Genomic DNA, 144,179 nt, shown 5'->3' with positions numbered 1-144,179 from the left:
GTTTGCTTCCACCAAAAACCTACCTCGGAAATGTGTACGGCCGCGCATTCCGTGTGTAACTGGTGTAACTGTTCGGTAGATAGTTTACTGTAACCCGTACTTTCAGTGTACTGGATAGCCTCCCCTGCGTTATTGTTTGCCATTGAAATTAATATAATGAGTATTATTGTCGTAATGTTCTAGATTTTGTACTCTAAAAAGATGAATATTATCCTCGTTGTTTGCTATTGTATTATTTTATAAAACTGCTATTGTTATGTTTTAGATTCCATGCTTTATATCAGATGTTTTATGTCTTGAATAAAAGTATCAAGAGTATTTGTTAGTACTATACTGACTTCAGTAAAGGTGAAATGATAGATCGTTTTAGGTGTCCCGCTTTTTGGTCAAATGTCCCGACAATTTTTTATGTAATGTCCCGCTTTGGACCTAAAAAATTATGGCATGTATGCTGCCTTTACCTTTTTTTGAATATGAGTTTGGATAATATAGAGGCCATTTTACAAAATATTGACATAAATATGAACATAATTATTTTGGAAAAAACCCCACCTATGACCAATTTGGCGTTAGAATTCCCACAATGTTTTAGTATATATATGTACCCGAGATACATTTAAGAAGTACCTAAGCCAACAATGGCAAATGGAGCTCTACTTAAAGTTAAAGGCACCATTGCAAATATTATTTGTTATAATATCTTTTCTATCAATCTATTAAGTCATCATTTTCTTACAAAAACACTAACTTTTGTAATAATTTTATATATGTCATTAAATAAATCTTGTTATATACTAATAAACAACATAATATTGTTCAAAAGTCAACATTAAAAAATTATTGGTGTCACAACATTGTGTGATATTGTAACTATTATAGCTTTATGCATAACATATTTTTTTCCAAATACAATGTTAATATCACATGTTTTATCCAAAAAGAATACATATGTCATTTTCTTAATACACATAAATAACTCAAGTTTTTTTCAGAAAAAATGACCTAAATTTCAAAATATTGGACTGATTCTCTAGCTAATCCTGGAATCTCTGGAACAAACTATCACAGAAAAAAATAAGTCCACTCACCAAACATCCGCAGATGCATGTTCGTCGGTGGATTAAAAGATCCACACGCTAAAAGCACCACTTTTTGAGTTGTTGTCATAGCGAACGGATTATTTCATACAGTAATATTTTAAAATTAAGGAAACGAAAGTCAACTTGTTCCAATGTTTTAATGCAATCACTTAACGCGATTATTACAATGTGTATAAATACCAATTTCACCAAACATGGCAGCGCCCATAAAAATTGGTCGGTCATAGAATATCTCGAGACATAGAAAGGCACATAAACACAAACATGTCAGCGCAACAGAAGAAAGGTTTAGAAAATAAAATAAACGAGCCAGGATTAAATCATGTCAAAACTACGAATGCTTTCAGGATAATAAACTTCGAATTGTTTGCAAAACCGGTGCGTTGAATAGGCCACAGCGCCACTAGTCGTTACGACCCGATACGTTTTCCCCACTAGACCTTTCGCACCATTGAACTTCCATTTTTAATTCACACTAACATCACCACTACCGTTTTAAAATATTGTTTGAATTTGTTTTAATCTTGTCAAATCTAGGAAATTTGTATCAAAACATAAGTGTGAAACCATAATTTCGAAAAACTAAATAAATGTCTGTTTTTGGTGACATGTCTGAAATATATTGTATGGTGACTTAATTGGGTAGATAATTATTTTTCCAGTGATTGTTTTTTTATATTAAGAACAAGACTCTTGTGTATTTTGTTTCACAAACCTTATTACGATTGAAAATAAATTGAAGAATAACACAACATGAGGAAAACATGTTTTTGCTGCCAGGCTTTTTACGCCCTATGCCACGGGTCCGACATTCGGCCCCATTCCCAATGCAAATCTGGTTGTTTTTTTCCCCAATTGAAAAAAAAATTCCCAATTTCTAAAAAAACAACTTTTTTTTAACCTTTAAATTTATAAGTAAACCTGATCCAGTGTAGAAAATAGAAAAATATTTCATAATTTAATTATCCGTTGCCTAAAATTTGTTTGAAAAAACAGTAAAATATGTTAAATTGATTATTTAAGACTTTCCTCATTTTACCCAAAATCGAGCGTTTCGCGCGATTTTTTTCTCCTCAAAAAAGGCCAGGCCCTTTCCCCAAAATAAGAAAAAAAAAACCTGCACTTATCACACATGTTCATAATATTTTGTAAATTTTTTATAATATGTTATCAAAATAGTTGTTATTTACCAGTTAACGGCTTCTTTGAAATATAAGAAACACTATTTACATGCGTTTATTTTTCCCAATAAAGCCAGTTGTGCGATTTTTTTTCCCAAAATAGGTTTTTTTACGATGTGAAATTCCCAAAATTCCAGTGTGGCGTTTTCCCAAAATGGAGCGGAAACGGCCTGGCTGCATTTCAAAATCTTACTTCAACTAAATTTATCCATAGTCCATACAATTTAACATTCTATTGGTCCCCTTCAAGAAATTTCAACATAAATTGCATTGTTAAGCAGACAACTGCACTAGTGTAAACACAACACGTTAATTGCCTATTTTAATGGAACACTCTTTTGTTGGGTTGCCTCAAAATACGGACATGCAAATTTACAACTTTTTATATTACTAATAAAAGAAGTTGTAAATTTGCATGTCCATGTTTTTGAGTAAAACAAAAGGACTCAACCAACTGAGTTGCAGCAAGAACATAACAAACAGAGATGTGAAAGACAGAAAGCAAAAGAAGTACTGTAATTTTTCGGACTGTAATTTTTCGGACACTTAAATATTATTTTTTCCTATCCAAAAATTTTGATACAAAAAAAGCAAACTAGAGACAAACAATACAGGTGTTTGAAAGTAAAGAGACACATACTCTATCAATATTGTACTGTCATTCGCATGCAGGTTTGCAATGTTTATAGCGTAAGCTTTTCAACGAATAACAGCATGTGCTTTTAAATACCACACTGTTAAGTATAAATTACTTTTTGATCTGTTTCTATTTAAGCTGTTGGGTGAAACCTTTGTCTATTATTGCTATACATCGTTAATTACCCAATAATGCACATGTAATGGTCCATTGCCTTAAGGCATTTGTCTCCCAGGTTTTACGACCTTAATCCCTTTGTAAAAACGCATGATTAGAGTCACCTGCAGATAAGCGCAACAGGGCAGAATTCTGTTAAAATAGCATCGTAAAATAAACTTTCAGAAAATTTTGAGTCGTTCATTTTGCACAAAAAACAGTATGTCTTAAAATTTAGTGTAACAAAAAATAATTATTTTGGCTAAAAACCAGGGCCCTCGTTTATCGTTTTGGGGGCCGAAATTTGGCCCCATTCCCCCTTAAAATAGTATACTTTTTCCCCTTATTTCAGCTAAAAATTCCCCGCTCCAAAAAAACAAACTTTTTTACTTTTTTGCATATGTTGCCAGCTGGTATTGTGCTATTAACCTTTGATTAAATCTATATTTATGTAAATTACATTAAAATAATATAGCAATTTTAAGTGTTGAATGGTTGGTGAAAGGATCTTCTAAAATTCTCCTTTTCACCCAAAACGACGCGAAATTCCCACCTCTAAGGGCCCTGACCCCAATCCCACAAAGTGTAGCAAGGGCCCTGGAAACAGAGCTGTCCACTAATTTAATTGTTGTAAATATTGACATTTTTGGTTCCCCAAACCAACTCAATTACATTAAGTAGTAAATTGTCAATAATTATTATTTTGAATTTGTTAAACTTCTTAGCAACATGTTTTACCTGGACAATGAATGAGGATTCCAGTTAATTTAAGCGGATTCAGGTGAATTCCAGCATGTTGGTAGATTTTAGTAAGTCTTGTTGCCCCTAGAAAACCTGTGAACCCTTTCCCACCCAGAAGCAAAAGGAAAATGACTATGTGAAAACAGCATAAAACCAGAACAGCCTGCGAGTAACTCGCAGTCTGTTCAGGTTTTATGCTGTTTGCTGCTCATCAGTTGAATTTAGTAAGAAAGGTCTTTACTTAAATGTTACTTTCTAAGGGACTACAAATGTGTCAAAATATGTATCGTAGCGGTAAAGGGTTAACAGAAGTTTCTTTAACTGCCCTTTTTCATGGCTACCTGTGCCAATTGTTCATGTCCTACTGGTAAAATCACACCTGTTTTCAATTATGATCAATTCATCTAGCTCAGTTGTGCTTGACTACAAATTCAATAGTGTCTTATTCTGTGAAAGCTGGTCATAATGCATGTGCGTAAAGTGTCGTCCCAGTCCCCACAGGCTAATCAGGGACGACACTTTCCGCCTAAACTTGATTTTCGGTAAGGAGGGACTTCCTTGAAACTAAAAATACCATTAAAGCGGAAAGTGTCGTCCCTGATTAGCCAGTGTGGACTGCACAGGCTAATCTGGGACGACACTTTAAGCACATGAATTAAGCCTAGTTTTCTCAGAACAAGACACAATTAAAGTTGGTTTGATTCAAGGCTTTACGACTCAACTTGTTTGTTGGTAACGTAATTATTCCAATTGCTATTCTTCCATAACCTCTAATTCAAAGGGCACATGTAGGTTACCGCCATAAGTATATGCACTTAGTACTGGTAAACCTGTTTTCCCAGGAAAAGTTGGACAAGTTAACTGACCTTTGTGATACAATTTGAAAACTGTTAAAATGAGCAAATTAAATTTTCCATTTCAGAACAAACGTGTGATGGGACTAGGCACGGCAGTGTTTCTGTTTGCTTGCGGTTACATTGTGTACTCAAGAATGACGGATGAATATCGGGACGTACCAACTTACACAACCATCAACGATGATGGATCATTGACCAGGAGGGTGAAAACATCGAAGTGGGATTGAATCAATCTCTGATAGCGTTTTGTTAAACAACGTTTGAAGGTCATTTCATTTGTGTTCATTTTCATGTCAGCATTTTCACTGATTGTTGATGGTTAAAGGCAAATACCGGTAGAAATAATATTTTGTTACATTTATCAGAGAGCTGTGATACATTAGTTGGAATACATTAGTATATTAACTAATTTGTGTCAAGGAAATGTTCAATTGTTGTGCTAGTTGCAAACTGTGCCACATTTACTGCCAACCCTGGTTTTAATTTGTAAACAAATTAGTTATTAATTGAAATTACTTATTATCCTATACTAAATTGTTGGATTGTAATATGTTTACAATATGTCGCCCCATTCGTGCAAAATGGTACCATGTGCCTTCTAATTTCCATGTCACATGGTACCTTTTTGCACTAATGGGACGATGTTTGCATATGCATGAATAAACATAAAATACACATAAAACATGTGTTTTATTACAATTTTATTGTTCAATAAAATTAATCTCAGTAACTCTTTTAAATTACTGTATAATTCACTTCAAAACATTACAGAAACATATATAGCAATATGACGTAACCCCGTATTGTACATTACATGCTACAATATTAGTAACAATACAATTAAAAACATGATAACTAAGGTCAGATCCTCATTTAACTACATCTATGTAAATGTTTAATGAGACAAAACATACCTTCTGAAAAACTAACAGAGACCTGGGGTCACATTATTCATTGTAATAACACTTTTAAGGTATTACCGGTATACAGTAAGCAGTTCAATTTCTTGACACTTGAATACAAAATTAACAAAAAAAAAGCAAAACTGACAAACATGCAAGTTTAATAACAGCGTAAAAAATATATGTTACAGTTTAAGTAAGCACAATTCAACAACAAAGAAGGTTACAAATGCTGAAACTTCAACATCCATCTTGTGCTATGACCTTTATACCTGTATGAAAGCAAATACAGTAGTCGCGTTCTGGGAAAACCCGCCTTGTACGTAAAGTTTCTTACCATACTTGGCTCTGCAGTCTGCATAGACTTATCTGGAATGACACTTACCAATAAGACTAAATTTTCGTTTTGAAGAGAATTGCTTTTAACAAAATTTTATAAAAGCGGAAAGTATCATCCCTGATTGGCCTCTGCAAACTGCACAGGCTAATCTGGAATGATGCTTTACCAACATGTATTAAGTCACATTTTCCTACACACCAACTCAATTTTGTCATTATACAATAAGTGTCATTATTTGTACAGCACCCTCCATAACTGTGTGGACATTCAGGCACAGTGGCTCTTATTTTTTACAGCTGACCCTATTTCTGTGAAAATTTGTAAGTCTTTCATGTTCTTCAATTATAAACCAAATAGGACTCAGTGCTCAAATTTAACATGCATTCTCAATAGTCAAGTGTTTTTATTTACATGAATCACTGTCCTGGATGGACATTAAAACAAGCATGAATCTGAGGGTTAAATGCATTATTTTGTCCACAAAAGTTTACGCAAACCTTATATTTCTATACATGTATAAACAGTACTTAGGCAAATTTAAAATATTATGAGTAATTCTCGATGTACAATGCCGATTTGCATGGCTATATCATAAATCATATATATATTTGTTATTTCTTGACTTACCAAATTGTACCTATTATGTTCTAATTTATATATCTATCCATAACATAAAAAGGTCAATCACTTTAAGCAAGACAAGGTCTAAGACAGAGCTTTTTATAGTCATGGGACAAAATCAAAAAAGTGTAAAATGATTTAAAATCCTAAACGTTGTTGTTTTTGACTTCAATTTTCATGAATGCTGTGCCTCATGTTCCAGGCATTTGAAGATGGTGTTCAGCTGTATATTGGAAGTGCCCTCATAAATGGCCCCTGAAAAATACACACAATGCTTGTATATGAGCCTTGCTCTGGGAAAACAGGGCTTAATGCATGAGCATAAAGTGTGTCCCCAGATTAGCCCCTGCAGTCCACACAGGCTTATCAGGTGCAATGCATTCAACAGTATCCATTTACATGGAGAATAATCATGCACTGACACAATTTTCTGAAACTTCATTGACAGAAAAGATATACAGTATTTACAAAAAGACAATACAAGCCTCATCATGGGAAAATGGGTCTTTCGCCATATGTACACTCTGGTCAGGTGCCTCTCTGTCTGCTAAAGAGACTACGAAATCTTGGCTGATATGTAACAGTAGATAAGTTAGCTTCTGACCAGACTGTGTTGATGTGCAAGCTTGTATGGATTTTTGCCACCCATATATGGTATAAGACCCATTTTCGCATGAAATGGCTCAGTATTCAAATTTAAGGGATACAATCAGTTTAAAGTCAAACTATCTGAGAATATTATATGTTCCTTAACTCATTTGTATATTAACTTCAGATGATTGAGAAATGGAAATGGGACTAGTGTTGATATTATTACTAGTGTTGATATTATTATGAGTGCAGACAAGATAAACAATTTATTGCAAGATTACGTGCGGACAATCAGTATCATGCCTAACTGTGTACTTGACCTCCAGTGTTACCTTGACCTTTAGCCTATGGAGACAGGTCATACAAGCGACAGGTCATCTCCAAATGATGAACATTTGCAAAAAAAAATGATTTCAAAGTTGAATGATGAAGTGTATAGAAAAGCCAGTGAAGACTAAGGCATGCATACAAATAAACTCAACAATTTGTACAGATACACAGTGGTTTAGTTGGTATGGTGTTCACCTAGTGACAGGGAAGTCACAGGTTTAATCCACACTGAGGGATTGTTCTTAAGATCTCTCCCAAAGATACCAAGTACAGGTTCTACCCCAGAAACAGACTCCAGAGCGTTTCGATAAGCCTGAGGCAAGCAAGCTTGGCAAACAGTTATGATCTCACAGTTATTGGGTTTCACCTAATTGAGACAGCTATATCAATTGAGACAGCTATATCGAGCCGGACAAAATAAAAGGGCTGGCTCTGTGAAAAGGGGTTAAATGCATGTGCGTAAAGTGTTGTCCCTGATTAGCCTGTGCAGATGACACTTTCCGCTTTTATTATATTTTCTATTTAATGAAAGTCTATTCTTAGCAAAAATCCATTTAAGGCGGAAAGTGTCGTCCCTGATTAGCCTGTGCAGACTACACAGGCTGATCTGGGACAACACTTTACGCACATGTATTAAACCCCCTTTTCACGGAGCACGGCTCAAATATAAGATCATAAGGCAGACAATACCAACCTATCTTGCAATCTCTGTAGAACTTCTCCACTGGATAGTCCTTAGTGAAGCCCACCCCGCCCATCCACTCAATACACTTGGACGTGGTCAGGGCAGCAACCTGTAACCAGGGCAAATGTACGTTTACCCTTTCCCACTCAGAAGCAAATAAAATGACTTTATGCAACAAGCGTAAAACCAGAATAGCCTGCGAGCAACTTGAATTCGGTTCAGGTTTTATTCTGTTTGCTGCAACAAGGTTGGAAATGATGCCTTTAAAACTTGAAACTAGTAAGGTCTTCAATTTAATTTGATTATTAATGAACTGCAAAAAGGTTAAATGAGCGGAAACTTTTAAGATTAACACATGTCCATCTTAAAATCTCTGACTATGCTTCTATAATTTTTTGTTAAGGTTTTGTAAAGATTTGGGTAAATGTTGGTATGCTGTTCAACTGGTATTGCAGCATATATGAGTAACTGAAATATTTCTTCCACTATTACAAATTTGTTACCCAATATTTGATCAATGGGGTTATAACAAAAGTCACTGAAATAAAATACACACTAACCATGAAGAAATCTTTGTTTGATTCAAACAGCAAACGTGATCTTTTAAGAACACCACTATCAATTATTGCTAGCAGTTGCATGGTTATACATTCTGTTGATTTCATTACGATTTGACTTCTTCAACATTTACTGGGAAAATGACCTGAAGTCTACTTTTTTGGTAAAAAACAACAACAATACTTTGCCAATTTTGTGCAACCTATGTGCCTAGCAATGATGAAGTAAGGATTTATACAAATAAAATCTAATTTTTGGAAACTATTATTCAGTTAAAGTTCTCCATACCCTCTTTAAGTATAGTCAGTATTCAAACTTGTGAAATTTAAAAATCTGCAATGAAAATTGTGAAAAATGTCACCTCAGAAGCGTATAATTTTGCCATGGATCCTTCCTTGATAACTGAGAGCCCTGCCTCCCTCCTGCGAGCGGCGTTGTACACAAGCAGCCTCGCAGCCTCAATCTGGGTAGCAACGTGCGCTATCTGATGCTGCATCCCCTGTAAAACAAGGGCTGTTTGTAAAACATGCATGCCCGTATTTGGGCTGTCAGTTGTAGTGGCAGCCATCGTGTGAATACGTTTTTTGTCACTGTGAACTTGACCTTTGACCTAGTGACTTGAAAATCAATAGGGGTCATCTGCCAATCATGATCAATGTGAAGTTTCATGATCATAGGCCTCAGTATTCTTGCGTTATCATCAGGAAACCATTTTACTGTTTTGAGTCACTGTGACCTTGACCTAGTGACCTGAAAATCAATAGGGGTCATCTGCGAGTCATGATCAATGTACCTATGAAGTTTCATGATCCTAGACGTAAGCGTTCTTGAGTTATCATCCAAAAACTATTTTTCTGTTTCGAGTCACTGTGACCTTGACCTTTATCCTAGTGACCTGAACATGAATAAGGGTCATTTGCCAGTCATGATCAATGTACCTATGAAGTTTCATGATCCTAGGCGTAAGCGTTCTTGAGTTATCATCGGGAAACCTTTTTTCTGTTTCGAGTCACTTTGACCTAGTGACCTGAAAATCAATAGGGGTCATCTGCGAGTCATGATCAATGTACCTATGAAGTTTCATGATCCTAGGCGTAAGCATTCTTGAGTTATCATCCGAAAACTATTTTTCTGTTTCGAGTCACTGTGACCTTTGACCTAGTGACTGAAAATCAATAGGGGTCATCTGCAAGTCATGATCAATGTACCTATGAAGTTTCATGATCCTAGGCGTAAGCATTTTTTAGTTATCATCCGAAAACCATTTTTCTGTTTCGAATCACTGTGACCTTGACCTTTGACTTAGTGACCTGAAAATCAATAGGGGTCATCTGCGAGTCATGATCAATGCACCTATGAAGTTTCATGATCCTAGGCGTAAGCGTTCTTGAGTTATCCTCCGGAAACTGTTTTACTATTTCGAGTCACTGTGACTTTGACCTAGTGACCTCAAAATCAATAGGGGTCATCTGCCATTAATGAGCAAACTACCTATGAAGTTTCATGGTCCTAGGCCTAAGCGTTCTTGAGTTATCATCTGGAAACCATGTGGTGGACGGACCAACCGACCTACCGACATGTGCAAAACAATATACCCCCTCTTCTTCAAAGGGGGGCATAATAAGCAGTAAACACTTTCCCGCTCATAGGCAAAGTCATAATGGCCATGTGCAACCAGCATAAAACCAGAACGGCCTGCAAGTAACTAACAGTCTGTTCAGGTTTTATGCTGTTTGCTGCTCATCAGTATCTTAAGACTGGAATGAAGCCTTTGAAACTTCATTCTATTAAAGGGGCCTTTTCAAGTTTGGATAATTTGACAAAATTGAAAAAAGTAGTTTCAGATTCGCAAATTTTTGTTTTAGTTCTGATATTTCTGAGGAAACAGTAATACTGAACATTTACCATGCTCCAAAATAGCCATTATATGCATCTTTTGACTATTTAAAAACCTGAAAATTATAAAGCGTTGCAACGCGAAACGAATTAATAATTTGGAAAGTTCTGTTGTTGTCGTTATATTTTGTTTATATAGTATAAAATACATCAGGCATTGTATACGGAAGGATGGCCGTTTAATACTGAACATTTACCATGCTCCAAAATAGCCATTATATGCATCTTTTGACTTTTTAAAAACCTGAAAATTATAAAGCGTTGCAACGCGAAACGAATTTAATAATTTGGAAAGTTCTGTTGTTGTCGTTATATTTTGTGCTTATATAAAGTATAAAATACATCAGGCATTGTATACGGAAGGATAGCCGTGTGGTCTAAGTGGTAGACTTTGTACTCAAGGGGTCAGTGGTTCGAGCCCTGCTGAGGGTTACCTTTGTTTTTCTTTTTTTAATTTTATTCTTTATTTTTTACTGAAGCACTTTATATCCAATGTTTGCATTTATCAATATAAAGCAATTAATGACAAACTTCAATACATGCCAAAATCTGTGAAAAGGCCCCTTTAAGAAAAGAATATAATTTAAATTGATTTTTAAGATACTAAAACAGGTCAAATGTATATCTAATTGGTAAAGGGTTAAGATAGCATACTTAAACCAGTTCAGGAGTCTCTAGTCGCCCAATTGAGAAACAAACTCCAGATACAAGTATAAAGAATAAAATAAAAGTAACTGGAATATACAAGAACTGTCTTTTTTGATAGGCAGTTGAGGTAATCAACGTAATTTGTTGTTATGTTTGCCAGAAGGATTTTTTACTTTTTCTGCTTGAAAAACTTAGCACAAACTTGTATATCCCTTTTCCCCACAAAAAGCAAAGTGAAAATGGCTATGTGCAAACAGCGTAAAACCAGAACAGGTTGTATGTTGTTTGTTGTTTGCTGCTCATCAGTATCTAAGGTTTGGCAATAAAGCCTTTAAAACTTGAATACAGTAAGAAAGGTCTTAAATTAAATATAACTTTCTAAGAGACTACAAATGCTTGAAAATCCATATCTAAGTGGTAAAGGTTTACATACGTATCTAATTGGTAAAGAGTTAAATATGTATCTAAGTGGTAAAGAGTTAAATATGTATCTAAGTGGTAAAGGGTTAAATACGTATCTAATTGGTAAAGGTTCATGAAAGTGTCTTTCCAGCAAAATACCACTTATCACAATCTATTTTTATTTATGCATAAAGCTGTTAAATAAAACATTGGTATGGCAGTTTCTGACATATGGTAACTATGCACATTAGAAGCAATTCCATTTTAGACTATATTTAAGCATCAAAAGAAAGTACAATGAAATACCTGAAAATCACAGATTCGCTTTCCAAATTGCTTCCTTTCTCTTGTGTAAGGTACAGTGGCATTGAAACAGCCTTCAGCCAAGCCCAGCATCTGCAAAAAGTTTCTGAAGTCAAAGCTACAGTGTTTATTTGAAGCCATCAAAATGTTTGGTGCATTTCTGATTTGTATTGCAAAGATAGTAACAAGAAGCCATTTACATTACTTTTTGTTGCTTATAATGCAAATAAAGCACTGATCTCATTATTTCTCAAATATTAGAAACAACGATTTTTTTGGTTTTCTGAGAAAACCCGAGTCATTGTCATATCCAGCTCGTCTGCGTCATGCTAAAACCTTAACATTGGCTCTAAAATCAAAGTGCCTCCAACTACAACTTTGAAACTTCATATGTAGCTGCACCTTGATGAGCATAAAATACACAAAATGCAGAGTTAAAAATATCCCTAAATTGATTTGAACCCCACTTTAATGGACATGATGCCTGAACATTAACATATGACATACATGTACCAGTTCTAAAGACCCCTAAGATTAACCATTGCAGTAAGAATCACTACCCACCTGAGCCCCAATTCCAATACGGCCCTCATTCAGCACCTCAATGCAATACTTGTACCCAAGACCGAACTTTCCAAGGATGTTGCTCGCGGGGACCATCACGTTGTCAAGGTGAAGTGCGCAGGTGCTTGATGCCCGGATACCCAGCTTGTCTTCCTTCTTGCCTACACTGAGACCTTCTGTGTCTCTATCCACAAGGAAACAGGTGATACCTTTGTAGCCCTGTGAATGTAATTTATTTACAATCTTATATATTTGAAATGTCATTAATGTATAGCCATATGCATGAAAGGTTGGGAATATGCAATACATTCATAAATCCAATGTGAAAAATTTTGATTGTTTTGATGTCATTACATGTGATACCTTTTTAACCCGGAGAATGGGATATAATGTAATAATTTAACAGTCTAACATATTTTAAATGTCGTGCATAGCCCTATGAATGAAATATGTATTGACATGTTCAAAATCCTAAGTAATAAAAATGCAATAGCTTTGATGGCATAACATGTGATACCTTTGTAGCCCTGATAATGGGAAACATAGACAATTGGTGATACCTTTGTAGCCCTGATAATGGGAACCATAGACAATGGGTGATACCTTTGTAGCCCTGATAATGGGAACCATAGAAAATGGGTGATACCTTTGTAGCCCTGATAATGGGAACCATAGACAATGGGTAATACCTTTGTAGCCCTGATAATGGGAACCATAGACAATGGGTGATACCTTTGTAGCTCTGATATGGGAACCATAGGCAATGGGTGATACCTTTGTAGCCCTGATAATGGGAACCATAGACAATTGGTGATACCTTTGTAGCCATGATAATGGGAACCATTGACAATGGGTGATATCTTTGTAGCCCTGATAATGGGAACCATAGACAATTGGTGATACCTTTGTAGCCGTGATAATGGGAACCATAGAAACTGGGTGATACCTTTGTAGCCCTGATAATGAGAACCATAGACAATGCGTCATACCTATGTAGCCCTGATAATGGGAACCATAGACAATGGGTGATACCTTTGTAGCCTTGGTAATGGGAACCACAGAGAATTGGTGATACCTTTGTAACCCTGATAATGGGAACCATAGGCAATGGGTGATATCTTTGTAGCCCTGATATTGGGAACCATAGACAATTGGTGATACCTTTGAAGCCATGATAATGGGAACCATAGACAATGGGTGATACCTTTGTAACCCTGATAATGGGAACCATAGGCAATGGGTGATACCTTTGTAGCCCTGATATTGGGAACCATAGACAATTGGTGATACCTTTGTAGCCATGATAATGGGAACCATTGACAATGGGTGATACTTTTGTAGCCCTGATAATGGGAACCATCGACAATGGGTGATACCTTTGTAACCCTGATAATGGGAACCATAGGCAATGGGTGATACCTTTGTAGCCCTGACATTGGGAACCATAGACAATTGGTGATACCTTTGTAGCCATGATAATGGGAACCATAGAAACTGGGTGATACCTTTGTAGCCCTGATAATGGGAACCATAGACAATGCGCCATACCTATGTAGCCCTGATAATGGGAACCATAGACAATGGGTGATACCTTTGTAGCCTTGGTAATGGGAACCACAGACAATTGGTGATACCTTTGTAGCCCTGATAATGGGAACCATAGACAATGTGTGATACCTTTGTAGCCCTGATAATGGGAACCATAGACAATGTGTGATACCTTTGTAGCTGTGATAATGGGAACCATAGACAATGTGTGATAATTTTGTAGCCCTGATAATGGGAAACCTTGACAATGGGTGATACCTTTGTAGCCCTTTGAATGGGAAATACGTGATACCTGTGTAGCCCTGAGAATGGGAACCATGGAAACAGGCCATGCCTAAGTGGCTCTGAGAATTAGACACATAATTAGTTGTTTCTACCTTTGTAGGCAAAAGATGTGATACCTTTGTAGCCTTTACAATGCTAAAAGATAATATATTTGAAGCATAGTGAATGAAAACAAATGTGATACCTGTGTTGCCCTGATAATGGGAAACATAAGATACCTTTTAGCCCTGTGAAATGAACATACTCATGTGATTCCTTTATAGATCTGTAAATGGAAACATGTGAATCTTAATAGTCCTTAAATTGCGAAACACATAACACTTAACAATCTATGAAAATATGCAGCAGGGATAATGTGACTGCAAGCACTGAAGATAAACAGGTACTCACTGCAGTGGGTTGGGCATTGGCAAACACAAAGAATGCGCCTGCTTGCTCTGCATTAGTGATCCAGAGTTTGGTGCCATTCAGTATGTAGTAGTCTCCCTTCTTCACTGCCGAGGTCTTCATAGCAAAGGCGTCTGTACCTGAGTCTGCTTCAGAGAGACAGAAACTGGTCAGCTGAAATTGAGCGAAATACCATACAAATATTACTGGTCAGCTGCAAACAGGAGAAATATCATCAGAGCTCCAGATAATTTTTTCAGACGAGGGGTATTTCACTCATGAAATTTTTAATTGATGAGTAAAAATCAAAATCCGATAATTTTAAGGAGTATTTATGTTCAAAGGATCAGAGTTAATAATAAAGTGTACATGAAGTGTTAACTGGCTATAACAAGCAGTCTTGTACACAATAAAGCAATCCATTTTGTTTAATTTAACAGTTTTTCTGTTTCATTTGCCCTTGACTTATAAGCAGCCATTAATCTCTTTTTCCGATTTGATTTGGCAAGCCACTGTTTAGCACACACTGTACAGCCACGATCAAAATCTTCTAAGCTTGGACCACAAAATTTGTTCATTATATGTGTATTTTGGCTGCCATTTATAAAGAGCCTCAATGAAAAAGGTTTTTCCATAGTGCCACACAAGAGATGAACTGATAGCAAAAATTATATGCTTGAAGTTGGGCGATTCGGGTTTTATCGAATATGATGTCAAATGTTTTCACCATAAGCGTATATCGATTCTCAACAATGCAGCAGGGAGTCCGTTGTGTCAACATCGGCCTTTATCGTGGGCCAAAATGAAATGACACCGTTCTGACTGAGGAGTAAATTAGGTCGGCAACCACATTCTATACATAGATGGTGATGTCACTATGTTTTTACCGGAATGGACACAATGACAGAAACCAGTCATGTTTACATGAATTTATATACATAAATAAACAGCTAATACGCATTGACATTGCACACGATGCGTAATCTGAATTTAGCCAGGTGTTTTTTCACTCAACAAAATTTTAAGTCATGCATATTTTCTTTTTTTCATGCGTTTTTTATGCAAATACGCATCTTATCTGGCCCTCTGAATACCATACAGATCTTTCCATAAGCAAATGGTGCCCAGGTGAGTTAACAATTAGAAAGGGGAGCATATTTTCCAAGGTTAACTTGAACATAGGAGAATGATTGATATAAAATTTAAAAGTTGAGGAAAGGAGGCTGTACAAGGCCCATGCTAAAGAAGGACAATTCCCTGTTTACCAGGTTGAAATAATGCATAAAGACATATTTAAAATTGTATAACTTCAGCCATGTTTTTCAAAGGACCAAAACCATTTTCGAATTAATCATATTACACACCATGTCTTTCGCCATTCTCGGCAGGTACTTCTGTTTCTGTTCCGGGGTGCCAAGGCGCCTCATCAACGTGACCAGCAGAGTGTTGTGCACGTCCACCATGACACTCACGGACGGGTCCACCTTAGCCAGCTCCTCTATCACCAGATTGGCGACGAAGAACGAGCTGTTTGTGCCGCCATACTCTGCTTCGATCTCGATTCCCATCAACTATGAGTATGCAATGTAGAACATTTTTGCTATATATTTTATGGTCTTTTGGATTGGAAAAAAAGTGCAACGGAATTACAATAAGAAACTCATTAAACTATTCCTTGAGTTTATTAAAAAAAGTTTGGATTCTTATTGAAAAATGTTGGTGAGATTTTTGGGGAAAAAAGTTACTTTTTGTTGAATCAGAGTGTGACCAGCCCTTGAAAATATTTCCTGACCAATCAACACACATTATATGCGGTTGGGTCGGGGAATAAGCCCCTAAATCAATTTTTTATTTGGTCTAGTAATGCACAAGTAGCCTTCAAGTAGCCAGTGACACAATGTCAACAAATAAGCCATGCTCTGGGAAAATTGAGCTTAATGCAAGCGCAAACATAGTCCTCCCTGATTTGCCTGTGGAGTCTACACAGCTACTCTGGAGCACATTTTCAGCCTAGACTGAGTGCACTGTACAGGCTCATCTGGAACACATTGTTTTACAAAGACTGGATTTTTGTTCAGAAGAGACTTTCTTTAAACAAAAAAAATCCATAAAAGCGTAGTGTTGTCCGCACAAGCTAATCTTAGACAAAACATGTAGTTTTCACAGAAGCATTTAGCCAGGTTTTCCTAGAGACTGGCTCATAATTAAACTTTATATTTACCCCATTTTCAAAAAGAGCATCAATGACAGACTGGTCCATCTGACTCTCAGCATCCATCTTGCGAACCAAGGGTTGTATCTTTTCCAACGAAAGACGTGCCACTGTTGTATTAGCATAAACATTAACATTTTTCACAGTCTACATACACCTACAGCATGTACAAATCCCGAGAAATAAATACTATTTCAAGCAGTACAGACCCCTTTTCAATTGAAAAGAGCTATTTATTTAATTCTTAGATACCACTTAGATACGTATTTTGACGCATTTGTAGTCACTCAGTAAGTTAAATTTAATGAAAGACTATTCTTACTAGATTATAAATTTTAAAGGCATTATTTCCAAAAATAAGATAATGATAAGCAGCGAACAGCATAAAAACTGGCAAACAGCATAAAAACTGAACAGAATGCCAGTGACTCGCATGCTGTTCTGGTTTAATGATGTTTTCAAAAGCCATTCTCACTTTGCTTCTTATAAGGAAAAGGTTAATAATGTGTCCTATCTTCATATTGCCAATTATCTGTAAATTAGCGATGTCTCATAAAGAAATAAAAGTTCCATATAGCACAGCAATATTTTTGTATTTAATTTTTAACATTTACTAGACAATCGACCTCTGGTAAAAAAGGTTATACAGTATACCATCATATTGCTATTAACATTACAACTTTCATGATTTTACAACTTTCATGATTTTAAAAGGCGAATTCAGCCAAATGTGTGACCAAGTTGCATGATCATATCGAATGTGTAGTTAATTAGTACTGAAAATATTGTGTTATATTTTTAGTAACAGAGAATGTTCGCAGTCAAAATTCATAATTCTATCCAAACTTTTTGCAGCCTTTCCTTTCTTTACAATCATTTATTCATTACGATTATTCAGCTGTGAACGTTTGAGCAAGATTCACACAGTAGATCAAGAGGACTGAAAAGCACAAACTTTACAGCATGTTAAACAGTCAAAGGTCCATAATTCTGTCAAACCTTGTGGAAGCCTGAATTCCTTCCTTCACGATCGTCAACACATTAAACTTATTTGACTGTTAAAGTTTGTGTGTGGTCCAACCAGTAGAAAAAGAAGAGTTTACAACACAGAAGTTTCAGGACATAAGGAGGTCTGAATGGACAGACGGCAGTGTTTGTTTTCGTTCAAATTCCCAATGGAACAATAGTTATATAAAATGGGTCCTAAAAAATACAAAATTTAAGGTTTCGAAAAAAAAAAATAGATTTCAACATTCAGTTTATCTCCCATTCAGCTCTGTAAAATGTACCTCAGTAAATATATTATTAAAAACTTTTACTCTCAATTTTGAAGCATTTGTTAGCAAAACAATAACAACACTAATTTCAAATTTAGGTCAAAACGCTGTGATTTCTCCCAATCTAAAGGGACCCAGCCCCATTCTCAAAATATTGAAGAAACACAAACAATAATTGATAAAAGGACAAATGCAATTCTTAATTTTTTTTATTTTTTTTTATTAATTTTCAACAAACATCTCTATTACAACATGAATACACATATGAAGCAACACAACATTTTGGTCTCTTACATATACTAAAGTATCATATGCATTGACTATGTCTGCACTTATACGTGTTATATGTATATACTAAGAGAAAAAAACACACACTTTATTTGTTTAGGTATGAACATGGTATTGCTTAACATTGTTACCAGAAAAATATTGTTGAGACGATGCTATGTTATTTTCTAAAGAGTGAAAAGGAGAGGGGAAAAGCTAGATTTGATAATAAGAGAGTTTTAACATTGATTAATAATTTTAATATAAAAAAAAATAATAAAGTGAAAAATAATTAAATATATATCAAACAAGAATCAAAAGGCCCGCAATATTTGACATATTTCACAAAATTTGACACAAATAAAGAGACATTTAGCGGTTTAAAAAGAAAGATTAAACAGAAAAATCCTAAAGTGTCGGGGACGTAGGCAAGATTCTTAATGAGTAATTTCAAAGTTGTGCCATTTTTTATTATGTTGATCAATTTTGCCTTTTTCGAAGGCAATTTGCTTTTCTAATATAATTTTCATTCTTAGAGCATTGTTGAAGGTCTCAATATTTGGCTTTTCGGCTTTTGATTTGGTATTGAATATGTAAGATTTCATAAGGATAATTATTAATGCAATTCTTAATGCCTACTACTCTGTAGGGGCATACACATATCAAATAATGCTATCCATATTTTTAAGACTTAAACCTTTCTTGCTCAGAAGCACAGTGCAACCAGCATGCAACTCGCAGTCTGTTAAAGTTTCGTGCTGTTCACACCTCATCAGAATCTTAGAGTTGCAAATAAAAGGGGCATGTTCACGTTTTGGTAAATTGACAAAATAAAAAAAAATTGTTTCAGATTGGCAAATTTTCGTTGCAGTTATGTTATTTGTGAGGACACAGTAATACTGCACATTTACCATGCTCTTAAATATCTTTTATATGCATTTTTTGACAATTTGAAAACCTGAAAATTACAAAGCCTTGCAACAGAAAACAAAAGAATAATTTGGAGAGTTCTGTTGTTGTTATTATATTTTGTGACACAAAGGGGATTGGTTATATAAAGTATAAAATTCATCACTAATTGTATGAGCACGGATGTGCGAGTGGTGTAAGTGATATACTTTTACTCCAGGGGTCATTGGTTCGAGCCCAGTTGAGGGTTTCTTTTTTTTTTCTTTCTTTAACTTCTAGTTTTTTACTGGAGCTGTTTAGATCCTTTCTTTGCATTTATCAAAATAAAGCCATTAAATGACAAACTTCAATATCTGCCAAAATCTGTGAAAAGGACCCTTTAAGGGCCATAAAACTTGAACGAAGTAAGAAATGTCTTAATTAATATTCTAAGAGACGGCAAACACCTCAAATTGAGTATCTATGTGGTAAAGGTTTAATACATACCAACATCTTTCATCATCTGCTCGTCCTCTGATAGCAGGTCACACGGCGGTGACACCAGTGAGGGGTGACCCACATGTAGCTGTGTAGCAGGGTTGGACAGCTGGCGACCGGCCACATGACATCTCCACTGTCTGACTGACTGCTGTAACAACCCTCTCTGGTGCCACAGAGACTGAAGGAAGATAAATAAATAAGTAAAATACATTTTTTATTGGGAGTTTATGCTTTTTGAACAATATTTCAATCATATCATGATTGTTAGTGAACCTTTTCACACATATCTTGGGTTTGATGGTCAACCAATACTAAGTGCACATTCTTATGCCAGTAGCTGCCCTTCTGAAATCTGAGGTAGGGAAATGACAGCCTAAGAAATGATTTCACTATCAATCCCCATGCAAGTTATGTTGCCAGGCCAGGAAATGCACCTGCAATCATCAGATTTGTATTCCTGCACCCTGCCAATTGAGATACCTGGCTGGCTGGCCTGACTGAAGGTTGTAATCAGCAAAAAAACACTATTTGTTTTTTTTTGACATTACAATGCCCGTATTTGTCAGACTCAATTTTTTCTGCCCACGTCATATATTTTGACAATGCAAATGATGGGCCACTAAGCTACATAGACACTCCCGATAAGTGCTCTATCACCCGTATATGCATACATCAAAATACGCCAGGAAAGTCATTGTTTTGAAGCGCATTGTTCTCTATCTTCTTGCATTATAGGTTTTTCACCGCCAAAATACGACTTTTTGCTCTCATTTGATTTGCTTCCTGTTTTCTGTTTACTTGCCTTAAGGGAATAAGCCATAGTCAAATTTAGTCCCAGACTGGTTTACAACAAATCATGATAACTTTTTCCAAACACAATTTTGGTAAATATAACCCTCTTAAATGTATAGCATGAATACAGATTTATACTGAATTTATTTGCTTCAATATATTCGAGATCTTATTTTTATTATTATCCTCATATTTCATTCAAATATAGGTCCGACAGAAGGACCCATTCCCAATGGAAAACAGTATATATTTTTTCGCAAATGGGACCATACAATTCCCAATTGAAGGTTTGCAATATGAAAATATATATGTATGTATTTTTAAAATACTAGCAGGGAGCACAAATTCCACTCATCTGCTCCTATTGGCAGGTAAAATCTTAAAAGAAAGAGTGGATTCCAAAATGCTGTCGTCCCACAGGGCAAGTGAAAAACACCTTATGTTAAAGCAAGAATTTTCTGACCAGTCTTTTGTTAAATTTAATTCTCTTCTTAAATAATATCTATTCAGAAATAGAACTTAAATTATTTGTATAATCCAAAATGCATAAATAAATCAAGTTAAGTCCAGATGTTTTTGCAGTCATGGCACATTTCATTCATGCTTGTGTAGTGCGACAAACAAACAACAAGAGCACCGCATAACGGGTGCCAACAGCTGCGGGTGCATTTTTTAATAAATGAAAGCTTGTCATAATTTTTTTTTTCTAGAGGTCACAGTGACCTTGACCTTTGACCTAGTGACCCAAATATGGGTGTGGCGTATAGAACTCATCAAGTTGCAGCTACATATGAAGTTTCAAAGTAGTAGGAGGAAGCACTTTGATTTTATAGCCAATGTTCAAAACCTTGACAAAATGTTAAGGTTCAAGCACACACACAAAAACGCGGACGACACAACACGACGAGCTGGCTATGACAATACCTCGGGTTTTCTCCGAAAACAGCCAAGCTAAAAACCAATAGCCCAACATCAAAGACATTATGCCAGCTGACTATCACTTTTTCTTGGTAATCATAATCAGCCAATCAGTGCTCAGGCTGCCAAATACATGCCGTCCCCAAATGAAGGTGTATACAAAAACGGTACATGTCACAAATCAATACTGACATATCAGCCCCTTGCAATCTTTATTTCACAAATATTTTAAAGATGGGCAGTGTGTAATTTTGAATTTTTTTAGATCCCTGACAACAAAAAAACTAATTACCCAATTGTAATCAGAATGTGGAGATTTTTCCAAATCCATTCCCAAAATGGTTATAAAAAAACAGAGATCAGGGTGTGGGATATTAATTACTGGAAAGTCATGAGCCCTGACTCATAGGATTTTGTGCTATGAATCTAGATACACATGTATTTGAAATTCTTATTCACTCTACACGAAGTATGGAATAAACATGTGTAAGCAACAGTGAGGAAAATGTTTGTTTATAACCCTGACACTTGTATGATTTGATTGTTGTAAGACGAATGATTTAGAACAAGGGCTGTTTGTAAAACATGCATGCCCCCCATATGGGCTCTCCGTTGTAGTGAGAGCCATTGTGTGAATATGTTTTTTGTCACTGTGACCTTGACCTTTGACCTAGTGACCTGAAAATCAATAGGGGTCATCTGCCAGTCATGATCAATTTACCTATGAAGTTTCATGATCCTAGCCATAAGCGTTCTTGAGTTATCATCCGGACACCATTTTACTATTTCGGGTCACCGTGACCTTGACCTTTGACCTAGTGACCTGAAAATCAATAGGGGTCATCTGCGAGTCATGATCAATCTACCTATCAAGTTTCATGATCCTAGGAATAAGCGTTCTTCAGTTATCATCCGGAAACCATTTTACAATTTCGGGTCATTATGACCTTGACCTTTGACCTACACATGTAGTGACCTGAAAATCAATAGGGGTCATCTGCGAGTCATGATCAATCTACCTATCAAGTTTCATGATCCTAGGCCTAAGCGTTCTTGAGTTATCATCCGGAAACCATTTTACTATTTTGGTCACTGTGACCTTGACCTTTGACCTAGTGATCTGAAAATCAATAGGGGTCATCTGCGAGTCATGATCAATCTACCTATCAAGTTTCATGATCCTAGGAATAAGCGTTCTTCAGTTATCATCCGGAAACCATTTTACAATTTCGGGTCATCATGACCTTGACCTTTGACCTAGTGACCTGAAAATCAATAGGGGTCATCTGCGAGTCATGATCAATCTACCTATGAAGTTTCATGATCCCAGGCATAAGCGTTCTTGAACTATCATCCGAAACCATTTTACTATTTTGGTCACTGTGACCTTGACCTTTGACCTAGTGATCTGAAAATCAATAGGGGTCATCTGCGAGTCATGATCAATCTACCTATCAAGTTTCATGATCCTAGGAATAAGCGTTCTTCAGTTATCATCCGGAAACCATTTTACAATTTCGGGTCATCATGACCTTGACCTTTGACCTAGTGACCTGAAAATCAATAGGGGTCATCTGCGAGTCATGATCAATCTACCTATGAAGTTTCATGATCCTAGGCATAAGCATTCTTGAGTTATCATCCGGAAATCATTTTACTATTTTGGTCACTGTGACCTTGACCTTTGACCTAGTGACCTGAAAATTAATAGGGGTCATCTGCGAGTCATGATCAATCTACCTATTAAGTTTCATGATCCTAGGCCTAAGCGTTCTTGAGTTTTCATCCGGAAACCATTTTACTATTTCGGGTCACTGTGACCTTGACCTTTGACCTAGTGACCTGAAAATCAATAGGGGTCATCTGCGAGTTATGATCAATCTACCTATCAAGTTTCATGATCCTAGGCCTTAGCGTGCTTGAGTTATCATCCGGAAACCATTTTACTATTTCGGGTCACCGTGACCTTGACCTTTGACCTAGTGACCTCAAAATCAATAGGGGTCATCTGCGAGTCATGATCAATGTACCTTTGAAGTTTCATGATCCTAGGCCAAAGCGTTCTTGAGTTATCGTCTGACAACCACCTGGTGGACGGACCGACATGAGCAAAGCAATATACCCCCTCTTCTTCGAGGGGGGGCATAAAAATGTAACAGTTAGAGGATGTATACCCGTAAATATTATTGATGCTCACAAACATACAAACATATCACAGGGTGTCAATTGTCAGAAATTTATAATCCAGAAAATAAGGCAGGGGATCAGGGGAAGCTGGTCCCCGAGGGAGATAAAGGGCGGTGCCCCACCCCCACCCCACTCGAGCCCTCACTAATTTCTAGCTGCAATTTCTGGAAAAAACTATGCGTAATATTATATATCAGACCGTCCGTACCACCACATGTATATTTGTCATTCTATATTTGTTTATTAAGGACTACAAACATATATTTAATTGGTGAAAAATGCAGTATCTGAAATAAAATCAGAAAAAAACATGTATGTGTTTTGCACATGAAATAAAATGTGCATATCGTTTGAATGCACAAAAATGAAAACCATTTACCTAGCAAATAAGTCATCAATATTGAATTTGGTTAACATATTGCTTTACAATACGCTACTGAACTGCTTTACTTTGCTTATCGATCACTTAGAATATTTCATGACGGCAGACATGTGCAACATTTTGTTGACTTGTAAGATTTTCAGAAAGAAGCGACGATAATTCTTCAGTTACGGTACATGTTTGTGCCATTTGCTAGCTAATAAGAAATATAAAAAATAAAAACAATCGAGCTAAATCGGTACTGAGCGCAAATTTTCGGAAAGATAATGTAGCTTTAAAAAATATATTAATTTTGTTCTCAATTAATTGCGCTTTTCAAAAGAATTTCCCCACCCTTCCTCCCTGGCAAAAAATATCGAATAGGATTTACATTGATCTCAATGATTTCTGGGTTAATCCGGATAATTGACACCCCTGCTATCATATTCTGAACTAAACAACTAACAAGGGACAAAATTGTCACAAAACCAGGTTTTCATTGTGAAAAAAAAATCTGATAAAGGGAGAAAACTCAAACTGAACTTTTGAAATGACCAAAAAAAATTAACCCCATTTGTAAGTTTTTTTTTTTTTTAATCTATTTTTAGTCGTGGCGACCTTGACATTGGAGATATTGACGTGATTCTTTCGTGGGACACACCGTCCCATGATGGTGAACAAATGTGCCAAATGATTTTAAAGTCTCACAATGAATGACATAGTTATGGCCAGGACAAGCTCATTTATGGCCATTTTTGACCTTTGAACTCAAAGTGTGACCTTGACCTTGGAGATATCGACGTAATTATTTCGCGCGACACACCGTCCAATGATGGTGAACAAATGTGCCAAATGATTTTAAAATCTGACGATGAACGACATAGTTATGGCTCGGACAAGCTCATTTATGGCCATTTTTGACCTTTGAACTCAAAGTGTGACCTTGACCTTGGAGATATCGACGTAATTATTTCGCGCGACACACTGTCCAATGATGGTGAACAAATGTGCCAAATGATTTTAAAATCTGACAATGAACGACATAGTTATGGCCCGGACAAGCTTATTCCGCCAGCCCGCCAGCCAGCCAGCCCGCCCGCATTCGCCAATCTAATAACCAGTTTTTTCCTTCGGAAAACCTGGTTAAAAAACCTGGTTAAAAACTAGTGACTTGAAAATCAATAGGAGTCATCTGCGAGTCATGATCCATGTACCTATGAAGTTTCATGATCCTAGGCGTAAGCTTTTTTTGAGTTATCATCCGGAAACCATTTTACTGTGTCAAGTCACCATGACCTTGACCTTTGACCTAGTGACCTGAGAGTCAATAGGGGTCATCTGCGAGTCATGATCAATGTACCTATGAAGTTTCATGATCCTAGGCGTAAGCGTTCTTGAGTTATCATCCAGAAACCATTTTTCTAAGTTTAGTCACCGTGACCTTGACCTTTGACCTAGTGACCTGAAAATCAATAGGGGTCATCTGCGAGTCATGATCAATCTATCTATGAAGTTTCATGATCCTAGGCGTAAGTGTTCATGAGTTATCATCCAGAAACCATTTTACTATTTCGAGTCACCGTGACCTTGGCCTTTGACCTAGTGACCTGAAAATCAATAGGGGTCATCTGCGAGTCATGATCAATGTACCTATGAAGTTTCATGATCCTAGGCATAAGCGTTTTTGAGTTATCATTCGGAAACCATTTTACTATTTTGGGTCACCATGACCTTGACCTTTGACCTAGTGACCTGAAAATCAATAGGGGTCATCTGCGAGTCATGATCAATGTACCTATGAAGTTTCACAGTGTCCGACAAATCCATTGCCCGGAGCCCGGGGGCTACCGAAATTTTTCATCGGGCTACTGAAAATTTCCAGCTGACGCCTGCCGGGCTACTGTAAATCTATAAGCGGTAGCCCGGTTAATTGACAGACATACGTAGAATAAACACGCTGACTATGTGTTTGTACACTGTGTATTGCTCATAATCCGATAACAAAGTGCAATCAATTATCTATTCAGTCACCGATCACTTGCAGTAATGTCGTAAACAGTAACAATGTATTATAATCATCCAATCAGAATCAACATTTGTCATCTGCTAATAATATCATGAGAGCCGGTTAGATAGTTGGCGCACATGATGCCACATCATTTCGCAGTTTGGAATTCTTTGTTAACCGCAACAATGAGTAATAGCGACAACATTTTGATGTCGTTAAATATCCAAGGCTGCCAAACATTATTAAAATAAATAAAAACAATAGCAGATTCTTCAAAACTGTACGAAACCGAAAATGAATATTAATAACAACGGTGTGAACGTGGTTAACGCCTGCTTATAAGTTTGCATAGTCAATTAATAATTGGATTAATCGACTGTTAATCATTATTCCCATATATGCCCGATTTATATTTTTTAAACCAAACTATGGGTGGGTAATATAGACGATAAGAGTCATAAACACAAACGTTTGAAATTTTCTAAAGTGTCAAATGAATTTCGGCATATGGTTCTATTTGAAGATATGATGAATTAAGCTCCTAATCAGGACCGTTGTATTGCAACATGCGTAAATAACCTGCCACGGTTTGCACGCGTTGTGTACAGCTTTTTTAGGTTACAAAATTCTACATTTAAGAAATGAATTTCTTTGTCCTGATAAAAAGAGCGAAAATTGGCGTGGGTGTATTTATTTGTAAATAAAAATTTCGTAGCGGGTACAACATTGAGATCATTTAATTTCCATTAAAAGTTTCATTGTGAATTTCAACTAAAGTACCGAGGTATCTCGCAAATTATTTGGCATTGACATTTTCTCTTAATAAAATATCATGTAAACACGCTGTATCGTTACCGTTACGCTGTATCAGTTCCTTCATTATTGAAACAATTATTGTATTGTATACTGACTGCACACAAGTGTCGTAACATACGGATGCAATACGTAAATTCGGACAGTACTTAAAGTCGGACACAAGTAAATAAATGATTTAATACTCTTGATTTCTTGAAACTCGGTATTTGTTGTGAAAAAGGGCAATTGCATTGATTAACACCATACGAGTCAATTGTATTGATCATCTAAACGCTTTATTTACCTTTACGACTTAACTTGCTGTCCGAATTTAAGTACACATACATGTGCACATACATGTAATATCTACATGTAGTATATGATTTTCTTTGGTACATTTACATTTAAGTACACGGTGCCTGTACTGTAACATTAATTTACGATATTGACTGTGTACATCAGACTACTTGCTGTTTTATGTATATGTATGTATACATATTATGTTTATGTAAATGAAGAAATAAAATAAAGATGAAAACCTGCCTCTTATCATTTTGTAGGAAAATTTAATGGGCTACCAAATATTTTTATTGGTAGCCCAGTGGGCTACCTGAAAAATAAGAAATTTGTCGGACACTGACATACCTGTACGCTGAAGCCAACCCCGATCGAAAGTTAACCAGAGTCGTAACATATTTATGTCACGCTATAAATCAAAGAATACTCATTTTCTTGGATACATTTCTACATATATTGGTGAATGAATATAAATTACTGCATCGAGGAATATTTTAAGGTTCAAATGTTTCAAATGCACCTTACAAAAGATGAACATAACTCTCATCAGTCTGAAATTCACAATTTTGACGCCATTGTCGCTTTGTCACGTGACGAGTTTTCATTTGGATGCTTTCGGATCGACGTTGACATTTTTTGCTGAAATTGTACAGGCTTTTTCCGCTCCATTTTGGGGAAAACGCCACACTGGAATTTTGGGAATTTCGCATCGTGAAAACCCCCATTTTGGGAAAAAAATAAATCGCAAAATTTGCTCAATTGGGAAAAATTATCGCATGTAAAAAGTGTTTTTTATATTTCAAAGAAGCCGTTAACTGGTAAATACCAACTATTTTGATAACTTATTATTAAAATTTTACAAAATATTATGAACATGTGTAATAAGTGCAGGTTTTTTAATCTGAATTTTGGAAAAGGGCTGACCTTTTTTGAGGTGAAAAAAATTGTGCAAAGCGCCGGATTTTGAGGAAAATAAGGAAAGTCTTAAAAATAATCATTAACATATTTTACAGTTTTTAAAACAAATTCAAGGCAACAAATAATTTAATTATGCAATACTTTCTATTTTCTACACTGGATCAGGTTAACTCATATATTTAAAGGTTAAAAAAAAAAAAAAAAAAAAAAAATGGGGGGGGGGGGGAATTGGGAATTTTTTTTTCAATTGGAAAAAAAAAAAAACAGATTTGCATTGGGAATGGGGCCGAATTTCGGACCCGTGGCATAGGGCGGAAAAAGCCTGTTGTAAACATTACTTTCGTTTTCTGAAATCTATTATTTGTGATAAACAACAAACGTCTGGTGAATTATAAAACTGATTACAGTGTGCAGGGTTTTTTTTTACTAAGAAAGTGACGCCGATATTCGGCGTCTTCCCCTACCAGAATTTTTCCCCTAAAAATACAATTTTCCCTCCAAAAATACAACTTTTCACCAAAATATAATATTTTACCCTCAAAGAAATGTTTTTTTTTCTTTTGGGAAGTTGACACTTATCCAATTTGTACTATGAACAACGATCTCGCTCTCTCTCTCCCGACGAACACTCAAATCTGGGGATACCAGTGAATCTAAATATAGCTCTTAAATTACGTCATGGAAACCGGGCTACTAATCGTATTAATCATGTGACTATTTTACTGGATTCCGTTCTTGCGAGAGAAGGGTGTTTCGTCTATTAATTACCGGAAACCAGTCGAATTTTCATCCGGGTTATGTGAAAGCCAAGATATAAACGTTATATTAAAAACAGAAAAAAGTCTCACAATTGGCGTTCATACACAAACAAAATAAAACGATCGGACTCGGAAAATATTAATTGCGTTGACGCATTTTTTAAGAATGAATCATCAAAAACCGTTGAAACCCAGCAGGATTCGGAGGTACATGTAATCAACATCGAACATTGTGAAAGTGAAAGTACACAATAGGCAGCTGCCGCACCTTTCCCTTCCAATACTGTAGCAGATCTAAATCATCTACCCATTCATCATGAAATTGAAATCACAATATTGACATCGTCCCCCGGCCCCAGTTGAAAACATTTCCCATTATTAGATCTACCCCTGCAACTTTATTTAGGACTTTGACTTTAATATCATACTTGTTCATGTGTTTAAGAACAAAAAGGTCAGAGACATGCCTCTTTTTCAAAAAAAAAAACCTGAAGTCTGTAGGTGAGTTATAGACATTGAAATGAACAGTTTTTATTTTTTCCCCAAAAATGTCTCTTTCGCGCTCTATTTTCCCCTTTTACCCAGTGTCTTTCCCTTTTTCTAAAAAAAAAACCCTGGTGTGAATCAGGTATAGTTTTAAATAATATTTACTTTGAGTTTGTATTTACACTACAATTTGTTAACAAAACAAGCCAGAATAATCTAAAATACCGGGAAAGGTCATTCTGAATTTGAAGACACTTGAGCACATGGTATGTTACTAAAAATAGAAATAACATCATATGACCGTGAAATCTCGGGAGATTCGCATTTCAAGAAAGTCTGTCACATCGCTGTTTTTCTCGATATGTAAGAGCAGAATAGATCAATTTTAAATGTTTAAGATAGTATTTTATGAAAGAATATATCAGTTAAATATGAAAAATTTCAATCTTTCCGATCAAGTGACTGGCGCGACTGGTTGATTTGGACCAATAACTGCATTTAAAAGCTGTTTAAACAGTTTTGGACCGGTCTTTGATAACTGTCAACTTTTCGGGATTTTCTGGTTGACTTTCCTTATTGGGTTGGTCCATAACTATAAAGTCGCGCCAGTCAAAAATCATTAAAAGCGTCATTTAAAGTTATGGTAGCCAGAACTAGGCAAGAGATAAAAGCATTGTTTATTTAATAACAAATACACTTCTGTAAGTAAGTCTAAAATTAATGAGTTACATATCCTTTTCGAAATTGCAAGAACACTATCGAATGACATGAAAATCCTGGTCTGTTCTTAAATTCGTTATTAAACAGAATACCTTCAAAATTTTGGATGACATTTGTTGTCTGTCAGTGTTATGAAATTGATCATTTACGGTTACGCACAAACATTATCACTCATTTAAACACTCAAAAATTGACTGGTTCCGCGCATAGACAAGTTGACGAGTGAGAACACGCGTACGTGCAACGTTTACACTCTGGTACTGGTTGGGAAGAGTTTGGGGTAATAATAAAAGCCAATGTAGACATTCTTGATGAAATCATAGTTTATATTTCCAAATTTCAATTATTACTTAAACTACTCATATGTTACACTAATATTTTAAAACGCATGTGTATGTAAATTCAGACCGTAATTTACCACCTGGGGCATGATTGTGTTCCTATAGACCAATTCATTGTTATTGTTTTGATTCCGAATTTTCGCGCATGCCGTTGTATTTCTTGCAGAAGGACTTCAAAAATTACAAAAAACAATAAAGCATCCCATTATATAATTATAATTATCAATTGTATGAGTATCAATGTGCGGGAACAAAAACTGTCACATGACCACAAATGCGAACGACCACGGCTATTTTTCGGATAAAACGTCAATCGAAGGTATGTTTTCTTACGTTTTCTCCGTTTTAGCAGAACACATGTTACAATGCCTTGGTGCACCGTACTCAGTGCGAATTCTACTTTTCATTGATGTATTGCTCATATTTTTAGGTATAATACTTTTTGAGAACATTCAATGACAAATATCGAACTTGACGATGTAGACGACCACACATTTTTACTAATACCTGTGTTTGTTGTTAAAGCGATTACAAATGAAGGTTTTATTACTGTCATTATGCGTATTTATTTCAAATACGACCAAATATAAGTCTCAATATTAATATTTTATTATTTAGAACGACCGACGACATTTGTTTTGAAATTGGCGAACGACCACACCCGAGTTATAGGCGAACGACCACACACTGTATTCTTGACACATGTATGCATGCAATAAAATGTATATTTCAGATGGATCGCTCAGACCCACATATATGCCGCTATTGTGGCAACGTACTTAAAAGCAAGTCGTCTCTGCGCCAGCATGAGATTAGTCACACAGGGACTGGGAAGGGATATACATGCTGCGATAAAGTGTTCTTCAGCAAGGCGAATCTGAACAGGCACAGGTACAATAATTGTGTTAATCATATATTGAATTATGTTTGTCAGAAAGTGTAATTAATACAAAAATATGCTGTTAATTTCTTCTTTTTAATTTCTATTTAACCCTGATGAAATTTTACAAATAAGAGGTACAAAATCGACACAGCAAAGATGGGTGCTTAACCTATCAAAACTATTGTATTTCATAACTAGTGTATCATGTCACATGCAAAAAGTCTTACTTGCTTATGTTTGTAATGGGATCAACATGGGCTTAATAAACAGCTTGAAGTACTGATAGTTTAAGGCCCAGTCTCACTAACACATTTTGCGATGCCGGTAGAGCCCCGATGCGTGATCCGGGGTCTACCGGTATGAACCGGGGCTCCACCAGGAATGTCCGGGATGAACCGGGTACAACCGGGGCTCCACCGGCAAACTATAAAAATGTTTAATACCTCCGGGATGAACCGGGAGTCACCGGGCCGTACCGGAAACAACCGGCGCGGCACCGGGAACAACCGGGGCAGCACCGTAGCTCCACCGGCACGAACCGGGGTTTATCTGAGATACTTTTGACCCCGGCAGAACTACGGCAACGTCCCGGTCTGACGCCGGTATAGCCCCGATGAATGCCGGCAGAGTCCCGGTGTAGCTACGTTTCACCAATTAATGCCGGTAGAGCTACGGTTCGTGCCGGTGGAGCCCCGGTTGTAGCCGGTTAATCACGGCAGAGTTACGGTTATTGCCTCCAGCATGAACCGGGAGTCACCGGGACGTACCGGGAACAACCGGCGCGGCACCGGGAACAACCGGGGCAGCACCGTATCTCCACCGGCATCTGCATATTTATGCATGAATCTGCATGTGTATATGCATGTGTATGTATGTATCTGCATATTAAGGCATGTATCTGCATGTTTATGTATGTATCTGCGTGTGTATGTATATGCACGTGTATGTAAGTATCTGCATGTGTATGCGTGTATCTGCATGTGTATGTATGTATCTGCATATTTATGCATGAATCTGCATGTGTATGTATGTATCTGTAAGTGTATGTATGTATCTGCATGTGTATGTATGTATCTGCATGTGTATGTATGTATCTGCATATTTATTGCTGTATCTGCATGTGTATGTATGTATCTGCATGTGTATGCATGTATCTGCATGTATATGTATGTATCTGCATGTGTATGTATGTATCTGCATGTGTATGTATGTATCTGCATGTGTATGTATGTATCTGCATGTGTTTGCATGTATCTGCATGTGTATGTATGTATCTGCATGTGTATGTATGTATCTGCATGTGTATGTATGTATCTGCATGTGCATGTATGTATCTACATCTGTATGTATGTTTCTGCATATTTATGCATGAATCTGCATGTGTATATGAATGTGTATGTATGTATCTGCATGTGTATGTATGTATATTTGTGTGTGTGTGTGTGCGTGCGTGCGCGTGTGTGCGCGTGTGTGCGCGCGCGCTTGCGTGCATTCGTACGAGTGTTTAATAATTAAGTGTGGTCGTTCGCATAAATTTATATACAAAGTGTGGTCGTTCGCAAATGGTTTTCAAGTGTGGTCGTTCGCACATTTATTTTCCCTTTATAATTATACTTAAGACAATGTTTATAACCTTTTTAAACCATTTAGATTTCGAAACTGTTCTGTTGGTCTTATTAGTACAGTTAAACATTGACAACTTGGTCTTTTAAAAGAGAAACGGACACAGAAACAAGATGTGTGGTCGTCTACATCGTCAAGTTCGATATTTGTCATTGAATGTTCTCAAAAAGTATTATACCTAAAAATATGAGCAATACATCAATGAAAAGTAGAATTCGCACTGAGTACGGTGCACCAAGGCATTGTAACATGTGTTCTGCTAAAACGGAGAAAACGTAAGAAAACATACCTTCGATTGACGTTTTATCCGAAAAATAGCCGTGGTCGTTCGCATTTGTGGTCATGTGACAGTTTTTGTTCCCGCACATTGGAGTATGAAAGTGTGGTAAAAAAAATGAGTGAAAGAAAAGGGGTGCATTAAAATCTGACATACCGGTACAACAAAGCCCTATTAAAAGCGAAGTGCATGACAGTATTTAAATGTTATGATCATTTTCTTTTAAATTGGATGATTTGTTTTTAAGGTGAATAACACTATAGATGAATCGTAACATACAACTGAAAAACACAACTTCACATGATGCAAATTAACCTGTGAATTCATGTATATTGAAATTCCTTTCCAAGTGTATATGAGTGACAAATATCTTACATTTTTTACAAGTGTATATGAGTGACAAATATCTTACATTTTATAATATATATCTACATTGTTTTTTATTTTTCGTAAATATTATTTACCCCGGTAGTCATACGTAATTTCTTGTTTTCATGATGTCGTTTGTGCATGGCCGTAACATTCAATCAGGGTGGTGCGGTGGTCGAGTGGTAACACTCTGGTCTACCATTCCAGCGGTCCCCGGTTCAAATCCCGGCCGGGGCACTGGAAATTTCAGAAATGCTTCAAGTGTTTCCCACCCAACTAGAGATGTACTGGTATAAAACCCAGGTAATTCTCGCGTGTATCGGTGCTATACACCGAGCACGTAAAAGAACCAAGGTATCTATTCGCAAAGAGCTAGGGTATCGCACCCGGATTCCTTGTATCACAATACTGTCTCTTCTGCTTGCTGTCTCTTCAGCAAAACCAAAGGACCCCATTGGAAATAAGTGCTTGCACTTTCATGGGTTATCCTTGACCGCAAGGTCTAAATAATACATACATACAATCTTCAAACGGAATGACGTAGTTTTCATTAACCGGTACCCGCTAAATACGTTTAATGATTATATGTACATTTACCATTTATTAAATACGTTTTGTAATAAATTACCGGCAAACAGGCTAGTATCTTCAAAGCGTATATTTTCTGTTAATATATACTGGACAAATTATTTTATATTTTTTTTACGATATGTAGCATATCTAATTGAACAGTTGAACTTTGGCGGTATATTACTCAACCCCAAATAACTGCTCAATACTACTAGAAAGAGAAGACATGGTGGTACCATCAAGTGTGTTTAATGACCAGACTTTCATATACCACCTGTGGTCAGGGACCTATTGTTTGTATAGGTCCCTGCTGTAGTTTATGACCCTTTGCTGTTAGTTAAGTAGGGACAATATCTGATCAAAACGAGATAATCGGCTTGTGCCGAACAAAGGGGGCAATTAAACACCGGAATACAAAGGCTAACACGATTTTAAGATTGATGCAAACAATCAAATCAAACCAATTAAATTAAATTAATTTAATGTGTGAAAGTGTTAGTTTTCCTAGACAGACAGACAATACTTTTTTTAGTAATTTCCTTTTTACTCCCATCGTCAACATAATATATTTTGTATATAACAATAAAAATACATATATGTTGCTTTAAGGTAGGTGAAACTATGTCACAAAGTATATTTACATTTTTTTTTTAGGGTAGGTGTACCCATTGAGCATAAAAAGCGCACAACGAATATACAATATATGTAATTTATTTTGTAAAGTCGCGATTAATTCCTTTTGTTAAATTATATTATTTAAAGGACACAAGATAATCTATTTATGGTGTTGTTTTTTTTCCGGTTTGCCTGTTTGCATTTAAAAATAAAATATTTTGCCAATAATACTACCGAGTTTATAATGTGTGCATTGATGTAATCAGCTATGGTCAGATTACAGAATGATATAATTGTAAAATTTAGTTCAATGTTTTGGAAGACTTTTTTTAGTTGACTTGCACAATGTACCTCGTCAACATCACAGTCATGTGGTTGATATTGATACGCGCCAGAAAACATATTTCAACAAACACGAGTATGAATAAATGAAATGTATATTGGGGTACATAAGATGAACAATGGGTAAATTACGTTATACGATTTAACAAATTTGATCTGATACTCAAAGATTCCTTAACACATAAACAAAGTGTTATTAGTTCAAACCCTGTTCTTTAGTTGCAGCAATTGTACATACTTAATAACAGATGGATTATGGATTATCATAGTGGTAGGTTAATATATGCTGTGTGCATGGAATCGATCTATTTATTGTTTGTTTTTATTCTTATTTGTTTGAGTACAGTACAACAACTTTTGGGATGTTTAAATCTAAAATCTAAAAATGATCGTATACATGTCAAAATATATTAAATAATGTATTTAATATAGATGTAGAGCGTGACAATAAATATCGTGCTCGATATCTCCCCTTTGATCGTGTCTTTCTTTTGCCTACCAGAGTAGCACGGATAAAGATACGCAGGTGCGCGTGACATCACGCGTGAATTGGTCTATACTGAAAGCATACAACGAATAACAATTAAATTAGAAAGAAGACTGTTCACTGAATCACTTGAAAAATTCAGAGCAATTTGGAGTGCCCAAATTACATTAAAATGTTTGTTTTGTTATTCTGAGCAAATAGTATGCTGTGCAAATATGCCGAATTGTCGTCTGAAATGGCTACCGGTGACTATGATCGCACGAATGATATTGTAACATATTTAGATGTTATTATTATTATTATTATTATTATTATTATTATTATTATTATTATTATTATTATTATTATTATTATTGTTGTTATTGTTATTATTATTATTATTATTATTATTATTATTATTATTATTATTATTATTATTATTATTATTATTATTATTATTATTATAGCGCCCTTTTCATGCAAGAGTGCACGTTCAAGGGCGCTTTACATAAGAACATTTGACGTATCGCAGATACGAATACATTTTGCAACACTGTTTCAAAAGAAATCGATAAAAACTACTCAATTATACTATAAAACTATTCTATTATACCTATACTATAAGTACTACGTAAAAACATGCTCAATAACCATAGATTAGAAAGGTCAACAAGAACACTATACAACTATCCTATGTGTATAGCTATACGACAATTAATGAAACAATACGATCTAAAAATTAAACTAAAAGTACTACGTTAAGAAAACACACAAAAAACAAACATGCACAGTAATCATAGATTAGAAAGATCAGCAAGACAAAACAGAGACAAGGGTAACGTCAGGATACCATTACCACGAGTCAACAAACCACAAAGGAAAAATTATGCTTCCTTTAAAAGGGTTAATTCAAGTTAATGCTGATTGAGACTAGGGCAACGTCAGGAGACCATTACCACGAGTCACAAACCCCCAAAGGAATAATTATGCTTCCTTTAAAAGGGTTATTTCAGTTGATGCTGATTGATATTTTATATAATGAATTGAATAAACCACAGGTTATATTGCATAATATTGGATGAAGAGGTGAGTTTTCAGTGCCTTTTTGACGGAATTCAGTGTTGAAGAACCTCGAATGTTTGATGGAAGTGAGTTCCAGAGTTTGGGAGCAGCGTACATGAAACTTCGCTCCCCGTATGATACGGATTGGATCTTCGTTGGAATCACTAATGAAGTCGCATCGTTCTTTGATCTTAAGTTTCGCCTTGGTTCGTAGACTAGCTTCAAGTAGGTTTTTCAGATATACAGGCGATTGTCCATTTAAGGCTTTGAACGCATTGGTAAGAATTTTGAAGTGGTTTCTTTTTTCTACTGGGACCCAGTGTAATTCTTTTAGGATCGATGTTATATGACTATAGCGGGATGTTCTTGTGATAACACGCGCCGCAGTGTTTTGAACATTTTGTAGTTTCTTGATAGCTGATGTTTGTGTTCCATACAGCAGTGCATTGCAATAGTCTAGCCGAGATGTGACAAGTGAATTGACCAAGGATTTTGTGGCATTTGGTGTAAGATATTGCATGATGTGACCTATTGCCTAATCTGACCGAAACATGATATACTTCTAGCATTAATATGGTGTTCCATGTTCATTCTTGAATCAAACCAAGCACCGAGATTTCGAACGTATTGCGATGGTTTAATTGTCGAGTCCCCTGTATACTTAAACAGTTAACCCATCTACGTACTTGGCGTTGTTTTGACTTGAAAATACTATGACCTCGGTTTTAAATAATAATAATACAGTTCGCATACGTATAGATCATTCCATTGGAGACAAAGGGAATGGTAAATAAATACTGTTTTGTTACTTTGGTCAATATGATTCAAAATTCTATAACAAGTCTGTAGTCGTTTGATTAACAAAGAATTCAGAAGTTGATGAGATGACTGCTGTGAGAAAGCATGGTAACCGTTTCTTAATCGAAATAGCAATAATAGAATGATAAACCGAAAAACCACGCAGCCTTCATGCAAGCATTTCAGCCCCGTAGATAATGTTCCATATATGCCAGAAACATTAACAATAAACACAATCATGGAATTTTCCCCTCTGAAGAAACCTTTTTGTTTTGTTAAATCTCTAAATGTGTTTTCCGTAAATTGTGATTAGGTAGGCGTGTAAGTAAAATCTGTTTCTAATGTATTTTATTCTTCTGCACCTTTCTTTTTACTTTGACCATCACGATGGATCGATCCAATCCACTATTTAGGGGTAAGGTTCTGTTGCACAAGACGCGTGCACTGAACCAGCATGGAATCCAGAAACATTAGACAAGTAGGACTAAACATTCTGGTATGGTTTAAATTCCATTTTATCGAATGTCGATTATTAAAGTTTGAATTAGGTTAAACTACTGCTTATTTGCTTTGATTGGTAAATGGCCAACCAGTTTGCAACTGGAAACAAGAGCAATAAATAAACTTATTTTTCGCCCCTTATCTGATCACAGTTTAACTGAATTATTTATAAAAGTTTCATTTTCAGCGTCTGACTAAATTAACACACATACTTAGATGATCTAAGCAACGAATCATATCAAAATATTCATGTTGCACTTGACTCGAAAGATTGCATAACAGTCGTTTATCGTATAAGATATTAAATAAATACAAATACAACTCTGCTTTAAGAAATTTTTACACGGCCCAGTAATTATATTATTTAAACATTTTGCACATCACAAACAACTATGTTTAAATTAATCTGATCAAGTTAATGTTTTTGCATTTTGGTTTTGTGTGAAACATGTATGCTTGATCGTCTAAACGAAAAAGAAAGAAAGACGGGGGTGTGTTCACCGAAGATTGTTTTTTTTAAGTGCGATTTTTGTTAAAGGAGATAAATGTACAAGGAACACTTTAACAATTTGTTTCTAAAAGATATAATTTGCAGTTTAAATAATATACAAGAAAACAATATGGTTAAAATGCAAGTACCAAAGCCTGTATGTAATTTATCAGACATAAATTAATATCTTTATAACCCACATGTCCATAACTGAATTTGAAAATTTGAGAAACATATTTATTTTAGTTGACTTATTCCTTATTTTCCGAGATCTGCTATATATTTTATTTAATTTTATTTATTTTGATTTTAGAAACATCTCGTACATTTTATTGATATGCATATAGATGCCGATAAAATGTTAAAATGTATAAAATATATTAAAAAAGGAGCAACATGTGTGATTTTTCTCATGTAACGTCATCTCGACAGGAGCAAATTTTAACACCAAGGGAAATAGCATTACAACATGCCGGACACTCTTATATTATGCGGTGAAAGGTCTCCAAATTTAAAAATATATATCTTAATGATAGTAAATTATGATCAGAATAAAACAGTAGTGTGATTTTGACCGTTTGAACTCCACTACCTTAATACAATTTCCATTGATGTTTTATAGAACAATAACGGACACATAAAATAATGCTAAATTAGACAAAGCTGAAATAATCATTTATTTTTATTAAAAAACGCACGCAGATAATATTTATAACAATTTGATTTGCAATCAAACAATAATTAAGCAAGTATTCTAACACAGCTATTACAAAATAAACGCATCAGCACCTCCCTGGTAATGTATAACTTAAGATATTTGAAACATGGACGTACATACAAGTGAAATTGTAATGAAATAAAAGTACCCGCTATAGCTACTTTCGTCTTGATGCAAATGCTTATCGGACAGAAGCATTACCAAAGAGATTCAATATGTACAAAAACACGCGAATGTGCTTGTTACTCAAACCGATAAGCCTATAGATATCTGCTTTGCAATTTGGTAGCGAATTACATAATCGGGTTCCCTTCAACACCATGTGCATAAACGTCGGCACGAAAATAGTGATGTAAAATTAACTTTATACAATTATATACAAATTTGTATTTTTGCTATTTAGTTTTATCGGGTTAAAGTAAACATGTATATTACAATCATATCAACTTCGAAAGTCACCAAATATAAAAATGCTCGTCAGTATTTAAACCAAAACTCGATTTCAAAACAATCGCAGAAGATATGTATTACTTACAGCAATAAGTAACCCGGTATGTATTAATTTACAGCAATTAAGAGTATGACAACATCAGCATCGAAAAAGATAATTTTAATCAGTTGTATGATTTCGATGGCAAATGGACTGTTCATTTACATCACCGTACAGATAATCTACAATATATATATCAGGCTGTCAAATGACCTTTTTTCAAAAAGTAGAAAAAAACAACTACTTTTGCAAAAAAGTAGGAAAAAAAAAAGAAAAAAAGTAGGAACTTTTACCTCAAAAGTAGGAATACACAATCTTTAGACACAGGTCCATAAAACATAGCTTTAAACAGAGCAGGAGTGCCATCACATGTTCTGTATGGATACCCACTTGAAGCTACCTTAAGGGCCCATAGGATTTCAGCCTTTTGTTCCTGTTCCTTGTGTGATGGATGTACTTGCATACAGATAATTTATCCACACCACCCTGAGAGCTGCTTGGCTTTGGAGCACTTCCAACAAACACTTTTGTGAGTTATCATGCATGTATTTCATGATTGTTTCCTTGTGTTTTTGTCCATCTGCATGACTTATCAGTTGATTAGCACCAGAATTACTACAAGAGATGGACTTCATGCAGACAGTACAATATCCTGCAAACTCATTGCCGGTATCTCTCTTGCACCACGATCCAAGTGTTTTTCCTCTGTTGTCCATCTTCTCCATCCATGAAGGGTAAAACTTTGTTTTCCCACTAGGCATTTACACACTTATAGTGTATCTATGATAATTAAGCTTCAAGCAAAGCTACCCTGTTAAAGAAGTATAATTAGATGCTGCTCATTTTGGTGTACCATCAAATAAGTGGTTAGATGTCTTCTGTGTATGGATATAAAATGGTAATATATTGTGCATGTTATATCCTTAAGTAGAATACCAAATTTATTTAGTAATACACCAACTTGTTGTTCAAGATTAATACTCGTATATAAAGCAGTGTCAATGCTCTGGTACAGCTACATTTTGAAACCTTTAAATTGACAATAGGGTGCAGTTATAATGACTTAAGTTACATTCAAAATGACTGGTCATTGCAGAGCAGATTATGCAGCTGGAGATAGGACCGTATCACCTGACATCTTTTATGACATCAATGATTGGCCAATGAAACAGTTGCACTACATTGTTTATTCCAGTTTCAAATAATGTTTTTACATCATTGATGATGTCGCGGGAGTGTTATAATGGCGTGTAATATTTTGTAATATAATATAAATGTAATAAATTTAGCACGTCACGCTTTTGGCGAAAATCATCAACATAAAATTACCAAAACCAATGTTCTTGTACCTATTGGTATTCAGAATTGTTCTGTTATTATAAACAATGTTATAGCAATTGTAATCCTTTCTGGTCCCGTTACAGTTGACTGTCGTATTTTCCACACGTAAATTATATGGCTCATAAATTATACTGAATGAAATGCTCAATATAAGACATGGATCATTATTGTATGGGTGTGGTATTTCGCAAATGTTACATACATCGACTTAAGAGGGATTACCTTAAGACATTAAGACAATTAAATTTTATACTGTTTAATTATCTTAATATTGTCATTTTAAAGCGATTTTATTATATTTATGTAATCAGTCACATGGATCGACGTTTTATAAACAAAAAACTCACATTTGAACACAAAGCGCGTAGTGTCGTTGAATGTTCTCAGAAAGTATAGTATCAAGGATAACACACAATATGTAGATAGAAAGCGGAAATATCGGTGCCTTCTGTGCACAAGTCCTTTTTTCAAAATTTAAACTTGTTAAACGCAGAAAACATAAACAAATATTATTGACTGGACGTAATTCTTTTACATTAGATGTGATCGTTCGAATTTGTGGGCAAGTTATATTTTGTGTTCACTTTTTTCATAATACATTTTAAACTTGTGTTTCCCAAGTCGGGAATCCTCCGGTATATGTGCTACCACCTCCACCAAACGGAAAATGCTGACTCTGTCTTCTGCCGCCGAATACAAAGTCAAAAACCGGATCGTATCGATCTGCAAAGAAAATAGATTTGAATGATCTAAATATTTCTCTCTACTACCGGAAATTGTAAAGAAACAATCATAAACAACTGTTTCATTCCACTGAAGCGATCTTCTGTTTTATTTTATAAATCTGATAACATATTTGTTTTACAAAACAAAAAACAATCACCCCCTTTTTAATTAGGTTATTTATAAAATGGTTTATTTTAAGCAGTGCATAGTCGTCTGAAAGTTGATTAATCGAATTCTGCGGATAGCGAAAAAGGTATTATGTAGTTATCCGATCATTTGTTTTAAATCAATAACCTAATACCAAAACACAATGTGTTTATTTCTTTTGTTACCACGAGCATTATTTTCCCTGAAGTCCCTTGAGTGTTCAAGGTCATATTGAAGGTTGTACTGCATGCGCTTCGTGGGACAAGAAAGCACTGCAAATGCCTCTCCCACCTCTTTGAACTTAATTTCTTCATTTTTTCTCACATCGACTGTTACATGCGAATGGCGATCTGAAACCATAAGAAAATGCCATACTGTGCATGAGTAAACGTTTTCGGACACACTGTGTTTATGGACACCCTCTGTACAGTGATTTATATTGTGGCAATCGTATGGATCCAATCTCTTCACCTACGAGATGGCCCAAAAAGATTCTAAATGAAATTTAAGTTATTGTACTGTGAATTATTATCGAAAGGGACCTACATTTGACGATTTTGTTTACCTTATAGATTCGTATGATGACGTCACATGGCCCCGAGTATTTTATTTTAGCACAAATACAAATATAGGAAAAACCAACAGGTATACCGGTAATTGCATTCCAAAATCTTACTTCAACTAAAATTATCAAAATTTATCCATTTTCCCCAATTTAATTGGTCCTCTTCATTTAATTTCCACACAAATTGCTAAGTGAAGAAGACAATGCACTTGTGTTAACACAACACTTTCATTTATTTGATTTATTTCCAGAAAACGTTGCATGAAATCATCGTATAATCAATCATCGCTTCAGGCGATATACGCATGTTTAGTGGGAATATCCCCGTCCCGATTGGACGTTTATTTCAAATCTTTTAATAATAACATATTCCGACATTAAGTTGAACAAATGGCGAACGTGTTTAAAAAAATTATTGAAAACTTGTATGTGCCCATGCTACTAAAAAAAGAATGATAAATGGAACAGAAACTGTTTATATTGTAAATAGAAGTTATATTTTGTAATAACTGTTTAAGTTTATATAAAATATATTCAGTGAACAAAATGTTTAAGTTAAATTGTTATAATACCTTTTGCAATCGAGAACTCTCCTTTTCGGTGTCACGTCACGATAAATAGGTCACTCAAGAAAAGTGAATAGTGAATGCTATTGCATTTTGTATGGAACTGTCGGCTTTGCGTGGTGAACATGCCGAAAACTAGTTGACTAGGATTTAACGGGTATTAAATCAATCTTAGAAGGAGAATCGTTTGTTGTTGAATACTTCGCATAAGTTCAGAAATTATGTTACTCATGTTTTTAACATCTTGATAATCGGTTACCAGAGGTAATTTAAATTACATGGCCATCACAATGGGTGCCCGAGTTTCTCTTTAAAGGACTGTTTACGTCCTATGTACTTGTTTGTATAAATCAATCATGCTTTAAACGTAAGATCATAGTATTTGAATAAGAGGGAAGTCTAATAAACCTATATTTACTCAGTCATAACATTATTTTGTCCAATTGATTACTGTAAAAATTAACCTTATGTGGGTGTGCATTATTATGGTCGGCATCTATTTCTTATAAAATATAAGTACATGTATAAGTGGTCAGAAACTGACCAAGTGATTTTATGTTTTCGAAGCGCTTTACATGTACGCAAGTATGATGAAATATACAATGAAATACCTCGGGAGACGTATTATACACACTTATTATTAATTAAGTGGTCCAGTGTTATTGTTTTTTATATTAGGAAGAGCATTACACGTCTGGAACAAACTATGTCAACTGAATCCATCGTCGTCAATGGGAAAATTAATGATATTACAAATATCGAAGTATTAATGAGGACCAAAATATACGCTCATCTTTATTTTATTTCCTTTTTGACAATAAGATCTTCAATTTTCATTCAATGCATTGAAAGCCTTGTTGATAAGACATGGTCTCAAAATGATCCCATTAGGTCTCTAACATCATACAGACATGTTAAGTTTTAATATTACAAACTACAAATAACTTACTTATTGGCTAAGTATACCTGGATGGTGAGATAATGCCTTCTTTTTGTATGCCTTCTTGATTTCATCATCGGTCGCGCATCTGGACACGTTCAAAATCTTGTAATAGTCTTTACTATTGTCTTTACTGCTCTCTTTACCACTGTCTTTATTTCTGCTTTTCTTCAACGCTGATTGTGCTTCTTCGAGCAAGCGTTTGTTTTCTGTGGTTAAACATACGTGAAAAACACACACACGCACACACACTTATTTTGTTAATGCCATGTTTCTGTTCGAATTCGAACCAGATTAACTTGCAATCATGATTGTACTTAAATAACATTTGAACGAAGTTGATGTAGTATACTGGTATACTACACTTGATTAAGCACTTAGTCTAGATTGATAAAGCTTACAATACGTACCTGACGTGCAGTCCATTTGGCAGACCTTTTCATAATCATTAACTGCTTCTTGGTATTTTTTCATCTCCATGTAACTGCAAACACACGAATAATTATTAAAAATGACTTATTGAGAACAGAAATATCACATCAGTTAGTGTAAGCATTTAATAATGTGGTTACCCTTCAAATACTGTTCAAATAGGACTTCTGAATTTCTTTAACAGAAATTCAGACTTTATTCAAACAGTTACACATTTAATGCTCATGCAAAATTTTCAATAATTGTATGACAAGCAATAAACATGTTGATATGGGGTATTTTAAAAATATTTAACAGTTTTTAATTTAAAACAAAACTTGTTTAACAAGTGTACCAATTTGCTCGGCGAAAGTAAGCTTTCAAATACGAATCGTCTAGCTTAATAGCCTTTGTAAAATCGGCTATGGCTTCGTTTTCCTTCCCAATCTGAAAGCAGAAGCCTCTTTTAACAAGACCGTTTAAGTGTCGTGGTAAATAGTTATAGGGTAAAATAGTATTAATTGAATATCTTACAGAAAAGCTTGCATATAGCTTATGTAGTAATTTGCTTTGCGTGTTGAGTATCCATGACGTTGGCAAGGTAAAAACACGATTATTTTCTGAAAAGGTTTATAACATTTTATTTATTATGTCACACGATGTAAGGGTATATTGGTTTGATTTTTTTCAATCGGTATAAAATATTCTTTCAAACATTTCACAAGTAAATCAGACAAATCGTTCATTGAATTAGGTAGTTTTGACGCTTACTGAACTACCATCCGAACCTTTTGATATGTCATCACTGACTTCAAGAAAATGTTCGTGAGCTTGATCTGAGCTAAGTTTGATGACCAGCAAAAAGTATTTCTTTTTGTTTGAAGTTGTTTCTACCTATATTTTAACTGCAACTTAAGAGTGACGGAGAAAGTGTTTGTGTGAGAGAGAGATAGACAGAAAGAAAGTGAGTGTAAGAGAGAGACAGAGAGAGAGTGAGAGAGATAGACCGGCAGACAGACCGACAGACCGACAGACAGACAGACCGACAGACAGGCAGGCAGACAGGCAGGCAGGCAGGCAGGCAGGCAGGCAGGCAAGCAGGCAGGCAGGCAGGCAGGCAGGCAGACATACAGACAGACAGACAGACAGACAGACAGACAGACAGACAGACAGACAGACAGGCAGGCAGGCAGACAGACAGACAGACAGACAGACAGACAGACAGACAGACAGACAGACAGACAGACAGACAGACAGACAGACAGACAGACAGACAGACAGACAGACAGACAGACAGACAGACAGACAGACAGACAGACAGACAGACAGACAGACAGACAGACAGACAGACAGACAGGCAGACAGACAGACAGACAGACAGACAGACAGACTGACAGACGGAAAGAGAGACAGAGTTATAGAATGCATGGAAAAAGCATACATTAAGCCCCCAAAATTATATACCATCTTGCAAGCAGTGCCTCTGTTCATGAACAGCTGCGATTTGATAATCTTGTCGTCTACGTCAATTGTGAGCGCCTCCGTGTAAATGGTGTATGCCTTCTTATAATTTCTAGCTTGGAATGATCGATTTCCTTCTTCTTTCATGGCTAACACGGTGTTGGTTACCTTTAATAATAAAAATATGTATTATGTTCATACCATTAAGATAAATGTTGATAAATAAAAGTACAAGTTAGAATACAAAACCAGTACGTTATATCACAAATATTACACATAATGTACTTTGTTTTTTTATGTCAAGTACTAAACCCAAATAAATCAACATTTATTATGATTCTTGCTAAAAAAGTAAGCATGTGCATGTATTTTTCAATAAAAATGCACAGTTTGCAACACCATATACCACCGAGGATTTTTTGCATGATACAAAAGAGAGTGATAAAATACTAAAGTCTTCATCCTTGTATCAAATGATTCTTGTCACGTTTTGCACAGATACTCGATTTGTTCATTTTACTCAACATCTCTTAAACAGAAGTCTTAAGTACAGAAAACTATTCTTTTAAAAATCAATGAAGAATTAATTTTTACAAGCAGTGATACACAAAATAAAAGCACAGAAATACTAATAGTACATTATCTTGTTAACAAAGCATTTTAAAATATAACTGTAAAACTTCATGGTATAAATGTTTCAATTAAGAATATTTTTAAGACGAAAGTTATTTCATAGAAATACAGAATGTTCGTATACAAATTATGTTATCTCGAAAATAATTTAAAAAGAACAGTAATTTAAATCTTACTTACATTTTGTCGTGTCGCCATCTGAAGCTAAATAATAAAACAATCATTTTAAAGACAAATTTAATATGTAGTCTAAATGCAACCCTCTTAGATTTTTTTTGCAAATAAACTTTATCATTAATTGTATAGTATGCTCACGTATTTGTTCACATTATTACGCAAAACCCGATGTCAAAATGTTAGAGAAAGCAATAAAACAACAGAAAAGCACGTCTCATTTTAACATTAGATCAATTTTAAAATGTTCCCAAATGCTTTTAGAGCTTATAAATACATATCCAACAAAATTATGATTTTAGGCAGTATGCTATGAAACATACTTTTTTTCAATTAAGTATCACATAAAAAGAGAAATTACCCCATCTTCAGCCTCGTCGTTATACGGTTCTAGTTGTAATACTTTCCTGTACGCGATTATGGCTGCAGTGGGGTCTCCTAACTGCATGTGGCACTTGGCTATTCGTAAATATCCCTGTTAAGGATAGAAGTATAAATAAGAATATAATTGGTATAAAACATAACTGGTATCAATATAACTGAATGAAATGAAATGTGCACAAATGAGATTTGTGGCAGCTGACATTTTAGCTTAATAGTTTGTCAACATTAACATGAATCGTTTCCTTCATTTGTTTTCGGTTAAGTTTGATTTAATGTCATAATATAACATTTTTTCAAACGATTTACCTCGATTCCATGAACTAGTATTTTGATCTTAAACATATTCTAATATATTCATGCAAACAGGTCAGTGTCACGCAAATATTGGCTTGGGGAGATATTTAATTACTTAGTAATAAAACATATATAAGTACTGTAAGTGTCGATTTCGATTTAATTACCATACACTTATTTTTAACAACTGTTTCTTTAGTAAATATTATAAGCTTATTTAACAAGTATTCGAATTATTATAATCTTAGAATGAGTAAACATATGCATAATATCGGTAAAAATATAAATATAATAAGAACATGTATATATCCTGTTTAACAGCAATAAATGTACATCTGAGTGTTAACGCTCATATCTTATTGATGTAATCGGAGCCAAAAAGATCATACTCCTACATAAACATATGTTATGTCTAAAGAAATCACTGAAATTTCTAGATTACACAAACTTGAAAATTTGAATGGTTCGTAATATTGCTACACGTTAAAACATGTATAAAATGTATTGTCAATCGTACTGAACGAATGGTGTTGGTCACAATCGAATATAAGCATTTACTATCAAACACAATCTTTCGTGTTATAATCTGAACTATGCATCAACGCAATTCCTGTTAAAACAAATGTTTTACTTTGATAAACTTCGGATCTATTCGGACTGATTCCTTTGCATCTCCCAGCGCCTCGGTGTAGTTGTTCATTTTCATGTAGCAGGCAGACCGATTTCCGTAATATTTGGAACAATTCGGAGACAATTCTGAAGCAATATTTAACACGATATTTAATATGTTTCGGTTTGAGACATCTTAGTTGAAATTCATAACATCTTAAACAGTGAATGAACAATAAGTTCATGAGAGTAAAACCCCAAATGCAATGACGCAATAGAACTTTAGGTAGAAGCTAAGCATTTTCGAAATATGAAAAAGCAAAAACCATATTTAGCATACTTATTGCGGCTGCGTAACATTTAATTGCCTCTCCATAATTTTTTTCTTGATAATATTTATTGCCCCTTTCCTTTAGTTCCTCTGCATTTCTCCTGAAAAACAACAACAACAACCCTGTGTTATTAACGGCAGCGGTTGACAAGATGAAAAAGCTACAACGTAGTCATTTGATCTCTAAATTACTTTCTTGTCAAGATTAACCGTAAAACCGGTACATTAGAAGCGCTTATTGACACCGGTGGTAGGGAGTTGCTAAGAAAGTGCGATCGTGTTAACTGAAAACGATTGTCACACGAACTGTCAGACCGAATTATTGCAGCAGTAGAGTTAATTTGTTGATTTGGTTCTTATGTGTTAATGTTAATACAAAATAGAGTACATTTGCTTAATGTCACACAACCTAAACTTTTATAACATAATAAAGAGTAGACTCTATATCAAAATACCAACTTTATAGAGCTTTCAATGTCCTCCTTTTTGTCACATGTTTGCGTCTGCGGACGATTTCTGCTGACGTGGCTCCGTTCGTAGCAATTATAACATTCTACCTCAGGCGAAGCGGTCTTCCTGTGACACAATATAAAAACATTACATGTATATTCTATTGTGCGGGTCATTTAGTTCTATTCATTAATTATAAATAGTAATTGTTAATCTCAATATATGCACAAAAGGCAAAGAACGGTACTTAAATAGTGTACATTAAGCTCAAAGGTATGCTATCATGAGATAAGTGTCAAAACCATTATTTCTTATATTTAACAGTTGAACTTGCATTGTTATTAACCTTCAACCTAGTAACCTGCTTCGAATGATTGCAGATGTCGAGGTAATTTTCTCATGTGGTTCTTATGCGTTCATACAAAATAAGAGTCCATTTGATAAATGTAACAGAATCTAAACTAAGATAACATAATGGAGAGTTGACTATACCAAAATACCAACTTTCTAGAGCTTTCTCTGTCCTCCTTTTTGTCACAGTTTCGCTTCTGTGGACAATTTCTGCTGATGTGGCCTAGTTCGTAGCAGTTATAACATTCTATCCCAGATGAGTCGGTCTTCCTGGGACATAACATCGTCATATTACATTTATATTGCATTGTGCGGGCCATTTAGTTATATTAGTATATTATAAGTAGTAATTCTTAATCTCAATACGCGCACAAATGACAAAGAACAGTACTAAAATAGTGTGCATTTAGCACAATGGTATGCTATCATAAAGTAATTACCATGAAAATGTTCTCGATTATGCATACAGTTGTTAAAAAGGAATGGTTTATTTGCCTTTGTAGCAAATATAAAACACGGTTCATTGTAACATAGATGTGCACATCTAAACGATATTTTAGACAAAGATGTGACAGTGTCAAAACCATTATTTCTTATATTTAACATTTGAACTTTGTTTCTAATTTTCAACGTAGTTAGTAACCTTCTTCGAATGATTGCAGCAGTCGAGTAAGGTTGTTCATGTTGTTCTTAGGCGTTCATACAAAATAAGAGGTCATTTGCATAATGTTACAAAACCTAAACTAAAATAACGTAATAAAGAGGAGACTTAATATCAAAATACTAACTTTCTAGAGCTTTCTCTGTCCTCCTTTTTGTCACATTTTCGCTTCTGTGGACAATTTCTGCTGATGTGGCCCCGTTCGTAGCAGCTATAACATTCTATCCCAGGTGAGTCGTTCTTCCTGCTACAATTACAGAGCAGAATTTCGAGGTCTCATGTTGGGAACTTTAGAGTTTTGTGGTTTTGAGAAAATACACTTTTGTACCTATCTAATCCTTGTATATAAAACCCAGTTAACTTTCTAAAAAAACAAATTTCAAAATCATGCATTTGCTATCCACTTCATGTTGTACCGAACTTATTGCAAAGTATTTCTATGTCTGCACTATCAATGCAATCTTTAGAAATGTGTCCATGTTCGTGACATTTAAATCAGACATTTGTTTCTTCGTGGTCGTAAAGTCCTTTGCTAGACGACCGACTCAACCAATAATATGCATACATGTTCACAAACAGTTAATATACAATTTAAAGGCGATAATTGAATATGGCCGCCTATAGCAACCGATTACATTAGCTTAAATAGTTAAATGATTTCGTAATGCTACATGTTAATCATTAATAATTGTTTATACTAAAAATGTTAGAAATAAAATCATTCTAATCTAAAATTACTGATTTATTAAATCACTATAATTTACAAGAAAATCACCGGTTTAGAACAAGCTTACTCGTTTATTGGGTGATGGTTCATATTCTAAATCAGTATTTGCTTATACACCTCATTCAAATTAGTTTCAATAAAAAATAGTTCCAGTCCAATAAATGCATTATAATTAATAACGAGTAACACTTTTATTTTGCGTGCAATGTAATTATGTTTGCAAATGAAATTAAAGGACAAGACTTTTCAAGTAAGAGTTTATTTTGTTGCAGCCGTTTAGTTTCACACTAAGGTTGAACAAAAGGACCCTTTGAATCAAAATTAGAATTAAAAATTAAGTTTATTGACATATGAAATATCGCAAAAAGAACACACCAATTCAGCTTTCACTTCTTAGATACAACATGGTATGTATTCGTATTTCGTAGATTCAAATATATTTTTTGTCGTTATTTCAGGAACACTTCCGAAAATTTTAGTATGGATTCAGATAGACCGGATTTCCATATTTAGCTACAAAGCTATGATGTATTATCACCTCTATTTGTTTTCACGAATACCAATTATAATATTACTGTACATCGCCTGGTAGTAAAATACCGCGATTTATCACAATCATTTTCTTAAAATGGTCTTCTTTTATCTGCTTAGTGTTCGTAAAATATCACGATATAATGCCCTCAATTACACAATACATATTTGTTTTGTAGGCCGCATACACGTACCTGTAACAGTCTTGCTTTGTACGACGCTTGTTGGTACAATCCCGCGATATATGACCTTCTTCGCTGCAGTTGTAACACCTCCTTGTGTCTTTGCAGGTTGGACAGTGTCTTGCAATATGTCCCTCTTTACCACATCTGTACATAATAACAAAATACAACAATTGCGTGTGCCATTGAAGTTATATTATATAATTATGGATCTAGCTATGCTTAATTTCGAGGTGCACACATGTTAAAGAACAGTATTCAAAGTAAAATTTAAGTAAAATTGTTTGTTGTCGTAAGATAATTACCATGAAAACCACTGTACGGTGATGGAGTATGAACCGGACGTTATTTCCTCTTTATCGATTATGCACGCAAGTGTTTACAAGTTATGGTTTACTAGTTATATTAAAAAAATAAATAAAGGTATTATGGTTACAAAGATACGCCAATCAATAAGATCCTTTAGGAAAAGATTGGACAATTTAAAACTAGTAATGACATATATTTGACCTTTGCAGCCTAATATTTGACCTTTGCATTATTACTAAATTTCAACTCAGTGCATGACCTGGTTCTAACGTAAGATACTCTTACTCTGAAGTTTGCAACTGCCAATAAATTTTAAAATCCATCCACGCTGAAGAAACGTATTCTACGGACAAAGTGTAGATACTTGACATTAATTTGAAACTGCGAGGCGTGTCAATTTCAAATTGGATATATTCGTCAAATTTTACATAAGCATCTATACAATAAACAAGAACACCCATTGAAGATGGCATATTTCATGCAGATGCAACACGTAAGTTTTAGTAAAAGTATTCTCAAAATTGTGTATATCGCTGATTATACACACAGAAATAAAGCTTCATGTTGATTTATTAAATCAATTTCCTTAATTCAAAGGCACATACCTCTGTAACAAATAGTGTGACAAAAACAAAGGTATTGCACTTCTACATTATATTACCAACACTACTGTCAAGTTTCATTTTGATACACAGACAACTTCCTGACACGCAGTACAATTTTACGTCTTGCAGTGCATTATAGTATAAACAACATCTATTAAGTTTCCTGTTTATGTGCAGCAAACTGATATACCAGTTCGCGACACATAGTAATCATGTGCAGCTTCACAGACCAAGCGACCCGATCGACCAGCCGTAAGAAAAAGTTAGCCCAGTATATGGATTTTTTGTCTGCGTTGATATGACATAATGCTTTTTTATCTTTTATTACTCTGAACAGAAGCAGTACTGCTGTTTTACTTCAACGTTTCTATAAAGATGAGTTTTGTCAAATTGATACATTTAATTTTAATCATACACATTTACATGTATTTAGCCCGTATAATCATGTTTTAACAAGTTTTTAATTACATATTAAGGTTATACATACATTTACGTTTTAAGAATAAAAAAAAAAGATACTGCAAACCTAAAACAGGTCTTAGCAGTTGGTCTTCCACGATCCCGGCTTTCATCATGTTGAAAAAACCAATCATCTGCCATCATGAAGTTCCTGTTCAAATGTAGTGTTGTTGAAAATTGGTGCAAACTTTATGTTCTAACGGTTCTTTTTCACACAGTTCAGTGATGATTTGCTACTTCCGTTAAAGGCTATGTCACAGGTGGTTAGCGTGTGGCTTTGATATTTATTTGTGAAAACATCATTTGTAATGATAAATAATCATATTATAACGACAAATCAACTTTTCTGAAAAAATAATTTCACTCTCATATATATATAACAAGGTATCCAACACAAAATCGCCCGAAAACGGGGTGCATCGCTTTGAACAGCCATAACTTAATTAAAGTAATAAGGGCATAACGCGTTTACATTTAAGATTATGAATGCTTATGCAAACATGTTACATATTGTTATTATTTAGAGAACGAATGTGACGTAAAATCATTTACCTGAGTTCAAGTTGTACGGTGATAGTCAAAGAATACCACTTTTCTGACATTCTTGTACTACTTTCCAATTAAGTAAGCAATATGACATCAACCATAAAGTCCGAAGAAAACAGGGATTTCCCAAATAAGTCACCATTATATATAGGGATATTATGCAGAGCTATGCGCAGCTTTTTGTCGAGGGGAACCCTTGATAAACATTACGAAATTACCCGTTTCGACCATATTACGTGTTCAGCTCGAAAACTTAGACAGCAGAACATATATTTTGTTTCTGTTAAATTTTCAAAGCCGTATATTACCACTGTATTAACCACGTCTACAGTATCTATGGGCCGATCATATATCTCTTTCAATAGATTTAATATTAAAACAGAACAAAGCGAATATCTTATGGTAATGTAGTCACTGTCTTAATATCGATGATACTTATAATTACTACTTATTTATAATGCTAAAAAAGATTATGTTTTTTTTAAACTTCTTTTTGCCTCTTATGAATGCATGTTGTGTAAATATATGTTTGTATATGTTTTGGTCCACGTGTAGTTATGTTATCCTATTGTGCTTTATACGGCGTATTAGATTGACATAAATATATGTCTCATAATCATCATCTTCTGAACACCCATTATTAGGATTCGGACCGTGGCAGAAACTACGTGGTATATGGACACATTGGGCGACCATTAGACCGACAGGTGCATAGCAGTTTACCCACTCTTCTTCAAAAAGGAGAGTAATAAATACAGTACATTTAATAACCATATTAAGAGAAATTGTGTTATTTACATACTTAAGTAAAACATGTGACACCCAGGGCGCTGCCGATTTTGACCCTAGACGCATTATATGCGATCAAAAAAGCTCAATTCGAGCACTTTGTTCGGTGTTTAGCTAAAAGTAAGTTTTATTATAATACACACATGTCACAACTAACGACGCAAATTAAGTTAGGAACTTATCAAATGTTTTTTTGTGTATTTGACAAATTATAATTACACAAAATGATAATAAAATCATCAATAGTATCTAGCGATTACCCACTTACCTTTTTCCAATAATGTTCTTCTAAAACCTCTTATACGATGTATCGTTAATTGTTAATGTAAAACCGAGTAATAATATTATTCTGTTCCCTGCATTAATGTTTCCAATGTAAGCCTCGATCTAAAGGTGAACATCTACTACTGTATCAAATAATCGTCGTGCTATATACATGTCACTGATTGATTTTCGGAAAATCACGATGACAAATTTGACAAAATTGAATGGGAAACCATGTTCTTATCAACATTATGTTTAGGCCAGATGATCTTATTCAGACATTGTAATTTCAAAAAATGCTTAGCGTGGAAAACCGCTTTTAGCAATCAGTAAGTCAATCGAAACTAAGAAAGGGTCTTTCAAAAACATATGCAACCGGTGTTTTAATGTGTTCAGATGATTCATTCATTTGTATTATAATTATGTCATTACCAGAACAAATGTCATGATTTTTTTTCTTATTTTAAGTTAATTCTAATATTAATAGTCCAAACTTAAATAATAACAAAGGTATATTCATTCTTTCTTTTCCACAGAACCTAAATATATACTGAATTACCCTAACAATTGCCATTGTTAATTAAGCTTCGAGAAAATACCATTTTTAAGTGTTTCAGTAAGCAGAATACATTGACGGAATACACAGATCAATAAACGAGCCTGTAAATTGAAAGATTACATAGAGAATAATAGGTTAGTGTTGATTATAGATCAGGTTTATCATGCGAGGCTTACAAAAAAAAAGCACGAGCCTTTGCGAGTGATTTATCGTTTTCGTGCCGAGCATGATAAACCTGATCTAAAATCAACACTTATCTATTATTCTTTTTATTCAGTAAACCTTTTTATTTTAAACAAAATTAGTTTAATTGGATAATTTCGCTGGATTTATGACGTAAAAAATGACGTCATTTCGTGCCGTGGTTTATAGCAGAAACTTAATCAACGGGGCTTTAATAAACCGAATTCGCTGTAAGTCGGATAAAATGTATGGCGGATTACCCTATAGTTGTACTCGATCACTCAAATGTTCCAGCATGAGAACAGGTTCTTACGATGCCTTTACTGTTAGACGTTATTGCACATGTCCGGTTAGATAGTATGACGTCGGACGTATACATACCAACAAAGTTCAAATGGTTACAGTCCTGTTCACGAAAGCATACGAGTTTGGTTGGGGGTGACTGTACCGGACAGGTGGGATATCCTCCGGGTTTTCCCCGAGTCACAAGACCACGCAAAAGTTTCAGTAAAAACTAAAGCGTTGAAAAGTGCAACCATTTAAAATGCGTCTCAATTTTCGTGACTTAAACTAGCTAATTAGTAAGTGAACTAGGTTGAAGTACTGCGGCATGCTCCGGGTCTACACACAGTGCATCCTCAGGCGCAGAAAGACCTCTTAAGCTCCGAAATACACACACTTGGTTCCTGCATTTACATCACACGAAGAACTGTGTTGAAGAATATGTATGAAAGTTATTTAGACACAAATACTATCATTGTTGCACATAATATACATTTATTATTATTAATTGTGTTGCTGAATTATATGAAAGCATTAAAGGTGTATATATATCCTCTGTAAATAGTCTGAAACACGTTGAACACGAATATCGTATTATAAAATCATTTAATCTTCATGACTCTGCTAGATATAATTCGTTTGCTACGGTACATGGCCATAATCCCAAGACCACTTATCACCAGACAACATATTTTGTTAAGTAACAAGTTATATTGCAAACATTTTGGTAATTATAGTTTTCACGTAAGTAAGTTTTTTTATGTGTTATCTCATGTTGTCATGTTTTACACTACTATTATCAATTGATGCATGTTTAACGTGCGTCATCAGTTTTATGTCTCTCATAAATCCTTTCAAGTGGTTTTATACATTTGTGCTACGCAAATCGCTTAATTTATATCCAGTATGTATAATATCGCCAATTATAACGAACAAGTATATTTTGTCCTGAGGCATGATTGGTCTATCACCGTCAATTGAATATTTCTTGAAAATAATAACAAGAAAAAGTTAAGATATTTTTTAATGTATGGTGCTCATAACAAGAATGTTGTCGTATAAGAATCTCCTAACAACAGTCCAAAATGTGCTTGCTGGAATGGAAAGACATTCAGTTACTAGTATATCATTATGAAGTCATTTATATATTTTGCAAAGTCATATATCTTTAACACAATATAATAAGTGTGCCAATCCGACAACACTGGCGGTATATGGATACACTAACAAATAAAACTTCAACATTTCTAACTTACAAGTAAGTGACTAACTACAAGGCATGTATATACTGACAATAAAGTTAAATCATTTACCTGAGTTCAAGTTGTACGGTGATAGTCAAAGAATACCACTTTTCTGACATTCTTGTACTACTTTCCAATTAAGTAAGCAATATGACATCAACCATAAAGTCCGAAGAAAACAGGGATTTCCCAAATAAGTCACCATTATATATAGGGATATTATGCAGAGCTATGCGCAGCTTTTTGTCGAGGGGGAACCCTTGATAAACATTACGAAATTACCCGTTTCGACCATATTACGTGTTCAGCTCGAAAACTTAGACAGCAGAACATATATTTTGTTTCTGTTAAATTTTCAAAGCCGTATATTACCACTGTATTAACCACGTCTACAGTATCTATGGGCCGATCATATATCTCTTTCAATAGATTTAATATATAAACAGAACAAAGCGAATATCTTATGGTAATGTAGTCACTGTCTTAATATCGATGATACTTATAATTACTACTTATTTATAATGCTAAAAAAGATTATGTTTTTTTTAACTTCTTTTTGCCTCTTATGAATGCATGTTGTGTAAATATATGTTTGTATATGTTTTGGTCCACGTGTAGTTATGTTATCCTATTGTGCTTTATACGGCGTATTAGATTGACATAAATATATGTCTCATAATCATCATCTTCTGAACACCCATTATTAGGATTCGGACCGTGGCAGAAACTACGTGGTATATGGACACATCGGGCGACCATTAGACCGACAGGTGCATAGCAGTTTACCCACTCTTCTTCAAAAAGGAGAGAAATAAATACAGTACATTTAATAACCATATTAAGAGAAATTGTGTTATTTACATACTTAAGTAAAACATGTGACACCCAGGGCGCTGCCGATTTTGACACTAGACGCATTATATGCGATCAAAAAAGCTCAATTCGAGCACTTTGTTCGGTGTTTAGCTAAAAGTAAATTTAATTATAATACACACATGTCACAACTAACGACGCAAATTAAGTTAAGAACTTATCAAATGTTTTTTTGTGTATTTGACAAATTAAAATTACACAAAATGATAATAAAATCATCAATAGTATCTAGCGATTACCCACTTACCTTTTTCCAATAATGTTCTTCTAAAACCTCTTATCCGATGTATCGTTAATTGTCAATGTAAAACCGAGTAATAATATTATTCTGTTCCCTGCATTAATGTTTCCAATGTAAGCCTCGATCTAAAGGTGAACATCTACTACTGTATCAAATAATCGTCGTGCTATATACATGTCACTGATTGATTTCCGGAAAATCACGATGACAAATTTGACAAAATTGAATGGGAAACCATGTTCTTATCAACATTATGTTTAGGCCAGATGATCTTATTCAGACATTGTAATTTCAAAAAATGCTTAGCGTGGAAAACCGCTTTTAGCAATCAGTAAGTCAATCGAAACTAAGAAAGGGTCTTTCAAAAACATATGCAACCGGTGTTTTAATGTGTTCAGATGATTCATTCATTTGTATTATAATTATGTCATTACCAGAACAAATGTCATGATTTTTTTTACTTATTTTAAGTCAATTCTAATATTAATAGTCCAAACTTAAATAATAACAAAGGTATATTCATTCTTTCTTTTCCACAGAACCTAAATATATACTGAATTACCCTAACAATTGCCATTGTTAATTAAGCTTCGAGAAAATACCATTTTTAAGTGTTTCAGTAAGCAGAATACATTGACGGAATACACAGATCAATAAACGAGCCTGTAAATTGAAAGATTACATAGAGAATAATAGGTTAGTGTTGATTATAGATCAGGTTTATCATGCGAGGCTTACAAAAAAAAGCACGAGCCTTTGCGAGTGATTTATCGTTTTCGTGCCAAGCATGATAAACCTGATCTAAAATCAACACTTATCTATTATTCTATTTATTCAGTAAACCTTTTTATTTTAAACAAAATTAGTTTAATTGGATAATTTCGCTGGATTTATGACGTAAAAAATGACGTCATTTCGTGCCGTGGTTTATAGCAGAAATTTAATCAACGGGGCTTTAATAAACCGAATTCGCTGTAAGTCGGATAAAATGTATGGCGGATTGCCCTATAGTTGTACTCGATCACTCAAATGTTCCAGCATGAGAACAGGTTCTTACGATGCCTTTACTGTTAGACGTTATTGCACATGTCCGGTTAGATAGTATGACGTCGGACGTATACATACCAACAAAGTTCAAATGGTTACAGTCCTGTTCACGAAAGCATACGAGTTTGGTTGGGGGTGACTGTACCGGACAGGTGGGATATCCTCCGGGTTTTCCCCGAGTCACAAGACCACGCAAAAGTTTCAGTAAAAACTAAAGCATTGAAAAGTGCAACCATTTAAAATGCGTCTCAATTTTCGTGACTTAAACTAGCTAATTAGTAAGTGAACTAGGTTGAAGTACTGCGGCATGCTCCGGGTCTACACATAGTGCATCCTCAGGCGCAGAAAGACCTCTTAAGCTCCGAAATACACACACTTGGTTCCTGCATTTACATCACACGAAGAACTGTGTTGAAGAATATGTATGAAAGTTATTTAGACACAAATACTATCATTGTTGCACATAATATACATTTATTATTATTAATTGTGTTGCTGAATTATATGAAAGCATTAAAGGTGTATATATATCCTCTGTAAATAGTCTGAAACACGTTGAACACGAATATCGTATTATAAAATCATTTAATCTTCATGACTCTGCTAGATATAATTCGTTTGCTACGGTACATGGCCATAATCCCAAGACCACTTATCACCAGACAACATATTTTGTAAAGTAACAAGTTATATTGCAAACATTCTGGTAATTATAGTTTTCACGTAAGTAAGTTTTATGTGTTATCTTATGTTGTCATGTTTTACACTACTATTATCAATTGATGCATGTTTAACGTGCGTCATCAGTTTTATGTCTCTCATAAATCCTTTCAAGTGGTTTTATACATTTGTGCTACGAAAATCACTTAATTTATATCCAGTATGTATAATATCGCCAATTATAACGAACAAGTATATTTTGTCCTGAGGCATGATTGGTCTATCACCGACAATTGAATATTTCTTGAAAATAATAACAAGAAAAAGTTAAGATATTTTTTAATGTATGGTGCTCATAACAAGAATGTTGTCGTATAAGAATCTCCTAACAACAGTCCAAAATGTGCTTGCTGGAATGGAAAGACATTCAGTTACAAGTATATCATTATGAAGTCATTTATATTTTTTGCAAAGTCATATATCTTTAACACAATACAATAAGTGTGCCAATCCGACAACACTGGCGGTATATGGATACACTAACAAATAAAACTTCAACATTTCTAACTTACAAGTAAGTGACTAACTACAAGGCATGTATAAACTGACAATTAAGTTTTTTTTCTACCTAAGTTTATCAGAGTCTAAGAAACTTGTTATAGTTCAATAACATGTTTGTAATGTAAGTAGCGTTTACTATTACCATTTCGTCACACATTTGTATATTCGCGGTCTTTAGACAACCGTTTCGTTTTGTTTATTTTTTTATTATGTACACATTTTTTTCCACAAAACGTTAACAGAATGGGCGAATTCAAGTTTTAAATTAGATAACATAATAACAAAGTCACGTCGTTTACAGGAAACAACCATAAATTACAACCTTCAGGAGGAAAGGTGAAAACATAAAACATGCAGAATTACACATTTACTAAACTGTGTTATGCATACTAGTTTTTTTAGTTGTAATGAATAATAAATTTAAATATAAAAATTAATTTTAACTCGGTTTACATAGTACTTTCTTTGCATAGTACCGGTATAATCTAACCCTTTTTCATCGCATTAATACTGTAGAATTAGTGCATTTTGAAACATTGTTCTTAATCAGACGACACCCTCATTGTATAGTTGTACACGTGTGTAACGGTTTAGTAATTAGGGGATTTGATAATTTAATTCACGTATTTTGTAACCTTTAGATCATATTTGAGGATGGAATACAGTAGTTGGCTTATAAAGAGTAGTTCGTGATTCTATGAAATTTTTATTAAAGCTATTTGTTAAATTTGACAAACAAAACCAACAAGGTACACAGCATACAAAAAACAATCAACAGTAAACGGCCTGCAATTTTCGACATTAAAGAATTGTCGTGTACAAGTGTTAATTTTTGTGTACATTATGTTGATAGTCAGGATGCTCAAGAATCAAACTGCAAGACATGTACTGGCTCGTTTTTCCGGGGACTTACAGAAACGCTCCTTTAAAATCTGAAATACGTAAATAAAGTTCCCTTTAACGATGCTAGTTGGCTTATGGTTCGTTTACTTTTCAATGATTTAATTCTCGTAAAAAAATCTCGCTCTACCAGATTTTGAATACAAATTTGAAATAGTTTTCATTATGGAATGTATTTAGGCAAAAATTCGTATATATCAGTACTGTGCACACTGCCAACACTCGCAGAATAATTAGAACTCCAGCACCATTTTCAGAGTAGAAAGTATTGTTACCATCCGCATTATTTGTAGTAGTGTACTTTAGAATTCCCGGATGAGCTATTACCAATGTGTCTGTATTTACCAACCCAATCTTACACTTAAGAATACGGAGTAAACTTAGATCAAATGAACAAACGTTTAATCTTTTTTATATTTTGACACTTCATAATTTCGTCAGCCATTAATAAATTGTTCTTAATAAAAGAATATGCAGTTTAAGGTGTTAAATTTCGTGCCATATGTAACTGTATTATACAATTAGAATGTTCTTTATCTTTTGCCTAAGTGTCAGAACTGGTAAGTAAATAATTGCCCAAATATTTCTTTTAAAAGCATTTCAATAAGCGCCCCGCCATCAATTATAATCTGGAAAATATATATGGGTACACACAAGTTAACTTACATTGTTTTAAACATATATACATTTTCGGAAAACACATACTTACTTAATGAAGAACAAAGACTAGAACATAACATCAATCAAAATAAACATACAACGCATGTAAAGCATTAACAATGTTTGCATTGAATGGCATTTTTGTGTAAATGCAATCAAGAACAAAAGTTGGGTGACATGAAGTGCTAGTATCTACAGTGAGTCTTCAAAATAACCAACTTTCCCAAAGTGAACAAGCAAAAATCTCATCAGGAAATGATACATGTTATGCATGCTGGCACAAAATGACAAGTACTGCAACTCTAACAGTTTGAAAATCAACATCATCTTTGTTACAGTAATTTTCAAAACTGCTCCACACATTCTTCTTAGATCCTTTGTGGCAAATAAAGAAAACAAAACTCTAAAACATACCAAATGAAAAATCACTTTAAAGGCCCTATAAAGGTGACGATCCGTAATTATTTACCGATTTTTAAATATTTGTTTTCATATTTTATTTATTTATTTATCAAAACAATATACATGTATATATATATATGCTATTGGACATTACCATAAAACAAGAGGGCCACGATGGCCCTAGTTCGCTCACCTGAGAGGAGTCGGTTCTTTCAATCTTTACCTAATGTCAAACATGACCTAGATATTGACCAGACAAACATCCTGGTCAAGTTTCATCATTATTGAACCAAAGCTATGGCGTAGGGAGTGTTTTTGTTTTTGTAAGATTTGAAATGGTGACCTATATTTTGAGTTGACCCCCCAAACATCAAACTTTGCTTACAAGGATTTTGTATAATATAATGAAAATTTGGACAATCTAAGGGCAATAATTATGGCATTAATTATGTGATTTTGCTCATCATCAAACTTGACTGAGATCTTTCAGCAACTTTGAGAAAGAATGCTTGAGAAATATGAATGCTAGAGTGTTTACAAACCAAAAGTGGACGGACGTACAGCGCAGGTCACAGGGGTAAAACAAATTGTGCGTATGGAAAGGCTTTGTCCATAAACACATGCATATCAAATATGACGGTTATATCACAAGGGACATAGAAGTTATCAGCATTTGTCGAAACCTAAACGCAGATTTTGAAACCTAAACGCGGACCCTAAGTTCAAGGTCAAGGTCACAGGGCTATAAAAATGTGTGCGTAAGGAAAGGCATTGTCCATATACACATGCATACCAAATATAAAGGTTATATCTCAAGGGACATAAAAGTTATGAGCATTTTTGGAAACCTAAATGCAAAGTGTGACGGAAAGACGGACAGACAGACAGACGGACGGACAGTCCGATCACTATATGCCCCCTTTTCTTCGAAAGGGGGCATAAAACATCCAACCGCGAATAACAATTAACACATAAATGAAACACAACTACACTGTATTATTATGAAAACATTAATAATCAAAGGGGAGTAACTACTGTATTCTTAAATGCAATATTTAGAAGAGTTGTCTCACATGTTACATGACCTTAATTCATGATTGTTTGCAAGCCTTTTTACTATAAAATGTAAGGAAAACTGTCACGTCCCCCTGGCAACCATGTTTTTCAACAGACCAGAACCATTTTCAAACTTAACTCACATATCTAGGAAACAAAAGTTCTGACAAAATTTCATGAAAATTGGGCCAAAAATGTGACTTCTAGAGTGTTAACATGTTTTCACTATATACATATAGAGGAAAATGCCCCGCCCACTGGCGGCCATGTTTTTTCACCGATCTCGACCATTTTCGAACTCGTCCGAGACATCAATTGAACAAATGTTTTGACCAACTGTCATGGTGATTGGGCAAATATTGTGACTTCTAGAGTGTTTACAAGGTTTCTCTATAGCCAAATAAGGAAAACTGCCCCGCCCACTGGCGACCATGTTTTTCAATGGATCGGAACCACTTTTGAACTCAACCAAGATATCATTAAGACAAACATTTTGACAAAGTTACATGAAGATTGGGCATGAGATGTGACTTCTACAGTGTTTACAAGGTTTTTCTTTTTGTTGACCTAGTGACCTAGTTTTTGACCTGGCACAACCCAGTTTCAAACTCGGCCGAGATTTCATTGGGACAAAGCTTCTGACCAAGTTTCATGAAGATGAGACAAGAAATGTGGTCTCTAGAGTGTTTACGAGCAAATGTTGACGGACGGACATACGACGGACAAAGACCGGTCACAAAAGCTCACCTGAGCAATCAGGTGAGCTAAAAATAAGCAATACAAGTTGTTTTAGCTCAAAATACCGTGTCCTCCAAGTCAGTTGTGTTTACAAACAATCAGTTTATTTACATGGCTGTTTACTCGGGAAAGTGAAAGTAAAAGTGACGCAGGTCACCATAAATACATCGTTGATTTTCAACGTTTTCCGGTATCACTCACAGAGTAGGTCTCTTCTAAATGGTTAAAATGTTTGTAGTGATCTAATTAGATACTTTCTGCTGGTAAACAGTTGTTTAAAATAGAATTAAAAATTGAATTTATTTTCGGCTATTTTTAGCATACGTCACCGCTTTGAGGCTACACATCAAGTTAGTTGCAAAGTTGTAAACATTTCTTCGCATTATGAAACGGGTTTATCTTCCATAATTCTTTACAACGTTGCACCTGAGCTGTTATTAGCATTTTTTATGCAAGAGTAACTGAAATCCGGTAAAAATCAGACCAGTTTATATGCATTATAATTGGATTTGTCACCTTTATAGGGCCTTTAAAGTTTACATAGCTGCAAATTAAATAGTATTTTAAGCAAGGTTTTAGAATATTTGCGTAAGTTATACTCTATATGGTTGACAATGAAAAAATTATATATGAGATATCGGAGTGCAATTATTACAAAAAACAATCAAGTTAATTTGCAGACGATAAATACATGTGAACAATTGTCAATCTTACATTGCACCTCAACGCTGCTTATATAAAACATCACTAATGAATCCAGAAATTTCAATTTGTGTATTTACTATAATAGATTAACGACTGCTACTTACAATGTATACTCAGTGTATGTTTCTGTCCAAAATAAAGATTGTCACTAAGTAGTCATCCTGTAAAATCATATTTTTCATATTTTAAGCACATCATTCCTCTTGTGTTTGAAATCATAGGCAAAACTCATGGAATCACATTTTCTATGCTAAAGCTGTAATGTTCTGCCTCTTTGTGTAACTTTTGAAAGCTTAATCTCCACGAAGAGGTATTATCACAATTCCTAATCACTGCAGCCATATAATGTATAGCTTTGAACACATGTTTTTCACACAATAGCTGAAATCGAAAGCCCAACAATTATACCGCCATGCATTATTTTTTTCTCATGTTTTATTGCACGGCTGCTGCAACCATCACTGCTTCTTCCTCATCTTCAGAATCTTCTGAGTCATTTTCTGACTCAAGTTCTTCTTCAGCATAATCCTGAAAATCTAGTAAGTCATTGATATTATTCACATTCTGAAGGTCCCTTGCGAACTTGTCCGTTTTCACGGGGACGCTGTCGGTAATGTGCTTGTGACACAAAGGACAAACGTCCTTGACATAGAGCCATTTTCTCAGACAGCATCCGTGAAAGTAGTGTCCGCACTTGGTGATCCTAGCACTATTCAGGTCGTGATAACATATTGCACAAACATCATTATGTGATAAGAGTTGTTCGCTGGTCGCTTCTGGGAGTGACTCGATTTTGTTCACAGCCTCTCTCCGCAGCAGGAATGTCTTCCACCCGGTCTGCAGTCGTTGCCAGACGTTGAAGTAGCAGTGGATCATCAAAATGCCTGAGTTCAGCCAGCTCCATTCAGACAGGTAAGACTCCTTGATCCCGAAACAAACTACGAACACTGCGACTATGAACTCCAGAATTCGTACAGTAGAGCGAATGTAGTAGACAACATCATCTAGCCTCTCCCATGTCTCCGTTCTCAGCGTGTCATACAAGAACAGCCAGTATACGAGCAAGGAACCAATAACTTGGACTGAAGTGAGGATACAGCTGGAGATGATAATCATCAGCCAGAAGTCCAGATCGAAGTACTGGCATATCTCGTATGTCATGTAGAGTGGCGACACCCAGAGTACTGTGCACACTGCCAACACTCGCAAATGTTTGCTCAAACTTCTACTATGTGACGCACTTAGTACCAACAGGATAGGGTCAGTAATTTCGTACATTGATTGCACCAATGAAGAAACAACAATAAACAGGAGGACGCTCATAAGGAATGCTCTTTCTAGAGGTTTTAAGTCCAGTAACCCTGTCTGTAGAGCTATCAACATCATGGTGAAGCCTTCAGTCCAGCCTCTCATCAAATCATTGTCCTGCATCAGACCCTCCCGGCCCAGGAGAAACACTTTTGTCAAAGTCAGGATGTAGTAGGAAAAGTAGGAGATGGCTATGCAGAGGGCAAATAGGCTGATAGGTGTCGCACAGCTTTCTCCAATAGCAGCTAACAGAACCAGAAGTCTACCATCTACTGGAATGTTCTTGGTGTGGCAAAAGACGTATAAATGTGATAGGAATAACGATGTCCAAAATATCAACAGCTGGATCGGTAACATTACTGCATACCAGTATGAAATCACTACGGCAATATAGCCAAACTCATTTACAGCTTCCTTCACTTGCAACAGCCCATCTTTCAGGAGACGAAGACCATGTGACAGCTTGTTACATGAAAAGAACAGTACTATTAGTATTGCAAAAATGGTTGCAAAGTTGTGGACTGCTGACAAGTCTCGAACAGGAAGTCCACACAGACGTGCAATCAGCGGCGTAGTAAAGACCAGCAGTAAGTACTTCCTCCAGTCAGAAATGTCCAGCAAAAATGCGGCAACCGTGCCACAAATACACTGACCACAAAGGTGTAAAATCATCCGCTTGCTGATATCGTAGTCATGTAGAGCGGCTAGTAGAGAATCATCAACATCTTTCCCTGACTGCTCTTCAACTGTGGTGTACTGGTTGGACAGATAATATTCCCCAAAGATAAGACCCAGGCTTATTGTGTACATGTAGAGATACACCAGCTTCTCCAGAGGAAACGTAGCTAGCACAACAGCCAATATGACAACTGCAATTAAAGAACAAGGTCTCAATTACATCAAGTGAAGTAACATATGATGTATTCTAATTCAATATATTATTATGTTCCCGTAATTTTACCATTGAATTTTGGTTAAAATATTTGTTTGATATGTCAAGAGTTGCATCTGTCTGCAAAGCCTTGAATGAAATCTCACAATTAAATTGAGCCCACCTCTATGCACATACGCCATGATATAAAGCTTCTATATAAGATTCCTCATTCATTTGTTTACTTATTGAAACTAGGTACATCATACATGCCTGCAACACCTAAAGCCAATTGTCAATAGTGCTTGTCAATATTTGAAGAGCTGAATAATACAAATGTTTGACCTTTGGCCTTGATGGTGACCTTTGAACTAAAGACTAAACACATTATTCACTTTGATAAAAATTGATGGTACATTAACTACTTCATACACTGCCTGTCATGCATCAAACTATTATGCTCATAGTTCAAATTTTCAAAAACTGTTTAACCTTTTTTAAAGAACTAAAGCAGATCTATACAAGTTTATTTAATACAAAGCACATTACAATTCCCATTTAAAAGATAGCTATATATTTCGGCAAAGCTGTTCGGCAGATTTTAAGGCCAAAAAAGTAAAGGAAATGTTATTGAAAGTTTCACCTAGCTGTATCTGTCTTTCTGTAATGTCATAATATGGTTTTGTTATCTTCTAGCCATAGATAGAAAAGAGTTCAAAAAACACTAAGTAAACAATATTTACCACAATAAAATAAAATACTTGAATACAAAAAATTATGTAGATAATGCTACTAATCAAAACAGAAACAGAACTGCAGTCTAACCTGTCTAAAGGCAGAGTTTGGTTGATCTTAAAGTGGTCTGTAAACACATGTGCTCTTTTAATGCAGTGTGACTTGGATTAGCAACAGGTTTCTTATTGTACATATATTTATGCTACTTCATTAACAGATCATATTACATAATACTGCACCTCACATCATTTTCCCATTCATTTTGAGGTCCGTAATATGAGATAGAGGCAATTAAGAGTTTTTTTTAAAGGTTGCTGCCTCCAAATTGTTCCAAAAATAAGAAATAAAATAAATAGCTTACACATGAATGGTATATCAAAATCAAGCCTTCACTGCTGCACACTTACTTGTATTTCTGAGCAATCTCAACCCACCATATGTCAAAAAATGCTTTCACAAAGTTCAATGAGGTCATAGCCTGTGTTATTAAAATCAGATTTCCTACTGTACCGAATTAAATACAGAGCAATAATGCAAGGCACTATAGGGTGAAGTAACAAAAAAAATACACAATGTGATTAATAACACACATGCAAGTTGGGCATGTTCCATTTACCAAAAAAAATGAAGCTGTAAAACCTTTACTGGTGTTGGTTTACCACAGAACCAATATAACAATGGGGTTGCAAATTTAGTATGACCTTGATCTTTCATGCAGGGGGACGGGCATTACATGCAACATGGCGTCTTAATGGGTGTCAAGCATGTAAAGGTTTGTTCTTAAAAATTGTGTGATAATGACAAAGATACAGTTTGGAAGACTTTTTATTGCCAAATGTGACCTTTAACCTCTTAGTGATACCTTGAACTTTGAGGTAGGGTCAAGGGTGTTAAAAGCAATACATGGTGTTCATTTGTGGCAAAATGTGTACAGAGTACATGTATTATCAATCACAAAGTAAAGATGGCGAACATGTGTGTTCAGTTATGTTAAAATTGATTAACGCTGAACTGACAGTGCAGACAAGCTTACATGTATATACAAACTCGCACGTACATACACTCAAACATTGCGAATGCCATATCAAGTCTTCTAAAAGATTAAAGAAGACTAAACTAGAAATGGCGCAGCCGCGGACGTTGCATATCCCCACCCCGCAGCTTTTGACCCAGGGGTCAGATCAAAATTCCTAATAGTGCATTGTCACACATATGCTCATAGTTACCATGTGTTTAAGTTTCAAGGTTCTAGTGCTAATAGTGTAGGAGGAGATATTGGCCAGGACGGACAGACGGCGGAGATAACCACGTAATCCACCCGCTCAAATTTGGAGAGTGGTGATAACTAGTAAGATAAAAATCATAAATTATCAGAGTGTTATCAACTTACTTCAAACTATTAAAAATCCTAGTTAAAAGGGTCTTGTTCACAGATTTTCGGATTTTTTAACTATACGACTAAATAATTTTACTAATAAAACTGTAATATTTGGACTAGTTTAAACAAAATCTTATAACAAGGAAAAAGAAAAAGAAAACAAAAACGGCATGGTACCTCGAATCCGGGTTGTCTAGAAGCAAAAGCTATCTTGCAACCACTACACCACACAGGCTTCTTATATTGGTAATCGGTAATAAATGTACATGTTCTTTCAAATATAATGATGAAAATAGTACATCGTACTAAACACTTCATAATTTAAACAATCATCAATTAACTTACAGTTTTTGCAACATTTTTCTTAGAAAGGAGGATTATTTTGCTTCTTTGTATATAATGCAAACAAAATCATTTGACAATTTTTAGGAAAATGGTAATTTTGCTAAAATTTTGAACAAATTTCTTTGATGGAATTATAAGGCAAATTGTTAACCAAACAAAATAAGCCTCATTCTGGAAAAACAGGGCTTAATTCATGAGCATAAAGTGTTTCCCCAGATTAGCCTGTGCAATCCACTTAAGCTTATCAGGTATGACACTTCACTTAAACGGAATTTTTCATTTCAAGGTAGTCTCTTCAGAACCAAACTGCAGCCTAAGCAGAAAGTGTCCTTCCTGATGAGAACTGCACAGGCTAATCTTGGGTGACACTTAATGCATAATGAAATTAACCCTTTGTTTGCTGGAAAATTTGTCGTCTGCTAAAATGTTGTCTGCTTAATTTCTAAAATTAGCATTTTCTTCGATTTTTTTCAAAGAATATCATCAGAATAGCAAACAGTTTGGATTCTGTGGCGTCTCATCTGGATCCAAACTATTTGCAAAGGCCTTCAAAATTCGGTTCCCGCACTGAAAGGGTTAAGCCCCATTTTCCCTCGTATTAGGCTGGACTCACATACTTACTGCTATAATAAGCAAGCAGAGCAATATATTTGACATCATGTGTCGTGTTCTGAAGAGCCACTGACGAATCAGACTTGTACCAGGCTTCAAGTATGAACAGAGCCGGGACCCGCAGGATGATGCTAACAGCCGTCTCCACGTACTCCCGAGGCAGGGAATACCTCCCAAACACCTTCAACATCTGCCGGTCTTCAATTTCAAACTGCAGAAGGAAATAAATGGTATAACAGCCGTAATACAAACAATAAAGCTCCAGCAAGGCTTAAACACAAGACCTGCAGCCTAGGACATCCAACTGCAATGTTCCATTTTCTTGATCTGATCACATAATTACACAGCAAATGTGTTTAGAAATTTCTTTAAAATAATAAACTTTTTACAGTGAAATAGTTTTCTTAATTATAGAAAAATACAATAAAATTTTCAATGTAAATACATGTTATAGGAAATAAATACACATGCTATATTGAAAATATACCACAGGAGTATTATGACTGAGATTGTTAAAGTGTACTTTTGACAAAGAGCACCCTGCCTTTTTCTAATTATAGCTTGAGGACTTTTAATGAATCAGAACTTTGGCATGTATTATGTAAAAATGGGTTGAGCTTGACTATATCAAATGGGAGGCGGAAAACTACAACGGGCGAGGCATGGTCAGGGGTGATAACCCCGAAAAAGGGTTAGGGTAAGGGTTAGGATTAGGGGTCGGGTTAGGGTTGGGTTTAGGCTAACCCAAACCCTAACCCGACCCCTAACACTAACCCAAACCCTAACCCTCTAACCCCCCCTTGCGCAATACCATACCATGCCTCGCCCGTTGTAGTTTTCCGCCTCCCATATCAAATCAGTTGGTATACAGTCACTCTGATGCCAAGGTACTCAAATGTGGCCATTTCAGCATTGACAGCCAGTCATTTGTGTCATTGATGGTTAACACTTACCGGTAAATAATATATATTTTACTTTAAAAAATCATAGCATCACCCTGGAATAAACATGATCTACTTTCCAATGAACACCGGAAATAATGAGAATGATCGTCGCAAAAGTCACAGATAACCATCAAATAAATTACAACTTCTCAAAATTGAAAAATAAAATCCAGCAAATTATTGAGTTTTTTGTGTGTTTAAGTCACCATACTGTGAGGAGGGTTGATACCATGAGAATAAGGCATAGTTCAGAAATATATTACTCGTTCTCTTTTATACACCATGTATTTGGTAATTAGAGGGTTCTGCCACTACTGGAGTAACTTAACTCAGACCAAGAATATTTATCACATAACAACCATCCATGGGATCCGGGGGTCATTTAGTGGGGTGTGCAGTGTTCGACACTAACTATAAGAACCTACACTCTTATGTTAAGCGCCACGACGTCACATGCATTTACGCGTTTTACGTCATATTATAGACGGCATAACGGTCATTGATAAAAACATTATTTGTACAAAATTTGTGGACAACATCACAATCGGTATTATTACTTTATTTATTATAATAATGTTTTGTGTAAATGTAATTTAAATGAGTTGTTAGAAAAATAATTATTATTATTTTACATTGCTTAATATTACATTGTTATAATTTGAATTTGTGTTTAGAGAATCGTCTACGTCTACACATTTGTCATCATATGTATGGGAACAAATCATCATGGAGACATGTGTCTTTCTACCGATTTATTCTCATACATACGATGACGAATGCGTAGACGTAGACGATTCTCTAAACACAAATTCAAATTATAACAATGTAATATTAAGCGATGTAAAATAATAATTATTCTAACAACTCATTTAAATTACATTTACACAAAACATGCACATGTTAATAAATACATAACAATTAACAAGAGCACCGCCTTGCGGGTGCAGACCGCTCATCTATTTTCTTTTCAAAGGTGAAGGGACTCTCATTTTCAATCACAAAGGAGGGAGGGGTGGAGTGAAGAGGGGTTTATAGTGTGGGGTTGTGGACATTTATTACATTATCTTCCAAAAAAGCGAAAAAAAAAAAAAAAAAAAAAGGGGGGGGAGGGGGGGGGGTGGGGGGGGTGGCGGGGGCGATGGGGGAGGGGGGTATTTTTTGGGTGCGATGGTTGGACGGTATTTCAAACATAACCGTTTTAAAAAAAAATGGGTGGGGGGGTTATTTTGTGATGGGGGTGGTGGCAATTTGTGAGATGAGATTAAAAAAAAAAAAAAAAAAAAATCAAAAAAATAATTGGGGGGGGGGTGGGGTGGGGGTATAGTGTGAGGGTGTGGTGGTCATTTGTGAGATGATCTTAAAAAAAAAAAAAAAAAAAAATTAGGGTGGGGGGGGGAGGGCAGAGGGGGAGGGGGGGAGGGCACGGGGGATGGTTTGGGTGGAGTCTATTGTGGTATGTCAGGTAAGAGTAGTTTTGTCAAAGTATCAATCAAATCTAATCATAAATAAAGAAGTTATGGCAATTTTAGCAAAATTTAATAATTTGACCTTGAGAGTCAAGGTCATTCAAAGGTCAAGGTAAAATTCAACTTGCCAGGTACAGTAACCTCATGATAGCATGAAAGTATTTGAAGTTTGAAAGCAATAGCCTTGATACTTAAGAAGTAAAGTGGATCGAAACACAAAATTTAACCATATATTAAAAGTTACTAAGTCAAAAAAGGGCCATAATTCCGTAACAATGACAACCAGAGTTATGCAACTTGTCCTTTTACTGTACCCTTAGTTTGTGAGTGTTCCAAGTATGAAAGCAATATCTATGATACTTTAGGGGTAGAGTGGACCAAAACATAAATCTTAACCAAATTTTCAATTTTCTAAGTATAAAGGGCCCATAATTCCGTCCAAATGCCAGTCAGAGTTACATAACTTTGCCTGCACGGTCCCCTTATGATAGTTCATAAGTGTTGCAAGTATGAAAGCAATAGCTTTGATACTGTAGGAATAAAGTGGACCTAAACACAAAACTTAATCAAATTTTCAATTTTCTGAGTATAAAAAGGGCACATAATTCTGTCAAAATGCCAGTCAGAGTTACATTACTTTGCCTGCACAGTCCCCTTATGATAGTTAGTAAGTGTTGCAAGTATGAAAGCAATAGCTTTGATGCTTAAGGAATACAATGGACCTAAACACAAAACTTAACCAAAATTTTCAATTTTCTAAGTATAAAAAGGGCACATAATTCTGTCAAAATGCACGCCAGAGTTATCTAACTTTGCCTGCCCAGTCCCCTCATGATAGTAAGTAAGTGTACCAAGTTTGAATGCAATAGCATTGATACTTACTGAGAAAAGTGGACCTAAACGCAAAACTTAACCAAAATTTTCAATTTTCTAAGTATAAAAAGGGCACATAATTCTGTCAAAATGCACGCCATAGTTATCTTACTTTGCCTGCCCAGTCCCCTCATGATAGTAAGTAAGTGTACCAAGTTTGAATGCAATAGCATTGATACTTTCTGAGAAAAGTGGACCTAAACGCAAAACTTAACCGGACGCCAACGCCAACGCCGACGCCAAGGTGATGACAATAGCTCATAATTTTTTTTCAAAAAATAGATGAGCTAATAAATGAATACATTATAATAAATAAATAAATAAAGTAATAATACCGATTGTTATGTTGTCCACAAATGTTGTACAAATAATGTTTTTATCAATGACCGTTATGCCGTCTATAATATGACGTAAAACGCGTAAATGCACGTGACGTTGTGGCGCTTAACATAAGAGCGTAGGTTCTTATACTAACTAATCTGGGTAAGGAGTCCTTTGGACTCCTTACTTTTGAAATTTAGGAGTCCGAACAGATTTCAGGGAGTCCAACAATGAAGACACTTTTAATATTGTATTTTGCGGGTCATAACACAGTTCAATCCATGAAACAGAAATGTTAAATTTAATTTGCATGTTTGTTTTCAGAGCAAGTTCTAAGTGACTGATGTTCAATATGTGTTACATGTATATCACATTGCAAAATTATTTAACACATTTCAATAATATTTATATGTATTTAACTTAATTATTGTAAGGTTTCAACATAAAATATTTTCTATTATGCATTATGATTGCGTTTTTATCCTCAACATAAGGGTTAAAACCATTAACCGTGTGGGAAAGCAAAACTGGTAGATCTAGCAGCTTTCAAACTTTTATAACATATTCTGAGCAAAAGCACAGGTAGTTAAAATAATAACATAAAAGCTTACCCCTGGCATGTTGGGTTTAGAGGATTGAATAATGACATATACTAATTCGAACTCTACTCATGATATTTTGAACATGCTAACATCAGAATCAAATAAAACTGAAAAATGATACGAAAACAGATAACAACAGGTCGTGTCTATATTGGATCCTAAATAAATTGCTACAATGGATACCAAATCTATATATTTGCAGCATCGTTTACGACAATGTTTTTTTTGTTTAATAAATTATTTGAAAAGAAAATCGCTGTTGATAAAGACCAAATTTGGATTAAAGGGTGTCAAAGTATCAATAAAACTATTGATATGCACAATGGCTACCAGTAAAATCTGTCTTTTCAACCGAAGTACCGCTCATCAAAACAAAATTGTATCCATTATAGACGATTTCAAGAATATAGCCAGCTGTATTGATACTTACCAAATTTGGATCCATTCTAGACAAAAAAATTCAAGAGTCTAGCCAGCTCTTTTGATAGAGTCTAGCCATCTCTATTGATACCGAAATTGGATCCGTTCTAGACGATTTCAAGAGTCTAGTCAGCTCTCTTGATGCTTACCAAAATTGGATCAATTCTAGATGATTTCAATAGTAAACCAGCTATATTGATTCTTACCGAAATTGTATCCATTCTAGACGATTTCAAGAGTTAGCCAGCTCTATTGATACTTGCCAAAAAGGAATCCATACGACAATTTCAAGGGTCTAGTTCTATTGATACTTACCGAAATTGGATCCATTCGAGACGATTTCAAAAGTCTAGCCAGCTCTATTGATACTTACTAAAATTGGGATCCATTCTAGACGTTTTCAAGAGTTAGCCAGCTCCATTGATACTTACAAAAATGGGATCCATTCTAGACGATTTCAAGAGTATAGCCAGCTCTATTGATACTTACCGAATTTGGGGTCCATTCTAGATGATTTCAAGAGTCGAGCCAGCTCTATTTATACTTACCGAAATTGGATCCATTCTAGACGATTTCAAGAGTCTAGCCAGCTCTATTGATACTTACTAAAATTGGGATCCATTCTAGACGCTTTCAATAGTTAGCCAGCTCCATTGATACTTACCAAAGTGGGATCCATTCTAGACGATTTTAAGAGTATAGCCAGCTCTATTGATACTTACCGAATTTGGGATCCATTCTAGATGATTTCAAGAGTCGAGCCAGCTCTATTTATACTTACCAAAATTGGATCCATTCTAGACGATTTCAAGAGTATAGCCAGCTTTATTGATACTTCCCCAAATGGGATCCATTCTAGACAATTTCAAAAGTCTAGCCAGCTCTATTGATACTTATCAAAATTGGATCCATTCTAGACAATTTCAAGAGTATAGCCAGCTCTATTGATACTTACCAAAATGGGATCCATTCTAGACGATTTCAAGAGTATAGCCAGCTCTATTACCGAATTTGGATCCATTCTAGACGATTGCAAGAGTCTAGCTAGCTCTCTTGATGCTTACCAAAATTTGATCCCGTCTAAACGATTTCAATATGTAACCAGCTCTATTGATACTTACCGAATTTGGATTCATTCTATACGATTTCAAGAGTCTAGCCAGCTCTGTCGATGCTTACCAAAATTTGATTCAGTCTAGACGTTTTCAATAGTTAACCTGCTCTATTGATACTTACCGAAATTGTACATTCAAGACGATTTCAAGAGTTAGCCAGCTCTATTTATACTTACCAAAATTAGATCAATTCTAGACGATTTCAAGAGTCTAGCCAGCTGTTTTGATACTTACCGAATTTGGATCCATTCTTTACGATTTCAAGAGTCTAGCCAGCTCCATTGATACTTACCAAAATGGGATCCATTCTAGACGATTTCAATAGTATAGCCAGCTCTATTGATACTTTCCGAATTTGGGATCCATTCTAGACGATTTCAAGAGTTGAGCCAGCTCTATTTATACTTACCGAAATTGGATCCATTCTAGACGATTTCAAGAGTCTAGCCAGCTCTATTTATACTTACCAAAATTGATCCATTCTAGACGATTTCAAAAGTATAGCCAGCTCTATTGATACTTACCAAAATTGGATCCATTCTGGACAATTTCAAGAGTCTAGCAAGCTCTAGTGATACTTACCGAAAATGGATCCATTCTAGACAATTTCAAGAGTCAAGCCAGCTCTCTTGATTCTTAACCAAAATTGGATCCATTCTGGACAATTTCAAGAGTCTAGCCAGCTCTATTGATACTTACCAAAATTTGATCCATTCTAGACGATTTCAAGAGTCTAGCCAGCTCTATTGATACGTACTAAAATGGGGTCCATTCTAGACGATTTCAAGAGTATAGCCAGCTCTATTAATACTTACCGAATTTGGATCCATTCAAGACGATTTCAAGAGTCTAGCCAGCTCTCTTGATGCTTACTAAAATTTGATCCCGTCTAGACGATTTCAATAGTTAACCAGCTCTATTGATACTTACCGAATTTGGATCCATTCTATACGATTTCAAGAGTCTAGCCAGCTCTATTTATACTTACCAAAATTTGATCCATTCTAGACGATTTCAAGAGTATAGCCAGCTGTATTGATACTTACCAAAATGGGATCCATTCTAGACAATTTCAAGAGTCTAGCCAGCTCTTTTGATACTTACCAAAATTGGATCCATTCTAGACAATTTCAAAAATCTAGCCAGATGTATTGATACTTACCGAAATTGTATCCATTCTAGACTATTTCAAGAGTCTAGCCAGCTCCATTGATACTTACCAAAATGGGATCCATTCTAGACAATTTCAAGAGTCTAGCCAGCTCTTTTGATACTTACCACAATTGGATCTATTCTAGACAATTTCAAGAACCTAGCCAGCCGTATTGTTACTTACCGAAATTCTATCCAGTCTAGACGATTTCAAGAGTCTAGCCAGCTCTATTGATACTTACTAAAATTGAATCCATTCTAGACGTTTTCAAGAGTTAGCCAGCTCCATTGATACTTACCAAAATGGGATCCATTCTAGACAAGTTCAATAGTATAGCCAGCTCTATTGATACTTACCGAATTTGGGATCCATTCTAGACGATTTCAAGAGTTGAGCCAGCTCTATTTATACTTACCGAAAATGGATCCATTCTAGTCGATTTCAAGAGTCTAGCAAGCTCTATTTATACTTACCAAAATTGGATCCATTCTAGACGTTTTCAAGAGTATAGCCAGCTGTATTGATACTTACAAAAATGGAATCCATTCTAGACAATTTCAAGAGTCTAGCCAGCTCTATTGATACTTACCAAAATTGGATCCATTCTAGACAATTTCAAGAGTATAGCCAGCTCTATTGCTTCTTACGAAAATTTGATCCATTCTAGACGATTACAAGAGTCTAGCTAGCTCTATTGATACTTACTAAAATTGAATCCATTCTAGACGTTTTCAAGAGTTAGCCAGCTCCATTGATACTTACCAAAATGGGATCCATTCTAGACGATTTCAAACGTATAGCCAGCTCTATTGATACTTACCGAATTTGGATCCATTCTAGACGATTTCAGCAATACACTGCGCTGATAAGCCCATCACAGGGCTTATATATATGTGTGTATTTACTCTGCAGCTTTATAGTATTTATAGGATGTAACATCTTTCAACAAAAATATGTGTTTTTGAATAGTTATTTGAGTGGAAATTAAATGGCTATTTTCCTTTTTTGTTTAATTTGGCTGAAATGTGATGATAATGTTTAAAGTAAATAAACTACCTAATTGCTTAACATAATCATAATTAATTTGAATACAATAAAGCATGAACTGGGTTCAGCTTTTGAGCCGTTTTGGCGGAAACGCCCTACTGATTGCCAGGATGACATTCAAATCCTGATTTTACGAAATGATGTTCGATCCATTATTTCCATTTTTGATTAATACGGTCAACAGTAATAGCGTTTCAACCACTATTTGTTCCATGGTCGTGACTGCGATTAATTAAACTAATACTGTTGATAATGGGCGATTTCCGAGCCACTTTACCCAAACTGAAACTTCTTACCAGCCGGTATGAAATTTCAAAATAAATATTATCCAATATCAATGGGCAAGCAATCATACTGGAGCAACATGAGTCTCTATGTATTGTCGACTGTGTTATCTGTAGCATGTGTCTATTGTTAGATTTTGTTGGGTATCCGTTTTATATTATTAAAATGTATTCAAATGCCATTTCTTTTACTGGTTGTGGGCATTTATTCAAGTTGCGTTTGATGAATCCCAGAGTTTGTGAAGCTTTCTTGGTTGCGTTATCGATACGAGTGTTTAATTTCAGATTATCACAAAGATCGACTCCTAAGTAAGGGTGATGTTAAAGATTTTCGAGGGTTTCGTTATTCATAGTATAGTTGTAGTCTTTTCTTAGTGGAGTTGGAGATATTCATGATGGCGCATTTTTTAACATTAAACTCCATCTGCCAAGATTTGCTCCAATATAGCTTTATATTTTCCATATTGACAATGAGTTTCATGTAAACCTGATGAATATTATTTTGTGTATGTTCCTCTTGTGTATAATTTTTTACCCTGTTAATCACTAGTATTAAATATTAATACTATCTGATACAGAGAGGTTTGTAAATAACTTTCAAATAATCAGAACCGTATATAGTGATATTTATCTTAATTATTAAATAAAGGCTGTTTTTTTTCGTTATTTTATTATTTAAATATATAAATTTGTATTGCAATTATGGTGTGTAGTTAATTTTAAACTTCTAAGTTGAATAGCTGTGCTAAATTTTCCTGTACATGATTCTAAGATCTGTTTACATCTTACATATAGGTAAACCCTTAGCAGATTGAACAGCTGTTTTCAGGCATATATACAGCTGTAGGTCATGATCTTACTAATTTTTCCACTCACTTTAACACTCCAGTCCTTGTAAACATTATCAACTATGGTGGAAAGTGTACGCAGTAATTTTAAATTGCTGGTATAGGTAAAAGTGAAGTATTCTAGTAAGAATATATTAATTTATTTAAATTGTTGTGTTTAGGGTATACAAAAGAAATTAAATCTCAGGAGCAATTTTTCTCTACAGAGGGAGTATGTAACAGGGTATTCACAAACACTAATCCTTAATCAAATCACATCAAAACGAATTTATTGTCAGTATGAAATAACATGTATATAACAAACACTATGTATAGCTGTTTACCAAACTAACAAGCAGGAGCAAATTGCAACACATCAATAATACATGGCATACATAAGAAATAGTTATTCTAATAAAGCACAATAAAAACACAATTAAAGCAGTATTCCTATTTGACATTATTCAAATGTAAGCAGAAATATAATATCAGTACTATACATTCAAAATTAAGAGTTGTTTAAAAGATTGTTGATGTTGACACAAGGAAGGGGCCTAAGGTACCATAAAAAGAAATGGTGTAAAAATGCTTACAGAGAAAATAGAACACAATAGTGCCACAAAATACAAAATGCGTTTGTGAAACACAATGTCCCCCTATATGATGTTTGACCTTGAAGGATGACCTTGACCTTGTGAAGGATGACCTTGACATTGACCTTTCACCACTCAAAATGTGCAGCTCCATGAGATACACATGCATGCCAAATATCAAGTTGCTATGTTCAATATTGCAAAAGAATTCATAAAATAAGCGATTTGGGCCACATATATTTGACCTCTGACCTTGAAGGATGACCTTGACCTTGACCTTTCACCACTCAAAATGTGCAGATCCATGAGATGCACATGCATGCCAAATATCAAGTTGCTATCAATATTGCAAAAGTATTTATAAAATAAGCGATTTGGGCCACATATATTTGACCTCTGACCTTGAAGGATGACCTTGACCTTGAGCTTTCACCACTCAAAATCTGCAGCTCCAACAGATACACATGCATGCCAAATATCAAGTTGCTATCTTCAATATTGCAAAAGTATTCATAAAATTAGCGATTTTGGCCACATATATTTGACCTCTGACCTTGAAGGATGACCTTGACCTTGACCTTTCACCACTCAAAATGTGCAGCTTCATGAGATACATATGCATGCCAAATATGAAGTTGCTATCTTCAATATAGCAAAAGTTATTGCAAAATGTTAAAGTTGGCGCAAACAGACAGACAGACCAACGGACCAACAGACAGACAGGGCAAAAACAATATGTCCCCCACTACTATAGTGGGGGACATAAAAAAGGGCTTAAAGGAAATTATCACCTCAAACCAGATTTGAAGGAAAATGATCAGCAAATTTCATACAATATAAGCAACACAATACAACACTGATGAATAAAAAATAATTATAAAAGCAAGATAATACAATACTAATGCTGAAATGATTATCCCGCATGTGTAACTAGCACTATTTCAGAGCTTCAAAGGCAAATGATGAGCAAAGAAGCATTGATAAATGCTACATACATAAAGTACTACAAGTTCTTCAACAAGATATCAAATGAAATGAACGAAATAAGACAACAACAGCAAACTGTTGTAGTGTCACTAGTATTATATATACATACTGTTAAGCTCAAAGAAAGCAAAAGCAAAAAAGCATCAGAATGCAAACCTAATAAAGCAAATGAAACAAGAGCACCGCCTTGCGGGTGCAGACCGCTAATCTATTTTCTTTTAAAAGTTGAAGGGACTCTCATTTTCAATCACAAAGGAGAGAGGGGTGGAGTGTAGAAGGGTGCATTGTGTGGGGGTGTGGACATTTATTACATTATCTTCCAAAAATGCGAAAAAAAGGAAAAACAAAAATTTGGGGGGTGGGGGGGGTTGGGGGGGGTGGGGGGGCGGGGTGGGGATTCTTGGGTGCGATGGTTGGACGGTATTTCAAACATAAAATAATAAAAATAAATATTTGTGTTTTTTAACCGTTTAAAAAAAATGGGGGGGTGAGGTTGGGGGGTATAGTGTGAGGGTGAGGTGGTAATTTGTGAGATGATCTTAAAAAAAAAAAAAAATTAGGGGGGGGGGATTCGGGTGGGGAGTGGGGGGAGGGGGGGTGGGGGGATTCTTGGGTGCGATGGTTGGACGGTATTTCAAACATAAAATGGGTCTAGTGTGAGGGTGTGGTGGTCATTTGTGAGATGATCTTAAAAAAAAAAAAAAAAAAAAAAATAGGGGGGGGATTCGGGGGGGGGGAAGGGGGGGGGGGGGGCACTGGCGATGGTTTGGGTGGAGTCTATTGTGGTATGTCAGGTAAGAGTAGTTTTGTCAAAGTATCAATCAAATCTAATCATAAATAAAGAAGTTATGGCAATTTTAGCAAAATTTAATAATTTGACCTTGAGAGTCAAGGTCATTCAAAGGTCAAGGTAAAATTCAACTTGCAAGGTACAGTAACCTCATGATAGCATGAAAGTATTTGAAGTTTGAAAGCAATAGCCTTGATACTTAAGAAGTAAAGTGGATCGAAACACAAAATTTAACCATATATTCAAAGTTACTAAGTCAAAAAAGGGCCATAATTCCGTAAAAATGACATCCAGAGTTATGCAACTTGTTCTTTTACTGTACCCTTATGATAGTTTGCGAGTGTTCCAAGTATGAAAGCAATAGCTTTGATACTGTAGGAATAAAGTGGACCTAAACACAAAACATAACCAAATTTTCAATTTTCTAAGTATAAAAAGGGCACATAATTCTGTCAAAATGCAGGTCAGAGTTACATTACTTTGCCTGCACAGTCCCCTTATGATAGTTAGTAAGTGTTTCAAGTATGAAAGCAATAGCTTTGATACTTAAGGAATAAAATGGACCTAAACACAAAACTTAACCAAAATTTTCAATTTTCTAAGTATAAAAAGGGCACATAATTCTGTCAAAATGCACGCCAGAGTTATCTAACTTTGCCCGCCCAGTCCCCTCATGATAGTAAGTAAGTGTACCAAGTTTGAATGCAATAGCATTGATACTTTCTGAAAAAAGTGGACCTAAACGCAAAACTTAACCAAAATTTTCAATTTTCTAAGTATAAAAAGGGCACATAATTCAGTCAAAATGCACGCCAGAGTTATCTAACTTTGCCTGCCCAGTCCCCTCATGATAGTAAGTAAGTGTACCAAGTTTGAATGCAATAGCATTGATACTTTCTGAGAAAAGTGGACCTAAACGCAAAACTTAACCGGACGCCGACGCCGACGCCAAGGTGATGACAATAGCTCATAATTTTTTTTCAAAAAATAGATGAGCTAAAAAATCAAGATGCAAATTTCTCAGAGAAAGCAAAAAGCAAAAAGGAAACACAATGAAAACAAAACAAAACACCAGTTTTATAAATAATTATAACTACTTATCCAATCAAGAGAGATTCAGTGTGATGAATGAGTGAGCTACCGTATATTAATAATGGAGAATGCTTTTTAGGTGAGCTGATTTCTGATACATATTTATGGTTTTATATATCTGAAACATTTGATTCATTTCGTTACTAAACCTTGCAAGAGGTACAAGCATTTTTCATTTGCTTAAACCTACTATCTTAAGTTTCTTTCTTCATATGGTTACTGGTGAGTCATTTTATTATTTTAAGTGTATTTACTTGTATACTTGTTAAAATTGAAATCATTATATTATTTGAATGATATTGTATTTATCAATTATCTGATTTATAATTTATGATAATACTTATAATACTTTATGTTATTATATTTCATACCATTATCAATTATATAATTAAAACTAGGCGTAAGCATTCTTGAGTTATCATCCGGAAACCATTTTACTGTTTCGAGTCACTGTGACCTTGACCTTTGACCGAGTGACCTGAAAATCGAAAGGGTCATTTGCCAGTCATGATCAATGTACATATGAAGTTTCATGATCCTAGGTGTAAGCATTCTTGAGTTATCATCCGAAAACCATTTTACTATTTCGAGTCACTGTGCCCATGACCTTTGACTTAGTGACCTGAAAATCAATATGGGTCATCTGCCAGTCATGATCAATGTTCCTATGAAGTTTCATGATCCTAGGCCTAAGCGTTCTCATCCGGAAACCATCTGGTGGACGAACTGACGGACCGACATGTGCAAAACAATATACCCCCTCTTCTTCAAAGGGGGGCTTAATAAAAGTTGGCAACTATAACCCCTTGTGTCAATACACAAACCCCGCTACATAACCAAACTGAAATACCTGTGTATTTAACTTAACAGTTATAAAACACCATTTTTCAAAAGTGTATATTTTACATGAAAAATAAATAAAAATGCTAAGAATATCAAAACACATACTTTCTAAAATTTAAAACAGTAACATTACATCATTGTTTCATCATTTAGTAGTAAGTCTGCACATTGGCCTTTAACCAAAAAACAACAACACATTTCCATGGTAATTATGGCAGTACTTATTATTTTCACTAGTTTGTATGTTTCAAGTCAAACCGGAGTATGTACTGAGAAAAATTATAAAAGTTGTTAAAGATGAAAAATGGATCAATAATGTTTTTTTTAAATAGGTCCCAGAGGGCCTGTGTCGTTCAAACAAATACCATACAATATTCAGATGCAACCTCAATTGCAGGCTCCTTATCTTTGTTGTTTAGGTCTAGGATAATAATAATTTTTATAACATGCATATAAGGAAAACGCCATGGTCCCCAGTGTATAACTAGACACAAATTGAAAATCAAATCTTGGTTGAACCCTCAACAGGGATAGAACCTCTGACAACTGGAGTACTGGAGTAAAAGTCTACTGCTTTGACCACTCGGTCATTTGTGGTCATACAATGTGGACGGTATTTTATACTTTATATAAGCAATTCTCGTAGTTTCACAAAATATAACAACGACAACAGAACTTTCCATATTATTCAATCGTTTTGCATTGCAACGATTTATAATTTTATAAACCACTGTAGTGGTGGGGGACATAAAAATCTGAAACAATTTTGACAATTTACCAAAACTTGAAACGGCCCCTTTAATAAAAAGCAAAAAGGTGTGGCTTATTTTCATCCCAGGGACATTATATGATCAATCAAAAATATTTTGACAATTTACAGAATGAATCCGAATTCGGTCAGTATCAACAAGGCTGACTAAACACTTGAAAATGTCCAGATTGGATCCAATTTTGTTAAGTATCAATAGTGCACGCTAGACTCTTGAAATTGTATAGAATGGATCCAATTTTGGCAAGTAACAATAGTGCTGGGTACACTCTTGAAAATGTCCAGAATGGATCCAAATTCGGTCAATTTCAACAGGACTGGATACACTCTTGCAAATTTCCAGAATTTATCCAGTTTTGGTCAGTATCAATAGAGCTGGCTAGACTCTTGAAATTGTCCAGAATGGATCCAATTTTGGAAAGTATCAATAGAGCTGGCTAGACTCTTGAAATCGTATAGAATGGATCCAAATTCGGTAAGTATCAATAGATCTGGCTATACTCTTGAAATTGTCCAGAATGGATCCAATTTTGGTCAGTATCAATAGAGCTGGCTAGACTCTTGAAATTGTCCAAAATGGATCCAATTTTGGTAAGTATCAATAGAGCTGGCTAGACTCTTGAAATTGTTAAGAATGGATCCAATTTTGGTAATTATCAATAGAGCTGGCTAGACTCTTGAAATTGTCCAGAATGGATCCAATTTTGGTAAGTATCAAGAGAGCTGGCTTGACTCTTGAAATTGTCTAGAATGGATCCATTTTCGGTAAGTATCAATAGAGCTTGCTAGACTCTTGAAATTGTCCAGAATGGATCCAATTTTGGTAAGTATCAATAGAGCTGGCTAGACTCTTGAATTTGTATAGAATAGATCAAATTTTGGTAAGTATCAAGAGAGCTAGTTAGAGTCTTGAAGTTGTCAAGAATGGATCCAATTTTGGTGAGAACCAATACAGCTGGCTTGACTCTTAAAATTGTCCCGAATGGATCAAATTTTGGTAAGTATCAATAGAGCTAGCTAGAGTCTTGAAAGTGTCCACAATTGATCCAATTTTAGTAAGTAACAATAGAGCTGGCTTCACTCTTGAAAATGTCCAGAATGGATCAAAACTCAGTCAATTTCAACAGGACTGGATACACTCTTGCAAATGTCCAGAATGGATCGAGTTTTGGTCAATATCAATAGAGCTGGCTAAACACTTGAAATTCTCCAGAATGGATCCAATTTTGGTTAGTATCAATAGAGCTGGCTAGACTCTTACAATTTCCAGAATGGATCCAATTTTTAAGTATCAATAGAGCTGGCTAGACTCTTGAAGTTGTTTAGAATGGATCCAATTTTGATAAGTATCAATATAGAATTTTATGGTCATTAGTTATTGTTTCTCTCCTTCACTTGCTAATGCTCATGTGCTATTAGCTACAAGCATGTGAATTAATATTGCATGTTTGACTTCTTGTTCCTGATGTTGTTGAGGCATGGCCAAGGTCCTACATCTTGTATGTTTAAATTTCTATTTGAAGTTTATTTGCTGTTTATTTTCAACTTTCAATCACAATAGTAGATTTTTCTCTTTATCCGTCCATGGTCTGTTGGCGATATTTTATACGCATGTCCACCTTTTGATTTCTACATTCAAGCCTCTGTGTCCACACAAACTTAAAGAAATTGTTCTAATTACTGTCCCCCTGGGCAATATTGGATGTAAACCTTCTGGCATGAACGCCTTGCTCAACAATCTGCAATTTAAAACCAGAAAATCCATTACTAAGTTGCATCACTTTAAAAAACAAACAAACAAAGGGGCTCTTCAACATACATGGTGTCACATGAATAAAATACAATGGAAAGGTCAAATCTGTTCAAACCTGTTCAACATACATGAAAGTGTGGAGCAATTTTGAAGGATATTTTAATTAAACATGATACTGCTTATTAATCTACATCTCTTGGCCTTGTGGTTTCATTGAAAATGTTTTCAATTGTCACTGTTTGTTTATTTTGGTTAAAATCAAAACAATTGGCTGCTAATTAAGATTTCTGAGCACCAACGTTGTTTCAGGTCAGATAATACATGTATATGATTAAAATAACATTTACAGACACCACTGTGGATAACAAGATGATGTTTTAAGCTAAATATATAAGCTATAAGTCACATTGTTTCAGAGACGATTTTTTGCTGTTATCACTCTGGTTGACTTGCTAACAAACTAATGAATGATATGCAATGCTTTCGCTTTGAAAAAAGAACAGTTCAACACCTGAGCACGGAACATTCCATGAAAGTTTTATCATGGATCTCTTAGTGTTTCAGAAGAAAATGATATCAGTTATTTCAGTTAAAGATTTTAACACACCACCACAGAAAATTACCATTCACAATATCTCATAATGGATCATTAACAGTATTTCTTAAACTACTCCAGATGATGATTAATCTATTTATCAAGAATAATGTACAAGTCATTAATTGCAATTAACTTATCTTTGCAGTCTCTTGTCTTTTAACTTATTTTCAAATTCATAAATTAATGTTAGATTACCAAAAGTTATAATAAATGATATGCACATGCTGCCTATCACAACAATTTATATATTTGATTATTTAATTAAATTTCAGTACATCTGAGTTCCACTCTGAGTTCCACAGGTGGTTTTAAATTAGTATTTGTTTTTTTCAGAGTTCATGAATCTGCAGTAACAGTATTATTAACTGAATAGATCAATTCAATACAGGGAAAATACTTGTAGATTTAAGGCTAGTAGACCTACTGCCAATGTATACATTTTGGGCCGAATTAAAGGGATCTTTTCACGCTTTGGTAAATTGACAAAATTGAAAAAAGTTGTTTCAGATTCGTAAGTTTTCGTTTTAGTTATGATATTTGTGAGGAAACAGTAATACTGAACATTAACCATGCTCTAATATAGCCATTATATGCATCTTTTGACGATTTTAAAACCTAAAAATTATAAAGCGTTGCAACGCGAAACGATTGAATAATTTGGAGAGTTCTGTTTTTGTCGTTAAATTTTGTGAAACTACGAAGATTGCTTATATAAGGTATAAAATACATTAAGATTGTGTACTCGGCGGAATAGCTCAGTAGGCTAAAGCGTTTTTACTTCAAGACTCTGGCAGGACTCCAGGGGTCACTGGTTCCAAACCTGCTCCGGGCAATGTTCTTTTCCTTTTTTAAATTTTTTTCTTGATTTTTTACTGGAGCTTTTATGATCCAATGTTTACATTTATCAATATAAAGCATTTAATGAATAAGTTAAAAAAATGCCAAAATCTGTGAAAAGGCCCCTTTAACTATGATACCTTATCTGATTACAGTTCATATTAATCTATTTTTTTAACTCTAAAATTCCAAATTTTTGGTGTTAACAACACATCTTCCACAAGTCACTGGAATATTGACTGAAAGCGGTCACCAAGATACTGTTTTTTTCTTATCACCCTACTGAAGTATGATTTCATTTAAAGCCACACACCTTGAAATTAAGCATGTGTTGATCAATACATATTAATGCAATTTAAAAGTGTGCAAAATTGTCCTTCAATCTATAGCCTAGTTAGCAAGTAAATTTTTATTCTGTTTAATTTTAAAACCGAAAGTATAATTTCTTTACGTGTACGTCCGTTTCGTCAAACACGATTATTTTTAAGTTTTAAAGCGCAAAAAAGACGGATTTCTACTTTGTAACATATAGATATATTCTTATTGAGATAGATAAAATTAAATCTATAGCCTAGTTAACAAGTAATTTATTATTTTTCAACCGGTACCGCTTTTAAAACCGAAAGTAGGATTTCTAGACGTATACGTCCATTTTCGACAAACGCGATTATTGTTAAGTTTCAAAGCGCAAAAGAGACGGATTTCTACCTTGTTACCACCAGATATATTCTAATTGGCATAGATAAAATATGTTTCTTATTTATACTTAAATTTACTATGCCATGTTTTCATTTCAAGATGTGTGGCTTTAAACCTTGAAATGAAATACATGTTAATCAATACATATAGATGCAATTTTAAAGTGTGCAAAATTGTCATTAAATCTATAGCCTAGTTAGCAAGTAATTTATTAATTTTTAAACGATACTGCTTTTAAAAAAGAAAGTAGGATTTCTATAGACCAGTTCACGTGTGACGTCACCCGCACCTGCGTGTTTACATCCGGACTACATTGGTAGGCAAAAGAAAGACACAATCAATGGGAAGAAATAGAGCATGATCGTTCATATTTACACGATTTTATTTTTTTAACATGCCAACAAGTTGTTCTACTTTACTGAAACATAGATTGAAAACAAGCAATAAATAGATCAATTCCAAATAAACAACATATAAAAATTAACTAAAATGGTATTTGTCTGGGAAAACTAACGAGTTGACACATTAAATAAACATTTAATTAAATTTAATGCCAAATTTTTCATTTCATTGTTTGCATCAATCTTAAAATCATGTAAGCCTTTGTATTACTCAGGGCTCAGCCTAGGTTCAAACTTGAGGGAGAAGTGACTTCTCCCTGAGCTGAAATTAGGGAGAAATGAGGCCACTAGAAGGAGAAGTGATTTCTGTTCGGCGTTTAATAAAATTTTCGCTTGTTTTATACCTCTCATTACACCAAGCCTAAGTATCATCATAAATGACAAACAAATACTATTTTCAAATTCAATAAATCCTTACATATTAAGTCACATAAATCAATTCATACAAATAAAACTTGTGATTTCCATGTGCATCATAAAAATAAACAGTACTTTAATTATGCAATGACAATCCAAACCCTATTAACATCATAATGTACATGATAATTAGTAAGTGATAACATGATAATTAGTTAGTGATTTTTTCACCCAATTGGGAACAGGTCCGGTACCAATGCCATTGGAAATTCTTCGCGTCATGAAATCACCAAATTGTGGTAAAAACGAGTCAACAAAACACAATCTTAATGCATGGGACATATAGTATATCTATTACTGTTTATCCGAATGTATACATATCCGAAATGTACACTTGAGAATGCCTTACCTGTTTCATTTAATAATCCAAATATTCCTTGTTGTTATCTGGTTTAACAAACCTTATTACACGTACATGTTTGTTAAATCCAGTTAATGCTTTCTCCATTATTAAATCACCATTACTTGTAATTTGAATCGCCAGCTTTGAATTGAACGCGGGTTAAATGTTACAATACATCTGCCATTTGCAATGTCGAAGGTCATTCATGAGTCATGACGTAGCAATTTTATTCTACTCGGATAATTTATATCTAATCGAGGAAATGTGTTTTCTCAATGTCTATTGTGTAGTATTAGGACTTGTTAGTATAAAAATGAACTGTGATTCCAGTTTATATAAGATGGGTGTTACTCGTAATTATCGGTGGATTAACAAACGGACAAAACTCGCTGGACTTTTACAGTAGTGGATCTACGTAATTAATAGACCTTTGATCAATTTTGTTTTTCTTTAATAAGTTTTCCGACTTTCTTTAACCGTGCCGTCTGCCAAAAACCTGTAATTATCGAATGGTCAATGAATTATCACGTAATCATTAGACAACTTACAGCACGCGCAAAAAGGTTGCGGTATATAAAATAAAGTCGTTTACGTATGGATACGGTAGATAAAATTATGGAAATTAGCACTACAGTTTGCACGGGTGGGTTGTTAGTTTTCGTTTATATGGTTATAAATTAATGTCTGACAAAATGAATTGCACATCGACTGGATAATTAGTGTTTATGAGTTTTGAAACACGAAACAAGTAAACAGTAGAACATACTAGAATAAATCGTATTCATATTTACTGTTGGGAATGTGTTGCGCGTGTAAACTTTTTTTTGCGTAAATACATGTCTATAACGACGTCATTTCATCGCTCAGGTAAACTACTGCATATGTATATACAATGCGCGCGTTCTCATTACTAACTATCATGTTAATGTACCGCTTAACTCCGCCTACAAGGCGTGTACTAATTGGGCTTGCAGAACAGAGAACTATCCAAACTGTCGGCGAAATGACACTCGCTATGATCTTTTGATCGAAACCGTTATTGTTTGGAGTGAATGCCCATGTATGCTAGTTGCCTGGATAAGCTTTCACAGCAGTCGATCTTTTGCTGTGATAATAAACTGATAACATAACAAGCGTCATCGGTGACTTTATGACATGTGAAAATATAGAATTTTTAGATGAAAAAGTTGAGAGAAAAAAACGTCGATGTTGTAAAAAAGGAGGCGAAGTCAACTTCTCCTTCATGTAATTTAAGGGCGACATTATTATGTCCCAGGCGAAGATGTCGCCCACGTCGCCCTCACGGCCGAGCCCTGTATATACTGTGTTTAAGTTCTGCATAAACCGATTATGGCGTTTTTATCAAATATTGTCTAGACTTCACTAACAACATGGTGTAAACCACACTGGGTGGCAGATGACAGTCTGGGCATTCAACACAATTGAGGATACCACCATGTCTTCTCTTTCTGGTAGTATTAAGCAGTCATTTGGTTAAATTATTTACCGCTGAAATACTTAACAGTTGCTTAAATTAGATATGTTACATATTGTACAAATTAAAAGTCATGTCCAATATGGATTATCAGAAATTGTAATTAGTAAAGATATTAGCCCGTTTCATTTATAAAAAATAAAGTATTTAATGAGTATATAATTTACGTAGAAAACATTTAACGTATTTAGCGGGTATCAGTTAATTAAAACCACGTCATTCTGAATGATTCTGTATGATGATTTAATGTTACAGCAATGCACGAACAACATCATAAAAACAAGAAATTACGCTTAACACCAACGGGGGTAAATAATGTTTTCAAAAAAAATAAATAAAACAATATGTATATAGATATATGTGTGTTAAAATGTTAAATATGTGTCACGCATACTACTAGTAACAAGTTTTCAATATACATGAATACACAGTTCAATTCGCATCATGTAAAGTTGTGTTTTTCAGCTGTATGTTAATTTTCCTAAATACTGTCATTCTCTGTACAAAACCCATCAAAATTAAAATTACATGTAAATACCGTCATGCACTTCGCTTATAATAGGGCTTTGAGGTACATCATTTTCAAAGCACCCCTTACACTTTCTATCACTCATTTTTATCACACTAGCGTACTCATGCCATTGATAATTATCATTTTTTATAATTAGATGTATTATTATTGTAATTTATTGAAGCTTTAATAATACCGCTAATACATTATAGAGCTCTTTGTTGTGTCAAATTGCCGGTCTTTCAGTCTTCAGACAATTTTTACTTTGATACTTATGACGCATTGTTTTAAGATGCAAATAAATGTATTAATAAATTTATTATTATTATTATTTTTGAAACATTATTTAGGTGTTGTTTTTTCGGACCTTCTTTTCGATTCATTTACTAAACAAGTGTCTTTATCCATATGTTTTGCGCTACTTTAACCCATGCTTTTGCCTACCAGTGCATTGCGTATGTGCAAAAATCAAAACAATAACAATGAACTGCTCTATATGTAAATTGTATACGTCCATTTTGACAAATGCGATTATTTTGAAGTTTTTAACCACAAACAAAATGGATTTCTACCTTGTAACCACCATATATATTCTAATTTGCATAGATAAAATATGTTTCTTATTTATAATTAAATTTACTATGTCAAATAAGTTGTGTGGCTATAAGTAATTAACTGCAGACTCAGTCACTCTGTTTTAATATATTCACAAATGCCAAAATGGGGGTACGCGTGTGACCGTGCAAAACATAGCTTTACCTTTTAACATACAGGCCTTCAGCAAACAACTTTGACCACAAGGCATCCCTGTGCCTTAATCTTTAATTTATTACATTTTATAACCAATTTGTGTTGCTTTGATTCATCAATATTATGTATTTAAAATGACATGAAAACATTTATAATAGAAAGATTCATCAGCTTTTAAACGACTTTTTATTTTTAGCCTACCTGAATTTTCGCAACAGTTTTTAGTTCCAATTCAATTGACGACAATTCGCTTCACTCTTATAATTTTATTTAATCTTTACCCCATTCTGGACCGTCGAGAAAAATTCGTTACCTTCAGCATTCTTTGACAGACTTGACAGACATCTTGGAAATACGACTACTTTGCGGTGAGGCCGCCTTTTTACGGCCAACTTTAGTGGTATCCTATATAGCAAAATAAAAGGATCCATTCTAGACTCCACGATAACAACATGAACCCGGAAGTAGTTTTTTTAAGCACGTGGTTACATTCCACGATATGTTTTTCCTCCAAAAAATACCTGGTACCCGGCCATACCAATGTGAGAGAACAAACAAACTCACTTGACCACAAATACGAATGGCCACAGATAATTTGACAGAAAAAGGTTCGAATTTAATTGCCCCTCATTTTACAGCTTTCAATTTAAAAAAAAGAGACTTTTGCAACACAATCACAAACATTTCCCATGTGTATCGGCAGATCGTGTTTTCTAATGTTTCCAGAATGTATACTATCTAGGTACTAAAACAATTTACCGATGGAAATTAGAAATATCGTTACGGACTGTGCACCATTCCTTGCTATTAATATAAAATAATTCAATTTAGAAAGATTTAGATGTACCTTTTTGTTTCGATCTTTTTGTAAAAAAATCTGTGGGCGCTCCGATTTGCAGTCAAATGAGTTTTTTTCCCATCATTTACGTATAAATTTAAGATTCATAATAAGACCATATTCACGCTTAGAAAGCGCTTATGGCGGCCATCTTGGTGGTATTGGTTCAATTGTGTTAATAAACAACAGTAAACGACTTCATTCAACGGAGTGGATAATGCTCGTCGTATGTTTGGTTGCGACAGCTGTTAAAAATGACAAATAATATGGTAAATATTGGTAATAGAAAACGAGATTGGAAATGCATCGTGAAATACTCTTAAAAAGTTTGATTTTCGGAGATTTCGTGTTATTTCGAGAGCATCTGCTTTCTAGCGTTATCGCGCGTGTATTCATCGTGTATTGACGCCAATAAACTTGATTTTATGACTTTGCACAGTCGTATTGAAAGCAAGTTAGAAAATAGATAAAGACTTGATATCAATAACATCTTAAATAAAGACATACATGTAAATGCGACAAGACGTAATTTTTAAAGCTGAGTTAGCTTTAGAAAAAACAACACCTTTATATACTGCTTTTGCCTAAAATATAACAAAATCTATAGTCTGCATAAACTTGGCAACTTTAACTAAAATGATCCGGAGGTTTGAAAGCGAATCTTTCAAAGTTTTAGGCCGAAACAGACATGTTTACTGAAAATAAATAACTGCCTTTGTCTAAAACTTTATCATTTCTTTTAATTCGTCTCTATTAAGAATCATTTCAACGGTGGAATAAAAATATTTATTTATTTTTTAACTTAAATATTGTGTTCATTAAAAAAGTACTAGTTCACGCAGAGGCAGACTTTGATACTTAAAAGTTCACATCTGAGTTTATCATTTTTTTTAATTAATAGGAGGTTTCGGGGATTCCGATAATGACGTCACGTTTGCGCATGCTTAAATTTTGGCCGTCAACACTGCGGCCATTTGCTATTGTTTGCATTTGATGAACCGCATCGTGATAAGGTTACCATAATAATTTCTACTTGACACATATTCGCGACCCTTTTTAAGAACAACAAAATACTCAGAAATTGAAATTCTTTCAGAGTAAATTGATTTCAATGAACGAACACAAAATTAATAAGGACGAAAACAAACAACAAACAGATTGATTTTATTTAATCAACACGAACTGATTTGAACCTATATGTCTGTAAAAAATTACCTTGTTACAGAATTATTAAATCCTCTTGAAAAATGTAATTGTTTTTATTTAATTGTCCACACCAATTTTGACACTCTTTGTTTCAGCATTTTTATCCTAGTGTTTATTTGCCCCTTTGTTCATCACCAACCGATTATCTCGATATGATCGTATATTTTCAAGACAATTACTAAGAAAACAGGGTGTCATAAACCCGGGGACCTATACCCTGCATATACCACATGTGTCTGGTCATTTAACACAATTTATGATACCTCCATATCATCTCTTGGCATATTTAGCAGTCTTTTAAGCCAAATACTTAATAGTTGCTTTAATAAAATATTTGAACATATTTAACAACTAGACATTTGTCCGACATGGATTGACAGGAACTATAAAATATATAATGTTTATTAGCCAGTTTAAACATAACAATGAAGTGTTAAAATATTTTTACTGTTACACACTTAACGTATTTAACGGGTAAATGCAAACAATAATGTAAACTCCGCTATAACGCGTAAAGATCGTGCGTTACTGCAGTGTTCGAAACATCATCACCAAAACATGCAAACACGTTTGATCATAGTATGGATATAAAATACTTGCGAAAAATAAATTAAATGTATAGATTTATGGTATCATAAAATGCTAGATTTGTATCGCTCATTAACACTAGTAAAGAGTTTTCAATATACATGTACACGCCAGTTCAATTTTCAAAATATTCATTTTTTTATTTGAATGCTTATTTAATTTATCAATATTTCATTCAATGAAAAAGAAACGAAAATTTATTCAATGTAAAAGAAAATTAAAACAACATTAAAATATTGAAATGTTTGTCGCTTTTTAAGGGCTTTGTTTTCTAACTGATTCAATGCACCTCGCTGATAATAAATAACACTTTCGCATTCACACCACTTATAATTATAATCAACTTATTATATGTTTTATTTTATTTTTTAAATATCATTTCTTTACGTCTTACTTTAAGAAAGAATACATGTATTTATATTTTGTTTGTGTGAAATTGTCAGTATTTAGTCTTCCGGCGACCTTTACTCTTATACTATGTAAATGGCCGCGATCGAGAGCGTTGACGGTCAATCTATTTTTAGTAACGGAAAACCCCTCTTGTGACGTCACACAAAAACCTCCTATAATTCTTATTAAAGTATCATTAATTATTAAATATTATACAAAAACAAAACACTGAAGTAAACTTTGCATTTATGCATTTTATTTATTATTTATCCGGCGATGTCCTCTATATTACATCAACTTATTACTTTTTTTAAATTTTCGATTTCAAGTCATGTTGACATGTTCTTCAATATAGGTACGAATAATTATAATATTCTTGAATAAACATATGTGATAGTGGCCGCACGGATGCTCATCATGGAAATCATCATCATCATCATCATCATCATCAACATCATCATCATCATCATCATCATCATCATCATCATCATCATCATCATCATCATCATCATCATCATCATCATCATCATTCTTTTGGCCGGTCGAGCCGTTGGGTTAAATGAGGGACGACGATACATAAACCCTTCCTCAGTTAGTTCCTTTATGGACTGCTGCGATTCATTCATCAATTGGGAGTCATTCATGTATTTGCAAGTCACAAGCGCTCGGTCGTCCTTAATACAGGATTACGAACATTAATAAATGACCATTAATTCAGATTAATTGCCTGCTTGTGCTACTGGCCTTTCTTTTTGTTTTGATAACAAAACACGAATATGAATGTCATATTCACAATTATTTTTTGTATACCGGTTTATTCTAAATGACACTTTTTTTAATATTTATCAATATCCTTTCGTAAGCAAAATTCCAATGTATTTCTGCCAGGAAGCTTTTTTTATTCTTAAAGAAATTGAGGGCGGGGGGGGGGGGGCGTTTTGCTTAAACAACATTACATTAAATAGGTGAAATATGACTAAATATTATACAATTTCATTATTATCTGACATATACAACATGATAAAGAGGCACTATTTTCAATAATCTATTAAAATCAATGAAAATGTGGTATCCGTTAAATATTTTCTATCCATCATGTTTAAATTTGATATCGTTTATGCGGTGATAGAGTGTCATTTTGTTACACGATTGGAATCTTTTATAACTTATATGCTCGAACGATACTTAACTTAATACATAAACTGACTAGTTTTATCGATCGTGTATTTGTTATTTATGTTTGCAGAATGTAATACATGTTATATAAGTTCCTTTAACAGTGTTGTTACTTTAAAATAACAAACGTAAATTATGTTTGTTTATTGTGCGGTACATGACCTTGTTATGAAAACATCTTAAAGTGTTGAACGTCATTAACATCACATTAATTTCTCATTTTAACGAAGAGATAATTTTGTCTCTCTTTTTAATTAACTGAATCTCATTCAGTCAGTATATACTAGGAATAGCTTACAAACAGAACCGAGTTTATATTTATTCAGTCCAAGCCGATATACGCGCCTACGTCAATTATCGATACAACATACGTAATGTTGTTGTTGTTGGCAGATTTAGGATTCTATGATTAGACGGGATACATAAATTATTAATAGGTAAAAAAGAACAATAACACGAAATAAAACGCAATGCAAATCTTAATTCACATATATAAGTATCCCATGAACATGTTTGGTCTTCAAAACAAGATTGCTTTTAGTTTGGAAGCATTGGCTAGACTTTCAAGGAGGTGTCAATTTCGAGAAAAATCAATTCATGGGCATATGAACTGGAAGTAATGTATCATCTACTCTAAACTTATTGAACCTCCTTCCAGCTGATACAAGATCCGCTATGTCACTTCCTGCGTTCAAAGACCAAGTATAAGCTATAGGAATCCATCTCCATTTTGTAAGACTTCATACAGTGACAGTTATTTTTCAAGCATCTTCGCAGCTTTTTACTCATTCGTAATGTTAATTAATGTTAATTCTCATATTGGTGTTTTTTGTATTATTTCCCATGTATGATCGATTTTTAGAGCTTGCATTTATATTTGATTGAATTAATATTAATGGAGGATAAGGAGAGGAAGTGCAGGGTTCAAGTACATGATTCTATCCTCAAGACAATATTAATTGTTTTCATAGACAATATTAAACTGCCTCATTCTTTATACAACACAAATGAAAAGATGAAGAAAAAAAGAGGAAGTTCTACAGAATAACAAGCGTAATGCACCGTAATTCAACTGTTGTGTTATGAAAAGGACATAATTATCAACGTTTATTGCGTTATTATATTTTTTTAAAATAGATTTATCTTTTAATAAGTATTTATCAAAGGGGTTTTAACACATATGTCACTTTTCTATAATCGCTTCTACAGCTTTCCATACGTTTATGTTGAGTTGGCGAATAAAACGCACTGATATACGCATGCGCAATATAAATAACATGACTGTAGTATAGTAAAATTCATTGCGAATGCGGGTAGTTTATTGAGCATGTTTATATCTAAATCATGAACAAAATGCATGAAAACATTTTTTAAATATTTAATTGTTCCAACTGTCTATAGAAAAGAACTCGCGGGTCGAAGTAGAATATCATAAAACTATCAACACTTATAAATACATATTATGCTTTTAGACGGTTGTTTATACCATGTGTTTTATTTTATAGAATACAATGTGTCGTTATACGCTGGTTTCTCGTATGCATTCATTTATTAAATTCTATACATTCTTGACCAGAATAGTTGGTTTAAACACACGGTTAATCACCTAACGCGAGTGCATTTAATGATATTTCAGTATAACAGTGTGTGATACGTGTCATTATACAATTGAAAAACAACAAGCGTCTGCATTTCATAGTTTCCTTCGAACTTTGTTTTATATGTCTTGATGGTTTTATCTTCAATGCATACAAGTTCACAAGAACGTTCCCTTATGACGACCATTAAACATTAAAACCCTTTACGAACAATATCCAAATCCATATTTCATTTGAAAACATCAGCTGAGGAATGCAGAGGAGATGGCTATTAATTAATTCCGCTATAAACAACGTTGTATGAATACAAAAATTGCTGTTTTTATGCAATGCGTTAAACATTCATTGAAAATTCTTACAAAAAACAGTTATGCAACAATATTTTTTTCTTAATGGAATAAAATATTGTTCAATGCATGCTTTAAAGATTTATTTATTTATTTATTGATATTTCAGTATAAAAGTGTGGTATACGTCTCATCTTTATACAATTGAAAAATAACAAGCGTCTGCATTTCATTGTTTCCTCCGAACTTTTTTATATGTCTTGACGGTTTTATCTTCAATGAATACAAGTTCACACGAAATTTTCCTCATGACGACCATTAAACATTAAAAATCCCATAAGAACAACATCCAAATCCATATTTCGTTTTAAAGCATCAGCTGGGGAATGGCAGTTCGAGCAGGTGGCTATTAATGAATGCTGCCATAAACAACGATTTTTGAATACCAAAAATGCTGTTTTTATGCAATGCATTAAACATTTATTGAACATTCTTACAAAAACAGTTATGTAACAATTATTTTTTTCTTAATTGAAAAAATATGTTTGAATGCATGCTTTCAAGACGTTGGTAGGCTTTTAAATCCACAATTTTAAAACACATGTGTGAATGCCAGTGTTATATATCAACATAAGTCGGTATAATATATGACACGCTAGTTGGTCAATAAAATAATACACTCTAATCAATTATTGGAAAACATAGATGGTTTTGAAAATAAAGTATCCTGTCGTTTGTTAAGCAAGTCCCTTCCGAATACTATAATCATTAATACTTGTTTATAACGCTGTTAAAATACATGAGTTTGAAATTTCAACTAGAATTATACGAATGATTGAATTTTAGTTTATGTCTCATGTTTGTGATGTATGGATTTTCTTATATCGTATAAGCGATCGGTAACTTGCATCTGCGTTGCGTGTATACAAATGTTGTTTTTATTTTCAAATCTGTTGACTTCTGTCAACGCTTCAATGTGTGAAGTCGATTTTAGATTGTTATTTAATAAACTAGCTGATCGTTATGCCCAAGCTCAAATATCGTTGGTGGGTGAGTTAAGGTGTGTTGCTGCAGTTTTGCTGATTTTTTTCCACCAAATAGATTTTGTTCAAAATTTATATTTAAGTACTATATACAAATACTATATGAAAAATGAAATAAAAATATAGGGTCACCGGCCTTGTTTTGATTTTATTCACCATTTTATAACATGTACTTTTTCATTTAAACTGGAAAATCTCTACTTGCCTCAAACCAATTAATAACCTATGAAATAGACAACATATAGATATTATATAAGCTGAGATACATAAAATACCATTTAATTAATGCCAAAAAATGGAGAACACAAGCTAAATAAAAAAAAAAAAAAATTCTTATGTCACCCCAAAACATCAATTTTTTACTATTTTTAACACCAAAATGTAATTAAAAAAATTCTGTCAAATAGAATTCTGCAAAACTGCTCAAATATGTTCACTTACGTGTTGTCATCATAAAACACAAATAAAACACTTTTAACCGAGATTTTTTGTTTTAACTATCCCTTCCGTCTACGTCAGATTTTATAAAAATACATCTATTAGGCAAAACCCAAGTACCGGTACATACACGTAGATTGTAAGAAATATGCATAAACATTAGAAATTGTTTACAATCTTAACTGGGATCACAACAACTTACCAAAAGACTAATAAAAAACAATATTTAATCACAAACATAATACCATACAGTATCAAACTCGACCTTAATCATTAATAACTTACATGTACTTGTTCACAGATTTCGGCTTGTTTTGGAGTTTGTGATTAAATGCTTTAAATTGATAAATTTAAACGACTAAAAAGCTCCAGTATAAAACAAGAATGAAATTAAAGAAATAAAAAAAAAGTAAAAAAAAGTTAACCCCACCTTGGATCGAACCACTGACAATTGAATTATGAACCAACTCGGTCATTTCTGATTATACTGATAACACAAATATTGAGTTGTGATAATAGCATCACCGGTGTTGCTATAAATATATTCTCGGTTAAATAAACTGCCGCAACAACCCTTAACACACGTCATTATCTCCCGAGAGAACCTTAGGGTCCTACTTATAGTACATTTGAAGTGTCAGACATTAACAAGCCCAATAAAGGCCAAAACAGGAAATATGTTCAGGACCTACCAAAACGTACAGATCGAAGATACTATGACAGAGAGACTCAATGATCACCTGCAACTCACTACTCCTCTTATTAGAAAAGAAAGACGGATACCATCTGGGGCCGAGGAGGACCGCCTGATTGACAAGGGCATGGCTATACTATCGAACTTTTAACGCTCGATCCTCACATGAGGTATGCGAAATTGATCATCGGCGACGTCTTGACAGATACACTATGGGCCGAGTAGGACCGTGTTCGAAATAATAGGTATAGTATCAAACTGGTATCGCTCGATCCTCACATGATTTTGTAGGTACGCGAAATCGATCGGCGACGTCTCGTCGTACTTCATTCGTTCTAAGCGGACTTGGCGTTTGTACTACGTTGCTGCTACGTCTACGACGTTCCTTGGCAGATCGCATGGCGTTCTAGACAAGACGCTATACGAATTCAGAATTTCGTCGATTACTGTGGACATTTCCAAAGCAGTCTCCATAAGATTGCCGTCTAATGCATTCTTGGTGTTTGTATGCCGCCTTAATACGTTCTTGGTTTCGACCTTACGATTATTTTGCGGTGCTAACGCGTCAAAGTTCGCCTTAAAAACGCAGTAAGAACGCAATCTTGGTGTGACGGTATTGTAAACGTCAATTTTCTCCCGTTACTTGTATTACAAACATCCTTAAGTCAATATTCCGAATAAACGTTGACTTTTTATTGCCATTTTGGAGATGAGTTTTGCGATCATGCTCAAATTGTTGTTCACAGTACAATGAAGTTTTTTTTAAATTTGAATAATCTTGAGTTTGATGAGGATTATGTGCATATTGATGTAGCTGAGATAAAGAGTGTTCGTGAGCCTAACGTCATTCTTAAAACTCAGCGCAGTGGAAACTCAAATTTGATCTCCTGATTTGAGCTTAAAAAAACGTTAATTTTCATTTTACTGGCCCATATGTCTCCTCAGTTTCATGCTTCCTGTATTCAATAAAAGTTGTTCTACCTAAATATCAAAATAAAACTAGAGCGTTTAACATAGTTCGTCCAACACAGGGATTGAACCGTTTCATCATTTAAAGCGGCCTTAATTTTCACGTTTTGGTAAATTAAAAAATTAAAAAAGTTGTTTCAGATTCACAAATTTTCGTTTTAGTTATGATATTTTTGAGGAAACAGTAATACTGAACATTTAACATGCTCTAAAATAGCCATTATATGCATCTTTTGACGATTAAAAACCTGAAAATTATAAAGCGTTGCAACGCGAAACGCTGGAATAATTTGGAGAGTTATATTTTGTGAAACATACCAGGATTGCTTATATAAAGTATAAAATACACCTATCATTGTAGAAGCACACGGATTGCCGAGTGGTCTAATTGGTAGACTTTTACTACAGGACTCCAGGGGTAAGTGGTTCGAGCCCTGATGTGGGTTACTTTATTTTTATATTTTAGGGAAGCTTTTTATATCCAATGTTTACATGTATCAATATAAAGCATTTAATGACAAACTTCAATACATGCCAAATTATGTGAAAAAGCCCTTTAAAATCCGACGTTTACCAATGCCACTTCATAAAATATGTTGCGTGGGTTTGTAACGTATGTTTTCTTATGAACACATAGTGCAGAAAATTTCGTATTCAAACAAAAATATGTATCCAGAAAATAATAAATAATTTGTTCTTATTTAAAACTAGTCTACGAGGCATTATGGTTTACCATATATCCTCTACATTTCAATGTCTTATACCTTAGTATCGACAAAAATATAGTTTAAGCCGTTTATCGACGTCATTTGTTTAATGCAAACGATTTTCAGCAAATATATAAAAGGTACTTTGCAACATGAATCCTGTTAAAAATCTAAACAAATGAAAACCAACAACAACACAATAATACACACAATAACAAGCGAAATAATAACAAAACCTCGTGATAATTTAAGAATTAATTAACATACAAAACGTTGGTTCTGCATTTGTATTATCATGCAGACCATTTATTTCCTTGTTTACTGGAATATTCGCTTGTACGCCTGGTGACTTGTTTCAAGCATGTGGAAAATTTGATGATGTATTACGAAGGTTGTTTTGTTTGGAAGGTTTGTAAGGTTAATTCTTATTTCATTAACACGTCTATAATTACCATCATGAAATAGCCCGTTCTGTCAAGACGCCGAAAAACAAGAGCTGACAAATAACGCCGATTTATTCCAATTTTATGGTGAAATGGCTATGTTTCGTCAATTTTTTTCTAGTGATTCTAAAATATTAATAAGACGAAGTTAGCTGAAAGATACACCGATTCATTACAATTAACATGAACAGTTGTAAGCTTCGTCAATTTATTGCTGGTGTATATAATATGTAAAAAAGAAGAGTTCAGCAGACAGATAAACCGATCTATGTCGATTTGTAGGGAAAATTGTAACTTTTGCAACCATATGCTGTCAAATAGTACTTCGAAGGTTTACGTCACCATCGACGATGATAAATGATTTCCTATATATAATGTATCCGCTAAACTGAAACAGGATAATCTTAATGTGCAGTAATAAACCGATGCAGATTTAATAGTGTCTTTCTGACTGTTGCAATATGCGCAAATACTTTTTCTGTCTGAGGAAGTATGTTATGGACGATCAAGATACTTACTCAAAATCAGACGTCACACAGCCTTTTCATGGTAGAATGGTATACTGTTTTATCTTAACTTTTCACATCAACATCAATAATCATTTTCATTTGTATTATTTCACGTTGGATACATGTATTGCGTTATGTCATCATACAGAGATCGAACACCTTATCATGAAAGAGACTTAAACGTTACAGGTAATAAACTTACATCATACAACTTTGATCATGCATGTAGAGTACAATTGTACAATTTAACAGAGAGATTGTACAAATAATTGTTTATGATGTAAACTAAATCTGAACCTTTATATAATATATCAGACCAACACATACAATGAACAATAATGCTTGTTAAATTGCAAAGTTTATAAACACATATATTTATAAATTGATAATGGGTGGTGTCTTTAATTATGTTGTGCCTTTCTATCTGATCATATTCGCAATAAAAATTTGAACATATTCATTAATTAAGATACAACACAAAATTCTAGTTTTCGGCTTTAATAGCCTGAGCGTATCAAAAACGAAGCTGCTATCAAAGTATATTTAAGAATGATTGCGAAAATGTTCAATAACGTTTACTTTGAAAGCATGCACATATCGTTAAATAAAATATTTTTTGAAAAACAAAGTTACATCACCAAAATACGAAAAATTCAGTATCTTATGTAAACTAAGCCCTTGTAGAGAAGAACAGTTATTTACGAATAAAAAATATTGAGATATACTATTTAAAGCTTGCTTTATTGGAATAATGGATGATATGAATCGACGGAAACTATAATTATAATCTAAATACGTACACATTGTATTTGTTCAAGTAATACTATTGAAACTTTTATGTAATGCATTAATAAAATCCTTTATAACTATCTGCGAAAGCAATAGATGATATTTTTAAAAATAGTTCTGAATTCCCTATCCATCGACCAGTAAACAAAAGGATTTATCACGTGATTTATGAAGACAAATCTGACGCCGAAGAAAAATAATCCCTTGTTTGAGTCTGACATTTTATGAAATTTTTGCTCGTCTTTTCCAAGGAATATTTGTAATCCCGCAAACAAGAACAACGTTAAGCTAAATATAATACTGACAGTAAGCGTTACTTTAGATGATCTGCGAAGCCGCCATTGTTTGCTGAATTTTCGTTTTGATTTGACTTCCGATGATATACTGTTCATAATGTCATGTTTGTTTTCATCGTTCGCATTTGTTTGAACTTTCGTTTGGTGTCGCGTTGACAAGAACGAAATAGTTTGAAGTTGAATAGACTCTTGAATTGTTGTCTGTTTATTGCTGTTGTGTAAATTCATAAAACTTTCGATGGAACCTTGACTGGAATAATCTTCTGACGTTGTATCAGTTTGTTTATGTTTGATTGAATTTCTTTCAGTTGTTTGACTGTTTGCATCTGAAACAAAATTATCGTTTGCCTCTATGTTTTCGTTGGGTACGTCTCTAATGCACGTTTTACATAACTCGAATTTACGCTTACGTTTGAAAAATGATCGATGAAAATTGAAAAACAACATGACGTAGAACAGCATCGTTACGATTGCAACTAATATGACTATGGCTCCAGATGCGATAATAACGTACTGATGAATGCCAGTTTTCACAAATCGTTCATCTATATCACATACGGTGACACTAACATTGGTTGTGTTGAACGTATATATTCCCCATAGTACCACAGCTGGCGAGGAAAGCACGGCAGCAAACATCAGGATGATAATGCATATTCTGAACGCGTGGGCAGGCGTTATCTGCCAGCTGTGAGGAGCGCATAGTTTCCGGTATCTGTCCAAAGCGACGGCACATAAACAAAAGGCTTCTACCGAAATAGTAAACGCGTTCAGAAAAGCCTTGATCTTGCAAAAGGAATCATGTAAAGGATAAATGTACCAGTATAACTGGGTTACAATCTCTGCTGGCATTATGGTGAAGACGCCGAGAATGTCATTATAAGCAATGCACAGAACAAAATAACGGAAATTACAGTGGTGGTAATGTCGCAGAAACACGTAGAGAACAATTACATTGCCAATTAAACCTGCAAATATTTCCAATCCGATGAACACAGAAACCCACCATATTTTCTGAACTATTTGCGCATTCATGTCTTCCGCTGTTAAATTCGCCATTTCAGTTGATGGATCTGTTGTTGACTGTTGCCGTTTATAAAACTATAAAACCATAAGTATTTATCTTCAATTCTTAAATAAGGACATGCTGTAATGTTTGCAAAATCGTATCAATTTATGTTCAAGATAGAGTAATTGTTTAACGATTGAGGATTGGCTGCAATTACAACTTATATGATACAATGGAAATGGTTGAAGTGCTGGTTTCAGAAGAAAATTGTTTATTGAAACGGGGAATTTATTATATACAATAAAACTGCACATGCGTAATGTGTTTTACTTGATACATCTGTCTGCATTCTTGAAAAGTGATCACCTCATTGAACTTCTAACCGACATTTGCTAATTTAAGTTATTGCCACCATGTTGCTCAAATAGTTGCATCGAAGTTTATTATTTACGGACTTCAGTATACTTATAATTTCCTCATCTGTATATGTTGTTACTGATTACATAAAACATACACAAAGTGATATTATCCTTTAGTGAAACGGAAATTTTCTCCTTTTACTACAGCTTTTATATTAAAGATAAATATTTTTTAAATAACTATTGCATATTATTATGACAATACATCATTATAAATAATTAATATTTATGATGAGTGGTTATCGTGTATCAGTTTTATTAAACATCATACAACATGTTTACAATTCGATAACTGTTTTGAAGAAGCATACATGTTTAATACTATTTTTACTTCTAATAACTTTTAGAAACGGTATTTTAGTACGTAATATATGTTTTTCTTCAGTACTTCATAAATATACTGATCCGTAGTTTATATTTGGTATCATTATACCTCCATTCAGTTTCCCATTTTTCATTAACCATTATTCATAAACGAATATGTTTCATATTTTTTTGTAATTTTTATGGTTGAAGATAAATAGGAGACAGCCATTATACGATAATCTCCCGAAAGTTTACCGATTTCCTGTATTAGCCTGATTGATTTGCTTTCTCAACATTTTAATGAAGTTTTTGTACATTTCTTACACGCCCCTGATACTTAGGTCGCTATAGCTTTCCACAACACACCCGTTTGACCAGTCGCTGTTGAAAATTGAAAAATTCTTCGTATGTGTTCCGTCATTAGAACGTTCTGATTCTCCAAAATATTAATTGATATAGTGAGAGCAAAAATGCGCAGCGGAAGAGATTTCTTTGTGTTTTTTTTTTTAACTTAAAATGTACGTATTTAATCTGAAAGATTATACAGTACACGGTAAAAAGGTGTTGATCATTTATATTTTGACTGAGCAACACTTATTAAAATCAATTAGAAAGCTGTATTTGTCCCGTAGTACTGATCACCCGTAGAAAAAAGATTGTACACGTGTTAATGTTGAAGCATGATGTGATATCCAACGACGTCTTATTCCAAAATGAAACTTTCTAGAAGAATAATCTGGACTTCCTAAGTTTACACCTATTTATTTTTATATTTAACCTATTTATTTTTAGCTCGATTGCATAGAAAGACTAAGGCTTATTTAAAATGCTCTCGAGTCCGTTTTCTGGGACTAGAACCAGTACTTGGTGTCTATGGAGGGAAATCTTAAGAACCTCTTAAACACCTCTTAAGACGGATGGATGGATGTAAGCAATTACATATTAGACAGTCTATTATTTTTCTGTCTGTATGTGTTTAAAAGCTAAAACGCCATATTACATATTAAATATAGGGAAAAAAGACACTCCAAAAACATTATCACTTGAGAAATTCTTGTCTGCAAGACTTTTATTTAAGTTATTTAAGACAAATGACACAAATGATTATACAATAAACAACATAACATACACTACGACATTTAACAGAAAATAATAATTAACGCTAATTGCATTAAATTGTTATTTAAATGTAGAAACATTGAAACCTAAGCTGCACAGCACACACATACACGACAGCACATGCACAGATTAAAACTGTAGTGACGACACGACGTTAAGAATTGTCAATTGGCACTCGCTGAGGAAAGAATCTGACCATCTTATAAGGTTATCAAAGCCAACGTATAGAAAACAACTATCATTAACGTTTGCCATTTTAATGAAGTTTAATTGGAAAAAAACATGGAAAAATATTATATGGGATTAGTTTGAGATCGCATGAATTATTAAAAGTTACATGCTTTAAGCAAGCTTATGTTTTGAAAATGTTTTCAAAATCTTATCGCACACTATTATCTTTAGGCTAAATCTAAAATGCATTATTTCGAATCATACGCCGATAAATCTGCAAAAGTAGAACATAAAGTGTTATCAGAAATAATGTACAAATGGTTCTCATTTCCCTTTTGTAAATCGGTTAACGTAATCAGGCGAAGATGCAGTCAACTTCTCTATTCGTTGTTCATATGTATTCATTTGCACAAAATAATGGAATGACGTTGATCACCGAGTTTCTTAAATATGCTTTCAAAAAGAAGAGTTTTGTACCGCAAAACAAACTGAAAAAGGTATAACTATTGTGTGCGTACGTAATTACGCTCTGTTTTACCATTCAAATGTTTAAATTCTAAACGATTATTTGTATATAGAAAACTTATGAAGGGGGTTAGATAGTACTTGTTATAATTTTATTTCATCTTGCCCTTCAAAGTTATAATGCAGTAGCTGTGGTGAGTATAAAATCCTTGAATATTGTTTTCATATCTGTTTATAATTACTATGCACTTCAACAGGTGTTAGACCCCCATATTTCTTTTCATAACTTATGTTTTTATATTTGTTGCATTTATTGTTTGGGTATTTTGTAGACAATTGGATCTAAACAAGACATTTTATTCAGAGTTTGCTTATGCACTTTTTTAAAGAAATCGTATGCTATGATGATCTCGCTCAAGAAAAACAGCACACATAACAATTAACTTAGTAAGATGAAACAAACAAACAACAGCAAAACTTGGTCGAAATTAAGATTCCATTAACAATTAAGGCAGTTTGTTCTCGTGAATAAACGTGATCAGCCTAGCGTCGGTTTAATAAACGCTTTACAACCATAAGACGATTATGTTCATTTGTTGATGAAAAAGTGAAACGCGAGCCTTTGGAACGTTATTATTGGTGAGATTTGTTGATTTGAAAACGTTCACATCCGATATAGTTTAGGAACAAAAGATTACAGAGAACACTCAGGGAATTTAACATCAGTAATAGTAATCGAAAATGAGAACAATGTTTCATGTTTTATGTGTCATATCAGATTTTACGAGGTATCTTATACACGGCCGTTAATCACGCGCGCCACTTCTTTTTTTTGAGATTCATTAATAAATGAGCCAATGCAACTTCGGAGGTGATGAGGTTTTATATGTTTATAAAATCGGGCAATGAAGTGCGTTTCAGCGAAGATTAATGCATCCAAAAATGTACAGAAATATACATTTTCAACGAATTTAAAACCGTGAGCAACTTTATAAGTTGTGGCATGGTGGAGTATTAAAAAGCATTTCTATGAGTTTTTCATGTGTGACGAGAAAATTTCCATCCAATTAAATCGCTTACGGCATCAAACGATTGCGTACACCATACATCAGATGCTGCATGCACAAATATATTGGCCTCTTGCCAAAGTAATAGATTATTTTGCATTTTTCCAAAAGAGATGGAGCCAATGTTTAGGAGATGGCGCTAATGATAGGTGGTGGCGAAAATGCAGGATGTATCAATAAACAGTCTTATCGCAATGACATTATCCCATGCCGTACATTTGATAGATAATGTGATTTGTTATAATTAATTTAACGAACATACGAAGGCCCAACATCTTTACAGAACATAAACACATTCTATAATAAATAAGATGTAATTTTTTAAATATATAAGTGATCAACTCAATTAAGAAGTCACCAACATGAATAAAACATATTGTACGATATATACCAACAATTTGTAATAGTCAATAAAACCAATAACTTAATGTTAAAAATTATCAAAATAATTCATCCTTAGCAATACAAATATACAATATGATAATTCGTGAAATTAATAAAATATGATTCTTCTTCTTGAAACGATTATTTGTGTCTCTTAATCCAAATGCTTAATTTACTAAAAGTCAACGAATCTTAATTAGGCTCATATATGTTGTTTTTCCCACTATCAACTCTTCCAAAAATGAAGAAAATTCGGTCTTTTTCCGTTATTTTTTTTGTATAATACATGTTAAATGTTCTTATCGTACACAGACATTCGTTGAAATCCATCAAGACATTATTTGAAAACTACATTTTCTAATTAAAAACGCACGCGACTCAAATGAGCCAAAATAGTCAACTTACAAAAAAATAATTTAAGTCCTGTAAACATAATAAAACCATAACATAAAATATTTCACTTTAAAATAGTTATAAATGTGCATTGGCACCACGTCCTAATCTGAACGCCACCTCCTTGGCATTGGCTCCATCTCTTTATGAAAAATACAAATTAACTTTTAGATCGGATAGAAGTTGATGTCTTTGTGCACGCATTAATTTGTACAGATTCAAAGCAATCGTTTTATTTAATGGCTGGGAATTTGCTCGTCAAACAGGCAAAATACATCGATTTGCTTTTACGAATTCTACCATGCCACAACTTATAAGGGTCCTCACGTTTCCAAATGGGTTGTGGTTGTATGTTTCTGTACATCTTTGGATGAATTTATAATCGCTGAATCGCACTACATTGGCCGATTTTTAAAAATAATGCAAAGTATATTGAAAAAACATGTAAAACATAATCACCCTGTAAAATTATCCGTTAAATTTCAAAACATCCGGGCCTGAGCGCCACCTCGGAAGTAGCATTGGCTCATTTTTAAAGAATCTCAAAAAGAGGTGGCGCGCGTGATTAACGGCCGTTTATAAGATACCTCGTAAAATCTGATATGACAAGCTAAAACAACACACATACTTCAAACTTGAGGTCTGTTGACGGCACTTCGGGATGACAGCCCATCGTCAAGAGGGCTTGGTAATTATGTCGCATGCCTACACGTGAATGACGATATTTGTTTTAAAGTCACCTTAAGGTTTATACACCATTTGACATTTAATAAAATATAATAGATTTTTTGTCGATATACTTATTAACACGCTGTTTGATTGAATGCATTAAATTGATTCGATATAAAATGTTGATGGCCATAATAGTCGTTTTTATTACAAATAGCTCCGTTTTTGTTCTTTCCTTATTATTTTTTTTAAACATATTAAAGTCTTAACGTATGGCATGAGTCTTTACCTTTATCGTTGAATAGTTTCAACTGTTTGCGTTTTCAAGTACATTTTCTGATTGGATAATCCACACATGCAATCTGTTTGTTCTGATCTGCCCCGTAATTTGTTCGTACATGAGCATGATCCTACCTTTTTTTCATCAACAATTGAGCTTTCTTGCATTCTATTTCTCCGAAAGAACGTCATGGTAATTTATTTTATATATATGATAGACCGAATATCCCATAATCAAGTACTGAGCCATCGCCGCACTTTAGCTCGCCATCTTGAAAATTTCGTCTGTTATTGCCAGTAAGGAAACACAAACAACCCGTTTTGCAATCAGTGCTTCGTTGTAAACGGTTATAATAAATTATATGTTGGTTCGCGATAAAATGAGATCACATGTAACCAGAAAGTAACAAATTTAACCTTTATTCTACACATAAATTTAAATCTATGAGGTCGCAACAGTTTCTGTTTGGTTGAGAACTGGTCAGTTGATTTATTATTTAAGATTTCTTTAATTTTCTTTGTAAACTATTGATTTTAGCGAACGATTTTTTATGTTTCATATCTGTTCACTTTTTCGTAATTCTGAAAAAGTAATTAAAGTCATGAAAGCTCCATAAAGTTATTTAAACCAGGGGTGGTATTCCAAATTTTTCAAGGACACATTTCTTACTAAGAATTAAGGTATTTTCTATGATGTTAAGTTGAATATCAATAATATCGATGACATATATATCGAATTGTCTTTGACAGAGTTTAAAGCCGAAAAGGCATTCATTTATTTTAACAGTTATTTCCAAAATCCCGATTCCTTCTTTTTTGTCAATATAATATAATTTATTGCAATTTATGATGACGATTATCAAAACATTTGAGAAAATCTTAATGTTATTAGAAATGCTTTGAAAAATCACTTAAGATAAATCTGATAATACATTTTTTGACTTAAAATATGAAAACCTTTAATATATTCTACCTCAAAAAGAAATGCAATTTTGTCTGCTTTAACTTATTTATCTTACACAATTATTTATCTTCGTTTCTTTTTATCTCAGCATATTTAGAATGTTCAATATTTTATTATAATGATTAAAAAATAAATGGCAATAAATCGTGTTTGTTCAGCAATGTGTGATTTGATTGTTTACTGTTTTCAACATAGCAAGAAAATCAATTATTAATAACGGCAGAAAAAGAAAAAAAAATCAAAACTGTTGCACCTTTTCTAAACATTAAAAAAAGTTTCTCTTAGATTGTGTGTTAGATCATTGATGCCTTAAAAACTCATTTTTAAAATTCATAACTACAATAAAATGAAAGGAAAAAAGTTTTATTGAATATGTTCAGTTCCAAGCAAAGGAAACCAATGAGTCTATAACCTAACGAAGACCATGGTTACGATCTTTTGCGTCTGGGACTTCATATATTTGTCATATGAAAATAGTACCAGTTTATACAATCTAGTAATAGCAGACGGTATGCTAATTAGAGGATAGCACTATAACCCAACATCACAATCTTGACATACTGTATAACAACCTTGTATGAATGATAAAACTGAATATACGTTTTCATGACATATTCTGGATTTTGTACGACGATATTGAAATCCATTGCAAACCAAAGCAAATCTTATTGTGTAATACTTCTGACTTTTTATTTTAAAACTATTTTTGAAGAAAATTATGTATACTTATTTGAACATGATTTAAAACATTGATATTGGTATGTTTTGCAGGGACCTTTGTTGTTTTTTCTACGAGTACCAATGATTCACTTAAGTTAAAACTGACACTGATCTCAATTAATCTTTGTTTTGCATAGGCCATTAACAAAAAATTAAAAATGTTTTCCATGAAAAAAAGTTTTTTACTGTATATATTCTTTATAGCACTGTGTTGAAGAATGCGCAGTCAGGTCTGAAGCAATTTTCGGATGATGCGGCTAAATTATTATGTAGCATTTTGAATGGGATCCATCGTTTACATTTTAATATCTTATCATATAACATATACAGTAATATCATTTTAAATATCATTTATCGAACATGTTTTTGTTAGCTATTTTTCACGTGCAAATGTTTTGCAGCAAATGAACAACCAGTATTTCGCTACATAACTCTTGTTACAGCGATGTAAACTGATCTGAACAAGAAAATAAAGAAAATAGTAGAACATGATTAAAAAAGTACAACCTTACTATATAACCTTACTTTCAAGGTCAACTCGATCTATTTTTAAACGTATCAACCCATAAAAAAAAACAATATGCAAAACATTGTTATTTTGTCTTTTAGCATTGTATTGCTATTATTATGCACATTAATGTTTTGTTATTAATGATTAAAAAAAGGTTTTCCACGCTGCATGTTTGTAGTTTCGCATGTCACCTAAACGACCAGGATTCTATTCCTGGTTCCGGCAAAGCAAAATCAAACTCTATGAAAACTAGTAATTCAGATAACTTTCGCGAATCTGGAAGTCACTATGACTAAAACATAGACTTTGAAGTAAAATATATTGCAAATTATAGAAAAATGTTTAAAATGTTCCTCACTGATAATGTGCTTTATTTTCCTGATATTTTCATATTGCATGTTTCATTTAATATATTCATGTATTAACAGATTAAACGGTTAATGCTTGTCTGATTGGTATGAACAAAATAAGCAATCAAGCGACTTCATTATAGTCTGTGTGTATGACACACTGAAGAATCAACACATTGTTTTTTTGAAAACCAAAAACCAAATAGAATCAACAGCTTAAAAGGTCGTTTTAATTATTTAAAGTGTTTCACTGCCGTAAAATCGGTCATCGACTGTTGACATGGTACAGACTATATGCTATTATCGGTTTTCAGAGACTTGTTTCGTACAGCCCTATAAAACGGCGCTCGCTTGAGAAGTCAGTCAGTAGAACAATGAATATAACTGCAGAAGATCTAAACCGCGACATGGTCGCTGCGATCACATGGGTGTCCGCATACGTAGCAGTAGAAATGTGCGTTGGATTTTTTGGGAATGTCATCATCATTTACGTGTTCTTTTTCCGGTATCCATCGTGTAACTTCCGCCACTTTGTGTTGTGTTTAGCGTTTATGGATATCATAAGTGTATTTACCACAATGCCCGGGGAGATTATCACTCAACTATACTGGTACGTGTATCCGCAGATCGAAGCGTTGTGTAAGATTAAATCATTCTTCAATATGTTCACAGTGACTGGCCAAGCCCTTTGTCTTTGTGTCATCGCGTATGATAGATACCGGAAATTGTGTCATCTTCACGGATGGCAAATACGGACCCGTCACGCTTTGCGGATCTGCTTCGTGATTTGCATTGCATCTGCCATAATGTCATCACCGGTACCAGCATTATGGGGAATTAATACGTACATTGACGACGAATATAACGTTGAAGTATCCGTCTGCGAAAAAGACGACATGTTTGATGACACTGATATGCACACACTCTTTATGTCTGCTGAATTGGTAATCATTCCATGGATACTGTTAACGACGGTCATTTTATATATTTTGTTATTCAAGAAATTTTTACAAACTCGAACATACACCTGCCGTCACGATTGCCCTCCTATTATCGAAATTATTCCCGATAATTCAAGGGACACACCTTCAAGAAGTCCGAATGGGATCACATCGGATATGGATACCGAGCTATCACGGGAAAGTTTAGTTAGTAAAACACCAGTGAATGGAAAACATGAAAACAATGATGTACTAAAACAGAGGCAAAGTGTTTCTTCAAACAACAACAGCTTCACACAATTGGAAAATACGCTGTCGAATCCATGTCGCACGATAGACGACGTGAATACAAACCAGTCGGATAAACGACATTCTATTGAGCAAAGCATAGACATAATATTTAGGAGGAAGAGTTGTTCAACTGAATGTCTTAAGACGAATAATACACATGCATGTAACAATAAACTTTATCACGCCCTACGAATGCGACGTAAAACTAAAATAACGCTGACGTTAAGCATTGTTTTTACGTTTACTGTTGTGTTATACTTGATACTTCTGTCAATAGTTGCTAGAGACAAACACATTTTACGCACTCTTTCTAATAAACATAAGGCACTCTTGTTCTTTGGATTACGTTTTGTATTCATTAATCACGTGATCAATCCGTTCGTGTATTGGTTTCTGGACATGCAGTTCAGAAAATCTTTGCGAAAAACTATGAAGGCTCTTTGGTGTCATCGATGGTGTTGAATTTATTATTTTACGTAAATTTAAGAAAGCAACAAAACATCAACCTACAATATACTTATATAAACGTAAATGTAACACAATTAGTGAAGAGAAACACACTGTTTGACATCTTGGAAACAATGATTTTATTTTTTATTTCAGTAAAAATGTATTTAAAAATGTTGCAAATTATTTTTCATTCATCCTGATGTGGTGGTATTATAACTTTGCGAATTATTATGTAAAATAATTTATTATGAATAAAACATGATACTTTTTATTTGTTCTATTGTTATGGTTTCTTGTCTGGGACATACTTTAAACATGAGGAAAACATGCAGTAAATGTACGTTTTATGTGTTATGAAGAACGTAGCATAACACTTTTAATGGCCGATCAATTACATTTATAGATCCCACTACAGGTGGTTAGCGTGTGGCTATGATATTTATTAGTTTAAACATCATTTTGAATGATAAATTATTATATTATAACGAAAAATCAACTTTTTAGAAAAAAAAAATTACTATCAAATATATACAAGGTATCCAACTCGAAATCACCCGAAAACGGGGTGCATCGTTTTGAACAGCCATTACTTCATCAATTTTGCAGCGATTTTCACGATCTTGGTCTTATTGAACGCAGAAATGAATTTCCTTTCTGGAAATGTATATGTCTTGCAATATTTTTACAAAAACTGGGTCAACTTTTAAGAAATAACACGATACACAACTCGTGTGACCCAGTTAACAGCGATCAGACCGTATTTATGACTGAAATCTTCATGGAGTAAAGGGCATTTTCTCTGCAAAGTTCACGGACCTCGATACCATAATTCAATAAAATGTATGAAAAAACATTCTTACCGTGCTTGCCGTTGCATTATGCACCAAAACTTACTGTTCAGCGCATTTTAAAACCTTTGTTTACATACATTTCAACTAACTTACATTTTAAACACACGAGTGATGTCATTGGCCCAATGCGAAGGTGTGTCTTTACAACTTGAGATTTCCTTCATAAAAACGGCCTGATCGATGTTAACTGGGTCAAGCGAATTGTGTATCGTGTTATTTCTTAAAATTTAGTCCAGCATGTGTAGAAATATTACCAGATATATACATTTCCAGAAAGGAAATTCATTTCTGCGTTGAATAAGACCAGGTTCATGAAAATCGCTGCAAAATTGATGAAGTTATGGCTGTTCAAAACGATGCACCCCGTTGGCGGATGATTTCGAATTGGATACCTTGTTATATATATATTTGATAGTGAAATTGTTTTTCAGAAAAGTTGATTTTTCGTTATAATATGATAATTTATCATTCAAAATGATGTTTTCACTAATTAATATCATAGCCACACGCTAACCACCTGTGGATCCAACATGACAATTTATATTTTGATGACGATTTTGATATTTACCGGTAACATACATTTAGTGAGACTACATTTGTACTGAGCACGTAAAACCGTCCATTCATCTTTACAAGCATTGAACAACGCCAAAAACATCATTGTCGTTATGCGTGTGAACTTTAAAGTTTGCGATAAATGTTTTTGTTGCATTTAACCTTGATTTTAACCAGTTGAAGTGCCCCCAAAGCTAACACTTCGCGAATATTTATTCTCATAACATTTTAGTGAAGCTAAAAAATAACCTCAAAGCATTGCAATTCAAAATAAAAAAGCCATTAAAAACACCACTCTAACTACTCAGTGGTTAGGTATAAACCAGAGCAACAGATCTGTTACTTCTTGCTGTATTGTATAATTATCTTAGTGTCACAGTATGGTTTACGCAGTCCGATATTAAAAACACGTCAAAATTCTATTATGCGTTTTAAACCTCATTTTTTGCCTTTTTTGTACATTATATTGAAAAGCTTTTCACGATCAAGTTGCATTATGACATAGAATCATGTAATATGAACAGTCATATTCCTCAAAATTAACAGTAACCGTCTTCTTTTCACAAGCATTTATTGTTCAGGAGTGACAACTTTTGAATTGGAGTACATATCATTAGTTAGGAATTCAATTACGAATACTGACAAACGTTGTATTTTTCTCTATCTTATAAAGTAATGGATGCGCATTTTGTGGATGAAAGTCCTGAAGCCAGAAAATTAAACACATTAATTCGCAGTCGTGTTCGCGCAGTCTAGTACGAAGCTACCATGCACTTTACAAGCTGGTCTAGATCTCCGCCTGCTAAAAATGGCTTAAAATCTCTTTTCGTATGACTCAGTTCTAATGTACGAAGAAATCGCTACAAATTCCTTGTAGCGCATCTTTATTGTTACTTGCTTTACGTACAGACCTAGTCAATTTATGAAACTGTTGCTATTTTTGTCGTAATTAATTTTAAATACTAGTAGGTGTGGCAGTTGATACAACAGATTTGACATTTAGTACACATGGCGTTTTAATTTAACATGTCACGTACATTAATTTATCTTGGACTTGAAAAATACGATTACTTTCGTCATCATATATTACCGGTATATGTAGATGTTAAAACGCACACACATACCGCGATCACTATATAAAGTCAATACATATCCAACTTTGAAAACATTTTCCAAAGGACTTCAAATATATCCTTGTTTCTTTTACTGTAATTTGCATTTGCGTTTTCTGTAATATCTCATCGGATGACAATGCGTCTGACAACTTCTCAAGTGGAGAATTTCAAATCAATACATTTTAACCCTTAAAGCTTCTATCTTTTAGTAGTGTCTGCAAAATCGAATTTCACTAATTTGTTTGGACAAGAAATATGTTTACGACGTGTTTAATTTTGAATTTGCAAACTTAAGGTTTTATATACGCCGCGTCGTGAGAAAACGCGTAATGTGCCATACTTGGCCAGCGTAGCCCCATACCAGTCTGGTCAATCGCAAGCACATTGGAAAAACGCCCTCACATAAACCGTATTATTTAATAGGCCAAACAGGTGTACTATAAATTTGTTTATATGTATCTTTGCATGATTCTGTTTCATTCTATTTATTCAATTTTATTATGTTATCAAGATCTATACACTCGCTTAACTGTCATTGAAGCTTTTTGTGGATATAGCAATATAGAATTACACCCGCAAATTGCATCCGAGAATCCCTTTTAGAGCAGGCAATGATGTATTGATATGCTTTTAAAATCCGATAAGCATGCATTTTTAAAAGGTTACATACGACACTTAAATACCATCGAAACCACCGTCTAGTCGGCAACAATTCATTGTTAGGAACACGAAATAATGGTTTTATTTCAGTAAAACAAAGCGTACGTTAAACGTAGGTATGATATGCACATTTATAATTTAAAACAAGTGGTATATGTTACTATCGTTTGTTTTATAGTGTGTGTTTTTTCATTCATTTGTATTCTAGATATTTCAACATGGTAACGTCATGAAATTCTAAGAAATATTTGCAAGATCGAGAACACTTGAAAACAAAATTGTTTATACAATGGCTCTTACATAAATGTCTTTAAAAACATATTCCATCTGTTGGTGTAATTTTATTAGACATAGACATGTAAACACAAGGATGCTTTATCAAATGTCGAATAATAACATTTTAAACCAAGTGGATGTTCGCATAGATAAGACACGTTAATATTTTGGTTAAAATGGCTGTTCGGGATGGGAAGGGCATCCGCTATGGTTTGATAAATGTTCGACTTATTTTCATAAGTAATACTTTGATGTTCATATATTAAAGTTTCAGGTAATCAATAAGATGCAACACATACTCATAACTTGCATGTATACCATTTTGTCTTTGTTCAAGACCTCCATTTTTCCTCTTAGCCGAATAACATTCAGCGACAGTCTTGCGTTGGCCACTATCCTAGACATGATTTTGATGCGTTGCATTATCCTGGTTGTATCTTTATGTCTCAATCTGAATTCTTGTTGGGTAGGTATGTGTAAAAATATAAGGAAAAGATGCTACCCACGATGTTAAAAGATTGCTTCACAAACATTATAAAACGCGATGTTCTGTTGTTGTTTTTTTAATAAATATTTTTGATTTGCCTATGCATCTTAATATCGAATAATTTTTATCAGAAATTCCAGAATAAAGCAAATACCCCTATTTTCATATGGTATGTTGTTACGAAGGTTTAGTGTATTGCATGTTTTAAAATAACGCTAAAATTAAACAGCATTGACATTGTCAAGCATTTTATTAAAGAGTTGTTCTGCAGGGAAATTTTTTTTTAGCATTTAACCATGAAATTAATAACAACATTGTGTTGCCTGTTGTTTACATTAATATCACTCTGTTGAAAGAGCATTAATTCTACCAGGCTCTTGTTTATACTGCAGAATTAAACAGTTGTTTGACATTTAAAAATGCTGTTAGAATTAGCTTTGATAGACTAGCAGTTTAGATTAGTTTTTGGTTTTATAGAGAAAGGATTTACATGGAAATATTTTATAGAAATAATAGAAACATTAGAAATAATTGTTTAATGCTATATATGAAAAGTCTAGTATTGTGTGAAATATTTAAATAACTATACAGTGTGAATAAAAGTATTATATAGTTAAAAGTGCAATAGTGTGTATGTCTTATTTTCCTGAGGTGGATTAAATAGACCCTATAGAACAAGAGTCATGGGTGTTTTCTGACATCCCACTATATTTTTCGATTCTTGTTCTTTTTTATCGATCTTGACATTGTTTTTTTTTTTAGCATGTTGGGCATTCCGGACCTTGACGTCGCCGATCATCGCCGATTGCAAGATAAACGCAGTGAACACGTGTAGGACGTTGCGAGAACACTGCGTACACACAAAGATACAAGTAGCAGATAGCAGGACCCACGTTGAAATGGTCAATGTCGTTTAGAATTCTTTGAGAAAAAGAAACATTCAAGTTCATACTACGACTTTTGATGATTTCTAAAAAATGACTTTTAGTCGCATTTTTGATGCCATTTTTGGTGTGACGGTGCCATTGTGATATAATTGTTGTGAAATAGATTAAAAATGATATAATTAATTTCTTAAAATGCTAATTAAATTCATTAATAATAAACTGTTTATAAACGTAACATACTTAAACTGACCCCATCTTAGTTCGAATTGCCATGTTAGTTTGAACATTAAAATCTATTTCGGGCGCTGTACTATTGTGCTGTACCTTTAAAGCGCTTTATAAGCGTCGAGAGAGAAATATCATGTTACCATTTTATAAATAATTTAAAGATGACAGGATGATCATACAGATACTGATACTAAATTCTACAAAATGCAGCATTAGATATTTGAAAATAAGCCATGATGAACAATGTTTAACAGTTATACAATTCAATTTGACAAACGGGAACAACGACATAATTCTACACAATCAATTGAATTATGGGTAGGGTATGGTGACAGCAAGTCGGGGAACTAAGCAAGGCTTTTGCTGGAGGACGTTAGTTCATCACTGATAACCGCTTCAAATGAGTATGAGATGCTGTCTCTCTGTGGTACACCGTGGATATGAATGTACAGTTGTTGTGCAGCTCTAAATTCAGACAGAAACTTGTAGCAATTAATGTGTTCTATTATGCGTGATTATTACGCATGTAGTTGTGTAAATCGTTGTTATCAATACATGTTTTACATGTCTTAAGGTCTACCACAATTCATTATATTGTAGGTCAATAGGATATCATTTATAATAATGTAGGTCTATTGGAATATCATTCATAATAGTGCATTACAATTGCCATTTCGGTGTTACGGTGTCAATTTTTTAAGCGCTGTGAAATAAATAAACAATGATTTACAACATGTAATTGATCACATGTTTATAACGTTTTACACTTAATCTGACCCCATCTTCAGTTTGAATCGACATGTTAGTTTAAACATAAAAATCTATTTGGGGCACTGTATTATTGTACTCTAACTTTAAAGCGATTTATTGGCGTCGTGAGATAAATATCATATATTAACCATTTTATATTTAATTTTAAGATGACACGTAGTAACGATACAGTTACTGATAACCTTACAGATGCTTAACTGTACAAAATGCAGCATTAGAAATTTGAAAATTAGTCATGAGGAATATCACCATATTACAATTGTTAAACTAAAACGAATACTTTGCTTGTGATCGGTGGGAAACAATGTAACTATTTTCCGATTCATTTCTTAATGGCGAAAGGTAATCGTGCGCAGTAAACGGCCAAAGTGCTAAAATGCAATTGTGTTAATGAATATTATACTTGATATAGGATTATCTTTTTTGAATAAAGGGGAATCCAAACGTCTGAAAATATTACAAGATTAAGAAGCATTTACATTTGTCAATGACATCGTAATGTAACCGATTTTGTGCAAACTTCTATGCCGAAAAAATATGTCGTTTAAAATTCAATTTAAATACTAGAGCGTGACAGTAATACACATGGGCGTTATTTTGTGACAATAAATGTTATATTCGCTTTTGTAGCGCGTTAGTGCTTGAAATATTCCCATATGGGCTGTGTATTTTTGATTTGTGCTAGAATTCGTACATGCGGGTGTGACCATGTCACTTTGTAAATATAATTAAAATGCCGTACATGACGAAATGTATTGCTCATATCTTCACAATCTTAAAATGAATATACTGGTATCTCTCGTACTTGTTTTATGTTCATTCTAATTTTAGTTTCTGGAAGACATGCAAGTATTTGTTTCAGTTAGTTCCTCTTTACATTTAAGAAGCTTTTAATGGGAATATTCATCTCAGATGAATTTCTTGATCAAACTGATTTTTTGAGTGAGCTTCATCTAAGAAGCCTACGAAACAAATCAAACGGATTCAATGATGACGTATTGGATTGAGCAAATTAATGAAAAAGTCCAATTCTGCTTTTTAATACACTTAATTGTAACTTTTTTATTATTTTATAAAATCAAATTGCTAAGGCACACTATGTTTTAGAAAAAAAAACGGTCCACTACATGTTAGAAAATGAAAATATACCATTTGGATGAAAATGATACATTTACTATTTGTTGATAACAGAAGTCTTTTGTTTCTAAATCTCTAGCTTACGACACTGAGGATGACATGCATTTTAATTGATTTCTATTTGCTCTCGTAGTATCCTAATTTGACATCAGCAGCCAGCTATTTCTGTAAAAAAAAAAAAGAGTTATTTTATCCTTACACATGCTAAATTTCTGTAAGGATAAAAAACTGTCGGATAAATTTGATTTTTTGCTGATTTTCTTCCTATAGCGGTATACTCTTGGATGTCATGACAGTCAATAGAAGTGTTGCAGTACGGATTTCGGTATTGAAAATGCATCTCAAATTCATTTCTAGTTGTAAGCCTCCTACTGGAATGTCATATCTCTCGAAATTTACACTAATCTTGTTAGTGTTCAATGGCATGTATTCTTCAGAATAGTCAGAAGTGACGTATGTGACTGGACTATATCATTAGTTTCGAATTCCTTACGAATATAGAACAGCAGTTTTTTAATTGTCGTACATGTCAAGTAATGGATGCGCAATGTGTGGTATTTAAGTATATAAGAACATGCACGACCCGAAGTCAGAAAATACAAATGTTTATTCGTATTCGTAATTGCGCAGTTTGTTCAGGAGCTACCGTGCCCTATATACCAAGTTTCGTGGTGACGTGGTAGCGCCTGATTAAACCGCGCTAATGCACAGGCTGGTCTACATTTTACCCACATGGCTGAAGATCTTTGTTCTCATGACTCGGCTCGAATGTAATTATTATCTACTAAGCAAATCTAAATATCTCTTCGAATTCTTTGGAATTAATCTCTGTCGTTACTTTGTGCACGTACATCCTAGTAAATTTACGAAACTAGTGATATTTGTGTCGCACTGTATTTGCGTATAGGAGTGACACTTCATACAATAGGTATAACATCGAATAAACATAGTGTTAGGTTTTAACAAGGAATTTGTAATATTATGTATTTGGAAGTTGAAAAATACGATTTCCTTCGTCAGCATTTCGTACATGTTAAAGCGAACACGCACACCAAGTGTATACATAACCAACTTGGAAAACAATTTTCTACGGATTCAACATAAATAATTGTTTCGTGTTCTGTTAACCGTCTGCACGTTTTCTCTAATATATCATGTGTTTACAATGCTCTGACAACTGTTCAAGTGAAGGTATTCTAATCAAAAGATTGAACCCCTAAAGGTTTTCTTAATATCGTCTACACAATCGAATTTATTCTGACAGAAAATATGTTTAAGACGTGTTAAGACGTGTCTTTTCTTGAATCTGCCATATGACCAGCGTAGCTCCAAACTAGCCTGTGCAAACGCAAGCATATTTAACAAATGCTTAATCATAATTAATATAAAATACTATTATTGATGAGGCAAACCCAATGCCATATGTGCAATGTAAAGAACATTATTTGCATCTTTGCATGATTCGAGCAGCTGTTTAAAGCAAGCGACTTGTATTGAACCGACTGAAGTGATCGGTGAAAAATCGACTAAAAGTTCATAAGAAATCAACTTATGATGTTGCATAAGAATATGTTATCAATAGACACATGTTGAAGACATTCAGAGTATTCTAACTGCACTGAGTATTATTGCAAAAGAATCGCAAACAGCAGAGCGTGTCGATATGCTTTTGTAATGAAGATCATCTATACTTGTATTTACCTGGAAGTTTGTGGATATAACGATCTACCATTATACATGCACATTAATTCCAATCTTGTCTGTCCCAGCAGGTAATAATGTATTGATATGCTTACAAAGTCTGATTTGCCTGCATTCTTTGAAACTAAACACACTGCAAATAAAACCCTATCTAAACCATCGTCTAATCAGCAAACAATTTATCGTTACGAACACGAATGAATTGTTTTTGTTCATACAAAAAGGAGTACGCAAAACATACGGATAATATGACCAGGTATAACTAAAAAAGGGAAAACATGCATGCATGTTGCTATTTTTTTTGTGTTAAATTTTCAGTTTTATTTTATAACTTGTATTCTATCTATTTCAACGTAATTTTGAGATGAAAATAAAGTAATGGCTGTGAGATCGTGTGCACCTGAAAACAAGTTTGTTTAAAGTATGGCTCTTTAAAATTGCCTATAAAAATATATTCCTTCTGTACGTGTAATTTAATTTGACAGAGACATATAAACACAAGACGTCGAATTACAAAGACCTCTCAGTAAAACTGTGTTTATTTATTAACATAACGCGTTAAGGTAGGACTTCTACAAAAACAAGAGATCTATTTCAGTGTGGATAAATATTCAAGTTTCCATCTCTATTCTTGTTCGGTCGGTATTTGTGCATGTAAATATGGAAAACATGATACACACTATGCCAACAGTTCACTACACTAGGTTGATGAAACGCGATATGCATACGATCATAAAATAATATGTTCATTGTTAAATCGGCACGAATCTCGCTAGGAGAGTTGCAAACACACAATGGGAATATTATTGATATAAACGAATGCCAGACGTGAACTTGTACTGGAAATCATTGTTCAAACAGTTTGAATGAAATTAATATTATCTGATAATTTCACCACAACACCCGATATCAATTTGCGTCAATCTGCATTGGTGATAGAATTGTTTGGTTATACAGGTTTTATGATATTAATAGTGTCTGAAAATTTCAACGTACCACCTAAGATCAATTTTCGACCATCTGCGTTTGTTACTGAATCCTCGTAATGACGCGATATAGAATTTGACGAAAATAAAAATAAAAACATAATGTTACAAAACAATTTTTCCTCGCTCTGGGAAAAGGGTTTTTATGTATGTGCCATCAAATGAAGTCCTATATCAGGGACCATACTTTTATTGTATTTTTCATTTAATGGAAGTCTCTTCTCAGCAAAAATCAATTTAAACGGAAAGTGTCGTCCCTGATTTACTTTTGCGGATTGCTCAGGCTTATCTGGGACTACACTTTACGCACTTGCATTAATCCCCGTTTTCCAAGAGCGAAGATTTCTTGGATGATGGGAAGGGTACGATGACAGCAAGTCGGAAACCATCCTGTATGATGGGAAGGGAACGATGACAGCAGGTCGGGAACCATCCTGTATGATGGGAAGGGTGTGATGACAGCAATTCGTGGACCATCCTGTATGATGGGAAGGGTACGATGACAGCAGGTCGGAAACCGTTACAGGCGTTTTCTGTAAGGCATAAGTACATCACGAATAACCGCTTAGAAAGAGCACGAGATTAAAAAAAAAAGTTATCATGAATAGAAATGCCAAAAGTCATACAACTGTAACACACTACTGATATAAACGTACAGTGGTTGTGCAGTACTAAATACATAAAGAAATGATATTGTAGCAATTCAATTGCTTGTAATTATTACGCACGTCATTGTGTGAACCGTTGTTCTCAATTTATGCATTGTATGCATTAAGGATAACCATCATTCATAATAATGTCGGACAGTGGTGATATAAATATGAAGCGGTTAAAAAACCCATATAAACATATTCCGTAAACGTACGGTATAATTTACTTTTCAACAAATAACCATTGGGTATGTAGCAAGGTAAACCGGTGTGATCATGTTCTCTGGATCCTTTTCTACAATTTATATATAACCCTTTGCTAAACACTAACTGAATTTCATTCAATTTGGATGTACACTATTCCAATGCTATTCAATTTGGATGTACACTATTCCAAGATACATAAACGTAAAACGAGCCGTGCAACACGAACGTAAACCGAGTCGTGCAAACTACAAAGCATACTTTGTGTGTGAAGGGTGGAAAACAAGGTCGAGATTGCTCAATATGTAACGTAATGACGTAAGATTAACGTGCGTATTAAATGGCAACTTTATGAATAACATACTTCGCACTTGCTATATCAAAACCTTTTGTGAGTAGAGGGAAATCCGAAAAAGGAATCATTGCGGAACTTGTAGGTAAATTGTTCATGAGAACTTTACGTAAACCGACCGATGTTTGCAAAATGTCAGGCCTATAGAATCTTCTGTTGAAAACCCAGGTCTAAAACTAGAGCGTGGCAGTAAAAAACTCAACTGTCATTTCACTATACTACAAATTCTAATTGATTTTGTCTCGCGTTGACCTTAAGTTGTTTAATGATTCCCATACGTTCGTGTTTATAATTTATTTGTGCTACGTGAAAGGTTTAGGATGTCATTTTGTAAATATAATTTAAAGGACGCACATGTAGGTTGCGGTAAAAAATATTGATCACATGTTAACAATCCTAAAGGAAACTGTACTAGTGCATCTAACATTTGTTAAGTTGTATTTCTTATTTCAGTTTCTTGAAGCCATAAAAGTATTCCTTCATTTGGTTCTTGATGATATTTAGGAATCCCCACAATTTAATTTGAATAACATCTCAAATGAAAGTTTGGATCGAGCTAAATTGTGAAGATTGTCCAAGTAGTGAACTACTTCGTAGAAGCCTCAACAACAAATAAACGGTCTTCAATACCGACAAATGTAATGTAGTAAAATGCTAAAAAACAAATGTTCATATAATGTTTTCGGCGCATTTAATGGATTCGTAATATTTGTATTTTATTCCAGGTTAAAGGCCTCCGGTAATTTTGACTTACTTATAGTACTTAAAAATAAAGTAAAGCGGTTTCACTTTCTTAGTCAACATTGTGTATCATCGTAGGTTAAAGCGTCTGGTTATTGTACGGATACTTAATGGTCTACGAACCATCTATCCGCTTTTGCAACAGACCGCCCTACCGACCCACAGAAAGGCAATTGCAAAACAAATTACACATAGTTATGAGCCATGCCCGTAGAAAAATGCTGTAGTGTTTTATTTCACCTAACTTAATCATATTACTTTGAACATTTAACAAATTTACCACACATCGTTGAACCCTGTTCATGCCAACAACTCTTCATGATATTATTTTATTTGAAATACCTGCATCGTATTAATTACATTTTTTTATTTGAAATCCCTGCATCATATTCATGCCATTATTTTATTTGAAATACCTGCATATTATTTATTACATTATTTTATTTGAAAAACCTGCATCGTTTGCTGCATCGAAATCGTGACGATATGACTGCATTTATCAATTTCACCCTGCATGTCATTTCATCCATAGAAACTGTTGGTTTCGTGCAACGATACAGTACGCTAGTATACTTAGTAGTTCTCAGGTTTCATTCACAAAACCAACACATATTATGTTATTGGTTACGTAGACATTTGTCACTGGTTTCTCCAATTTTCAGTCTTATTTATTGTTTAATGTCTTCTATACATAAATGTAAGCCCTCTTAATGAGTTTTGAAACGTTCTAATAAGACCAGTTCGAACCTCTCACATGCATTTCCCTTTCTTATTTACATGTGTTTAAAGCACGTTAATCTTAAACGGTGTGCTTGGCAAAATCTGGCACAGGCAAGCGACGTGCTACTCTTAGTTCGTTATGTCATGTGATTGACGATTAACGAGTTTATTAAATACCTATCTATTTTATAAAAACCAAAACACACTGTTTTCAATACTTACATAATAATTGACTGATACTAATTGACCGATGAAGGATGCGAAGAATAAAGTTGAGACCAGGTTCCTGAACGGGAAACTGACTCGAGTCCTTCCTTCTGGGCCTTTCAATGTTGTGTTTAATTTGTTGTTATTAAACTAACAAGTGTTGCATACATACCGACAATAAGGTAATACGTTACAATAATATGGCCGCATTTCTAGTGCCATGGTTTGCATTCACAAAATGGCGCACGTGAACTATTATGCGTTTGTTCATCCCTATTGGGAGAAAAAAATGAAAACAACATGTTTACGTAAAAAGTACCTATCTGTTAATGTCTTTATGCAAATGACTTCTTAAAAAGTAAAGAAAAAGGTCAATACGACATTGAACCATTACGCATGGAGTTAATGGCATATAACTGTATACATATAAATATAAGCTCGTTTGTTTTTGTCATAAGATCGATAAGATATTAAAGTGTTACTGGTCAACTATAATTAGAAACGATTCTGAAATCGTATAATGTAAACCATATGCTAAAGTTTTTTGACGTGCTTAAAACGAATATCAACGTTTTATGGAATATATATATATATATATATATATATATATATATATATATATATATATATATATATATATAATTATAGTTATATAAGTAAAATATAATCATCCAGATTGTGAATATTATATAATAAAAGTAAAAACACGTGTCTGGGATAAGCTGTGCGAAACGCGTTGGCTATATCAATATATATTTAAAATCCCAGACACGTGTTTTTACTTTTATTTTTATATTTTACATAAATATACGTGAAACAATACAGCAATGGATGCTTTAGTTGGCTGCGATTTCCTGTCGGAAGAGAATCGCTAAACCGGAAGTTCATTTGTATGCGGCTTGAAAACCAGCACTTTGACTTTATTCGGCAGCATGAAAGACCTACGTCCGTGATTACAAAAGAAACAACACTCTCCTCGGAGGAAATGCAGACCACACGGTGCATGGCAAAAACAAAGACGAAACATGACGAAAACAAAATGAGTGTTGTTACCAACCTGTCAAAGAAGACGTTAACTGATGCTCAGATATCCCTGCTGTCGAAAGGACTAAAGTTCATAACGACTAGAAAAACAATAGACAAAGAAAAATTACTTACAGACTTGTCAGCGTGGGAACGCCGTATGCGCTTAAAAGAATATTTCTATGCAGAAGACGCTGAACATAGAACCAGGGAAGATGAGCATCAATACAAAAAGAAGACCTCGACGTGGACTCCAAAGGCTGGCCGCGAAAATGGCTGGACACATATATACATGCGGTCAAAGACGACATCATTTGCGGATTAAAACGAAAATTTAAATATAATCTAAGCAAATCGGAAGAACAGGCAATCAAAGAATTACTCCACGACGACAACATCGTTATTCGGCCTACCGACAAGGGTCGGGGATAGTGATGATGGACAGGGAAGACTATGTCAAAAAGCTGAAGTGTGAAATATTGGACAGTGACACATACGTCGACGTGACGGATGATAAAACAAGAATTGTGGAAAACAAAGTGAAAAAAGTGACCGACACTCTTTACAAGAAGGGGTCGATCGACAGTGACCTTAGAAGGTATCTCACCAGCAGCGTGGAACTTCCGGTAAGTTTCAGGGCAACCCGAAGCTTCATAAACCTGGGATGCCTCTCCGCACTATTGTAAACGGCCGTAATCACCCGACAGAGAAGATGGCGGAAATAGTGGTGAATGAACTGCGCGATCATGTGACGTCACTTCCGTCGTATGTGAGAGACACAACCGACTTTCTAAACAAAATATCACAGATACAGCAGCCGTTACCAGACGGTACCATCATATTTTGTTTGGATGTGAAGGCTCTTTATCCCAGCGTACCAAGAGAATAGGCCCGTGCTGTAGTAACTGAAGCTCTCAATCGGCGAGTGCAACCGGAAGTACCAACCAACGACATGATCATAATGATGGACACTGTCCTAAATAACAACACCATTTCATTCAATGGAGACCACTGCATGCAAAATGAAGGAACTGCCATAGGATCGCACTAAGGTATGAACTACGCGTCGACCAACATGGGCGCCTGGGAGAAAGAATTATTTTCGAAATCAAATAAACATCCAATAGCTTACTTTCGGTTCGTTGATGATGTTTGGGGCTTGTGGACACATGGTTTGGAGGCACTAAAGACATTCCACTCGTTTGCAAATACAATCCATCCACGAATACAGCTCGAGCTCCGCTACTCAACAGAGCAGCTCGAATTCCTAGACACTATGACGTCAATTCGAACAGGAAGGCTGGTTTCAGACTTATAACCAAACCAACAGATAGGCACCTCTACCTGCAAAAGGACTCGTCTCATACCGAGTCTACGAAAAAGGCCATTCCGTACGGCTTAGGTGTGAGGCTGAAACGAATATGTTCGGAAGAGACGGACTTCAAAAAACACAGAGATGAGATCAAAGAACAACTACTGCAGCGAGGATACAACGGCCGATTCGTCGAGACAGAACTGAAGAAAGTTGATAGCAAGAAGCGAGAAGATCTGCTGCGTACAAAGGTGTCTTCAAAAAGTACTTCCAGGGTACCGCTCGTTATCACTTTCTCCAGAGCGCTACCAAATGTCGGCCATATCCTCCGGAAACACCTGCCCACACTCCACACTTCCGATCGTATGAAAAAGGTATTTACTGAACCCCCGTTAGCAGTATTCAGAAGAGACTGCAACCTGGAAGACATATTGGTTCATAAAAAACACAACCGAATGTTTTCCCGGGTTCCAAACAGGAGCGGACCTTGTGGGGCGCAGAGGTGCGCAATCTGTCCGTACATAATGGAGGCCGAGAAGTTTAGCGATATTACCGGCAAAAGCTACAATGTGCGGAACGAGGTCACCTGCAAATCCACCAATGTAGTCTACGCTGTACACTGCGAACGATGTAAGACCTTTGTATACGTAGAGGAAACGGGAGATACCCTGTACCAGCGACATCTTCTTAACCTGTCCGATACGGACTCGACACAATGACCCGGTTGCCGAGCACTTTTACACGAACGGCCACAGCGTCGCGGACTTCCGGGTCATGGGACTCGAAAAATTAAATGGATCGGAGGAGTACCGGAAGACCATCGAACAACTTTGGAAGCGTAAATTGAGGACGTTCAAACCATATGGACTAAACACAAAAGACTAATAAAAATGGCGCGCAATGTAACGTTCAATAATATAACGTCACTTCCGCTAAACATGATATGATTCACAAATAAATGCCGCTGAAGAAGACCGAGAGGTCGTAAGCTACGGCAAATTTAATAAAAGCGTTTCATTTTATATAAACGGCTAAAAGCGACTTTATTATATATATATAATGGAACCTTCTGTGATGTAATAATATTATTAATTGGACCAATTCAAATCCTGTCAACACAAAATATGTTCTGTAATTTCTTGAGCTATAGTGGTACACTTTTTAAAAGTATTAATATGCGATCGTCGTCGTGATCTTTTATTCGCGTTGGGTTTTAGTGTGTAATTGCGTGCTTATGTGAACATGGTTTATTACGCATGAAGTTTTTCGATTTGCGATTTTATACCATTCTTGCTCAAATAATTTTTAAGACTCTGGATGCATGCCAACGGAATTAAATAGTGGCAATTAGAAATCGGATTTTCAGGGGAGTACCGTTTTAATCAAATCGATTAATTTCTGCACAGCACATTTTTGCTTTCTGACAACCTCCGCGCAGAGATTTGAATAGACTTTAATTTTAAAGTGCATTCATGAAATGGCATGTGGTTAATACACTCTCTGACTGTGAATTGTGTTGGTAATCTGTGCATTACAAAAAATTGCAAAGTTATCATTTCAGTTTATCGAGTCAGTTTGCATTGTTATAATGTCAGTGTGTCGAGTCAGTTTTGCGTCGAAAAGCATTGATATCAACTTGATTGATATTTCTTGAGCAGCAAAACGAAAAGTGTTAATGCTGTTTTCGATATATTTGGATTCTCTTTCGAACTAATATGTTGCAGTGGCCATTGAATTTTTCGAAGATTGAATATATGGTGTTTTTAATCGCTTTTTTTGAAAACAGATGACCATCTTCCTTCTGTATTTAGGTTTAAATACCAAGTAAAGATGTAATTACATAAACATTACACAAGTACAAATGCCTTTGGCATGTTATGAGACGATTAACGAAGGTCTTGAGCAAGTCATCCAAGAACTCGACGGAAATGCCAGAAGCGCAGTTCTTCTTACTGGACAGACGGCTGACTTCTTCAGTATAAAGGTCGAAATCCGTCATAGATATCTAACATTTCCCGTATTGTTTAACCTTTTAATTGAAAACATGATGCACGTGACTCTCCATGACCAACACACCTCAATCTCAATGGAAAGAAGATCCATCTCAAACTTGAGATTTGCTTATGGCATTGATCTCATGGGTTGAACCAGAATTGAACTTCAAGATCCCATTAACAGACTCTATGAAAGAGCAGGAGTATACGGGGCGGAGGTAAGCACAGGGCAGTCGAAGATCATAGTGAAAAGCATGGCCAACAGCAGTGCAGACATCAAATATGAACGGCGAGCCATACGTTGCCAGCGGAGCTCCATACCAGTCCGTTCATTCGCATGCACATTTGAAAAACGCCTACTCATAAACAGTATTATTTATTAGGCCAAACAGGTGTTATATAAATTTGTCTATATGTTTCTTTGCATGATTCGATCTGTTTGAAGCGAACGACATGTTTTTACCATACTAAAGTGATTAGTGAAAAAAAGACTATAAGTTGAGAAGAACTATTGACACACCAGAGACTACTGTCAATAGACACAGTTGACGATATTGAGCGCATTTCTAACCACACTAAATACTGTTGTAAATGACCACCAAACGCAGACCAAGTCAATATCATTCTGTAATTAAGATCTATACATTCGCTTAACTGGCATTGAAGCCTTTTTGATATAGAATTACGCCCGAAAATTACATCCGAGAATCCGTTCAGAGCAGGCGATGATGTATTGATATTCTTTTAAAATTCTAGAAGGATTCATTCTTTGAAACGTTTCGTACGACACATAAATACCATCTACATGGTTGCCGTCCAGTCGGCAACCATTTATCGTTAGGAACACAAAATAATGGTATTATTTCAGTACAACGAAGTGCACGTTTAACGTAGGGATAATATGCACATTTATAATTTAAAACAAAAGGTATATGTTGCAATTGTTTGTTTTATGGGTTTTCTACATTCTATCATTTGTATTCTAGATACTTCAACGTGATGAACTTCTAGGAAATATCTGCAAGATCGCAAACACTTGAAAACAAAATTGTTTATAGAATGGCTCTTACATAGATGTCTGTAAAAATATTTCCCATATGTTGGTGAAATTGTATAAGGCATAGACATGTAAACACACGATGCTTTATCAAATGTCGAATTACAGCAAACTGTCAGTAGCAAATTTGTTTATATATTAGCATAGCTTGTTATGGTAGCATTTCTTCAAACAACCCCTGATCTATTTCTATGTGGATAAATATTTATGTTTCGATCTGAATTCGTGTTGGGTAGGTAAGTTTGTGTGTGTAAAAATATAAGGAAAAGAGGCTACCCAAGATGCAAACAGATCGCTTCACACACATTGTAAAACGCGATATTCTGTTTTTATATATTTTTGATTGGCCTTTGCCTCTAAATCTCGAATAATTCTTATCCGAAATTTCAGAATAAAGAAAGACGCCCATTTTTATTCGGTGTGTTGTTATAAAGGTAGAGAGTATTGCATGTTTTGAAATAACGCTAAAATTAAACAGCATTTGCATTATCTAGCATTTTATTAAAGAGTTATGGGTGTTATCTGACACCCCACTATATATTTCGCTACTTGTTATTTTTTATCGATCTTGACATTGTTCTTTCTTTAGCATGTTGGGCTTTCCGGACCTTGACGTCGCCGATCATCGCCGATTGCAAATTGAATGCAGTGAAAACGTGTAGGACGTGGTGAGAACGCCGCGTACACGCGAAGATAAAGGATAGCAGGACCCACGTGCAAATGGTCAATGTTGGTTAGAATTCTTTGAGAAAAAGAAACATTCATGTTCTTACAACGACTCTTGATTATTTCTAAAAAATGACTTTTAGTCGCATTTAGGATTCCATTTCGGTGTGACGGTGTCATTGTGATTTAATTGTTGTGAAATAAATTTAAAATAATTTAATAAGTTTTGTAAAATGCTGGCTGAATTCATTTACAATAAACTGTTTATAACGTAACATACTTAGACTGATCCCATCTTAGTTTGGATCGCCATGTTTGTTTAAACATAAAAATCTATTTGGGGCGCTGTATTATTCTGCTGTAACTTAATAGCGATTTATTGGCGTCGTGAGAGAAATATCATTTTACCATTTTATATCTATTTTGAAGAAATGTATGCGTGATTATTACGCATGTAGTTGTGTAAATCGTTGTTAACCAGAATGCATAATAATGTAGGTCCATGGGATATCATTTATAATAATGTAGGTGTATTGGAATATCATTCATAATAATGTAGGTCTATGGGAATATCAATCATAATAGTGTAAGTCTATTGGAATATCACTCATAATATTGAAAGTCTATGGAAATATCATTGATAATAATGTAGGTATATGGGAATATCATTCATAATAATGTAGGTCTATGGGATATCATTCATAATAATGTAGGTATATGGGATTTTCATTCATTATATTGTAGGTCTATTGGATATCATTCATAATAATGTAGGTCTACGGGAATATCATTCATAATAATGTAAGTCTTCGGATATCATCCATAATAATGTAAGTCTACGGTGTATCAATAAGTGATTCGAGCACCAACTTACTCAGACTTGATATTTGCGATATTACATACCACAATACGTTAGTTGGTATGTAGTAATGTAGACCGTTGCTATCGTTTTATGTGGATTCTTTTTCCATAACAAAATCTATAACGTGCGCATTGAACGGCCAAAGTGATAAAAATGTTCATTTTGTTAATGAATAGCAACGTTTGAAAATATGACAAGATAACAAATCATTAACACTTGGCAATGACATCGTTACGTTACCGATTTTTTGCAAAATTTTCTATGCCGAAAAAAATCTGTCGTTTAAAACTCCGTTTAAAAACTAGAGCGTGACAGTCATAAACATTAGCGTTATTTTGCTATAATAAATGTTCTCTTCGCTTTAGTAACTTGTCGACATTTAGTGGCTTTATAATTCCCATATGGTAGTGTGTACTTTTGCTGTGTGCTTCAATTCGTAAATGAGGGTTTGAAAATGTAATTTTGGAAATATAATAAAAATGTCGTACATGACGAAATGTATTACTCATATCTTTGCAATCTTAAAAAGAATATACTGGTATCTCTCGCACTTTTTTGTGTTCTGTCTAATTTCAGTTTCTTGCAGCCGTGTAAATGTTCTTTCATTTGGTTCCTTTTTACATTTATGAAGCCCCACCCTTGAATCGAAAAATTCATCTCAGATGAAAGTCGCGATCTAGCTGATTTTTGGAATGAACTGCATCTAAGAAGCCTTCGAAACATATCAAAGGAATTCAATAATGACGTATTGAATTTAGCCAATAGATGAAAATGTCCAATTAAGTTTTTTTTTACTACGCTTAATGGCACCTTTTTAATTTAATAAAAGAAATGCTAAGGCACACTGTGTTATAGAAAATAACCGGTCTACATGTAAGAAAATGAAAAAAACAACAACATCATTTGGATGAAAATAATATATTTACGATATGTTAATAACAGAATATAAAGAAGTGAAACTTCAGCTGCTGGAGCAGTATTGAATTGTCATTATATACAATTAATTGGTCCTTTATAGAAGGCAAGTGACCAATTGCCAAAACAGTACAAAACAGCACAAAACAGTACAATACAAAACAACATACATAACCACGTAAAATAATAGAAGTCTTAAGCTACAACTCATATCTTACGACACTGAGGATGACATGAACTTTAATTGATTTCTATTTTCTCTCGTAGTATCATAATAATTTGACATCAGCCATCACTTTCTGTGTGATATGTCCTTCGCATGTGTAAGTATAAAAACTGTCGGATAAGTTTGATTGTTTTTGTTTTTTTTATTTTTCTTCAGATATTTTGAAATCAGTATAGTCTAGATTGTCAAAAGAAGTGTTGCAGTATTGATAACGCATTGCGATAAAAATTAAAAACGCATCGCAAATTAACTTCGAATTGAAAGCCTTCTTTTAGGGCACCTGGTTTCTTGATGGGAAGTCGTATCTCTCGAAATTTACACTAATCTTGTTATTTTTCAATTGCGCGTATTCTTCGGTATGGTCAGAAGTGACGTATGTTTTACTACTACAATATAATTAGTTGCGAATTCCTTACCGAACATCAGTATTTTTCTTTGTCATACATGGAGAATAATGGATCGCAATGTGTGATGTTTAAGTATATTAGAACATGCACGACCCGAAGTCAGAAAATACACATGTTTATTCATATTCGTAATTGCGCAGTTTGTTCAGGAGCTACCGTGTCCTATATACCAGGTTTTGTGGTCGTAAGCTTACGTGGCAGCGCAATATCAAACCTTGCGACAGCACAGGCTGGTATTAAGCTACGCTTTACCCACATGGCTTAAGATCTCTGTTCTGATGACCAGATGACTTGGCTCGAATGTGATTAGTATCTACTTAGAAAATATAAACATCGCTTCGAATTCTTCTTAATTATGTTCTGTCGTTACTTTGTGCACGTACACCCTAATCAATTTACAAAACTAATAATATTTGTGTCGTACTTTATTTGCGTATAGGGAGTGACACTTCACACAACAGGTATAAAATCGAATACACATAAGGTTAAGTTTTAACAAGGATCTTATAATGATATGCATTTGGAAGTTTAAAAATACGACTGCTTTCGTCAGCATATCGTACATGATAAAGCGCACACGCATACCAAAGTGCATACATAACCAAAACATTCAACATAAATCTTTTTTCTGTTTCGGTTAACCGTCTGTGCTTTATCTCAAATATCTCATATTGTGACAATGCTCTGACAACTTCTCAAGTGAAGGTATTCAAATCAATAGATTGAAACCCTTAAGGTTTTCATCTTCTTAATATCGTCAACAAAATCAAATTCGACTTATTTCTTTGGCAGAAAATATGTTTTAAAACGTGTCTTTTCTTGAATAGACAATATTGCCAGCGAAGCTCCAAACAAGCTTATTTAAAAATGATTAATCATAATTAATATTAAATAATATTATTAATGATGAAAAACCAATACCTCAGGTGAAATGTAAAATAAAATGCGCATCCTTGCATGATTCGAGCAACTGTTTAAAGCAGACGACATCTAAAGTGATTGGTGAAAAAACAACTTAAAGTTCAGAAGAAACGAACTTATGATGTTGCATAAGTAAATGTTAACAATAGACACATGTTGACGACATGTAGCATATTTCGAACTGCATTAAGTATTTTTTCAAAGAATCGCAAACAGCAGAGCGTGTCGATATGCTTTGTAATGAAGATATAAACTTGTATTTTCCTGGCAGTGAGGCCTTTTGTGGATATAATGATCTACAATGATACATGCATATTAAATCCAATCCTGTCTGTCCCAGCTGGCAATTATTTATTGATAGGCTTCCAGAGTCTGATTTGCATGCATTCTTTGAAACTAAACACACGACAAATAAAAAAACCCTATCTAAACCATCGTCTAATCAGCAAACAATTTATCACTACAAACACGAAGGAATAGTTTTTTGTTCATACAAAAAGGCGTACGCCAAACATACGGATAGTATGACCAGTTATAACTAAAAAGGAAAAACATGCATGTGGCTTCTATTGTTTGTTGCATATTCAGTTTTATTTTAAAAATTTTATTCTAGCTATTTCAACGTTATTTTTAGATGGAAATAAAGTAATGTGAGCGAGAAAATGTACACCTGAATACATGACTGTTTAAAGAATGGCTTTTTGGTATTGCTTATATATTCCTTCTGTAGGTGTAATTTTATTTGACAGTTACATCTAAACACAAGATGTCAAATTCCAAAAACTTTCAGTAAAAATGTTTTTATATATTAACATAGCGCGTGTAGGTAGGACTTCTACAAACAACCCCAGATCTATTTCTATAAGGATAAATATTCATGTTTCAGTCTCTTTTCTAGTTCAGTTGTTATTTGTGCGTGTAAATATGGAAAACATGATATGCACAATGCCATCAGTTCACTTCACTAAGTTGACGCGATATGCATATGATACTGAAATAAAATGTTAACCTTTAAATTTGCACGAATCTCGCTAGAAGACTTGCAAACACACAAGGGGAATATTATTGATATAAACGAATGCCAGACGTGAACTTGTACTGGAAATCATTGTTGAAACAGTTTGAATGAAATTAATATTCTCTGGTAATTTCACCGCAACACCTGATATCACTTTGCGTCAATCTGCATTGGTGAAAGAAATGTTTGGTTAAACAGATTTTATGGTATTAAAAGTGTCAGAAAATTTCACCTTACCACCTGAGATCAATTTTCAATCATCTGCGTTTGTAACCATCCTTTCTCTTTTATAGTATTTTTCATTTAATGGAAGTCTCTTCTTAGCGAAAATCCATTTAAACGGCAATTGTCGTCCCTGATTTCCTTTTGCGGATTGCTCATACTTATCTGAGACTACACTTAACGCACTTGCATAAATCCGCGTTTGCCAAAAGCGAAGCTTATTTGGATGATGGGAATGGTATGATGACAGCAGTTTGGAGACCATCCTGTATAATGGGAAGGGTATGATGACAGCAAGTCGGGAATCATCCTGTATGATGGGAAGGGTATGATGAAAGCAAGTCGGGGACCATCCTGCACGATGGGAAGGGTATGATGACAGCAAGTCGGAGACCATCCTATATAATGGGACGGGTATGATGACAGCAAGCCGGGGACCATCCTGTATGATGGGAAGGGTATGATGACAGCAAGCCAGGGACCATCCTGTATGATGGGACGGGAATGATGACAGCAATGCGGGGATCATCCTGTATGATTGGGAAGGGTGTGATGACAGCAAGTCGAGGATCATCCTGTATGATGGGAAGGGTATGATGACAGCAAGTCGGAGCCATCCTGTATGATGGGAAGGGTATGATGACAGCAAGTCGGGGACCATCCTGTATGATGGGAAGGGTATGATGATAGCAAGTCGGAGCCATCCTGTATGATGTGAAGGGTATGATGACAGCAAGTCGAGGACCATCCTGTATGATGGGAAGGGTATGATGGCAGCAAGTCGGGGACCATTCTGTATGATGGGAAGGGTATGATGACAGCAAGTCGGGAACCATTACAGTCTTTTGCTAGAGGGCATAAGTACATCACGAATTACCGCTTCCGAAAGAGCATGAGATTTGTTTATAAAAGTTATCACCAATAAGAAGACCAAAACTCAAACCACTGTAACTGATATAAAAGTGAAGTGGTTTTGCAGTACTAAATCAATAAGAAATGATATTGTAGCAAGTGTTTGTAATTATTACGCATGTAAATGGGAGAACCGGTGATATCAATTCATGCATAACATGCATTAAGGATAACCATAATTCATAATAATGTCGAACAGTGGTGATGTAAATATGAAGCGGTTCAGACAAACATATTAACACAGACAGTGAGCGTACGGTATTTTTTAGTTTTCAACAGTTTATCATAGGTATGTAGTACAAGGTAAACCGGTGTTATGATGTTATCTGGTTTCTTGTTCTACAACTTTTCTATACCCTTTGCTAAACACTTAATGAATTTCATGGAATTCGGATGTACACCATTCCAAGATAGATTATTAACGACACTAACGTAAACCGAGCCGTGTCACTACAAAGCATACTTCGTGTGTGAAGGGTGTAAAACAATGTCAAGATTGCTCAATGTGTTACGTAATGACTTAAGATTAACGTGCGTATTAAACGTCAACATTATGAATACAATACTCGTGATATCATTATCATTTGAGAGTAGCGGAAAATCCGAAAGTTTTAAAAAAGAAAACTATTGCGAAACGTGTAGGAAAAATGTTTATGAGAATTTTACGTAAACCGACTGATATTTGCAAAATGTCATGCCTATAGAATATGTTGTTGAAAACCTAGGTCGAAAACTAGAGGAGCGTGGCAGTAAAAAACTCAACTGTCATCTGACTATACTACAAATTCTAATTGATTTTGTCACGCGTCGACCTTTAGTTGTTTAATAATTCCCACATGTTCGTGTTTATAATTAATTTGTGCTACGTGCAAGGTTTAGGATGTCATTTTGTAAATATTATTTAAAGGACGCACATGTCGGTTACGGGAAAAATTATTGATCACATCTGAACAATCCTAAAGGAAACTGTACTAGTGCATCTTGTTAAGGCGTATTTCTTATTTTTGTATAGCCATGAACGTATTTCTTCATTTTGTTTTTAATGATATTTATGAGTCACCACAATTAAATATGAATAGCATCTCAAAATGAAAGTTTGGATCGAGCTGAATCGGGAAGATTGTTTAAAGCGGGTATATACGATCTTGTCAAATATTTATTAATTAATATAAAATGTGTAAAAAACGTATTATACATATATTTCAATATAAACTAAAATAAAAGTTAAGAAGAACATGTGTCGAAAAATGCTGAATAAGCCAGATATTTAATTCTGAAATCGAAAAAGGCTGTACAGCCGAATTCGCCAGCATGTATATCATGCATGTACGATGTGAATCTAAATTTAGTTTAACAGTTCAGTTGAAATTCCTGCAGCGATATCGATTCATACGACACACGAACACTTACTAAAAAGACGAATGCATCGGTTATTGTAGGAAAATAATTACGAATTATCTTCGTCACAATCGGCTCGGGGCGCTAATTTGTATTTGCTGTATTTTATGAAATTCGTCTTAAATGTATCATTTTTCTTGCATATTGTGTGTTATTATAACATATTTGTATCAATATTTTACAATTCAGCACATATAAAAATCGTATATACCCGCTTTAAAGTGATATTATGGGCATTGTTGAATTGAGCTGAAAAGAATTAAAAGGTCAAAAGAGTAAGTTTAAATGTGGTTACTGACCTATTATCTGCAACTCATTTTGCTACCAGTTGTTAATAAAAATATAAACAATATTTAACGTGACCCACCCAGTCCTGTAGGCCGAAATGATCCGTAAAAAAAACTGTGTCTTTGTGTCGTATAAACGAATCTGCACTAACACTAAATTTAGGTTCTCATTGTACATGCGTGATCAGCTGTCAAACGAAAGTACGGTTGATATTCAAATACATTATTTTTCTTTTTCCGAGATATTGTTTTAGTATGTTGATGCTGCATTAACAAATATAAGTGCATATGAAGTGAAAACACCAACAATAAACAACGGTTGCGATAGACACCTATAAACGGTGAGATGCCCACTTTAAGTATAGAGCTACCTCGTAGAAGCCTCAACAACAAACGGACGGTATTCAATAACGACAACTGTCATGAAGTTAAACGATGAAAAAACTCTAATCATATATTTTTTGTATATTGCATAACCACTTTTAATCAGTAAGTGAAAATATTATATTATCAATTTGATTTTTGTATTGATTTTCTTTGGTAAATAAATGCGTGAAATATCAATTCACTTCAAAGAAGATAAACATCTGTTTTTTGTTGTTTAATGCCAAACGCATTTACTGTATTCAGTTTCCAATGTTCAGCTAATAGTATCGTCGTACTAAATGAATTTGTAATATTTGTTTTAAATATTTGTACTAAATTTCAGGTTTAAAACCTCCCTTAATTTTGCCTTTTACCTATATACCTCAAAATAAAAGCGGTCTTTCTTTCTTTGTCAACAGCGGATACTTCATGACATTATTTTATTTGAAATACTTGCGATTGCTTTTATTAATTTAACCCTGCGTGCCTTTTCATGTTTTGAATTTCAGTATTAGCATATTTTCATCCATAGATACTGTTGGTTTCGGGCAACGATACAGTATGCTAATATAGTAAGTATTGTTCAGTGTTCATTCACAAAATAAACGCATGTCATTTGTACGGTAGACATTTTTCACTGATTTCCCACATGTTCAGTCTGATTAATTGTTTAATGTCGTCTGTACATAAATGTTCGCCCTTTTAATGAGTTCTGCAGCGTTCGGGCTTCTTCTAAACAAGACCAGTTCGCACCTCTCAAATGCATTTCCCTTTCGAATTTACATTTGTTTAAAGCACGTTAATCTTAAACGGTGTACTTGACAAAATCTGACACAAGCCAGCAACGTGCTAATCTAGAAGTCCGTAGTGTCTTGTAATTGACAATAAAAGATTATTATTAAATACCTATCTATTTCATAAAACCAAAACACATTATTTTCAACAGTTAAATATTAATTGACTGATACTTATTGACCGATGAAGGATGTGAATGATGAAGTTGAACGTTTTTGAGCGGAAATCGGACTAAAGTCATGCCTTCGAGGCATTTCAATGTTGTGTTTAATTCATTGTTCTGCTTGCATATTAAACTTATAACTGTTGCCTGCATACTGACTTTAGAAACATACTTCACAATACTATGACCGCATTTCTAGTTCCGTGGCTGAATTCACAAAATGCTCAACGTGAATTATTATGCTTTTATCCATCCTTATTAGGAGCAAAAAGTGAAAACAACATAAACTGTTTACGTGAAAGTACCTCTCCGTTAATGGCTATATGCAAATGACTTCTTAAAAAGTCAAGAAAAATGTCAATATATGCGAAATTAATGTTAATTTTGGAACATTATACGACATTGAACCTTTAAGCATGGGAGTTGATCACGAATAACTGTATACATATAACTATAAACTCGTTTGTTTTTGTTTTAAGATCAATAAGATATTAAAGTGAAACAGGTCAACTATAATAAGAACAGATTCTGAAATCGTATAATGTAAACCATATGCTAAGGTTCATTGACGAGCTTAAAACGTCAATGTTTTAACACACACACATATATATATATATATATATATATATATATATATATATATATATATATATATATATATATATATATATATATAAACAAATATTTATATAAATAAATATATTTTTCCCGCAACCGACATATACGTCCTTTAAATTATATTTTCAAAATGACATTCTAAACCTTTGTGCTACACAAATCAATTATGAACACGAACATATGGGAATTATTAAACAACTAAAGGTCGACGCGAGACAAAATCAATTAAAATTTGTAGTAAAGTTAGATGACAGTTGAGTTTTTAACTGCCACGCTATAGTTTTCGATCGGTGTTTTCAACAGCAGATTCCACCTGTCACACACAAAGTATGGTTTTTAGTGTCACGGTTCGGTTTACGTTCGTGTTGTTAATCATATATCTTGGAATGGTGTACATCAAACTTGCATGAAATTCATTTTGTGTTTAGCAAAGGGCTATATAAAAATTGTAGAAAAAGAATCCAGAGAACATGATAACACCGGATTACCTTACTACATACCGACTGGTTTTTTAAACCTCTTCATATTTTTACCATACCACCGCATAGATATCTGCTTGATATTACGTTGCCTGATATATTTTTTATATCATGGTCAACAGGAAGTTCTTATATCAATCATGTTTAGAGGATGGTCATATTACTCAGAATCAAATATAAATTACTCATTTTTAGTAAAATCGAATCAAATTACACAAAACAAACAATTTTATACCAAGATTTTATATATTTTAAACACAAAATGCAACACAAACAGCAAAAAACAGCTTTTACAAATATTAAGCGCGCGTGCTCATGACGTCATTATTAACACGTCAAACGACAAAAGTCATATTTGTTCCCGCTAAAACTGCAGCTTTTTAGCTTTTTTTTTTACTTTTTTTTCCTTTAAAATCGGGGATGTATAGGTATGATCAACAGAAAAACAGGCTACTGCCTCGCCGTTATTTTATTATAAGCCTTGCCTGATATATTACAAAAAGATCGGACAGTAACGTACTATTCTCTATATATCATCACAGGCCGACATTATTTTGACTTATGGTTATTCTTAATGCATCCAATGCATGAATTGATAACAACGGTTCACCCAATTACATGCGTTGTAATTACAAACAATTGTTACAATATCATTTCTTTATGTATTCAGCACTTCAAAACCACTGTACGTTTATATCAGCAGTGTGTTACAGTGGTATCAATTTTGATCTTCTTATAAATGATAACTTTTATATAACAAATATCAAACTCTTTCTAAGCGGTTATTCGTGCTGTAAGTTTGCCCTCCAGCAAAAGCCTGTGATGGTTCCTGACTTGCTGTCATCAAACCCTTCCCATCATACAGGATGGTTCCCGACTTGCTGTCAGCATACCATTCCGATCATACAGGATGGTCCCCGACTTGCTGTCATCATACCATTCCCCTCATACAAGGACACCTCGCTTTTGAAAAACGGGTATAAATCCAAGCGCGTTAAGTGTCGCCCCAGATTAACTGTTCAATCCACACGAGATAATCAGAGAGAGCATTTGCCGTTTTAATGGATTTTCATTAATACGATACTTCCATTAAATGAAAAATACAATAAAAGTGAGAGTGTGGTCCCTGAAAACCTTTGCGAACTGCATATGCTAATAAAGGAACACATTTTACTGCACATACATAACAACCCGTTTTTTCCAGAGCGAGGAAAAATGTTTTGTAACATTATGTTGTTTTTTCTTTTCGACAATTTTTATATTTTCTATATTCACAGATATTGCGTCGTTAGGAGGATTCAGGTGGTACGGTGAAATTATTTTCAGACTCTAATAATCATAAAACCTGTTGAACCAAACAATTATATCACCAATGCAGATTGACTCAAAGTGATATCAGGTCTTGCGGTGAAATTATCAGAGAATATTAATTTCATTCAAACTGTTTTATCAATGATTTCCAATACAAGTTCACGTCTGGCATTCGTTAATATCAATAATATTCATTTGTATGTTAGCCTAGCGAGATTCATGACGATTTAACACTGAACGTGTTTTTTTAGTATCGTATTCATATCGCGTTTCATCAATCTAGTGAAGTAAACTGTTGGCATTGCGTGTGTCATGTTCAACATATTTACACGCACAAATACCAACTGAACAACAATAGAGATTGAAACACGAATATTTATCCACATAGAAATAGATCAGGGGTTGTTTGTAGATCTCCTACCTTAACGAGCTATGTTAATATATAAACACATTTTACTGAGAGTTTTTTTGTAATTCGATATCTTGTGTTATTTTCATCTCGAAGTTACGTTGAACTGGCTAGAATACAATTTTTAAATAAAACTTAAATATTAACAAAATATCATAGCAACATGCATGATTTCCTCTTTTTAGTTATTTCTGTTCACATTATCAATTTATTTTGCGTTACGCCTTTTTCTATGAACAAAAGCAATTCCTTCATGTTCGTAACGATAAATTGTTTTCTGAATAGACGATGGTTTAGATAGATTTGTTATTTGTCGTGTGTTTAGTTTCACAGAATGCATGCTAATCCGACTTTGGAAGCATATAAATACATTATTACCTGCTGGGACGGAAAATATTGGATT

General features: G+C 34.4%; 4 protein-coding genes and 1 long non-coding RNA gene across 12 annotated transcripts in view; all 5 read right to left on the bottom strand.

The window, feature by feature from the left end:
* The window catches only part of LOC127842326 (nicotinamide/nicotinic acid mononucleotide adenylyltransferase 1-like), a 55,468-nt gene extending 54,194 nt beyond the window's left edge, over window positions 1-1,274 (bottom strand). For 2 of the 4 annotated variants that reach the window (XM_052371767.1, XM_052371766.1), the window contains exon 1: window positions 1,089-1,274. In XM_052371767.1, the coding sequence (XP_052227727.1) occupies window positions 1,089-1,167 (79 nt within the window). In that variant the 5' untranslated portion in view covers window positions 1,168-1,274. The remainder of the gene's footprint in view (window positions 1-1,088) is intronic. The other 2 variants (XM_052371769.1, XM_052371770.1) reach the window with 2 other exon arrangements.
* A 4,444-nt stretch (window positions 1,275-5,718) lies between these two features.
* On the bottom strand, window positions 5,719-30,289 carry LOC127842325 (short/branched chain specific acyl-CoA dehydrogenase, mitochondrial-like). The gene is made up of 10 exons (XM_052371765.1): window positions 30,210-30,289; window positions 19,884-20,055; window positions 16,954-17,054; window positions 16,097-16,303; window positions 14,736-14,906; window positions 12,513-12,731; window positions 11,952-12,041; window positions 9,061-9,198; window positions 8,151-8,250; window positions 5,719-6,790 (listed from the first exon to the last, which is right to left on the bottom strand). Exons 1-10 carry the CDS (start codon window positions 30,228-30,230, stop codon window positions 6,711-6,713), a joined length of 1,299 nt encoding a protein of 432 aa, XP_052227725.1. The 5' UTR covers window positions 30,231-30,289; the 3' UTR covers window positions 5,719-6,710.
* An 8,834-nt stretch (window positions 30,290-39,123) lies between these two features.
* Window positions 39,124-57,650, bottom strand: LOC127842454 (dnaJ homolog subfamily C member 7-like). Of its 5 annotated transcripts, none has more exons than XM_052371973.1 (16): window positions 57,507-57,650; window positions 52,587-52,670; window positions 51,159-51,293; window positions 49,834-49,953; window positions 49,199-49,315; window positions 48,704-48,820; window positions 48,254-48,345; window positions 47,936-48,060; window positions 46,988-47,101; window positions 46,633-46,656; window positions 45,823-45,987; window positions 44,714-44,805; window positions 44,358-44,431; window positions 43,974-44,156; window positions 42,062-42,226; window positions 39,124-41,726 (listed from the first exon to the last, which is right to left on the bottom strand). In XM_052371973.1, the coding sequence occupies exons 2-16, from the start codon at window positions 52,661-52,663 to the stop codon at window positions 41,605-41,607; spliced, it is 1,722 nt and encodes a 573-aa protein (XP_052227933.1). In that variant the 5' UTR covers window positions 52,664-52,670; window positions 57,507-57,650; the 3' UTR covers window positions 39,124-41,604. The 5 variants fall into 5 exon arrangements, 4 of the variants coding, with proteins under 4 accessions (XP_052227933.1, XP_052227934.1, XP_052227932.1 ...); XM_052371974.1 differs by lacking the exon at window positions 57,507-57,650 and adding an exon at window positions 54,123-54,549; XM_052371972.1 differs by lacking the exon at window positions 57,507-57,650 and having other exon boundaries at window positions 52,587-54,039.
* Window positions 57,651-60,461: 2,811 nt separating this feature from the next.
* On the bottom strand, window positions 60,462-73,823 carry LOC127841233 (RING finger protein 145-like). Its single transcript, XM_052369890.1, has 3 exons — window positions 73,694-73,823; window positions 69,488-69,689; window positions 60,462-66,406 (listed from the first exon to the last, which is right to left on the bottom strand). The coding sequence occupies exons 1-3, from the start codon at window positions 73,700-73,702 to the stop codon at window positions 64,665-64,667; spliced, it is 1,953 nt and encodes a 650-aa protein (XP_052225850.1). The 5' UTR covers window positions 73,703-73,823; the 3' UTR covers window positions 60,462-64,664.
* Window positions 73,824-83,507: 9,684 nt separating this feature from the next.
* Window positions 83,508-91,749, bottom strand: LOC127841234 (uncharacterized). The gene is made up of 2 exons (XR_008030805.1): window positions 91,610-91,749; window positions 83,508-85,343 (listed from the first exon to the last, which is right to left on the bottom strand). It is a non-coding gene; the product is annotated as an uncharacterized LOC127841234 (long non-coding RNA).
* Window positions 91,750-144,179: the final 52,430 nt, after the last annotated feature.

The sequence above is a fragment of the Dreissena polymorpha genome, chromosome 8 (genome assembly GCF_020536995.1).
Source record: "Dreissena polymorpha isolate Duluth1 chromosome 8, UMN_Dpol_1.0, whole genome shotgun sequence".
NCBI lineage: Eukaryota > Metazoa > Mollusca > Bivalvia > Myida > Dreissenidae > Dreissena > Dreissena polymorpha.
This window is presented reverse-complemented; position numbering and strand designations above follow the sequence as displayed.

What these genes read in the sequence shown, in the direction of transcription:
- LOC127842454 (XM_052371973.1), bottom strand. Translation starts at nt 52,663, where the DNA reads ATGATGGCAGATGATTGGTTTTTTCAACATGATGAAAGCCGGGATCGT. An exon ending in GAGGCACTGCTTGCAAGATG is followed by an intron (nt 44,806 to 45,822) that starts GTATATAATTTT and finishes TTCTGCTTTCAG; the next exon opens with ATTGGGAAGGAAAACGAAGC. An exon ending in TACTTTCGCCGAGCAAATTG is followed by an intron (nt 44,432 to 44,713) that starts GTACACTTGTTA and finishes GTGTGTTTGCAG; the next exon opens with TTACATGGAGATGAAAAAAT.
- LOC127842325 (XM_052371765.1), bottom strand. Translation starts at nt 30,230, where the DNA reads ATGTCATCCAAAATTTTGAAG. An exon ending in CGAGAATGGCGAAAGACATG is followed by an intron (nt 14,907 to 16,096) that starts GTGTGTAATATG and finishes GCTCAATTTCAG; the next exon opens with CTGACCAGTTTCTGTCTCTC. An exon ending in CCAATGCCCAACCCACTGCA is followed by an intron (nt 12,732 to 14,735) that starts GTGAGTACCTGT and finishes TTACATTCACAG; the next exon opens with GGCTACAAAGGTATCACCTG.
- LOC127841233 (XM_052369890.1), bottom strand. An exon ending in TCTGCTTGCTTATTATAGCA is followed by an intron (nt 66,407 to 69,487) that starts GTAAGTATGTGA and finishes CTTTAATTGCAG; the next exon opens with TTGTCATATTGGCTGTTGTG.